General features: G+C 39.1%; 2 protein-coding genes and 2 long non-coding RNA genes across 7 annotated transcripts; all 4 read right to left on the bottom strand.

Moving 5' to 3' along the window:
• Positions 1 to 15,187: 15,187 nt before the first annotated feature.
• On the bottom strand, positions 15,188 to 18,248 carry LOC147160361 (uncharacterized). Its single transcript, XM_086099021.1, has one exon. It carries the CDS (start codon positions 17,010 to 17,012, stop codon positions 16,053 to 16,055), a length of 960 nt encoding a protein of 319 aa, XP_085955147.1. The 5' UTR covers positions 17,013 to 18,248; the 3' UTR covers positions 15,188 to 16,052.
• Positions 18,249 to 22,950: 4,702 nt separating this feature from the next.
• On the bottom strand, positions 22,951 to 30,567 carry LOC147160360 (uncharacterized). The gene is made up of 2 exons (XR_015097424.1): positions 29,800 to 30,567; positions 22,951 to 26,495 (listed from the first exon to the last, which is right to left on the bottom strand). It is a non-coding gene; the product is annotated as an uncharacterized LOC147160360 (long non-coding RNA).
• Positions 30,568 to 36,061: 5,494 nt separating this feature from the next.
• On the bottom strand, positions 36,062 to 91,793 carry LOC147160359 (uncharacterized). 4 transcript variants are annotated; one of them, XM_086057620.1, is made up of 6 exons: positions 91,568 to 91,789; positions 77,145 to 77,198; positions 54,263 to 54,296; positions 53,786 to 53,976; positions 44,546 to 44,575; positions 36,062 to 36,752 (listed from the first exon to the last, which is right to left on the bottom strand). In XM_086057620.1, exons 1-4 carry the CDS (start codon positions 91,659 to 91,661, stop codon positions 53,856 to 53,858), a joined length of 303 nt encoding a protein of 100 aa, XP_085913746.1. In that variant the 5' UTR covers positions 91,662 to 91,789; the 3' UTR covers positions 36,062 to 36,752; positions 44,546 to 44,575; positions 53,786 to 53,855. The 4 variants fall into 4 exon arrangements, 1 of the variants encoding a protein (XP_085913746.1); XR_015090374.1 differs by lacking the exon at positions 36,062 to 36,752 and adding an exon at positions 39,945 to 42,886 and having other exon boundaries at positions 91,568 to 91,793; XR_015090375.1 differs by lacking the exon at positions 44,546 to 44,575.
• Positions 91,794 to 112,219: 20,426 nt separating this feature from the next.
• Positions 112,220 to 114,216, bottom strand: LOC147160358 (uncharacterized). The gene is made up of 3 exons (XR_015090377.1): positions 113,747 to 114,216; positions 113,024 to 113,155; positions 112,220 to 112,635 (listed from the first exon to the last, which is right to left on the bottom strand). It is a non-coding gene; the product is annotated as an uncharacterized LOC147160358 (long non-coding RNA).
• Positions 114,217 to 117,110: the final 2,894 nt, after the last annotated feature.

Here is a 117,110-nt window from a genome sequence, read left to right as displayed (position 1 = left end):
AAAGCGATTAAAGAAAACTTCAGCATGGAGACTGTTCGGCAAGACAGAAATAACCCCCACGGCCTAAGGATTGCAGTTTCCAATCCTTTTGGAGTGTTAGATTAGGTCTCTTAATGATTCGATATGTGACTTCAGCTAGTCCGTTGTCGCTGTGACCTGTCCTGGCTTGGCGTCTACCTATCTATCTGCACTCTGGCGCACTTATCCAGTTGAAACCAGTTAAGACCATCAGGGAACACATTTTCACATGGACTAGGCTGAGCCTTCCCCCGTGTGGGTGGGCGGCGAAGACGTTATAAGAGTAGAGACCATTTTGAATAGAACAGGCCTTTTTCCGCATTCGGCAGATAAGTCTCCACAGCTGTGTACTCTTTCTGGCATCCACTGAGAATATGCAGTCTCCTGGTTGTTTTTATTAGTATAACAATCATTCAAGATAAAATAACCAGTGAAAGTTTCCATCTGAACATTACAGGAGTTTGATCTGCTGGTTGACGAGGGGCCCTTTTTGTTTTGTTAATGAAATTTTGATAGCTGGGTTAGTCGATGTGGGAGTTTTATAGTCCGATGTGCAGTTTGGTGTGTACTCATCTCAGGCATCGTTGGCGGGTGTTAGTTTAACTTTTGAGCAGCAGAGGGAGCTTTTATTGCTGCGTACACAGGCCTCTCAGGCTAAAGTTGGAGAAAATGAGACTTGAAATTGAGAAGCAAAGATTGGAGTTAAAGGCCGCCAGGTCCACTCCTCAGGTTGCTTTTTGTTACCTTTTTTTGACTATGATTTCCTGTTAACTCATACCTTGGGCCATCACAAGTTGATAGGGACCACCCCCAACTCAGGGCCGTTTGGGCACAGGAGCCAAAAAATACCCCTTTTGGGAAAAGCTTCTGGCGAAATTGTGTAATTGCAAATGTCAAGGTACAGCAACTGCATAAATGGTCAGAAAACTCTAAAATTGTGCATGGTGTATCCTGACACATGGGGGAACTAGCAGGAAAATAATCATGGGCTTCCTGTATTTCAATTGTCAAATATCACCCTCAACATACCCTAAAAGACCAAAAAATGTCTCTCCGCCTGACAAATTACCATTAAAAGTGATCCACTTCAAACATTTTATTATTATTACACTGCCTCAAATGTTTATTAAAAACATTCCACATTTGTAACCTTCAATTTAAGTTCAAGATGAGCTCCCTATCTAAAGTATTAGAGGAACTATGGCCAAAATACTCCACTGTACCCTAAATCGGGAAAAAAATAAGAAAATTCCAGAATTACCATTCCAAATGGGATTAAGCTATTTTTCTGCATCTAAATAAAATCTTAAACAATATTTGAAACATGGGTTGTGTAGTACTATACTATCTGAAGTGAATTACATAAAAAGTGAATAATATTATGCGCCCAGGTGGACCAGTGTACCAAGACTTGTAAAGTTCTGGTCCTTTTATCTTGAATGCTTGCTCGCTATACTAATACTAAACACCAGGAGACTGCATATTCTCAGTTGAACTATTTACTGGATGTCAGAAAGATTGAGTGCTCAGCTGTGGAACCTTATCTGCTGAATGCGGAAGAAGGTCTGCTCTATTCAAAATGGTCTCTACTCTTATACTGTCTTGGGACGGCTCAGCCTAGCCCATGTGAAAATGTGTGACCTGATGGCCTTAAGTGGTTTCAGCTGAATAAGTGCGCCAGAGTGCAGATAGATAGAAAGGCGCCAAGCCAGGACAGGACACAGAGACGCAATGGCCTAACTCAAGTCACCTATCTATTCATTAAGAGGCCTAATCTAACAGACTTGTGAACATTTCTTAACAATAAATTAACATTCTGTGTAGCCAAATGGAGAAATAGTAGAGTGCAGTTTAACCATAAAATGTAATTTGGATAAAATGTAACTGGATTTTAATCATCCTCTTCTTCCTCTTCCTGATCGATCATCATCCATATATGTATGGATTTCATCAGCTGCTAAGTCATCCTCATCTGTTTTCTCTTCTGCCAAGACATTCACAAGGGCTTTGGGGATGATGTCACGCTTATACCATATGGGTTCTAACCAGTCTCTGTGTTCATGTGAAATCCATGGTCGAGAATGGATGGGATCTCTGGGCAGTGCTCATAAGCCCTGTTCCAGACACATAAAGTGCCTTGCAAAAGTACTCACTCCTTTGAGTTTTTTTGGCACGTACGACCAAAAACAAATATATTACACTGGAATTTGGAAAGTACACAAAGTAGCACACCATCGTGAAGTGTAACAAAGGCCCAATCCCGCCCCTTACCCCTTATCTCGTCCCTCCCCCTTATGAATACGCGTTCATGCCGACAACGGAGTTTCCAAATTCTCCTTAAAAGGGGGAGGGTTAGTCACCGGCTGCAGGTCCCATTTCACGAAGATGAATCCCGACTTCCTTCGGTTCTCCCTTACAACAGTCACGCCCCCTCGGCAACACGAAGCAATGGCGGAAGTAATGGTGACACCAGGAAATGAAACGCAGGAAACGCGTTGTAAGTATGCTAATATTTATTTAACTTCTTAGTAATGATAGTGGATTTATCAAATGTCCTATATTTTTTAGCAGAAATTGTCACAATTGTGTTTTGGTAAACGCTCGCTATTGTCGTGTCCGTTACGTCCCAACCAGCACGCAGCTGCGGTGGCTCGAGGTGACGATGTAGCAGATTGGATAGCGATAGTACTTTCCCAATTCCTAGAGGGATTTTTTTTGTCTTGCCTTCCCAAAAGAAGTAGAAGGGAGAGCGGAGAGATAAACAAGACAAAGGGTGTAGGGTGAATGTGACAGCGTGCTCAATGGCAAGGACCCAGATGCAGAATCGTGAACAAAAGTTTATTAAACACAAACAAAAAAATCACCTTCTCAGGGAAAAACTCTTCTTGCAAAAGGTCAAAAACACAAAATCACCACAAGGGAAAAATCAACATAAATCTCAACTCAAGAAACAGGCTGGAGAGCAACTGGAAAGCAGGGTTGATTGATCTTGGGGCAAAAATCATCTGGCACAGGTGGAGCGTTTGGAGCCGGCTTAAGAAGCTGGCTGATTGCTAATGTCCTGCAGGTGTGCAGAATAAGCCCTGTTCTCCAGCAGCACTGCCCAGCCCTCTCACACTGCCCTGGTGAATAGAGAAGGGTTGGTCAATATTGCAATCAAAATAGACACAAATCACAACCACAACTGTGAAGAGGAAGTAATGGGATTGGGTCAAAGAGTGTATATCTTATTTCAAACTTGTTTTGCAACAAAAAACTGAAAAGTAGGGTGTGCAAAAGTATTCATCCCTCCCGAATTAATAATTTGTCGAAACCGCTTTTGCTGATATTACAGCTTCAAGTCTTTTGGGGTATGTTTCGATCAGTTTTGCTCTTTAGGAGGCTGAAATCTTTGCCCATTCCTCCTGCAAAACATCTCCAGCTCAGCTAGGTTAGATGAAAAGTGTTTGTGAACCGCAAACTTAAGATCTCTCCACAGATTTTCTATTGGATTTAGATCAGGACTTTGACTGGGCCACTCTAGCACATTGATGCCTTTTTTTGTTTTTTAACCATCCCATTGTCGCTTTAGCTGTTTGCTTCGGGTCATTGTCTTGCTGCATGGTGAGCCTTCGTCCCATTCTCAGGCCTATTGCAGACCCCAACAGGTTCTCTCTCTTCCAAGATCACCCAGTATTTGGCACCAACCATCGTCCCTTCTACTCGCACTATCTTCCCTGTCCCTGCAGAAGAAAAGCACCACCAGAGCATGATGCTCCCACCACCATGTTTGACAGTGGGGATGGTGTATTGACATTGATGAGCAGTGTTGTTTCCTCACCAAACAGCGTTTTAAATATAGTCCAAAAAGTTAAATTTTGGTCTTATCTGACCAGAGCACCTTCTTCCACTTGTCAGTGGTGTTGCCTACATGGCTCCTGGCAAACTGCAGACGTGACTTCTTGTGGCTGGCTTTTAGAAATTGATTTATTCTTGCCACCCTTTCATACAGGCCAGATTTGTGCAGCTCTCGGCTGATGGTTGTTCTATGGACAGATTATCCTACCCCTGCTGTGGATCATTCATTTAGAGCAGAGGTGGGCAAACTCGGACCTCGAGGGCTGAAGACCTGCAGGTTTTGGAGGTCTCCCTCTTTCGACTCAAGCTGATTCCAATCAACAGGATATCAGACTTATGCAGAGCTTGCTGATAAGGTGATCATATATAAGCTGTGTTGGAGAAGGTAAACATCCAAAACCTACAGGACTCCACCGAGGACCGAGTTTACCCACCCCTGATCAAAGGCCTCTTGGGTACTTCTCTGATGAGTGCCCTCCTTCTTCGTTAGGAAACTTTGGAGGGACGGCCTTGTCTTGGTAGATTTGTGGTTGTTTGGTACTCTATCCACTTATAGATTATTGATTGAACAGTACTCTGTGATGTTCAAAGCTTTTGAAATCATTTTGTATCCTTCTCTTGGTTTAAATCTCTCCAAAACATTGACCCGGACCAGCCAAGTGTGTTCCTTAGTCTTCATAATGCTCACTAAAGATTAAGATTGCAGTTCACAAACGCTCTCCATCATCTATCTGACCTGGAGCTGTTTTGTAAGGAGGAATGGGCAAACATTTTAGCCTCCCAATGTGCAAAACTGGATCGAGACATACCCCAAGACCTGAAGCTGTAATTGCAGCAAAAGGAGGTTTGACATAGTATTAGTTCAGGGGTGGCTGAATACTTTTGCACTTTTCAGTTTTCAGTTTTTTACAAACCCAATTCAAATTGTGAATAAAAACTGAATGCAATGATGTGGAAGTGCCAAATTTCAATATTTTGTTCAGAATAGAACATAGATGACAGGTCAAAAGTTTAAACTGAGAAAATATATAATTTTAAGGGAAAAAATACATTGATTGTAAATTTCAAGGTGCCAACAAATCTCAAAAAAGTTGGGACAGGTAGCAATAAGAGGCTGGAAAACTCAATTGCACTTATAAAAATAATAATAATGAGGTCCATTGGCAACTTGATTGGAGCTTCTCGGAGTGGCAGTGTCTCTCAGAAGCGAAGATGGGTAGAGAATCACCAATTCCTCCAATGTTGCGCAGAAAGATAGTGGAGAAATATCAGAAAGGTGTTAACCAGCGAAAAATTGCAAAAAGGTTGAAGTAATCATCTACAGTGCATAACATCATCCAAATATTCAGAAAATCTGGAACAATCTCTGTGTGTAAGGGTCAAGGCCGAAAAATCATACTGGATGCCTATGATCTTCGGGCTCTTAAACGGCACTGCACCGCAAACAGGAATGCTTACTCTAAGAGAAATCACAGAAAGGGCTCAGCAATACTTCCAGAAAACATTGTGGGTGAACACAATCCACCGTGCCAGCCACCGTTGCCAGATGAAACGCTACAGTACAAAGGAGAAGCCATTTCTAGAGCAGACCAAGAAGCACAGGTGTTTCTCTGGGCCAGGGGTTAATTGAAATGGAGTGTGGTAAAGTGGAAACCTGTTTTGTGGTCAGACAAATCACAATTCAAAGTTCCTTGTGGAAAACTAGAGCGCTATATCATACTGACTAAAGAGGACAAGGACAACCGAAGTTGTTATCAGCACTCAGTTTATAAGCCTGCATCTGTGATGGTATAGGGATGCATGAGTGTGTGCGGCATGGGCAGCTTCCACATCTGGAAAGGCATCGTCAATGCAGAAAGGTATATTCAGATTCGAGAACAACATATGCTCCCATCCAGGCATCATCACTTTCACAGAAGATCTTGCATTTCTCAACACGATAATGCCAGACCACATGCAACACCAATTACAACATCATGGCTGCGTAGGAAAAGGATCCGGGTATTGAAATGGCCAGCCTGCAGTCCACTTCTTTCACTTATAGAGCACATTTGGCGCATCATAAAGGGGAAGGTGCAACAAAGAAAGCCCAAGACAGTTGAACAGTTAGAGAGACACGTTTTAGACAAGAATGGGACAGCGTTTCAAAACTTGAGAAACTTGTCTCCTCGATCCCCAGACGTTTGCAGACTGTTGTAAGAAGAAGAGGGGATGCCTCACAATGGTGAAAATGGCCTTGTCCCAACTTTTTTTAAGATTTGTTGACACCATGGAATTTAAAATCAACATAGTTACCTTAAAATTATACATTTTCACAGTTTTAACTTTTGACTTGTTCTCTATGTTCTATTCTGAATAAAATATTAAAATTCGGCACTTCCACATAATTGCATTAAATTTTTATTCACAATTTGTATAGTGTCCCAACTTTTGGGGAATTGGGTTTGTAGTTATAAAACAAGTTTGAAACAAGATAGACACTTTATTTCACTTCAAGATTGTGTGCTACTTTGTGTTTAAGTTTCACATAAAATTTCAATAAAATATATTTGTTTGTAGTCATACTGTGCCAAAATGTTGAAAAACTCATAGGCGCTGAATACTTTTTCAGGCAGCTGTACTTGGAAGTTGACTCTTCTTGTGTGCTGGAAGAGGACCCTCTTGCAAGGTGGGAAGGCGGAGAGGTCAACAGAGAGACCCTTCCAGGACCTTCCAGCACATAAGAAGAGTCAACTTCCTGGTATGTTTCTGGAAGAAGGCTCATGAGCACTACCCAGAGATCCCATCCCGTCTCGACCATGGATTTCACATGAACACAAGGCAAGTTAGAACCACTATTTGAGGGTGACGTCATCCCCAATGCCACAGGTGTCAGAGTCCGGTCCTCGAGGGCCTGAGTCCTGCATTTGAGGTTTCTCTACTCCAACACACCTGATTCAATGATCAGGATCATTACCAAGCTCCTGTATGTAAGCGAGCGTGGAGCTTCGACGGTGGCTGAGGCGGTTGTGCTTGCAGATGATTACCATTTGGTTAATTCCAGTAGCAAAACATTTGATTCTGGACCTTATGAAAAAATGTCAAAATGCATTCTGAGGTGGGGTTTAAAATCTGTAATTATTTCATTAGTTGTGTTCCATATCATACCTTCTACAATATTACCAGTGTATTTTTTGGGGTGATACAAATTTGAAATATCGCGAAATTGACGTGATGACGTAATGCTTAACATCATACTTCTTCGTGTCTATTTGGACGTACATGCGTCGCTCGGAGCAAGTCTGTGAGCTGCAGCCAGTTCTGTTGGCAAAGTGGGAATGAGCTACATCGTGTGGAGGCTGTTTGGTTACAAAAGGTCAGCTATGATACAAAAAATACAATCGTTTGCAAATTGTGCAGGACAACTGTTGCAGTTAAAGATAATAGGATGCGCAGGCTAAAGACATGCAAGGAGGACATGGAAACATTTCGTGTTGTATGGCGTGAACAAAAGTTCATTACTGGAGCATTCTTGATTAGATGCACTCCTTATGAAAAAAAGAGCAGACGGTAGTTGGAAAATATTGAAGCGGTCGCGTATTGTTTGGCCAAGATAAACAATCCACGGTGGTTATTTTACCGTAACTCTCCTCATAGGTGACGTGACATTATAAATGCTAACCGTCTGCTCAGCTAATGTGCTCTCGACGAGACGACGTGTGCGTTGCTGTTGTGCAGCGGCGTAAACATGCACATTTGCGTTATTCATACCGGCTAGTAATGTCTACAAGCAATTACGGCATTTTCTCACTCCTTTTATTGACATTCACGGCAAAATAACGCTCACAGGAGGGTTGCCGGTTACAGCAAAAGAACCACTGCCTAAATAATCGCAGGGAAAAACATTTTACAACAATACACTTGCCTGCGATGTAGAGAGCATGACACCACAGACTGGTTGCTACCGTATTTTTATTTATTTATTTGCCTCTACAACACAATGATCAACCACACAGCAGAAAATAATGAAGTTTCTTGACTCATGTAATTTGCCACTGACTGAAGGTTTGTGTTTTCTTTGTATTTGTTAAGTAAATGTGTTTCATGTGTTTTAAGCAATTATGTTACAATTGGCAGGGTAAACACTACCTGGCCTGTTTTTATTTCCATTTCATTCCATTACGTTTGCTATATTTGCACTTTGTTTTGAAATTAATTAATTTAATTATAACTGTTTGATTTATAATATTACTATTTAGAAGTAGACAAAATTGCTTTAATTTACTCAGTATGTCTCTGTGGGAGAATTTAAGGTGATGTGGGGGTGTGAAGCGAATGTGTTAATTAGATCTCTTTGTTTAAACTGGGGCCAGCAGGTCTGCTATGAAAAACAACTCAATTCTTATCTGATCTCTGCATAACATTGTGGTCAGGGGGAGAGGACATCGAGGTCTGCTCTGAAAACAACATCTCAGAGAGGAGGGGGAAGTTTGGTAACGTGTATTGATGTATCATGTGACTGTCTGGGAAGGAGAAGAACGGCTGAGGATTGGCCGAAGAAGACGGGGAGGGGTTTGAAAAGTCAGGGGAGGATACTAGTGATTTGCTCGGAGGAGGAGCGTCACACATGCGGGAGAACAATGGCGGCGTTTGGCCGACTTCATGTGTCCATAAGCTTATGTGAAAATAAATCCTGATTTCACCGATCTCATTGTCTGAGTTTGATAATCAACATTATGAACACGGGAAAACAAAGATTCGTTTTCTAACAGATGGTGACCCATGACGTCTGGTGTTTGGCGGCAGCCGCTGTTTGTTGGCGTTCGCTGAAGGCCGAGAGCCGTTACCGACGCTGAATTCTTGACGGACAGGACTTTCTAGGCGCCTAACTGATTAATTACGGTAAGTGGAGATGTTTATCCACGTAGAGAAGTCCTGTCTGTTGAGAATGCTGCGACGGTTTTCGTCTGATAAATTTTAACTGCATTGTACATGAGATCTGGATGAATGGGTGTTTTTCTTTTTTTAAATAACACGTACGTGGGGTGGAGCACTCTGAAAGTGCTGGCCTGTAAATATGCGCTGCTGAAGAAGCATTTTTTGATGACAGGATGAAGTTAGCGGTTTTATTTTGTTTTGTTTTGTTCCGCTACGAAGGATTCGATAGACCATAATGGTTATTTTTATGAATTTTGAGAGGGATACGGATAGACGCGGGTTTTTTTCTTCCACTAAGAAATCTAGAGATTATGGTAGCGCGCCTGCTAATTTGGCAGTTATTTGGGACAGGATGACGCAGAGTGTTGATTTTTACCTCTGGGGAGCATTCGATAGCATGTAATAAGTTATTTTAAAATGCGCGCCCTGCTAAAAATTAAGCAGTATTGAGGGTACGGACAGGTTGGCGCAACGGGAAATTGGCTTGTACCGCTGTTTGTTCGATCGAGAGATTACGTTATTCGTTATTTATGTATGTTCAATGTCTGTGATGTGGGTACGTTTTTGTGGTCGTCTGTGTTTATTGTGAGGTAAGGAACGAGTAACGAGCGACGTTGCGAGGTAAATATGGCCTGTTGAATTGTGGTACCACCAGTGAGACGTCACTGAATTAATGATAATGGTTTATACGTATTGCATGTGATAATAAATGTGCAAATAATATAAGGAATGGAAGGTGAATTTGACTGTACTACTGTGTGTTTTGACCCTGTGATAGGTGTGCGTGGGTGTGTGAGCAGCATTTATGGAAGAAGTGTGACTTGAAGGGAATGTTTTTTGTTATAAAATGACTAGGGTCAATTGTGTGATTATTATGGGAGTTTTTTTCTAGTTGGGATGTGTGTGTGCGTATGTGCCGGCAATAGTTTGAAAAGTTGAGAGAATTGTTGAGTACTTGTATGAGACCTAGATAAGAAAAGGTGGGGGCTGTGCTGATCGGGTGAGACCAGACCTGGGATAGTGTGTTCAGGGTTGTATGACCATATTTGTATTTTTTTCCCCTCTCCTCACTGTCTTTAACTGTATGTTTGGTATTGTTTATGTGGGGTAAGAGGAGGCTTGTTCTAGTGTTGTCTGTTATAAAAATAAAATATACAAAGGACAGGAGAGTTTGTTGTGGAGGAAAATCCCTCCATTGTCTGTGTGAGAGATAGCTGGTGTGTAAATGGCGCTTGCCTTTCGCATAGGTAAGTGGGTAAACAGGTTTTCTTTGTGTCAGGGTTGTGAAAGGTGATAAGTATTTTTTTTTTCTCATCCCTTTGTCCCCAAAAAGTGTGTGTGTGTGTGTGTGATAGGAATGTTGAAGAACAGGTTCTCCATGTCTTGCTGTCTATAACAGTTTTAAATTTCCCCCACTCCCAACAGGCCTGTAGGATTAGATAAGGGGGGAGCTATTGTTTTGAGAAGGAGACTTGTAATCTTTTGTGTCAGGCAACATCTGATTGTTATTTTAATGAGTGTTTGCAGGACTCGTCTGCGGCTTCTAATTATTTTATTTGATTAGGTCCGCTTTTATAGTTGTATGTGAAGTAATACTTGTTTTTTGATAAATAATTTTTAATTTTTATTTTTTTATTTCCTCTGACTACCTGATAACTCAGCCGTAGGCGTGACATTTTTTTTAACCTTTGTTCTCTCTCTGAGTTTCATTCCAGAATTTGGTGATCGGCCATTTTGTGGGCGGTTCCGAGGCTTAGGACACCCATGTGGGCGCTGATCGGTAGTTGTCACATTTTAGACATTATTTGAGGTAACATGTAATGAAAAAAGAGTCTAAGGTAGACTGATATGAAAATATGGTAATACTACTTGCTATAGTTGTACAAAATAATTAAAAAAAAACATACTATGCATAAATACAGGTAGTGAACTCTCTTGCTGTGATCTTATCTCCCTCTGTCTATTGCGAGTGGATAATGTGTCAACCAGGTTCAATCATTGGCCAAAAGGTGTTTTTCTTGGATGACCCAACATCGTGCTGGATTAACCTGGCTATTGGACCCCGATCGCGGACAGCGTTCTCCTGCTCTGCTTGGTGTAATGAGTGGGCGGCAAGTTTCCCGGAGACTACTTTCGGAGGGGTGAAGTTGTCGCAGCCTGCATCTGGGATGGTGCACCGTGTATACACACGCCCAGTGACTGTTCAATGACTCTTATGCGTTGTTTTGGGATTGAGCATAATGTCCAGTCTATCTTTTGAGCAGACATCTCGAAATCTCCTCCTACGGCCTTGATGAACTCTTCCTGGGAGCAACACAGTGAAAGCCCAGGCCTGCTTTGACCTTTGCCCTGCGCAGCTGCTGACATCTGCTGGACAGGAATGGGTATTGACTCCAGTTGTTGACTCAAAGCTCTCTGGTCATCTGAGATTTGCCCCTCAGGTCGTATTTTGGTCTGATTGTTTACATTGCACTCTGTACTGTGTCAGATTGGGAGATGTGATCTATAGCAACGCAGTTTAGGAAATTGAAAATGACATATGTGAATTTGTGATAGGTTATTTGGTAAAATTTAGTTCAAACTTAATTACTCTATTTTCCGTTATTTGATGCTTGTTGGATTTGGTCTACTAAATTATGCCCATTTTCTTTTTAAATCCCAGTTTCTGGATTGAAATCTTGGAAGTGGAACCAACAACAGCGAGTTTGCTGGTTAATTTTTGATTTTTCTCACAGCACTGTGATTTATGAATCCCACAGTTGTTACTCTTTGTAATGTATTTTGCTGTGTTTTTACAAAGCCCACTAATCTGTAGAGGTGGGGTTGATTAGCATTTTGAGAATAATTTTCGGTTTGCTTAAATCTAAGGATATTGTCATTTTTTTTTGCTTTTGATTATAAAACGTTTGTTTTACTCGTTGAGAAGGCAGATATTTGGAAGTTTTGTGTGATTTGTAACCTGAAATAGATTAATGAGGTTGTCGTAACTCTATTTCTTTTCTTTCTCTCTTCTTTGACCCAAGTCCCCACTCTCCAATTACATCTGCTTACGCTTATTTACATTGTGTGGACGTGGCTAGGGCTCTGTTTTACATCACAATCTCCGGCCTCAAAGGTTTTTGTCTTTTATGACTTCATGTGGGTTTTATAGTGGCTGGCAGGAAATGCCACATGTGGTGCATGAGGTTTGTTTGACAGGCTCCGATCTGATGATCCTTATTTATGGGCCACATGCTGTGTGTCTGGTGACCCTATCTTTGCGGTTTGAAAAAGATCAGAGTGGATCTTTGTCAAAAGGAGGATGTGTACACAGGAAAGTTTTTGCTTGAGGAATTAACTAATGTAGACGAATTAGTAGATTAAAAACAAAATTAAAAGGTTGTGGGGTATCGGCCTACACTCCAACTGACTGTAAGTGATTCTGAATGTGATAATCCACAGTCTGAATGTGAGAAATCTACAAAAGAGGATCAAGCTGTGAGAAACAAAGTAAGTTTGAAGCGGAGACAATAATGAAGCATATCGCCAAATGAAGGTAATTATATTATATATTTTATCCCAGAAACAATTGAAAAATGTAATGTTTGGAGCCCAGTGTTTGCAAAAGATATAGTATGAATATGTGGGCCTCTCCCCAGTGTGTTCACGATCCGGCCGGAGTGATTTCCCTGGGTTGAGATTCATATTCATGCAAATTTAGAACAGTAAATATCGTGGTAAAACATTACCTACTATTATATGAAACCCATTTGAAAAATAAATATTTACAAGCTCTGTCTGTTGTATTAATGAATGGGCGAATGTCATTCAACTCAATCAAAGGCTGGGCTCTATTTCAATGTCACAAAAATAAACCTTTTCCTGTTCCAACAGCGCAGGACCTACGGATCTTAATCAAATAACATTTACTAATCCCAACTAACAAAAACTATCAGGTGTTTTTTTTTCCTAAATAAAATTTATGTAGGTTTATGAGTGACTAAATGAAAATGTTCTGCACCCAGGAGAACTGGACCCCACGGGGTGACGGAGAGGACATCTTGTGCAGTTCGCTGCACAGAGTGGAGGGGGAGACGACATTCCACATCTGGTCTACAAGGCTGCCGGATCCATCCCAGGCTCATCAATCTCACCACCTCCGACTGGGAAAACAACGTCTACTGATCCAGTGTCCAGCTGCCCCTATTGGGGACATCATTCCACAACGATTGAGTCACATTTGCAGGCAATCTACCCTGGGGTTCTGCAAAAAGCTGACAACGTCATTTTCTCATTCAACAAAGAACAAACCAGAGATGGCTTCAAAGTGGGAACGCATCTCCATCTGCTGCTGCATCGCGACACTCTTTCTTGAACAATAACATTTCGTGTTAAGCCTCACATATGCTATGCTTATTCCACTGAAAAATCTTTTAATGTATCAAATTGTTCTTTAATGCCATATGACTGCTAAACTACCTCCTCTCCTGCTATAGGGATGTTTAATGATAACTACTTCCCCCACACAACCATTGCTTAATGTTGCGCTTGCCGTTTGCGATGATGAAGATCCCCGCTGGAATTTTTCTGTGAAATTAATTAATTATTCTGTATGTTGGACTCTTTCGTGTCCAAAAGATGGATTGACATGAATTAATTTAATTACAACTGTTTGATTTATAATATTACTATTTAGAAGTGGACAAAATTGCTTTAATTTACTCAGTATGTCTCTGTGGGAAAATTTAAGGTGATGTGGGGGTGTGAAGCGAATGTGTTAATTAGATCTCTTTGTTTAAACTGGGGCCAACAGGTCTGCTATGAAAAACAACTCAATTCTTATCTGATCTCTGCATAACATCATTGTGGTCAGGGGGAGGGGACATCTAGGTCTGCTCTGAAATCAACATCTCAGAGAGGAGGGAGAAGTTTGGTGACGTGTATTGATGTATCATGTGACTGTCTGGGAAGGAGAAGAACGGCTGAGGATTGGCCGAAGAAGACGGGGAGGGGTTTGAAAAGTCAGGGGAGGATACTAGTGATTTGCTCGGAGGAGGAGTGTCACACATGCGGGAGAACAATGGCGGCGTTTGGCGGACTTCATGTGTCCATAAGCTTATGTGAAAATAAATCCTGATTTCACCGATCTCATTGTCTGAGTTTGATAATCAACATTATGAACACGGGAAAACAAAGATTCGTTTTCTAACAGTTTACATTTCAATTGTGGTAAAAAGGTAGCTTACATATTGTGCTGCAATAAAAGCACCAATAACAAATCTTGTTCAGTACTTCACAGCAAATTTCTTTGAAATATCGTGATATAATTTTTAGGCCCTATCACCCACCCCTAATTGTCAAGAGCGCGGGCACTGGAAAAATGATTGTTTTGCGCTCAAGTCTTGTTCAAGGCATTCATCGTCTCAAGGAGTTGGTTTGTTGTCCATCTCAGGTGAGAGACAGTTCTCAGTGTTATTTTGTGCATGTTTGGGTGTTAATGAGAAAATTGACATTTCAGTTTGAGAGCATTGTGGGAGAGTCGGTGTATCAAGTGCTCATAGATTGTGTTGGTCCTTTGCCACTATCTAGGTCTGGTACTAGATACTTGTTAACGGTAATGTGTCAGAGCACAAGGTATCCATCTGCATTTCCATTACGCAGTATTACAGCCAAGTCAGTCGTTCGTGCTTTATCGCACTTGTCGCAGTTTATTTCTGTTTATGGGGTTCCCTGGATTATGCAGTCAGACCAGGGGTCCAATTTTTGCTCAACACTCGTTGCTCAGGTTTTGAAGCAATTGAAGGTTAACACAATTTTTCATCGGTTCAAAGTCAGGGTGCTCTAGAGAGGTTCCAACAGACGCTAAAATTAATGTTGCGTTCATTCTGTGTTCAGATGCAGGGTGACTGGAAGGAGGCTTTAGCTCTGATGCTGTTGGCCGCTCGTGAGGTGGTTCAGGAGAGTACGGGATTTAGTCCTAAATATCTCTTGTTTGGTCATAAGGTGCGAGGTCCCTTAGCGCTGTTATAAGATTCCTGGAAGGATACCGGCCTGTTTTGTGAAAAACACAACTTCACCTTTTTATTATTATTTATGCAGGCTCGTGAGTGGTCGGCGGCAACAATGAATACACAGAGACTTGATATACTTTTGCGAGAATAAATGTGTCTTTTATTCCCCGCATATAGCAATCAACATTTATACTGTGCTAGGATAATCGTACGTTATATCCCCCGCAAACAGTAATCAACACCTGCGCTGTGCTAGAATGATTATACCTTTCATTCCCCGCAAACAGCAACAATCACATCTCTATTTGCTAGAATGGTTATACCTTTCATTCCCCGCAAACAGTCGATTTGCTAGAATGATTATACCTTTCATTCCCCGCAAACAGCAACAATGACGACTCGATTTGCTAAAATAATTGTACATTTTATTCCCCGCAAACAGTAATCAATACACTACAACGTTAAGCAGCATAATATGATCATCATCAGCGCTTACCTTGACACTAGACCGGGGAGCCCACGGTCCGGGTGAAGCGAGCTGCAACAACGGCTGGGCAATCGTACGTGTTCCACAGCTGACTCCGTCCGGACCGTGTGCCGCTCCGTTTTTTATTCATTAGCAAAAAGCTGTGAGTGAGAAACTGGGCTGTCCAAGCCCTCTCCCAGGCACTCTCAAAAACATGTTTGCGAAGCAGGGAAGACTGTAGTATAAACAAGGAAGACTTCCCAGGCTGATCCCGCCCTTTATTTACAAATTGTTGGGCACCTGGATTCGTACAATAGTTCAGGACAACAACATATCCTTATATAAGAGGTTTCATGAGGACATATCAAACCATGGTTATTTTTCCCTTCATTCCACTCCCTGGACTCATGAAACCTCAAAATATTTACAGAAAACGCATTGGACCTGGCACATTTGTCCAAATCAAAAATGGGTTCATTATAGACCCATACCCCTGTTATAGTTTTGTCGTTTGATGACCCTCCCACAATTGACCAGTATGGAAAGTGATTATTCCAAAAGTGTTCTAGTTAATTTGTCATCGATGGTGCGTTTGACCTGTTTTACATAGAAGCAAGTATATACATTGAGTAAAGATATCGCACATAATACCACAATAAGTACAATCAATGGAGGAGTCGTTACTTTCCGTGCAAAGGGTGATAATCCTGTGAATATATCATACCAGTGTGACGCTGGTGATTGTTCCACCGTCTTTGCCACTGCAAGTACCCAAACGGTTGTCATGCAACACCTCCCACTGGATCAAGGTGAGAGCTGTGGCATCAGTGACATTGGTTAACTGATAAGTATGATTGTTCCATGTCCACAGGTAGACATCCTGGAGGCAGCCAGAGAACGGTACTTTCGGAATTATTTGTCATTACAATTGCTTTAAATCGATTTCTTTGTACTTTGGCATGTATGTATTGCAATGAACACGCAGTCCAATTCATCCAATCAGTCATATTTTGCAATACCTCATCAGTGGAGTTTACTCTTTCTCGAAACTGCACTTGTTTTTCCCAAATTAATACATTCTGTGCTTGACCTTGCACCGCAGTTGGCATCCACCGTGCCACTTTTACTAATGCATCATGTGTGTATTGTCCAGTGTAGTGCAGCTTGCTTGTAGTAATCTGGTTGTCAATCAGGTTGGCGAATCCCAGCAACGTTCCCGTCCCCCCCAGAAGAGTGTCATACCACGCCCGTCGAGCACGATGACACTCTGGTAAAATAGGGAACTTGATTATCCAACGTGCCTCAGTTCGAATCAGTCCATGTGCCATCTTCATACAGGTTGGCACGATAGGAACGACGTGGGTTGTGACATAGGTGATTGTCCAGTCAGTGCCATTGCTCTTCCCGGTGCAATTCCTTTTTTCCGTATCATACTCACATAAAGAACACGTGGCATCCACCGTCAGTTGGCACCCTCTGGCAATTACAGGAATGTCCCGGCCACGGAAGCACCTCCGACACACCTGGAGCGGACAATCACTGCTTACGTTGGCAATCAGGCAGGCTTGCCCGCCTGGACAAGTAAAGTCGTCGTGGGTGCGATTGTCAGCAGCGTTTCTCCACCGCAACCGAAACCACCACACGTGCTCCAGCGTTCGACCAATGGTGGCCGTCTGAATCGGCTCCCAGCAAAGGACGATCATCCACATCAGGAGCACACCACCTGCAAGGCCTCCGATGCCCCATTGTCCGGCACCACCATGTCTTCGGCCAGCATACATCATCTCGTTGTACTTGGATCCCTAATCGAGGAGAATTCATACCTGTACACATACACATAGACAACTACACACTTGGATTAGTTTTCTCATAAATAACATTTGTTAACAGGAACATACACCCACTTTTCGTCTCCAGGATACATTACTGCCACAGAGCTATCTTTCCCCTGCGCTATAATTGCTCCAGCTTTGTCGGTCAAATTTTCCCCTTTTGTTATCACCCGTTTTGGCATTTCTCACAATTTTCGACCGCTGTTTTACATCATCTATTTTTAGATCAATGCCTCGATCCAGGCCCCACTGTCGGGTCCCCTGGATACCCCATTGTCCGCTTTTCCGATGTACCCATCTTGCCAGGCCCACCGTGGATTCCCACTGCACTATCATCGCTTTTACTAACTGGTCTATCGCTTGATTGTGTAGTGCTTCAGAATCTGTATATTTAGTGTGTGCGTCTACATGCGACACCGTAATTTTCACACCCTGTACTTTGTCCCAAATATCTTTCAATAGTTCAACACCCCACACCCCCTTCCCGTATATTTTCCACCCATGTGCATGCCATGGGCCGCCAAAAAATGGAAGAGAAAAGAGAAGAAGAAAAATAAATAAATAATAATAATAATAATAATAAAATAAAATAAAAATAATAATAATATCCATCCATCCATCCATTTTCTGTACCGCTTGTCCTCACAAGGGTCGCGGGGGTTGCTGGAGCCTATCCCAGCTGGCTTCGGGCAGTAGGCGGGGTACACCCTGTACTGGTTGCCAGCCAATCGCAGGTTAATAATGACAAAATTATAAGAAAAGAGTGGGCAGACTTTTTGGAAATAAATGACTCTCCAGACCTATCTCTATCTCTTCTCTGGGAAGCTGGGAAAGCGGTAATTAGAGGTAAAATTATATCGTATTCATCTTATAAAAAGAAACAGGATCAAAAATTAGAAGAAAAATTCTTGGAAGATAAAATTAAACAACTGACGGATGAATACGCAATAAACAAAAATAACCAAATATGGACTGACTTACAAAATACAAAAATACAGTTAGACGATATGCTAACTAAAAAGACAGAGTTTATAATACAACAATTGAGATACAACAACTTTGAATATAATAACAAATCAGGTAAATTTCTTGCAAACCAACTTCAACGCAATCGGGAAAAATCGCTTATAACGGCTATTAAAGGGACAACTGGTGAATGTACACAATCACCAGAAGAAATTAATCAAATTTTTTATAACTATTATCACAACCTATACTCAGAAACTAACAAGCCTAACCCAGAGCATATTGAGGCATTCCTCAGTGGCTTAAATATACCTCAGTTAACTACTAAATATAAAGATATGTTAGATGCGCCACTTACTATAAACGAGTTGTACAGTGCTCTAGATAGTATGCCAAATGGCAAAGCACCTGGCCCGGATGGTTATCCGGCTATATTTTTTAAGCACTTCTGGTTAATGCTTGCTCCACTATTCTTAAGAGTAGTAACAGAAATTAAAACTAATGGTCACATACGCCCACACATGAATACAGCAGTAATTAGATTTTTATTAAAGCCAGAAAAAGACCCCACCCTTCCATCAAGTTACCGTCCGATTTCACTAATTAACACTGATATTGAAATTATCACTAAGGCTTTCACAGTAACAGTAATCCCGACAATCATTCATAGGAATCTGACTTTTGGATTCAAGTTTGTGAAAACGTTTATAAAATGACAAAACACACAAATTTACAACTTATCCAATATAAAATTATTCACAGAACATACATTACTCAATATATGATGAAGAAAATGGGACTCTTAGACTCCGACATTTGTCTCCAGTGTTTACAAAACACTACAGACACTTATTTTCATGCTTTATGGTTATGTACTCCGGTTATGTGTTTCTGGACTAAAGTCTTAGAAAAACTTTCCGCTGTCTTGGACTGTAGGATACCGTTCTCTCCAAACTTGTGTTTGCTAGGTGACTTAACAACAACTGACTTACCACATAAACAATTTCAATCTATACTTGTAGCCCTTACTATCGCAAAAAAAACCAATTCTTGTTAACTGGAAAAATAAACAAACTCTGAATATCGACCAATGGTCTAACCTCCTCATAAATCACATTTTAATGGAAAAAATCTCTGCCTCAAATAAAAACCAAATGTCAAAATTTAAAGAAACATGGTCTACGTATATAGAATTTTTTTAACCTAAACCTGGTTACTTAATTATGCCTGTTAGCGAGAGCCACAGCAGCGTGATAACTTGCATTGATGTTTCTGTATTTGGCAATTTGTGACTAATGGTTGTGTTTTTATAGTCAGGAACCCGGCTGCTGCCAGCGGGATCGAGCGGATTCGCCTCCGATGGGCACCAGGGGTTGATATTCGGATTCACGGCATGCCAGTGGGTTAATTCTGTGGGTGCTGTCCCCCCTGGCTGGGCGTGGGCGGGTCTGCCCCTCTGTTGGCTGCTGGGTGGCGGCTGCGTCTTGGCCGTTCCCTGGGTCTCTTGGGGGGTGCTGCGTTGCGGGGCTTTCCCTGGTGTCTGGGGCGGCGCCGTTCCGGCGCGGTCCGTCGCTCTGGGCCCGGCGACGCGGTTCGGGGCCTGTGGGCTGCCGGGGTGCCCGGTGGTTCCCTCTCCCCTCCCCCCCCCCCTTGCTGCCTCTCCCTCCTTGCCTCTCCCCGCCCGTCCTCCGCCTCCCTGTCCCTTCTCCCTCGTCATCCTTCCTCCTCCTCTCCCCCTCTCTCTGCGGCCCTGCCGCTGCCCCCTTCCCTTCTTGTCGTCTCCTTCCCCCCTCCCTTCCCCCTCCCCGGTACGCCTTCCTTCCCCTCCCCTGGGCCGGGGGCTCCATCCATGACCCGGGTCTCGGTGCTCCAGGGGCCGGCGGGGGTGGCTGGGGTTTGATGTCCGGTGGGCGTCCTGGCACCTCGGGCGGGACCCAGTATCCGGGGGGCGAGCCCTATCGCCCCGCCGGGCTGGTCCCATATGCCCGCCGGGGTCCCGGTGGGGTGGGTGGGGGCTTGGTGGGCGGGTGCGCCTCCTGCCCCCGCCCGGTTGGGGAGGGCCCCGCTGGTCGCTCCTCTTAACTCACTACACTAGGTTTGCACAATACACTTTTATAGACATATAGGGCACATAACACACTTTGGGGGGTGGGGTAGGGTGGAAACACCGTCTTCACCCTACAACTCCCCTCCAATTTTAATGCACCACACAACTGGGGGGGGGGGCTTGTGGGGGTGCCATCGGTTGGGGACCGCGGTATAGAGCAGTGCTGTCCGTGTCCCCGCCCCGCCCCCCCCCACCCCCTATCTATTTTTTTAATGCACCACATACACTCAGTAACATGCTTGGGAGGCGGGTGGATCGGAGCGTGGGAATATCATTTCCCTCGGCTCCGGTTCACCTGCTCCTAATTTTAATGCACCCCACACACACATGGTGGGTGGGGGGTGTCTAGGGGATTGGGGACTTGGGGGCGGCTGGGGCTGGGTTGGGGTGGATGGCGGGGGTGGATGGGGGGCGGGGGGGGGGGGGGGGCGGGGGGGTGCCTGGCGGGCCTGCGGTGCCCCGTCCTGCTGCGTTGGGTCGGGGGCGCGGGCCGTGTTGGGGTGGGGGGCGCTCCTGCTCCTGGGTTTGCTCTCCGGCCGGTGGCCCTGGCGGGGCCCGGGGGTCGTCCTTTGGCGCTGCCGCGGCCTGGGGGGCCCTGAGGTGTTGTACTTGCTCTGTCCTGGCCGGGGTCGACGGCTCCCCTCTTTGGTTGAGATTTTCATGCATGCCAGATCCACCACACCAGCATCTACCGAAACTCAGACACAATCTGCTTCCTCCTCAGGTCATTGAATCGGTGGAGGCTGGTGTCTGTGGATCTCACTCGGCTTAGTCTGTCCTTCCTTCCTTCCCTCAGTCTCTCCTTCGGTCTCTTGAGGTCTCCCTGATTTTTTATTTTTTTTTGGATTTGTTGCAATTTAGATGTTTCTTGGGTTGGGGAAGAATTCTGGTGGGTGGTGTCTGGTCGGTGCTGGATTTCACCTTCCTTGGTTTTCTTTGGTCCCCTCGGGTCTCCTGACGGCGGTGTTCGGTTTAGGTGAACGGTATGGGATTTTTTCTAATAGGTTTTTGGTGAGCTAACAAATACACGCACGCACATACACATACTCACCCACATACAAAAAATAATAATATGTATATATATATATATATACATATATATATTTATATGTATGTATATATATATATATATATATATATATATAAATAATAATAATAAAATAAATAAAAAATAAAAAAATAAAGAGCAATGATGATGACATTTCCGAATGAACAATACTGAGCTCTTTAAGAGAAAAAAAAAAGTTTGTTTCTACCTTATTCCGTTCTTTAGTAATCAACAATAAAAAATGGTTAGTTTCATCAAATACGCTTGTTTTGGACCAAAATACAGAGAAATCAAGCTTTTAGTGATATTATTTCATGCCCTCTAGGGAATTTTACACTTCTTTTTGTCCATGAATGATGCCACAAACACCTAAATAGTGCTTTACTTCTATAAAACACTACCACCAAGAATGAAAAAGTGTTTTTTGATAGCAAAATACGTTTATTTACATTCAACAGTGTAACAATTTGACAACAATTTGGCAAACTATTTACAAATGTGTGCAACTGTGGTACTATTTACAATTATGTGGATGTTTCAACGACAGTTTTTCTTTTTGTGAAACACTCCCCTGCGTGCAAGGAGACGCAACAGGATTTGCACAACAGATTAGTTTCACTGCGATTGCCTCTTCGCGTGCAGAAGCTACACTTTCTTGCAGGCCGTTTTTTCGGTATATATAAGTATATACTGCAGTGTGTGTTGCCATAAAGTCTAATATCAGGATCATTCTATGGTTACGTTACGGTGGTGTTACATCTGGCTTCCTCATGTCCTTCAGTTGCTATACCGGGTGGTAAGAGATGTTCTGATCCATCTTATCCACTCCATTCATGGTGGCATCGTAGTCCAGAACCAGTGTCTTCTCCGTGATCAGATTGTACCCGCTCCTCCGATGAATATGCATTGGACTCTGGATACTCTTCATTGTCCGATCGAATGTCCGCTTGTGCAGCTCCGGCGTTAGCAGCGCTAGCCGGTGAGGCTTTATGACGTGAGAATAAAGGCCGCGTCCAACTGTGGCGTCAACCTCGGGATTCACCATCATCATCATCATCAATGTGCATTGGTCGATGCTTTTCGACTACTCTCCATCGCCCGATCGAATGTCCGCTTGTGCAGAAGTACCCGGTCGGTTGTCCTGCGCGTTTTCCGGCGTTAGCAGCGCTAGCCGGTGAGGCTTACTACGTGATCATAACGGTCGCGTCAAGGCTTCCAACTTTGGCGTCAAGCTCGGAGTCATCATCATCGTCGACATCAATGCGCTTTTTAGTATTGATCGATGCTTTCCGTCTTTGAAAAAAATGCTCAAGCGTGAGATGCTTGCAACCGGTCGCCATTGTTGCTTCATCAGCCATTGTTGCATCATCAGCCATTGTCCCCTCAACACTCTAGCTCCGCCTCACGTCTTCTCCTGACGCCCACGGTGGGCGGCCCACCCAATCTTGTCCAAAGAGAGTCATCGCTGCCATCTAGGGGCCAAAACGAGTCATTAAACTAACTAGATCTGCTAGATACTTGATACACAGCTGCCCAAGGCTTTCCTCCACCCGTTTCCAAAAAAAACAAAAAAAAACATAGTGAACGTCTTTTAACGTCCTCGCCGCCCCTCCGTAGGTTTTTACTAAACGTTTTATAACGTTTATGGCGGTCAAATAGTTAAAAGCTTAAATGAACAGTGACATGTACCAGTTTTTTGCCGCTGGCTGGGTCTTGTTGGAAATCATTTCTTTGTTTTCTGCGTGTTCAAATAAAATTCAAAGTTGAAGTCTCGTGGAGAAGTTTTGCTAGCTTTATTTCAGAGTCTGAAAGGCATCTCTAGAACCCGGCTCAAATAGCCCTGGTCCCAGAAGTGTCACATTTTCAAAATACACTCACACATTTATACTGAAAACGTTCCCACCCCCTTCATTGACAAAGAGGTACCTTTTGCCCCTCCAGGCATAGAGCAACCCATGTGGCACATCCTGTCAAAACAAGAGTCTTAAAGTCTACACACCCCCTATCCTTATCTCTACCTCAGTTCCTTTGTCTTATCCACCTCAAGGATGTGGGCAAACACTTGGCCCCGCCACCTCCTGGCACCACACACAGAGTACAGCCTTTGAGAAAGAGATTGTGCCCCCCCCCCCCCTTTGATCTTGTCGTGTCAGCAGAGTGAAATACAATTAGGTTATCTTCCATTCAGTTATTTTAGTCCACAACAGATGGGGGTAAACAATTGGCTCCTGGATAAACAATTGGCTCCTGGAGCCTCCTGTCACCAGAAATTCACGCAGACGGCCCTTTTGGTCAGACACCTCTTATTTAGATTAAATCAGACACCTTACTATGACAGGGAAGAGAACAAAGACTATAGATAAACTAACATATGGGGAACAGTTGTAACATATCTAACTAAAATCAAAAACACTTCGAAAAATATAAATTGAAACAGAAAAACAATGTTAATAATCCAACATTCCCTCATTTGAACTCTCTAGAGCAGGGGTGCTCAATACGTCGATCGCGATCTACCAGTCAATCCCAAAGGTATTATTGGTAGATCGCGTGACATTAAAAAAATTGACGTCAACCTATCATCCATCCCGTCTTTTGATTGATATACAGGGCAGCCAGTCAGATGACATCTGAATTTTGTCTGACACTTAGGTCACTGTGCATGAGCAAACAACTGCGCTAAGTGCTAACTAACTAGCAAGCTTGTCAGCGAGTTACGGCCAGTTTTCAGCCTTTGGTTTTTTCTCTCAAACCTATGAAAGGGTATAAAAATGAGGGAGGTAGCTGGACCAAGTAAGAAGAAAAAAACTTATAACTTTCATACGGAATGGGAGGAGGACTTTTTTTTCACGATGACATTTTCCAAGTGCGTTTGCCTCATCTGCCAGTCTACCATAGCAATACCAAAGAAGGGGAATGTGGAGCGACATTTTCGGACTGTTCATGGAAAATACGACACCGACTTCCCGCCGAAAAGCGAGCTGAGAAAGAGAAAAGTGAAGGAACTGAAATCCCAGTTGTCCGGACAGCAGTCATTTTTCACGCAACAAACTTCAAAAGCGAAAGCCGCCACCGAAGCATCGTTCCGGGTGAGTCACATCATCGTCAATAACAAGAAGTCCTTCCAAGACGGAGAGATGGTAAAAGAGGCATTCGTTGAAGCAGCTGACTCATTGTTCCGAGACTTTAAAAATAAGGCAGAAATATTATCTTCGATCAAAGCTCTCCAGCTGTCAAGAAGCACAGTTACACGGCGCTGTGAAGCCATGGCTGAGGATTTAACCCAGCAACTTTGGAAGGACATTGGAGATTGCGAGTGTTTCTCACTGCAGTTGGACGAATCAACGGACGTGAGTGACACAGCCCAGATGTGCATTTTCATTCGTATGGTGTTTAGTGATATCACTACAAAAGAAGAGCTATTAACAGTACTGCCCATGAAAGAACAGACGCGAGGAGAGGACATATTTCAGTCGTTTAAAAACTTTATCGCGAAAACTCAGCTCCCAGTGTACAAATTGATGTCTATCACCACGGATGGAGCACCCGCAATGGTTGGCCGCTTGAATGGATTTATTGCAAAGTGCAGGCAGGACGATGCTTTCCCGGACTTCCTAAATTACCATTGCATTATCCACCAACAAGCGTTATGCGCTAAAATGCTCAACATGAAAGAGATCATGGATGTTGCAACGAAGATCGCCTGTTCTATTCGCGCCAGATCTCTTCAAAGAAGGCTATTCCGTGCACATCTGGAGAATGCTGACTGCGACCACTCTGAGTTGTTGCTACACACTGACGTGAGATGGCTTAGTCGAGGGAAATTCCTGCAAAGATTTCGAGAGCTCTGTCCGGAGATTAAGGAGTTTTTCCGTGTAGCTGGACATGCAGAATACACGCAACTAAATGACGGTCAGTGGCTGTTAGACTTGGCATTTTTAACCGATCTGACCAACATGTTGAATGACCTTAATCTACAGCTGCAAGGAAAAGACAAAACAGTGATCAATATGATCAGCTCGGTTAATGCTTTCAAACGAAAGATGCAACATCTCTCCTCAAAGCTGCAGCGCCATGATTTGGCAAACTTCCAGAACCTGGCGTCAGAGCTGGAGATGCAAAGGAAGGCCTGTGTGCAACTTGACACTGCACGCTACACAGAGCAGATTGACAAATGTCTGTCAGAGTTTGACAAACGCTTTCAAGACTTTTCTTTGCTCGAGCCAGTCGCTACATTCATGTGCTATCCTTTTCGGGAAGATGCTGAGGTTGATTCACTCGCATCAAAAATTGCAACACTGTTTCACCTGAACTCTTCTGTAGTGGAAGATGAGATTTTGACACTACAAGCTGACATTGAGCTGAAGTCCAGAGCTCATGGACAGTTCTGGAACTTACTCACAGAGGTAAAGTACCCCAACATGAGGAAATGTGCTACCTCCTTGACAGCATTATTCGGCTCCACTTATTTATGTGAGACAGCCTTTTCCCACATGAAGATCATCAAGTCCAAGTACCGTTCCACCATGACTGATGAACATTTGGAAGTGTGCTTGAGGCTGGCTGTCAGCAGTTACCGTCCGGACTATGCATCCCTGGCTGATTCAATTCAGTGCAAGTCATCAGAGTAAACTCGGGTAATGACAAAAAATGTACATAGTTAATTGTGTTGTGTTGTGCAATATTGGCTCATGCGATATAAAGAATCCTCAATATATTTATAAATAAATATATGTTTTGCATTTTTTGTAGTAGGTAGATCATTTTGACTTGATCATTTTATAAGTAGCTCTCATGCTGAAAAAGTGTGAGCACCCCTGCTCTAGAGTTCAACACCTTAAGACATTGTTTTTAAAGGAAAATACCAAATCAGATTAACATTGAAAGAAGTGTCGTGATGTCACAGCGTTTGTAGATGTTTTCTCTTCTCTCAGCCATCTTGTGATGAAGTTCTTTGTTGAGTGAAAAGAGTGACGCAATAGTTTTTCTCTTCTTTAAGAATCTGGGGTAGACTACCCAAATTCTTCGATTTGTCACCGGGATTATTCTGCCCGAAAATGTGACTCTTCGTGGAATGATTGCCCAAGAAAAGGCACTTGATTTTGACCTCCGTCCAATAAGGTCGAATGATGTCCTCAAACGGCAGCTCCAGAACCTCACATCGGGACATCAGCTGATGTTGTTTTCCCAGTTGGAGGTGATGAGATTGATGATCATCAGTTGATAAGATAGCTGAGCCTGGCACGTCTCTATCCTTCTTTCTGTGCAGCGAACTGCACAAGATTTCCTCTCCGTCCCCCCTGGGGCCGTTCTCCTGAGTGCAGAAAATTTTCATTTAGTTTCTCATAAACTCACATAAATTTTATTTGGAGGAAAAACCCTGATAGTTTTTGTTAGTTGGGATTAGTAAATGTTATTTGATTACGATCCGTAGGTACTGCACTGTTGGAACAGGAAAAGATCTATTTTTGTGACATTGAAATAGAGCCCAGCCTTTGATTGAGTTGAATGACATTCGCTCATTCATTAATACACAGACAGAGCTTGTAAATATTTATTTTTCAATTAGATTTCATATAATTGTAGGTAATTTTTTACCTCGACATTTACTGTTCTGAATTTGCATAACTGTGCCTTTCACCATCCTGAAAGGAATCATTTTACTAGCATATCATATATTCTCTTCCCAGAATCTCACGACCGATCGAATCGTGACATCCCGGAAAAAGCTCACATATATTCATATCATATATACTCTTTTGCAAACACTGGGCTCCAAACATTACATTTTTCTGAGATAAAAGATATAATATAATATAATTACCTTCATTCGGCGCGAATATGCATTATTGTCCTTGCTTGCTTCAAACTTACCTTTCTTCCGCTCTTGTTTTGTTCCCTGTAGATTTCTCCAAACTCAAACTGTGAATTATCCCATTCAAACTCACCCTGTCAATTGGAGTGTAGGCCGATACCCCACAACCTTTTTAATTTTATTTTTAAGTTTGTTTTTAATTTTCTAACCCACAACCTTTTAATTTTGTTTTTAATTTTCTAATTCGTCTACATTGGTTAATTTCTTAAACATGAACTGTCCTTTTGTTCATTCCTCCCTCATTTTGGCAAAGATCTACAGATCTTCACAAACACGCATTGCACATCAAAAGAAGACACCAAAACCCCGTTAGCTCATAAATAAGGACTGTCAGACTACAGCCTCCCGCAAAAGACGTCGTAAAATTCACAACTCTCAAAATCAGATTGTGAGGCAACCGAGATAGCCGCAGGACACTGCAAAAAATTAGCACAAGCAGATAAAAACCAAAACACTAGTATGTGAAAACTTTGGAGACATGAAAAACAATACTACTAGATTTAAGCAAACTAAAAATGATTCTCAAACTACTAATCAACCTCACCTCTTCTACAGATTAGTGGGGCTCGTAAAAACACAGCACAAAAATATCTCTGGGATTTATAAATCACAGTGCTGTGAAAAAAAATAATAATCGAAAATTAATCATCAAACTCGCAGTTATTTGTTAAATAACAATAACTCAGTACGATAAGATGTATGATTCAATATTATGTATATAGAACATATACTTAGATAATATATATTTATAACATATACTTCTGTGAAGACTTCTGGGAAGTCTTCCAATCAATGCTGCACTTCGTATTTAACTTTAACTGCAGCTGGACGGAGCCCAGAAAAAAGTTCCCCACAGGGAAAACATAAGTATATCGTATCGTATTAGTTAAATTCCCATTGTACCAACTCAGAAACTGATTATTCCAAGAAAATAGGCAAAAATTTAGTAGGCCCTTCTCAATAATAAAATAGAGGAACTACGATTGAAATTAATTTTTTCCCCAATCCCTCATTCCAAATTCACATATGTCGTGTTCAATTTGCTGAAATACCTTGCTATAGATCACAGTTCCCTATCCAACACATTAAAAACGCCTTGCATACCACTTTGTAGCATATCTCTGAGCAAGGATCACATCACATTCCGACCTTCATATTTCAGGAATCTTTGTCCAGTCCACCAGCAGATGGCAGGACGGCAGCTGTTGTCAATGTTCAATCCTGGCCAGCAGGGCGGCGGCTGTGGCAGCAATGTTCAAAGCAGGCATTTAGATTTCCTCTGGATGCAAAACAGCCATAGGGGAGAAGTCACTGGAATGAGGCGTGTACACAGTCACTGGGCATTGAGGAATTTGAGCATTATGATTGTCTGTAGGCACAGGAGGAGAATGACTGTGCTGCGGCGCGAAGCTCTTTGACTCTTTGTTACGTACATCCAAACGTTGGAGATTGCTGTCTGCAATTGTGGACCAGATGACACATAGTCTTTCTGGGAGCTCACCTGACCAAAAAATGCTCACTCGTTGATACAATGCATTTAAAATGCCAGACTGAGGATGTGGGACTATAGCAAGATAGTTCACTTCCTGTTTTCTCAAAAATATTTCAAACTTGTTCTTTTTAGAATGCCCCTCAAAAATAGCCACTAGAAATACTTGCAAATACAACGTATCAGTAGAGCTGGGCGCATCCAGTTTGCAGATAGTCATCAAACCCCATCCGCTTTGGAACTTAAGCATCAGTTTCTGAAATGACACACTCAGAGAAAAAACAAATATTAAACATCATAATCATTATGTTGACTTCAAAAACATTTATAACTTCTTATTCAACTATCCTAAATCCAGCCACAGCTGTACAGATATATGGATAATTATTTTAACTCAATATAGCTCAATACAAAATGCTATTATTTCATCATTATTCTTTTTGTTTCAATTGCCCAAAAAAGAAAAAGTTAACCAGTTTATCGCCTTTATCAAAAATAGTATAGTATAAAAGACTGTCAATTTCAGTCACTAAAAAAATAAAAACACTAATTTAATATTCTTCTACAAGAACTTAGCAACATCCTTAAAAAACTGTTACTTATTTTATGTTTTATCATCCTTCTCTTACCTATGAAAGAGAAAAACTCACAATACGAGGACACATGACTAATCCCCAATTCACACCCAAATAGCCCCTCCCCCTTTTTCCCATTCAAGGGGGAGCGAAAATTTCTTTATTTAGCATTCATCAACATCGCAAAACCCATTTTACCACATTCCTTTTCTTTACTTTATTCCATCTGCCATCATCTCACCAGTCTAAACTTACCCCAAACCAATTTACAGTTAAGAATATTGAAGAAAATCAAACAAAATCTCCCAATATCCAAGTTTCACGTCCAATACACCCCCAACAGAGCAGCCCCTCCTTTTAGAAGCTAGGTCCCCCACGATTACTCAACAAGTCTCCCACTTTCTCAAACCTTCGAAAATACCTACGCACACCCTCTGCATTTATTGTAAAACAATAAACGGTTACGTTCTATCAACCCGCTATCTGCAAATCATGCAGCATTCAAACCGCAGTGTTGTACGGTAATTCAGTAAACGGGTTAATAGCTGTAAACAAATCACCCGTGAACGGCTCAGCTTATTTTGGAGTCATTCTAGCATTTCACATAATTTGATCCACTTATTACACAATTCCGTACGACTCTCCCACCATTCAAAGAAAATACAAAAGTCTCACGTACCAATTCCTTCAGCGACAACCTTCCATTCAATCAACCAACAACGTTTTCCATACATTTTGCATTCACGTTCTTTCCGCATGGCTCCGACTGCAACCCCGGAAGCATTCTTAACTTGTGCATCTAAGGTTAACTTCCCACTATGAACCGGAAGTACAATAAGGTCACACCCACCGGTGTCACGATCAAAATCGCCCTCCATTTGTAGTTTTTTCACCACTTCAGTTTTATATTCTACTTAAGTAGTATTAATATTTATCAATGCAGTGACGTCTCACTTATAATATGATAGTTCAATAGGGTAAATTTATTCGACAACGTTTAACAACTTTTCAAGAGCAACATAGACGCTCACAAAACATACACACAACACAGAACGTACATAACTTAATCACGTGATCTACCGATTGCAAATACAGCGGTATCAGCCAATTTCCGCTGCAATCAACCTGACTCCCTCAAAACTGTTCAATTTAAAACAGGGCGCGCTTTTTTAATAACTTATCACGTGTAAATGGATGCTAATACAAAAGCGTCATGCCCACTAAGATTAGCATCCTCCGGCTTCAAATAACTGTCTTATGTATCATAAGACAGGCGCGCTACTATGACGTCCTTCATCTTCAATGCAAGGAAAACTCTCCACGTCCACCGGTCATAGTCTATCGGCTTCTTCGTGATAAGACGAAATATTACCACTTCAACCTGTGTTCCAAAACATGGCTCTGTCTTCAGCAGCCGCGCGCATTAACCGTTCCGGGTCAGCACGTTCGTCACCTCATGCTCCACCCCACGTACGTGTACAGTTCAATGTCGTAGGAAAAATCCCAACTCAAGGACTCCGCGTCCCCCTTTCAATAGAACGACATCAAACCACAACTTGTCTACACAGACCTCATGTAAAAAAATTTATACAATTTAGAAGACGAAAACAAGTTGCAGCGAACCCAAACAGAAAGAACTTCCCTACGTGGATAAAAGTCTCCACTTACCGTACTTATTTATCTAGGCCTAGAAGTTCCATCCGTCCGTGAATCACTGCAGCTCGCAATCCTCTAATACCATTCAGCGTCGGGGTTCACCAATTGTTGGAAATCATTTCTTTGATTTCTGCGTGTTCAAATAAAATTCAAAGTTGAAGTCTCGTGGAGAAGTTTTGCTAGCTTTATTTCAGAGTCTGAAAGGCATCTCTAGAACCCGGCTCAAATAGCCCTGGTCCTAGAAGTGTCACATTTTCAAAATACACTCACACATTTATACTGAAAACGTTCCCACCCCCTTCATTGACAAAGAGGTACCTTTTGCCCCTCCAGGCATAGAGCAACCCATGTGGCACATCCTGTCAAAACAAGAGTCTTAAAGTCTACACACCCCCTATCCTTATCTCTACCTCAGTTCCTTTGTCTTATCCACCTCAAGGATGTGGGCAAACACTTGGCCCCCGCCACCTCCTGGCACCAGGGACCCCCCCATAAAACCCCACACAGAGTACAGCCTTTGAGAAAGAGATTGTGCCCCCCCCCCCCTTTGATCTTGTCCTGTCAGCAGAGTGAAATACAATTAGGTTATCTTCCATTCAGTTATTTTAGTCCACAACAGATGGGGGTAAACAATTGGCTCCTGGATAAACAATTGGCTCCTGGAACCTCCTGTCACCAGAAATTAACGCAGACGGCCCTTTTGGTCAGACACCTCTTATTTAGATTAAATCAGACACTTTACTATGACAGGGAAGAGAACAAAGACTATAGATAAACTAACATATGGGGAACAGTTGTAACATATCTAACTAAAATCAAAAACACTTAGAAAAATATAAATTGAAACAGAAAAACAATGTTAATAATCCAACAGTCTCAATTGTAGGCTGGGTAGTAAGTCATACAATAAACCAATTAAAAAAAATTTAACTGTTGTATTTCTTCCTATTTACTTTCTCATTCAGGTTTGCATTCTTATTCTCGTCCGCTAGCAGGCGTGTTTTCGTCATACTGGACTAGAACTACTTCCTGCTGCTGTGTCTAAGAATCATGGGAAATATAGTCCTACTACACAGCAAAATGCCCTGTGATGAATTGACTCTCACAAAGTTGATTTGAACACTTTTTAGAGTTGATATAGCTCTACACTTTCCAGAGTAATATCAACATTTTTTAAATTGTGAAAACACATAACACTGGGAGAGAGTACATTTTTAACTCACTAAGCAGAGTTACTTACCACTACAGGAGTAGACATTTAACTCTTCTCAGACACTCATAAAAGTTGACTCACCATGACTGGGACTCGATACCAATGGTAGCAACTGCAAGCTCTAGGCTATCCCGCCACATAATGTTTTGGATGTTATTTAACCTCTAACATCTGCCTGTCACATTTACAGTAAGTTCTATTTTCATTTTTTTTAAATAGCAAAGTCTAAAATAAATAAATAAAAATCCTCAATGTTCACCCTTATCCCCTAACCCCTCATTCACTACATAACCCCACACTATATAGTGGCCTAATATATACAGTAGTGCCCTCATTTTGTTTGGCGATTCGGACAGCCAGCTCACCGCTTTATCATCGACGCATATCACATGACCACTGTACTTATCATGACGTAACAGTAAATAAATCTCCAACTATTTAATGTGAATAAAAATGTTTTAAAACTATTTGAATTCCTTTGTTGTACATATTTTCAACTAAAACAAATTCATTATTTCGGTTTCATCTATTTAATGTATTGCTTTTATTCTCACGCTTGTGCGGTCGCTCGCGCCATTCTTTTTTCATAATCGCAATGCATTCACTCAACCCAGTTGAGTAAGCATCGATGTTCACTACTTTTCAAAGTGCATTGTGGGTAATTTTGAGTGCCCCACATTTTCGCTCCCTGGACATTCTGACACCACTACAAAATGGCGTGACCCCCTTGTAGGGCACTATAGCCATGGGTCGTGTACGTCATAGACACTCATGTACCGCCCCAGCAGACTACGTGTTCCGCCAAACCTTTTTACTTTTGCATCGCAGTTGAGGAGAGGAGATTGCTCATGCCAAAGTGCGATGACAACTGACCGTGTTAAATTCCCAGAAATGTTCCACGTGCTCCGGCTGACGTTTGTGTAAACTACAAGTAGAAACTTTACCCTCTCAGCGGTCTGGAGCGTATAAAAAAATGTATCCTTATCTGGGCTGTATTTATTACTGTTTCTAAGCTGTCAAACGATGAATTTTTTAAAATCAGATTTATCACATCTTACAATTTTGATTAATCATGATAAATCACTTAATTATAAAGGATTTTGATCAACACTTTTTCCCACCAAATTTGAATAGCACCTGTTATGTGTTCATTCTTTTCGCATTTAATGTTATGAGGACGTCTTCAACATTTTTTGATCAAACGCACACTCTCATCCTCATCAGTTAATAACTTGCATAACTTAAAATGAAAAAAAAAATATGACCCCAATATTTTATCATGAACAGATATTCGGAATGTCATATACTAAACACAAACATTTATTAATTGCTTTACTTTAATGCATGCAGTTATGTTTATTGCTTAAACACAACCTGTGCTATCTTTTGGTCAAAATTAATAGTGTGATTAATCTGCATTAATACATGATTAATGTGATATTTTTTGTGATTAATCAATGAGGTTAACTTTTATAGCACAAATTTTTATATTATCTTCCTATAAAGAAATCGACAACTTTATTTAGCACTTATGGTTGACAGAGTAGGGAGGGAGCATAAATGCAAAACTAACCCCATGTCGTGTAATCTCTGGGACGGAATAAATGGGCAACAACCACGCACACAGGACACTATTCCCACTTCCCTTTCAGTTTCAAAAGCAGTTTTAATAGGGTGCACAAATCATTCAGTTGTTCTAATGTAGTTTGAAGCATACAGACATTACACAAACAGTCACACTCAGCAATCAGCACTGACGAGACTACAGGCGACACGCAAACGGCTCCATTCAGAAAGTCCAAATAGTGGCGTAGTTTACAAGCCCCTTAAATAAAGCTCGACACGCGTTTCAGAAATGTTTCTTTAATTAAATGACATGTTTTCCATTATCTTTGAGTGAACTATATGTGGGACCATATTTAAACAAACTGTATTGAGACTTGTGTGCTTAAAAAGACCTGCATGCAAAAATAAAAGTAACAAACTAAGGCTGATTCTGCTAGTGTCAAAAATCTGATATGTTCTATTTGTGTGAAGGCTGGATTCACCTTACTTCAACAGGAAGTGACCCGGAAGTGGCCTAAAATCAACAGGCAGTGACCTTATTTTAACAGGAAGTGACCCAGAAGTGACCTGATTTAAACAGGAAGTAACCTGATTTCAACAGAAAGTGACCCTTACGCCATTGCTTGATTCCTCACTCTTTACTCCATTGATTATTCGATTCCTCACTCATTGCTTACTTATTGCTACTCAATTTTACAGTCCTTACTTCATTGCCTACTTAATTCTTCTCACCTTTATCCATTGCTTACTTGATTACTTGCTCCTTCCTCCATTGCTTACTTGATTTATTCCTTCCTTCTTTGTTTTCTTGTTTCTTGCTACTTTATTTTTATTTTTGTGCTATTTTCTTACTCCAACTGCTTCTAGATTTCTGGATTAATTCAAACCATTCCAACTTTAGCATGTTTTCCTCATTCCAGGTCATTGTATATCATTCAGTGTCATTCAATATCATTCCAAATAATTCTACAGGTTTTCATTCAGCCTTACAGCCTTCACCCGCAATTTCTCCAGAAATTGCATTTTCTATTTTGACATATAAGTGGTTTGAAATGTTTTGTAACACACCTACTTCATGATACTTATGATCTCAGCTTTTGGACAGGTGTGATACTGGTTTGGCCACCATGTGCATGTCTGATGTTGCCAAGGACTTATACTGTTTATGAATGGACTAACAAGACAGACAGTACTAAATAACATAAAAACGCTGCTGGGAAATCAATATTTTCAAGTTAAGTGGGCTTTGCGAGTGGCAATTTAATATGGCCGCCGGTAGCTTCACCTCTCATTATGGTGAATAAGTGGTATTGTGAGTCCATTCATATATAAGTTCGTGGATGTTGCTGACTGTAGTCCAAGGAACGCTCAAGCAGTTTGTGTGAATGCACAGCCACGTGCAAAATTAGAGGGAACATTGCTTGTGGGATACAATTCTTTTCTGAATGAAGAAGCTCATGCACACAATTAAACAGCGCCACGTTGTGGCCATTTCTGGTATATTTCACACTCACACTCAATGAAGTACTCTCTTCCTTTCCTATCTCGCAGTTATTCCATCTCCTGATTCCCATCCCCTAGTCACACCAGTGAAAGACAACAAACACTAGATGTTTTAAATCATCTTTATTGTATTATTATTAATAATATTATTATTTCATTTTATTTATTTTTTAAATGGTGGGGGACATACAGTGATGTGCAAAGGGGAGTGGCGGTGGGGTTCAATGGGCATCAAAATCTTCTGCCAATCATTAGCATAACGATTAACGAAGGGGCATCCATCTCAGACAAAAGGGCATGAATCACATCAGATTGCAAATGTAAGACATACGGACAAAATACGTGCTGGTCCGTGAATAGTGACAATCTGCATGACCTCAACACAAATCAATATCACACTCGTTTTTTACAGTACATCTTTTTAATTTTAACAAAATTTTATGAATAATTAAGAAATTACTGTATCAACAACTGAAAGATACAGCCATATTTCTATTAGTTAATTTTTTTTGTCATAATCATGAATAAAAAAAAAATCTCTGCTTGTCTTGGTGAATACAGAAAACACATAATACTGACCCCATGAATTTCAGCTCTAGGGATGAGTTGGGAGGTCGCTCAGTCAGAGCATCTTTTTTTATTTTTATTGACAAATAGATGGAAAAACATTGATGGGGTTACATTTCATTTCCAAAACGACATCTAGCATTTTAAAATGCCAAATGCCTCTCTACAAACTGGAAACACAATCAACACCTTTACAGTTGCATTAAAAACATAAATGTTGAGTGGTAAAACCTATCCTTGTGTAAATTCAATCTATTTGCCCTTTCGAGTTGAATTTCATTACACAACAAATTCTTTCAGACAAGCTTAAAGGTGACGCATAAATGGGAAATGTCACTTGCAAATAAGTGGCTCATTTCCCTCCAGACAGGTGTCGCGTGTTACTACAATTCACACCCCCCCCCCCCCCCCCCCACACACACACACACACCCCGACTGCACTCGTCTGATGTGACGAGGAACACTGCGGCCTGCCATATTCGCGTAGGTGCACTTCAGTCACCTGCTGCTAAATCTCAGCCACGTCAGTCTAATGCCGACTGACAGCATGGTAGCCAATGGAGCATCAAGTTGTCATTTGTAAATAGAGCCAATTATGCTGTTGCTCACTTTTATCTCCATCTTTGTTGCAATACTTGCTCAACAAGGAAAATTGAGTAAAGTTAGTAAAGTGGCTCAACATTCCCACATAAAATTAATAAGGTCATTAATATTTATGAAAAAGACTGGTTAGACCAGGGGTGTCAAACGTACGGCCAGTGGGCTGAATCAGGCCCACAAATGGGTTTAATCTGGCTGTTCTTGTTAAAGTAAACAATGAGTAAACAACACCCATTCATTCATCTCTCGGTAACACAAACATATATGACATGGATTAACAACATATAATGTCATTAATTGAGCCACATAATGCATTCTGGGAACAATAAACATTTACAGTATGCAAAACAGGTAGCTTTTTTGGGGGGGAGAGCTCATGTCATAATCATTATCGTTCCTTTTTTTGTGCCTGTGTGTGTGTGTGAGTTTATGCTTTTTAATTCACCTGAAACGTGTTATAAATCCAAGACCCTTCACCTTGACTGGATACTTCAAAGTCTTGCCAGTGTTATGAAGTTGTCAGGAGGCTGGAGGAAGGATCAAAGGAAGGAAAGATGAAGCAAAGTGAAATCCATCACCAACCAGGCACCACCCTCCAAAGGAAGGACACCGGAGTACCCAGAGAAAACCCACACAAGCACGGGGAGAACATGCAAACTCCACCCAGGAAGGTCGAAGCCCGGACGTGATAACCAGTCAACAAACATGCCACCCTCAAATCAAAACAAAAATAAATAAATAAATACAACTGCCGAGGTGGGCATTGTCAATATTGATTGGTTTGGTTGATGATTAATGAATGACGGGAAGCTTGAAAATGTATTTACTAAGCATATGGAAGTGGGTTTTTGTCCATCAATGTAATTAACAATAAGTACCAAATAGGGATGTAACGATAACGGCAATATCGGAACTCAATGTGTGCATGTTTTAGCAAGTCAGTGCCTCAATATATATACAGTACTATATTTATATTAGAGTTGTCAAACGATTTTTTAAATCAGATTAATCAATCTTAGAATTTTGATTAATCACGATTAATCGCTTAATTAAAAAGGCATCAACATCTTTTGCCCGTCAAATTTGAAGAGCACCTGTTATGTATAAATTTTTTCGACCTTTAATGTTATGAGGACGTCTTCAACATGTTTTGATCAACTGCACACTCTCATCCTCATCAGTTAACAACTTGCATTATTTAAAATGAAAAAAAAATGATGAATGTCTTAAAAAAAAAAGCTACTGCACACGCTCATTCTCCTCTTTTTCTAATCAGTTAACTATTTGCATAATTTAAAATGAAAAATAAATGACCCCAATATTTTGACATGAACAAATATTCTGAATGTCATATGCAAACACTTATTAAATGCTTTACTTTAATGCATGTAGTAATGTTTATTGATCAAACACAATCTGTGCTACCTTTAACGCAGGGGTGCTCAAGTTCGGTCCTCGAGAGCCCCTATCTAGCCTATTTTCCATGTTTCTCTCCACTAACACACCTGATTTCATGATCAGGATCATTATCAGGCTTCTGCAAAGCTTGCTGATTAGCTGATCATTAGATTCAGCTGTGCTGCAGGAGGGAAACATGGAAAACTGGCTGGATAGGGGCTCTCGAGGACCGAACTTGAGCACCCCTGCTTTAACGTAACCATCCGCTGTCAGCTAAAGGATCATCTGTGGTCAAAATTAATAGAATGATTAATCTACGTTAATACATGATTAATGCGATAATTTTTTGTGATTGACTAATTAGTTAAACGCTTTAACTTTGACGGCACTCATTTATATGTTTTTTATATACAATATTTATAATATTTTTATATTTTACATTGCTGTAATGTACAAAAGCACAATATTGTGTGTTTTTTAGTATGTGCTCTTTTTTTTTATTAAAAAAAAAATATATTTACAATATTGGGACCTTTTTTTATACTGCCGACCACCCAACAATATTGGGATAATTATTGTATCGTGACCTTTATATCGCGATAATATCGTATCGTGATGTTTGGATATCATTACATCCCTAGTACCAAAGAAACATTCTCATATTGTCAATGATAGACAGATGAATAATGAATGATGGAAACACTCAAAAAATGGAAACCCTGTGATGAGCATGTTTTTCGCCTGTTGTAAATTTCTCGTTATTGCTAAGTTTATACAAGCATTAGTTTAGTGGTAAATTTGTTTACTTTACATCAGGCACGTTGTTAGACCACTAAGTGGTACTTTGGTGCGCCATTTTACGTCAGGCAGGTTATTTAACAGCGAAGGGAAAAAAGAGAAAGTATTGACCCTCCCTGTGCCCAAGGCTCTGTCTGAATGTCCACCCTTATCGCCAGTGGTGTAGTCCTGGGTATACGCGGATATACAGAGTATATGCGGGTATATAGAGTATACCCACTTCTTTTTCAGTCAGCATTGACTATACCCACTTGTAAATCCTTTCTGATGCACACCGTGCAGACATGGCCTCCCCTCCTCTGCTTCTAATTCGCTGGTACCCCCTGCCTACACTTATTAGATTGTCTAACTTTTGGCATGGGGACTAATGAGCCAATCGGAGGCAGAGTAGGGCACGTCATGTTGAGGAAAACAATCCTTCAAATGCTGCCCCGAGCCAGAATGGTGACCCATAAATTTACGGTAGCTCAGGTGAACTGATTTGCCCTCATACATGGGATACTTGATCGCGACGTGGGTTTGATTCCCGGGGTGGACGATGCCGGTTACACACTAGCTACATGCTCTAGTACGTAGCTGGTACGTGATTTTTCAGTACCGGTAAATTAAAACACAAGAATACGGTCAAATAGTTTAAGATACAGCACAAAACAATACTGAAGTCTAACCAAGACAGGTTTTCACAATTTTTGTTCATTGTTCACTAAATATTGTAATTTGTTTTATAACATATGCTTTATGTTTGCCTCATGATAAATACATTTGACAGAATTTCAGGCTGTTTGTGTTACCAAACTTTTCTCAACAAGTCATGATAAATGTATTATTGTGAGCAAGTACAAATGACAGATTTTTAATTCTTACATGTCACTGTTTCAAAAAGAGGATTTTTTTCAGGACTACTTTAAAAAAAATGATGAAAGTTGAGAGTTTACTCACTTCTCCAGGGAACACTACACCACTGCTTATCGCCTATCCCCTCATTCACTATCCCGCATAGTGGACTAATATATACTGCCCTCATTCTGTGTGGCGATTTGACAGCCAGCTCACAACTTTCTCCTCGTCGCATATAATGTGACCACCGTACTTGTCATGACGCTACAGCGAGTAAATCTCTGACTATTTATTGAGAATAAAAACAATTGTAAATATTATTTTATATCCTTTGTCATACATATTTTAAACAAAAACTAATTAATTATTTTAGTAGTATCTAGTTCATGTATCGCTTTTATTCTCGCGCTTGTGCTGGCGTACATGTTTTTTTTCGTACTCGCAATGCATTGTGGTCTATATCAACCCGGTTGAGTGAGCATCGATGTTAACTACTTATCAGAGTGCATTGTGGGTAATTGTGAGTGCCCTACATTTCCTCTCCCTGGACATTCGGACAGCCCAACAAAATGGCGTGTCCCCTTAGTAGGGCACTATATAGGGAGTAGGATGGACATTCGGACACAGCCCAAATTCACAAGGCTGGGTGTAGCATCTTCGATTGAAATAAAGGTGGTCTCTCCAACTGATGGTTCACAATTTTTATTAAACCTTCCTTGAGTGAACACACCGTAAGAGCTACAATACAAATAAACAGAAACTGCCATTAATAACTCAAACGGTCTGTTTTGTGTATCCTTTTACCGTATTTAAGCCAAAACTATAAATTAATTGCCTTAAATTATTGAATTGCCTTGACAATATCTTCTTTGAGTACAATTTACATTGTATATAAACATTTGAACCTTGCCATTTGCCTTGGTAAATACCTTAAAACTAAAATAAACCATACAGAAATACAGATTCATAGTAAACAATACCAGAGGTGTGGACTCGAGTCATGTGACTTGTGACTTCACTCGGACTTGAGCCCTTTGACTTGAAAAGCCTTGCTTCTTCCACCAAAACAAAGAGATTAAAATGTATGTTAACGAGTAAGTTCCTCTCGGTGTGTGCGCGTGTGTGTGTGTGTGAGCTGGGCTGACAGCGCCGTTGTCAGTACTAGATGTGATCGGGTTGCCAGATATATGCCGTATTGGGGTCGCCTAACAACCACGTTACGCTACAGGATTGGCCGGAAATTATTAATATTTAAGATCAAGTCAAACAACAAAATGTACGGACTGAAATTGTAAAAACGTAAATAAACCTAAGAATATAAACGCAAGATATATTGAATAAATAATAAAATAGAGTGAATAAAAGATAAATACACAAATTAATTGCCTAAATTGTGACAAATATTGTCAGTTTAGAATGTTAATTGTTCCTAATGTCATTAGGACTGTTTTAGGACAGCTAACAAAAAAAAAAATTTTTTTTTTAAAAAACGATGTGAATCACACATTTCGTTAGCGCTGCAGTAGTGACGTCACCGGCAAGCGTGAAGATGCTCCAATCTATTTTATTATTTTTATTATTTATTATTTTATTATTTATTATATATCAATCTTAAAGTATCCTGCTTTTATATTTTTAGGGTTATTTAAGTTTTTACAATTTTAGCCCATACATTTTGTTATTTTAATGTTTTATCGTCAATTTTTATCATATAACTTTATTGAACAATTGTAAGCGGACAATCCAGCTAATCCTGTAGCATGACGTCATCTGTAGGTGACCCCGATACAATCTAGCAGCCCGATCTGGTACCGACACCGTCATTTAGACATGTCAGGGATGCCGCAAAGGCGCAAATACCCTGCCTACGCTAAAGCAAACTTCAAAATAAAGCTGACCAAATAATACATTGACACCAATGCAATAGCCTTGGTGGATTTTACTTTGAAGTCTGCTTGCATGGTGGCGAGAACGCCAGCTTGACTACTTAACTTTGACATTTTGGGTTGCATTATACTTATAAAAAGCAATAGTAACATAAACCATTTCAAGAGTAAATAGTTGTGACAAAATGTAATTTAGTTTGGCCGAAGCCTTGTTAAAATAACGCCCCCATAAAATTTATTGTGGGTCCTAAAATAGCGGCTGTAATTTAGCAATGACGGAAGCCCGGTTAAAATAACATTTGACGATTGCTGAATGATGGACGCTCAAAATTTCTTGACGCGCCCACCTATGTGAAACTGCAAGGGGTGAAAACAAGCAGGTACAATCTAATGTAGGCATTAATATGTAAAACAGCATTGTCTTCAGGTATGAATCTCTTCACGGAGCTAAATATAACTAAATAATACCTTTGGAATCTGGATGTATTAATATGAATGCCTATGGCTTTATTAAAGGATACACATTGCCGTGAAAAAGTATTCAAAACATTTGAACCTTCTCCACATTTTGCAACCTTACAATTATAAACTTGAATGTATTTTATTGAGATTTTGTGATGGCCCAACACAAAGTAGCACATACCAAGACATGAATGTCTGCCTAAACTGACATCAGGTCAGAGAAGAAGCCAAGAGGCCCATGTTCACTTTATTCACCTAAAATTTTAAAAACTATGTATCATTTCCTTTCCACTTCAAATTATGAGCTACTTTGTTGGTCAATCACATGAAATCTCAATTAAAACTAAAAAACTGTTAAGTCATATATGTGATCTAACCATACCTTTATGATTATAGGCAATCAGGCTAAAAAAACAGCAAAGCTTACCACTTGCACTGAAAAAAACCTTATACTCACAAAAAAAAACCTTATACTCACAAAAAAAAACTTCCACACAATTCAAAAAATATTTTCTACACATCAAACCAAGTTCTCATATTGACCAAAACCCCCTCTTACTTTAAAAGTTTTTTTACAACACAATTGCTATCGTGGCTTTTCCCCCTCTTTTTTCTTTTCTCAAGTACCACTAGATGGGGCTGGAGCTCCTTTTGGTGACGAAACTACGCCACAGCTGTTCCCATCCCATCAAACGCAGTTTGGGGAAAGACCAGACATTGGCACGTGCTTTTTGACTTACTGAAATTAATATTGTCATTGGAGTAATCACAATTTTTGATTCTCAGAAATTAACATTATTTTGAGTTTACTGAAGTGAGTCACTGATCAAGATGTAGTATACAGCAGCAGGTCTGAGGGGGCTTCAACATTGCATCTCTGCTTTTTTCAGATGATGTGGTGCTGCTGGCTTCTTCAAGCCGTGATCTCCAACTCTCACTGGAGCGGTTCGCGGCCGAGTGTGAAGCGGTTGGGATGAACATCAGCACCTCCAAATCCGAGACCATGGTCCTCAGTCAGAAAAGGGTGGAGTACCCTCTCCGGGTCGGGGATGAGATCCTGCTCCAAGTGGAGGAGTTCAAGTATCTTGGGGTCTTGTTCACGAGTGAGGGTAGGTTGGAGCGGGAGATCGACAGGCAGATCGGTGCAGCGTCTGCAGTGATGCGGCTGGCCTGGGAACGCCTTGGGATCCCGTTGGAGGAGCTGGCTGAAGCGGCTGGGGAGAGGGAAGTCTGGGCTTCCCTGCTAAAGCTGCTGCCATCGCGACCCAACCCCGGATAAGCTGTAGATAATGGATGGATATATATATATATATATATATATATATATATATATATATATATATAACTAAACCTTGTACCTTTCAGGGGATTCCAAAAATGGCATGTTTGTACATCCATTAACATTGCATCATCAAAGAGAGCATGCCATTTTCAACACATTAGTTTAGTCAATACTTCGTATATATATATATATATATATATATATATATATATATATATATATTGTCATGTCATTGACCACACCAATAAACACGTTGGATAATCACATCCACCAAGTGTGGAAGCACACATGTGCTTACAGTTTTTGCCCATTGCTTGAACACGTTTTGCAAAATTTGGCTCACGGTGTCAAAACTCTGCACCACAATCAAATGAGACACAATACAAGGAAATAAACTATTCAGATCTATGTCAAATTGAAACTGCTATCAAAATCTAGCAATCATTTGTCAAAATGTCATTCAGATGACAAAATGATACCCACTTGCATCATATGAATACTCTCTCAGAGCAGCAGCACCGCACTAGTCTTCTTTATATAAAAGAGCAGTCTTTTGTTTTCACTTAAAAAAAAATAATAACTCTTTGACCGCCATAAACGTTATAAAACCTTTAGTATAAACCTACGGAAGGGCGCCGAGGACGTTAAAAGACGTTCACTATGTTTTTTTGGGGTTTTTTTGGAAACGGGTGGATGAAAGCCTTGGGCAGCTGTGCTGAAAGTATCAGGCAGATCTAGTTAGTATAATGACTCGTTTTGGCCCCTAGATGGCAGCGATGACTCTTTGCACAAGGTTGAATGGGCCGCCCACCGTGGGCGTCAGTAGAAGACGTGAGGCGGAGCTAGAGTCTTGAGGAGACAATGGCTGATGATGCAACAATGGCTGATCAAGCAACCGGTTGCAAGCAGCTCACGCTTGAGCATTTTTTTCAAAGACGGAAAGCATCGATCAATACTAAAAAGCGCATTGATGTCGACGATGATGATGACTCCGAGCTTGACGCCAAAGTTGGAAGCCTTGACGCGACCGTTATGATCACGTAGTAAGCCTCACCGGCTAGCGCGGCTAGCGCTGCTAACGCCGGAAAACGCGCAGCACAAGAAGTGTAAAATTCACTAGAGTGCATGAAATAATATCGTTTCACTAAAAGCTTGATTAAGTGTAAAGAGTAAATTCTTATGTATGAGTATACAGACTCCCCTTTGTCTACTGTTATAAAGTTCAATCTTTCATTTGGTAGCATGTGTGTTTCCATAGTCCAAACAGAACATTTTCTGTGGACCTTGAAAGATCAGTCAAAATGCTTAAATCGGCTGGCACTGACTGCATCCTTTTTCTGAAAACGTCTGGCAGTCAAAGAGTTAATAAGAAGAATTCACTTCCACAGAAGGCACTTTTTTACAACAACCAAAAGCTGAAATACTCAATACAAAAATCATTACTGTACTCTACAGTAGTGTCTTTTCCAGTGTAGTCAGATCAGTTAAACCAAAATTAAAACTAACTGCACTACGTGTGCAAGTGGGCTTATGGACCCCGTCGTCTGTTGGGGTCTGGCCACAGCATCTTATCAACATCACAAACAATGTCTTCTCTAGCTAAACATCGGGGGAAATATGAACTTGAGTGCCAAATCCATCCCTGGATTGACCTTACCTCAATGTCTCCACAGGCCTGTTCCATTGCCTGCAAAAAAGGCATACGGGCATCTGGTTGGTGGACATCTCCAAGAAGGAAAAAAAAAACACTATAGGATTTAGAAATGGTAAGTAAGGGTGCAAGTACACAACCTCAAATTGATCATGGTTGGTAAACCAGTTCTGGACCAGAGCAGCCCGATGGAAACTAACATCATCCCAAACAACAACAAACCTAGGCTGCTCTGGTCTATCCTGTCCCACTGCATCATGAAGTGCATCTAGAAATGGGATAATGCATTAAAGAGTCCCAGTTTGGTATGATGGTGCAGTAGCCCTTGAAGAATTATGGCGGCACACAATGTTATATTTCCCCCACGCGGCCCCAGGACATTCACAATTGCCCTTTGACTTATTATATTTCAGCCCTGTTTTTGCTGAGGTTGAATCTGGCCTCGTCAATGTAAATACATTCATGAGGCTGGGCACCTCCATCCATGTCCAATATTCTCTGTAACAAAAAATCATGTTGTTATTGGCTTTACTCCAAGCACACAACACATAGAGAACCGCTCCATCCCACCACAAAGGGACCCCTGTAGCTTATTTAATGTATGTATGTGGTCCATGCTTACAAAGTTCTCAAAATGGCTTAACTAAGTCCTTTTTGTAGCGGGCTGATTGGTGTTCACTTTTGTAAGTAAGTATCTTCAATTAAACAATGTGTGTTATATTCTGAATAGATGTGTTTTCCCAATGGTGCCTTGAAATTTCATTTTTGAACTAAGTGTCTTATGTATGAAATAGTGTATAGTGTGCAGGAGCAAGTATGTTGTAAAAAGGAGCAAGTGTGTTCCAGAATTGCAACTAAAGTGTAAAGCAGCACTTTTGTTTAAGGTATGGTCACAAGAACTTCAAAATATGTTACTTTGGTTTAAGCATGTGTCTACAGTGTTCAAGTAATGGGCAAAAACTGTTACTAAAAATTCATCGTGCAGTCATTTTTATTTGTCTACAGATTTGTATTTGTCTAACAGTAGTAAGAAAAACAATTTTTGTTCTGATTCTTATTTTGAGTGTTATTGGTGTTATTATTTATATGTTATTGGAGCTGAGTATGGTAAGAAATACATATTTTCATTCTGCAATTTTGTGTAATTTGTAGTCCTTTTGCAACAGGTTCGCAGGCAAATGGAACGGTTAGCAACAAAATGTAATTTAAACGCAAACTGTAAGAACTAACACTTTTCTATGTGATGAAGTTGCAAATGTAAAAGGGCAGTAGTCCCTTGTAGATAAAGATGTACCAGTGAACCAACCTCGGTAGCCAATGGAGGCCATCCCACTTAAGAGTACAGTTCACAATGATGGGTCAAGGCCCTACATTTACTAATAAACCTCAGAAACACGGAACACCAAATCAATCTTTGTCAGACATTGAGCTGACGTATTCATATAAATCAAGTCTCCATAATCTAAGACGGATGCAAAAAAAAGTTGCTGTGACAAGTAATTTTTAACCTTACAAGAAAAATTAAATTTATTTCTAAAGAAAAAAAAACTGTTTGTGGGTTTGTCAATATATTTTGTCATCTAAATACCCCTTACATAAAAATACCTGTGAGAAAAGTTTAGCACATGCGAGTCCCTAAAATATATATATATATTTATTTTTTTTACAAATGTGTTTTATATTGGTCACAATAGTGTTTAACTGACTGCAAAAGTGTCTTATCATTTCAGACTGTGTTCATGGTGATGACAACAAAACAGCATTTTTGTACATATGTGTATGTTGTGACTGAAGTGTGTATGTTGTGAATGAAGTGGGTATGTTGTGAATTAAGTATGTCATTTTTCAAACAGGGTAGGAGTTCTACAAATTTTGTGTGGTGTTTGGATAATTGTGGCAATATTTTGAAAAAAGGAGCCCTGTTTTCAAAATTGTGGGTAAACAGTTGAAAAAAACTGTAAAATAAAAAGATTTAAAGAAAAGTATTTTTCTTACATACATAATCATCATTAAGCACAGTTTACATGTTTAAAAGAGAGTAGGAAGAAGTAAAAAACAAAAAAAAACAAAAAAACTTAGCGAGTCCTACCCCTTAACAAAAGAAAAAACAATCACAAACTTACACATAAACAGTTGCATTTATACATGCATAGATATGCCAACAGTAGTGTACATTTAGTTGATAAGCAAACATTTTTACTGATATATAAATCAGCAAAAAGGCTTACACATACAATTTTAATTGATTTAATTATTGTTGTTGTACTTTGTTTTTATACATCCTTTTAAACAACCAGTTATTCACACCTTTTCAGGTTAATTCCAAAATTATTCCACAAATTTACACCTATAATTGTAACATACCCTTGCTTAATATTTGTTCTTGTTTTGAATTTTTTTTATAGACACTTATAGCCCTCAAATCATACTCACTGTCTCAGATTTCAAACAGTTTCTGAATATTGTGCAAAGTAGGTTGCCTTGTACATTATTTGAGCAATTTAAACTCAACTAGATCATAACATTTCATTGTGTTTAATTTGATAAATAGTGAATTTGTTGGTTCTGTATATTTTGATCGGTTAATAATTCTTATTGATCTTTTTTTGTAACTTGAAAAGAGTATTTGTTTTGTAAGTATTTCCCCATATTTCCACACAATAGGTTAGATATGGTAATAATAAAAAGCAATATATATGTATATAATGACTTATTCAAAACATCCTTTGTTTTGTAAAGGATCCCTAAAATTTTGGACACTTTCCTTTTAAAATTATAGGGATCCTTTACAAAACAAAGGACCAAGGGAGTCCTGGCCGAGAGGCGGCACAAGTTACAGTTGCAACAAAATTTAAACACAATTTAAAATGACATAAAAACTATACAAAACAGGTATGAGTTAAAGAGTTCATCTGAATCTCAATTTTGATTTAAAGTCATTCAAGGAGATACATTCTGTTCATTTGTAGTCCTTTCGCAACAGGTTCCATGTAGAATAGGGTGTTTTGCAAATGTGTTTTGTATTGGTCACAGTAGTGTGTGACTCCAATAGTGTCTGATCATTTGAGACTGTGTTTGAGAGATGACAACAAAACTACATTTTCATAAATCTGTATGTTTTGACAGAAGTGTAATTTAGCAAACAATGTAGGAGTTTGCAAACAATGTATGAGTTCTACAAATTAGTGTGGTGTTTGGATAATTGTGAGAATATTTTTTTGGGGGGGGGGGGCTTTAACATAAAATGTAGTTTCAGTTATTTTTTCCCTTTTTTTTTTTAAAGCATTTTCTTTTTTTTTATTAATTTTTTTTCAATTTTAGTTTTAGTTACATACAATATACAGTATTCTTGCTATAAAAAAAAGGAAGAAGAAAATGGGGCTTACACAGCAAACTCAGCAGTGTTAATTCAACACCTACAGAGGTAACTTTAACACTACAAAAGTGTTTATATTGGTCCACACTAAATTTAGTTCAAACAAAACTTTTGAAAAATAACACTTTTGTAAATTAAGACCTACTCTGGACATGATTTAAAATTACACTTCAGGAGTTAAAATAATTTCCCAAAAATATATTCCTGACATTTTTAACACCATTTTTTTGTGGTGTAGTTCCCATTTAAGACAGATCTCCTTTGTGCAAAAATGCAAAAGAGAATGAACTATGTCAGTACACTAATCCAATGAATTTGTGCATGTAGTAAATTAATGAGTCAATTGTGAAAGAAGACTAAAATGGCGCGTAACACTGGCGAGCAGATGGCTGGTCCTTGACCTAATGTCCTGTGTATTATCCAAATAAATTAAATCCATTATGCATGCAAAAATTATTATGAAAATTGTTGACATTTGAATGAGCTCATGGACAGGAGGAGCTGATTTTGCCACAAAAACTTGTAATGTTATTACGTGCAGAGAAATGACTCTCAGGCTAGTTATTATTATTATTATTAAGAACAAAATATTTCCTCTGTGTAAAAATACTGTTTGTTTTGCTTAAAGGGGTGGGGGGTGTCATTTTATTTTTGAATAAAGAAGGTTTCTTTAAATGCGCATAGGAAACTGGTGGGGTTCCAAGAACCACTGTTATAAACTCTTATACCGGGTATTTTATAATTGAATTAATGGAATTTGGGATTGTCAAATATAAAAATTCACATTAACTCTCAATTTAGCATGGGTAAGAATAGCATTCCTTTAAATGTTGTGGCATGTGGCATATTCCTAACGATTTGATGCATGATGCAGTATATTTTTTAAGCTTAAAGCTCGGGCACAAAAAGATGATTTGGAATGTTCCGGACTTCACAAAAGCTATACAATGTTGAACAATAGCTTTAAGAACAATTAGTCATGGCTAGGCAGAAAGTATGTAATCCAGTTATAGTGGCTGTCACAACACGTTCCTCCAATACAGATAATGAATCTGATTGAAGGAATGATATGGTGATGTCACTGAATTTGTGCAGTTTGTTATCAGCTGTGTGTAGGGCTGCTCAATTATGGAAACAATTATAATTATTTTGGCAATAATTGAAATCACGATTAGTCAAACAATTATTTATTTTTGAGCACAAAACAAGAAAATGTTTAATTATTTAAAAATATTAAGACCAACTAAAAAAATAGAAACACTATAATTATGTAAGTTCATTTTGGACCAAACAGAATTTATAATAATATGTATTTATTAGGGATGTCAAAATTAGTGCGTTCATTTTGAGTTAATTTAAAGTTTCTTTAACGCCACTAATTTTTTTAACGCACGCTTAATGACCACCCCTTACTTGGAAAGCCTGTACTGGGGGAATTCCAATTGACGTCAAAAGTTAGCATTAATAAATTTAATAATAATGCATATATTTGTGGAGACTAGGGTCAAGTTGTATTTTACAGTTTTAAAAATGTGCAGAATTTCACAAGTTACTTCACATTAAAGATTAGATAGCTCTTAATATGAAAAGAAAAGTTGTCACCAACATCTTACAAATGCAATTAGGCCATCTAGTGGCAGAAAAATGACCTCAATACAAATCAATATCACACCTGTTTTTTTTAACGTACAGTACATTTTTTATACTAATTTTTTTATTATTATTATGAAATATTTATTTATTTATGTATGCAAAAACTTGAAGTTGGAGTGCATCTTGTGCACTGTGCAGTAAGACGATCATCTATTTTTTTGGTACAAAACAAGAAAATGTTAACACACTTAAAAATAATAAGACCAATTAAAAAATAGAAACACTATAATTATTATTATAAGTTCCTTTTGACAAAACAGAATTTATAATAACATATATTTATAATAATATATATTTATTTATTTATGTTGGCAAAAACTTGAAGTTGGAGTGCAGCATGTGCACTGTGCAGTAGAATGATCATTTATTTTTTGGGTACAAAACAAGAAAATGCTCCAAAAAATATATATATATTAAGACAAATACAATTATTTGAAACATTATAATCATGCAAGTTCCATTTGGATGAAATATAATTTATTACATTAGTTTTAAAACATTTAAAAGGTGCAAATGTTTACATTTAAACAACTCAAAAATGTGTATTAATAATCTTTTTTTTCTTCTTTTTTTTACTATTATGCTGATTTTGTAATTGTGGAGTGTAATAATTGAAATCCAATTAAACCCCCCAAAAAAAACAACAACAAACAAACAAAAAATTGAAAGTGTAATTGAATTCCGATTAATTGCAAAGCCTTTGCTGTGTTTAAGGTGTCACGACTGTTTTGTAAAGTGGAGACGGCCAATTATATTGCTTCTCGGAATCCTATCAGTTGTATGCTGTATGCTGATATGACTCACAGATTGAGTTCTTGTGTCGTGCTCCCGCATCATGGGGTTAATGGCTCTGCGTACTGGTGAGGCGAGGAAAGAGAGTCACAGCTTTTCTCAAGCATTCTGTGACTGAACATTTGAATGCAGCGTTTGTTGTTGGAGGTTGGGGAGGTGCCTGCTACTTTCCCAGCAGCCCATGGGCCGCTGACAGGGAGATGGATGATATCTGCAGCCTGGCTGCATTGCCTCCCTCATTGCGAGCATGCACACAAACACACACGCGCGCACGCACGCACGCACACAAAAAATATGAGTTCTTGACTTCTACAGCTCATGCTGCCTTTGGCAACAAAGCTAATATCCTACATATCAAGGGGAATGAAATCCTCACCAGTAAAAACAATGAGATTGTTTTGAGAGGAAATTGGAGGATTCCTGCTTTGTTTGTTTGTCGTAGAATCAAATGCCACATTACACGTGTACACAAAGAAACAGAGAAAACATTCTGGTTTGTGATCTGTTTATTTACAGTACAAATCACATACTACAAAGCTCTGCAAGAAGAAATACATTTGAATATTTTGGAAAATACATATAGTACCTGTACTTCCTACCTGGCCCAGTACATAATGCCAAAAAATATATACTGTATATTCTTACATATTCTTTTACTAACCTTATCGGGCTATTTAACATGGACTGGCCATAACATTAGAACCACTTTCATAATCTATTGAAATAAAAACAATTTTTTTATTAAAAAAAACATTTCTTTATACTCACTGTGTCAAACTGGAAGGTGTGTCTAATTTTTGTGTTAGCTATTTAGTAGAGTGCCAGGACCGATATCTTGTATCGGTGCTAATACCAGCTTGTGGCTATTTTATGATTAGAAACTAGAAATCTGAAAGCTTTGCTTGTACTTCTTTAAATTTGTGATAGACCAATATGTTTTTTCAGGGCCGAGACCAGAACTGATTATTGACAGTCAAGGAGGGAATATATATATGTATGCTGACTGGTTAGCACGTCCGCCTCCCATTGCAGAGGATGTGCTAACATGTTTGCATGTTCTGTGGGTTTTCTCCGGGTACTCCAGTTTCCTCCCACATTTTTTTTTTTCCTCCCACATTCCAAAGACAAGCATGGCAGGTTAATTGAACACTCCAAATTGTCCATAGGTGTGATTGTGAGTGTAAATGGTTGTTCGTTTCTGTGTGTCCTGCGATTGGCTGCAACCAGTTCAGGGTGTACCCCGCCTACTGCCCGAAGGGATAGGCTCAAGCGCACCCCCCGTGATATATATAGGTATCTATGACTACTCAAAAGTTGAGTATTGGTATCGGTCAGAAAAAAAAGTGTATCAAACATCCCTACTATTTAGCATGAATGTATACATATATATATATATATATATATATATATATATATATATATACAAAAAATATTTTGAAATGCCTTTTAGTATATGTTAATTGAGCAACCTTTCAGATTTGCTAAAAAAATGCTCAGTATGGTTTTATACAGTAAATACAATTTTCCAAAGTTTCTAAATAATTGATATGTCAAACTTGCATTTAAATTTATTTAAATTTCAAACAAAAACAAAAGATGCACACAGTGCCCAAGTTCAGCAGCATCTCCAATAAAGTTAATAGAAAATTTACTGTAGGGGCAACTACTGTATTGTTCAGTAAAGTTAATAAAGTTTTAAATTGATCTCTTATCGGTCATCAGATTTTTTTTAAAAGGCCGATGCCGATATTCGTCAACATGCTGAATATCAACGCCGATAACCTGTCTATCGCTAGTTTAAATTAAGTAGCTCCAATAGAGCAAAGTCTAAATAAGTTAAAATTGGGGAAAAGGCAAGTATGTTATTTTGATGCAGAAATTCAACAGTCATCAGTAGTGAAATATAAAATAACATAGTAAAAGTATTACAGCTCACAATTAACCAGTATGGAATGTGACATTGTAGCAATAGCAACTTAACAAGGTTTGTTTGAATCACTTTTTTTCCCCCAGTGTGCAGCTTTCAGTTAATGTTGAAAAACTAAATAGAGTATTTATAATAGGAATAGACCGATTATCGGAACTTTTCATTTATGGATTTATTTAAATTTCCAGAGGCGTTGTTGTTTCGGGAGGCCCCGGAGATGACCCAGGACATGCTGGTTAGACTATATCTCTCGGCTGGTCTAGGAACGCCTTGGGATCCCTTTGAAGGAGCTTTGTTGAAGTGGCTGGTGAGAGGGAAGTCTGGGCTTCCCTGCTAAAGCTGCTGCCCCCGTGACCCGACCCCGGAAAAGCCGTAGATGATGGACGGATGGATTACATTTCCACTTAGTCAGGTTATAGTCAGGTTTCCATCCAATTGTTTAAAAATTTTAAGCGAATTTACTGAAAATGCGCAAAACAGACATGCAACTAATGCCCGTTTCCATCTGTTCTTCTTTTGCGGATATTGAGAGAGGACTCCGCCGCTGTAGATGGCGGTATACGCCATAGAGATGGGATCCACCAATAATTTAAAAGAAAAAGAAGACCAGGAAGCGACTGTGCCGTGCGATGACGCCGTATGAGTTTTCTTTTATAATTATTGATAAACTGTAGCGTTTCTTTGCTGTTTTCCATCTAAAATAGCATTCATATTCGCTTCTTTATTTAATTCCAAAAATATTTCTGTTTTGTCGTCCCCCCCAAACATACCTTTCTTTTATCGTCCGACATTGCTTTGAGACTACAAACGTACATGACGTAATATCCGGTCAAAATGTGCGAAGTGTATCCGGTCTTGTCAGCGTTTATTTTTGTAAAACCTGTTTCCATAGCCAAAATTCGCATTTTCCTTTTTTCGTTACACTTCAAAATCCACCCCCTCCAAGCGTGAAAACTTTTTTTGCGAATTTTGGGCCCTTTTTTCGAATTTCGAGCGTTTACATTCAGTTTTATTTTTGCATTTCTTGAAAATTTTTATAAAAATGGGTGGATGGAAACCAACTAATGATGCTGACACTTGACAAAGCATAAATAAATAAAATAAAGATATTATGTTGAAATTTGCAATAGAAAACTTTAGGAAACTATTTACTTGCCTAGTTTTTAATTTAGCTTAACACATGCTGATGACCCTGGAAGCTCTGCAATTTTTTAAATATTTTTTAAACAAAACTGTCAATTTTTAAAATTAAAATTAAAAGAAAAAGTACATTTGTACAATTTTGACGCTAATATTTTCTCTTTTACTACAAATGAACATCGGCTTGAAGTAGCGGTTATTGGCCTCCTTGACTACTAATAATTGGTATCGGCCTTGAAAAAAACATATCGGTCTATCACTACTTTATAAGGCAATATGTTTTTGTACTGGTATCATCAGACAGGTCCAGTGTATGCACCTATCTATCACCTCCATCACTCTCTGTCATTGTCCTTACCTGCTACCCCGCTCTTCGTTGCACTATTGATGTTTCTGCAGTTAGGCCCCCATCCAGCGGTTTTATCACCTTAGCAACAGCCCCTGTATACTGATGTGGAGTTGGGGGAGGTTGTGGCACAGATGGTGGTGGACTGTTTTCTCCACTTCACTTCAAACCTGCCCACTTTCTCTTGCATCTTCCTCCTCATTCTGGGAAAATGGAAAGAAAGAAAGGCTGTCACCCGCACCACATAGCGGAGAGGATGATGGCGCTGTAGGAGGGAGGGTGGGAACATCTATCACTGTTTTAAGTGACTGCTGTGGGACAGAGTGGGGCAGAAGGTCGTCTGGTCTGGAGGGCACCTGAGCAGCTTGCAAATGACTCGGGTGCAATTATCTCATGCAGACTTAACAGCAGTCTGACTTTTAGTCACTTATCTGCAGCCAAATACATCAAAAATCAAGAGAATCTAAACCACGGAGAGTCGTGCCTTACCTCTGACCACAAAGAAGGACAAGCACCTCCTCTCCTAGATGAAAAGCAATTAAAACAATTATTATACAAATATGTAGAAAAGTATCAAATATAGAATGTATTGCTTCTATTTTTACAACAAAAATGTCCCTAACCAAATAGCAGACATACTGTCAAATCCTGTGAATACTGTATGTAATACACATCCATGTATAATATGAACCCCACCCCCAAGCTCTTTTCCCATGAAAAATCTTGTTTGTAACTGCTTTTAAATGTACATGTAATACCAGTATGTGGAGCATATTGGGTTACATCGTGCATATAAATCAGTGGTTCTATCAGTTTTTTGTTTGAGTTTTTTTACAACCCAAAGTACTGCCTAGGTACTGATGAATGTCTAAACAATGTGAAAACTTTTCTATTCTTATTCCATCCCTTCGATTTGGGATCTTTTTTTCTTAACAAGGGACAAGGGAATGGGGTTCAAGTTCCAGTCAGGGGCAAACATAAGTTGAATGTTCCCCTGCCTACTGGACACACTTGAGAACACAGTAAGAATTTTATGGTCATGACCTATTCCAGCTGGGCCACAAAGTAGACATTGTTTGTTCATGCTTGTGTATGTTTCCAGCATTAAATTATGTTATATATAGTACTAACGAGAAGATTTAAATGTCAACATGGACATTGACTAGGAATGAATAACATGAAGGCTGTCTGGTGGCTAAGAGGTTAAAATATTGTTCCCATAGCAACAACACCTAGCCAGCTATAGGTCACATTCGAGGCTCAGTCACAGGATAGCCAACCTAGAAGATAGAGGACAATTATCCCGGCCTGTTACAGTTCAATAAGTCCAACTAACCGCAAGCCAGATACCGTGTTTCCCTGGCAACGCCTCTCAGGTAAATCACATATCGGGGCGGTGAGAGAAGGGGAGCTAAATGAGACAAGGAGAGGCTTCAGTGCCTGCAGGACCAAGGGGGAATGTGCCCTCAACAAACCTGCCTTGAGAAAATCCAGGTATGGAGGACCAAAACTGCCAAAATTAAAAATAAATAAATGAATAAATTAATGAATAAAAGTGAAAATAAAAAACGGATTACAAAAAATATAATTCAAAAATTAAAGACAAAAAAAATGAATATAAATGGAATATATATATATATATATATATATATATATATATATATATATATATACATCTCTAAATAAATAAATACAAGTAACCACAGAGAACCGCATTTGAATTTAATTGAATTTCAACCTGACAGCATCTGCAGCATGAAATAAATAAATGTGAGAGCAGAGCGCTTTTATTTATTGATTGATATTTAATTCTATTTATATATTTATTTTTGTATATATTTCACAATACATTTTTATATTTATTTTTTTGAAACGTTATTTTTTTTTTTGCTTGTATTTATTTATTTAGGATATATATATATATATATATATATATATATATATATATATATATATATATATATATATATATATATATATATATATATATATATATATATATATATATATATACGGCGGCACAGTGACTGACTGGTTAGCACGTCCGCCTCCCAGTGCAGAGGACGTGAGATCGAGTCCGGGCTTCGGCCTTCCTGGGTGGAGTTTGCATGTTCTCCCCGTGGGTTTCCTTCGGGTACTCCGGTTTCCTCCCCCTTTCCAAAGACATGCATGGCAGGTTAATTGAACACTCCAAATTGTCCATAGGTGTGATTGTGAGTGTGGATGGTTGTTCGTCTCTGTGTGCCCTGCGATTGGCTGGCAACCAATTCGGGGTGTACCTCGCCTACTGCCCGAAGCCAGCTGGCTAGGCTCCAGCGCCCCCCGCGACCCTTATGAGGAAAAGCGGTTAAGAAGATGGATGGATATATATATATGGCTGAGTTTAAAATATCGATATATCAATATAGACTCAATATTGCTTTTCATAACCCAATATCGATTCCTAAAACCATGTATCAATATGGCTTTTTCAAATGAATGTGCCCAAGGCAAGCACACTGCTGATTGTTATATAACTTTAAAAATAGGCTGCGTTTTAATGCAAGCGGATTGCATCGCGGGTCTCCCTCTCGAAAAATACACACATGCAAACACACACTGTTTAGACAGATGCACTATGGAAAAGTTTTTCCTTTTTCGGTAGTTTTAAATAGCTTACCTTAACTAAAACTCTGCATAAGTCATACTACATACAATATAACTTACACAAGACTATGGACTACTTATTCTACTTCCATTTGATGGTTGTCAAATATTTTTGGTTTATTAGCTCCCCCTATGGCTATGAAGAAAGCTACTGGCGGTAATGTATGACTTCTTCTTTCTTACCGCGGTTGGCAGGTGCTTTTGGTGCATTACCGCCACATTTTTCAACGGAGGGCAAGCATGTGGCAGTAATTAAATTGTACATTAAATGAAAGAAAAAGTGAAAGACTGAACACAAATACCCCCCAAAAGAAGTAAGGTAAGAAATTGGACATAAAAACATAAAATGTAGATGCATAATTATGCACTATGACTGTGTCTCTTATGTCAATTTGTTTTTATTTATTTATTTATTAACCACTGAAAGCTTAGCATAAAAACTGTCACAGGAATGTGAATGTTGTGATTTGCCAGAGTGTTTTTGCCACTTTATTTACATAGCGCTGTTTTGTAATTGATTTCAATTATTATTTATTGTTTTGATCAGGTCTACTAATGCAACTGCATTGGATTCAATTATAAATGTAAATATTCTTATTTTTAGTAATGCTCCAAAGTAAGAGAAAGAAGTTTCTACTATTTGCAACATTGGTTGAATAGATTTTAACATCTGGGTATCGATTCAGATTTTGGAAATCTGAATTGATACCCAACCCTAATATATATATATATATCTGAATCGATACCCAGCCCTAATATATATATATATATATATATATATATATATATATAGTAGGGCTGGGTATCGATTCAGATTTCCAAAATCTGAATCGATACCCAGATGTTAAAATCGATTCAACCAATGTGGCAAATAGTATAAACTTCTTTCTCTTACTTTGGATTAATGAATTACTTATTATTAGCCCTAATATATATATATATATATATATATATATATATATATATATATATATATATATATATATATTAGGGCTGGGTATCGATTCAGATTTCCAAAATCTGAATCGATACCCAGATGTTATATATATATACTGTTGTTTTTATTTCCATTTATATTTATTTAATATAAGTATATTTTTTATATCTGTTTTTATTTTCAATTTTCTTTCTTTCTTTCTTTCTTTTTAATTTTGGCAGTTTTGGTCCTCCATTTCCAGGTTGAAAAAGTTTCTTCTCTACTTGGGTTTTGTTGCCTGCCAATCACATCCTCTTCATAATGAGAGTCCTCAAATCTTAGTGTATCTCTCAACTGTCCTTTCAGTTGACAATCCCACTTTGAACAGCACTTACTGTAATTTAAGAACCCTAATGAAGTTAATCGCCTTTCCCATCACCCTGAGGAAAAGGGAGGAACTTTGCCCTGGATGCACCAGCCAATACAATTAAGGGTGGCACTACGATTTATAATCTTTATTGGATTGCAAACAAAATTGAATTGGCTTCAGTGGCGCGCTTAAGAGGCGGGGCTCAGAATAAAAAAATATGCGTGTCCATGTTGTCGCACAGGTGCATCATCAATGTGTGTGTGTGGGTGTGGGTGTGTGTGTGTGTGTGTGCGTGCATGCATGCGTGCGTGTGTGTTCAGGTGACTGTCTGGCCTCCTGCCGCAGTGTCTGGAAATTCAGACACTCCCCCCAAAAGCGCCCCGCCCCCTCTTCTTTTTCAATGCTGCACTGCTATCAAGCATACCTGACATCCCGCTCTTCTTCTCCCTCCTCATGCCCCTCCCACTCTGCTGTGATAAGAAATCCACTAAACACAAGCGGCTTCACCAAACAACACAACCTGACAATCGATGCAAAAAAGAAGAATCACACACAAAAACATCCTTCTCATTCACAGATGTTTATCTCATTACATTTGTCAGCCCTAAATCCTAACGAAATGTATAAAACATGAATCTGTCCGTATTACTTTTATCAGGGAACAATGTGGCAACGCTTTGTGTGACATGATCACCTCAGAACAATGCAGCTTAATCTCCAGCACACATTCGAGTCCATCAGCTGTAGCCTTTGGTTTATCCACACCGATTCATGTGCGCCAATAAGTCTTCATCCTTTTTCATATTTCTGTTCAGAATTTCGCACTCTTTCAGAACAATTCTCATTTTAGTATTAAGTAATACATTAAAGTAATTAATAACACATTAAATGAGCCTATTATCAACCAAGTATAATAGTTTTCGATTTTCCATTATAGTTATTTTTTCCCCTCCATTTTGACTTTTGTTGTTTAAATTTGGCTAGTTTTAATTATTTTTATTTTATTTTTTATTTTAGAGTTAGGGCAATTCCCAAATGACTGTTTGACCGTCCTTCTTCTGTACGGTTAAACAAATAACTACATTTAAAATGAACCCCGAAAGCTCATGTATGATATTAATTGACTACAATGGAAATAAAGGACATTTCGCTCTGATAGTAAGTTTTAGTTAATTTTATAAACTTAAGATGTAGCTTCAGTTTTCATTTTTGAAAAATCATTTTCCTTTTTATTTTATTTCGTTAATGAAAGTGTTTTAATTTTAGTTAGTTTTTTTTATTTTGTTTTTGTTAACTATAATAACCTTGATACCAACCTTAATTAACTGTAAATCTACTATGATTTTCATACTGAATTTTAAGATATTCTGTGTTTAATATTTTACTCTGCTTGCCATAAATGAGGCCACTCTTTTGTGACGTATAGCAGCCTTTCATACACAGTATCAAATACATTCTGTATATACTTATACAAAAATATGACCTGTTGGGTTATTTTTTTTATTTCAACATTTGTATTAGCAATTTAGTGCAAAAGCAAACAAAACACTTAACCCAATAATACTGTATTTTAAATAAACATACTCAAAAAGTCAAAGATGCAAATGCAAACTACCGTAATTAACCTTTTGAGCTTCCATGGATGCCAAAATTGTGCTTTTATGGCACAGAAGACGCAAATGTAGTTTGGCCTTCAACTAAATTGTAATCCCCAGCGTGTTGCACTTCCAAACTAGCTGGGGGCTGATTTTTACAAGGTGATATTTATTGGATACTTGGCAGATTTCACTACACTTACTGCTTTGTTACCGTTGGGGGAGCTGCTGATGATTTCATCAGAGGGTTGGCTCCTGTCAGACTTGACTGTGTGTCAGACAGACCCTAATAAAACTGTCTGGCTGTTTTGTGGGCACCAGCTCCGCTTTGGCTACAACGCATCTGACTGATCAGCACTTGTCGCACTGTGCTTGGCTGTTTGGTATTCATGGGGCATGGTGTCCCTTCAGCTGTTGCTGGGGGCCTTGTAGCACAGACACTGTCTGATCGTTTGGCATCGGCGATGCTCAATATGAAACCAAATGTGCGAGGACGGAAAAAAAAAACCATAATTAGACAGCGCAAGATTGGAGACAAGGAGATGGAGAGAAGAGTAGTAAAGATAGAATTGAAAACGTGTTTGGAGCTGCATTTCTAATATGGGAAATACTTTTTAAAACGCAGTCAGCCTAAGGAGCTGTCAAACCATGCAGGTCAAGCTATAAATGCCGAATTACCTCACACCTGAACAGCAGTGACATTTTTCCCAATACACCTAATTTATGATAATGACGTGCCTATAGTCATGTCTGTAACAGGCCAATTCAATGTTTTCATTTGCCTTTTAATATTCAACCTCATCTTCTAACCAGGCCTTACTGCTCAAGTTATACTGTAACTCCAAATTAAATGTGGATTTATACAAATTACTAACTTGGCATGTCATGGCAATGAAAAATCCTGAGATTAATTGTCAAACAAAGAGAGCAGAGGAATTCCAGCTTTGCTTCAACCACATGATATACGTAAATGCCTTTTTCTGGCAAATTTGTTTTAAAAATATGTATACATTTTAGGGATGTCAGGCGATTAAATTTTTTTAGCGTAATTAATTGCATGACTTCAATAGTTAACTCACAATTACTCGCTAATTTTATATCTGTTCTAAATGTACAAAAAAAATATTTTTTAGTTTAGGTTTCATATTCTTGTAAAAGTGGAAAAAATATTAAACTAATGTTATGTATGTATGTATGTATGTATGTATGTATGTATGTATGTATGTATGTATGTATGTATGTATGTATGTATGTATGCAATGTAATGTAATGTAAACTAAATGTTGACGAGGACATGTCTGCTGCGTTGCGACTGGAATTCCCCCAGTACAGGCTTTCCAAGTAAGAAGTGGTCATTAGTCGTGCGCTAAAAAGATTAATGGCATTAAAGGAACTTTAAATAAACTCAAAATTAACGCACTAATTTTGACACCCCTAATACATTTTTTACTCATTGTTAACATTATACATGAGCACTTTTTAATAGTATGAAAAACTTTTACAACACACAGAGCTGAAAAATCTATTCAGTAGCAACATTGTGTAGTTGTTTTTTGTCTATAAGAAATGTAGAAATACTTCCTCTAAAAAAAAATTCCTTGAGTAAATGAACTTCTACTGGTTGGGGAAAACACACTGTTTTACTATGGTGGAAAAACAGCAGCAGATGTCTCATATAGTGCCAGAATGAAGGTGGGGGGACCACATGAGAGGAACTGCCTTAGTCCAGGCCATAGCTATTGGCTGTGTCTCAGCATTTCGATGCTGTGGTGTCAGCATGAGTCTGGGGTGTGGTGCTGTCATTGCATTCCTAATCTTCATTACATTTGACTTGCACAACAATGTTGAAAAATATTACCAACGTGTATAAACATTGGCTGATGACCAGTTGAGGGTGTACGCCGCCTCTCCAAAGTCAGCTGCAAGACTTGTGAGGATCAGCGGTACTCAAAATGGATGGATGGATGTGTATACTCTCGATTTCATGTTTGTCAAGTAATAAAACACAACGCCAAGCTCTCAGACATGCATATTCCCTTAAAGTGATAACATAGATCCCGAGAACATTTGTGTCATTTTCTTATACAAAATCATTCATCTTTGTCTACTGGAAGTCGATTGTGCCCTCCGCCCACGTCCCAAGAGCCTAACCCGTGATTTTTTATCAGGAGAGCTCACAAGTTAGGGTCTCAGGGAGCAGGTGAAGTACGACAGAGTCTACTGTGGAGCTGCAGTCTGCTGCAAAACACCAATGTTTTGCTCAACTTACATTCATATGCTTTCCTAATACTGCGACTTAAAAGTAGCTCAGTTTCACCCAACACATCTGCAAGCAAAATCAAAATATTTGCCTTCTTTTTTCGTCCACTCACTTGTCCAGTCGGCTCAGTGTGATTCTTCGTAATGACAGACATACAATTGCTTCCACATGCAAAATATAACAAAAGACAAAGCCGCATCAACAACAAAGAAAGACAAACGGGGTCGACAAAATGATTTTTCCAACTGCAGCAAGACCCAAACAGAGGCTCAAACAAACACGCAAGCCTGCTCTGCCCAACTAGCTTTTGTGTTTGAAAAAGGAAAAGCCCTGCAGCCAAGCTGCTTTTTTGTCCTCGAGCATCGGCTGATCATCAGTCTACGTTTCTCTCCACTAGGACGGCAGGACCTGACGGACTGTCTGCTGACTTTTACTAATCGATGCAGAGCCTGAAAGTGCTCAATATGCTTCATTTAAAAAAATATTTATTGAAGTTGCTCTACATTAAAAAAATAATAATAATAAAGTAAAAAAAATAAAAATAAAAAAAAGCTAAAGAAAAGGACATCCAGGATAAAAAAACAAAACATCTAGTCAGGTCTAACTGGCAAGTTCAAACCCACCTAACCGGCAAAGTGTCAATCATGAGAAAGCATGCCAAACAAACATACAGTAAAGATATAACCTACCAACCCATAAACAACTGTCATAAAATAGCAATTTGCAGTAAACATTAACAGATAAATAATGGCGACATAGTACCCAAACACATTCTGATCCCCCTCCACCCCCTCTTCCCACCCCATCCCATCCATAATCCTTCCCGCCGCTAGGCACCCGGCTCCTCCCCCTCAGAGAACAAAAAAATCCAATAGATGTCTGACTGTCTCCTTCTTTCTGGGGAAGGCCAAGCAAAGTGCAGGCTTCGGAACTGAATGCTTTGCAGCCCACGTTGCCTGGCACGCTCACTCTTCTGCCTGCCACCGACTTTGGCTTTTAGCGATCCTCCTTTGAGCTGCGGATGAGGAAGTACGGAGGGAAAAAGGGATATGGCGCTAGAAGAAGGTACCAAGGGTAGAAAGACAGAGCTAGATGAGGGGGTGAGCTGAGGTGTCTGTGGGAAGTGGTTGCCGGATGCAGGTCAGTGAGGTGGGAACTCCCCTCCCCTCCCTCTGCAGCATCACTCCATCGCAGTTGTTGCGTTATCAGCTCCATCTCAGCGCCTTCAACACCACCACTACCACCGCTCCGCCTCCCTGCTCCAGACACTGGGGCAGCAGACATGTCATGACACTCGTATGCACTCGGCCCCACTTTCATATTTCCTCCTCTTCCCATTTCCTTTAGCGTCCGACACGACGCCCCCCGCCCCCCCAAAAAGCCAAAAACATGCTTGCTTCCTCCAGCTGCTCCTGCCTGCCGCCACATCCCCCAAACAACCCCCTTCCCCCATTTGACCTCCGCTCCCCAAGCCCTAACTCTCCAGTATCCACTGCCCTCCACCACTTACCCCTCCACCACTTACCCCTCCCATTATTAAACCAGGTTTGTACCTGTCTGCTTGTCTCTGTTGTCTGTTACTCCCTGTCTGCAGCTGCTTGCCCAAAGTGAGCTACTGCAGCAGGAGTCTGCAGCGACAGCCCCTGCTCTTTCTCTCCCTCCCACTCTCTCTTCCACACAAATACACACACACCCTCCATCCAGCCTTTGCTGGTGAATACGTTCCACCCTATGCTGATCAATTTCTACTCTTTTCCAGCGGTGCTCAGACAAACATATACTACAGCAAAACTGTCTACTGGTGGAGATTGCATAGAGCCTTACCTATCACACACAAATACTAATAAACAGCTATTGCGTAAAATTGAGCGCAAACTGCCATATGAGAAAATTCAGATGAATGCGGAGTGCACGCATAGACAGACAAAAATCGCAGCTCATGCTCAAGCAAGATCAGACGCTAGAGCATAAAAACACCCAGAGCAGTTTGAGACAGCCACACCTTTTGCTCAGCAAACCCATTTGCTCAATGGCTGAAAAATATGTGAATGTATTTTATTTTCAATCAAAAATAACCACATTCACATTTTAGATGACATCTTGTCGCATACTTTTAATTGCTTCCAATACCCTTGACAGATTTGGGCTATGACCCTCCGTGACATAGAGGGGGGCAGGGGGTGAGATCTGCAAATGTTAACATTGATTGATTATGTCCTTTAATAAGAATGGAAAACAACAGCACCTTAATGCTGCTGTGTCTTCGTCGAATTGGAAAATGGCGGACAAAGTGTAGCTCCCTTCCCATATTTGTCTGAAGAAAGGCCAGGCCAAGTGCGAAAGACGCATACAAGTAAATCCTGCAGCCAATGTCAAAACCGTGGCCAGGTTGAAGTCTACGGGGGGATGGTTTGCCTTCGCAGATTGGCTTGGTGATAGTGGCGGTGGCGCAGAGAGGGAGGGGGTTGCGAGTTGCTCTATACCAAAGCCGGCGGGGGCCAGCAGGCGACCGAAAAGGTGATCAATCAGCTCCATTACAGCAGTGACACTGCAGAGTCTGGAGCTCGGCTGCGTCCCGCCCATCACCCCTCTGAATACACATACACACACAAAAAAATTAGCTGCTTGGTTTCTAGTCTAGACTGGAAATAGAAACCATTTCAGTGGTGAAAATGGTCGGCAAGAGCCGATACCGTGACAGATAAGCAATCCACTTGCTGTTTCACACACAAGACATTTTTAGATCCGTTTGAACTGCACTGGGACGAAGTATTTCAAAGCATCCAAAAATAGGGCAGGCTGTTTTGTAATTCTTGCACCTACAATGAACCCAGATTACACAAGCAGACTTGCACTATTCTTTTTGCTTATCAATTAAAAGAAGACAGAGATAAGGGAAATATAAAGGTAAAATTGGGGGGTGGGGGGTGAGATGAGGATGATGGTAGAAGGTGCAAGGTGGAGGGGGGAAGTGTGTAGGAGACCAAATGTGTTGCACAATGCCTTTCCAGCCAGCCAGTCCACTTTTTGTGAAAATGAAAAATTTTCATGATTGTCATTAATGTCACTGACATTAATGACAATCATGTCTTGTCACACTAGCTGTCGGGCCAGTCAGCAGATCATGCCCTTGTCCCTGCCCTTCTCCAATCGATCCCATTGATTTGTCCCAGGGGTCAAGGGGCAAGAGCGTATCAATAGGAGAAGAGTGGCTGATGCAGCATTCAGAGAGGGGCTGACTCCAGACAGATCGATGACACCCCCGTCTGCCATTGGTGTGTTATGTTTATTCATTCGCCATTTATGCCACCGCATTGAGAGAATACGTATCATTGGGAAGAAGAGCTTGAACAGTGTAGAGCTTGTACAGCTGACATAGTAGTGATTTCACTCAGGGAGTTTACATTGCAGTCTAGCCAGTGACCTCACTTTTTTTTGTGTTAGGAGATTTGTTACTGAGGTTTCTGCTCATCTGTGACGTCAACAACTTTGAACCAATCGCTGTGAGCTGAGCATCAGAAAGACACAAGCTGCAATCCTTTCAAAGACAGGCATCCAACTCAAAGCCTGCAGGCAAAATCTGGCCCTCTGAATCTTTTTATGTGACCCGCAATTTTAATAATAATAATGTATCAGATTTTATATAGCGCTTTTCTAGACACTCAAAAATGCTTTCAATGGAATGGATACATTACTCATGCCCTCACACGTTCACACTGTGCAGTAAGCTTACTTAAGTATTTCTCTTACTTAAGTAGCCACAGCTGCCTTGGGGCAGGCTGACAGAAGAATGGATGCCAGTGCGCGCCTACGGCCCCTCCGACCACCACCAAACATTCACACCTTCCATAAACCAGTGTGAGTAGCACTGGAAGCAATTTGTGTGAAGTGCCTTGCCCAAGGACACAACGATACATGACTTGGGGAGAGCAGTGATCGAACAGCAGACCTTCTAGTTACTGAACGACCATCTCTACACCCTGAGCCACGGCCGCCACAATTTTGCATTAATTTATTTTTGAAACTACTTGTGTTGTTCTCCCTTACAAGTATTTTCAATTTAATTTTGTTGATCATGTGGTGGAATATTGTTGTACAGGGGAGGAGTTAGCACAAACAATTAACTCCACCCAAATTTATTATTAGAGATGCTCCGATCATGATCGGCCACCAATCATGATCGGCCGATATTCATGAAAAAGTACGTGATCGGAATATTTGATCAAAGCCTTTCATTCCCGATCAAAAATCCGATCATCCGCAGGTCATGCTTTGCAGCCTGCCTGGCCTGAGAGACCAAACTCAGGGCAATTGCGGGAAGTTGAACTCTTCTTCCGTCCCCCTCCCCCCTCGCTTCACACAGCGGGCGGCCCGTAGCCCCGTACGAACGCAGCAACACAGAGATAAACATGTCGTCGGCTTGAGAGTGATGACTTCACACTGACTGTGAAGCGGTTTCTGTACGGCATCCGTACGGACTGCAATTTACACCGAGTGCGTTGCAAGAATGTGTCTGGAAATCTGCATTCGTGAAACAACAACATTCCCCGGGGTTCACGCTGGACAACTGAGTTCACGCAATAACAACCGTTTATATAGCGCGCTACTGGTAAACAATAGTCACGCTTTTTGGACATTATTTCTGGGACTTCTACCATGGGTAAGTACGTTTCGTGTTTAAATAGTGTTATTTTGTCATTTTTAATTTATTTTGAGCTCATTTTTTGTCTTTTAAATCTTTGACCGCCAAAAACGTTTAATAACGTTTAGTAAAATCCAAATGAGTGCCGCCAAAGACGTTAAAAGACGATCACTATGTTGTTGTTTTGTTTTTTTTGGGGGGGAAACGGGTGGAGGAAAGCCTTGGCAAGCTGTGCTGAAAGTATCAAGCAGATCGAGTTAGTATAATGACTATTTTTGGGCACTAGATGGCAGCGATGACTCTCTTTGGACAAGATCGGGTAGGAGTCAGTAGAAGACGTGAGGCGGAGCTAGAGTGTTGAGGGGAGAATGGCTGAGGAAGCGAAAATGGCGACCGGTTGCAAGCAGCTCACGCTTGAGCATTTTTTTCAAAGACGAAAAGCATCGACCAATGCTAAAGAGCACATTGATGATGATGATGGTGACTCCGAGGTTGACGCCGAAGTTGGAAGCGTTGACGCCGAAGTTGGAAGCGTTGACGCGGCGGCTTCGATCACATCGTAAAGCCTCACCAGCTAGCGATGCTAACGGCGGAAAACGTGGTGCACAACCGAGCACTTTTGTACAGGCGGACGTTCAATCGGACGATGAAGAGTACCCCGAGTCCAATGCATATTCATCGGAAGAGTGGGTACAGTCTGATCACGGAGAAGACACTGGTTCTGGACTACGATGCCACCATGAATGGAGTGGATAAGATGGATCAGAACATCTCTTACCACACGGTATAGGAACTGAAGGACATGAGGAAGCCAGACGTAACACCAGGTCACCGTATCATGATCCTGAGAGTAGACTTGATGACAACATGGCCAAACACACACTGCAGTATATACCTGCTACTCCCCGGAAAAAAAGGCCGGTAAGAAAGTGCACGCGAAGGGGCAATGAAAGCAGTGAAACTAATCTGTGGTGCAAATCCTGCTGCGTCTCCTTGCACGCAGGGGAGTTTTACACAATATACCTCACAAAAAGAAAACCTGTGTAGTTGAAACATCCACACAATTGTGAATAGTACCACAGTTGCACACATTTGTAAATAGTTTGCCAAATTGTTTTGTCAAATTGTTACACTGTTGAATGTAAATAAACGTATTTTGCTATCAAAAAACACTTTTTCATTGTTGGTGGAAGTGTTTTACAGAAGTAAAGCACTGTTTAGGTGTTTGTGGCATCATTCATGGAAAAAAAAGGTGTCAAATTGACTAGAGTGCATGAAATAATATCGTTTCACAAAAAGCTTGATTTCTCCGTATTTTGGTCCAAAACAGAGCGTTTGGGTGAAACTAACCTATTTTCTATTGTTGATTACTGAAAAACTGAATAAGGTAGAAACTAACTTTTTTTTTCTGATGAAAGATGAGAGTTCAATATTTCATTTGGTATTATCTGTGTTTCCATAGTCCAAACACAAAATATCTGTGGACCTTGAAAGATCAGTCAAAATGCTTAAATCAGCTGGCACCCACATGTTCTCTTTTCTGAAAATGCTTGGCAGTCAAAGAGTTAAGCGTCCGACTCATGTCCTAAAAAACGAGTTCCCATACGGTTTTATTTTGACATATACTGGCGCTACCTTAATGCAGACGCCTGAGTTCGTGTCCGGCAAATCTAATCTTTTTTTTTGGTAGGTTCCACGTTTATATAGCAATAAAACAGAATATTCTGTGGACCTTGCAAAATCAGTCAAAATTCAGTAAAACTGCCGGGAGCGAAGGCGATTGTTTCAGTGAAAATGGCTGGGGGTGTATGAGTTAAATGGATGTTTTAAATAACGAAAGAACCTTGAGGCTCTGGGCAGATGGACTTATTAAAGGGGCTATTATATTGTGGCAATCGATAGAAAGGAAAATACCCATCTTGAACCATCTCTATCTAATCCCATACTTTATTTGTTCAACCATCCCAGAAATGAAGGCCCAGCTGGAATCAATGACTTTTAGATGTGCTGCGAGGGAATTTGGACAAGAGAATGCTGAGACAGCATGATTGCATGCAGCGATAGTTTGCTACTCACATCTGGAGGGAAAAGTGGTTCAGAGGTGAGAAAGACCAAAGACTTGCATTTAAGTAAGTTTGAGTGTTGTATGAAAGTCCGATTTTGTCTGCTAGGTATAATAAGGGAAATGTGGAAATAATTTAATTGACAAATGAGAAAATGTTCATCTCGCACAGTTTGTTAGTGGTCAGAGTACATCACGTGTCATCAGAGATAATGGTGAGCAGACAACTTATTAGGGGTGGGAATCTTTGACTGTCTCATTATTCGATTAAGAACGACTTTCATGTTTTTATAGCAATAGAACACAATATTCTGTGAGCCTTGCAAAATCAGTCAAAATCCAGCAAAACAGCCGAGCATAGGGGGTTGCTTCATTGAAAATGGCTGGGAGTGAAGGTGTTAATCATGTTAAACCATATTTTTGGCACCCAAAACCAATGTTTGGCTATTTACATTTTTACACAGACGTGTTGCTGCGGATGTACTTTTCTGACAAAAAAATGTCCGTGAGGATGCCCAAGGTTTGGGGTTGCTTTAAACTGAGAAGGGCCCAAACTAAAGTTTACGGGAGGAATCTATGGAATAATCGACGGAGCTGAGCGCTTCGGTTAGGCTAAACGCGGAGCTGGGCGCTTCGGTTTATGGTCACTTACCGTTGATGATGCGTCCACCTTAAGGCGAGTGCACAATGATGTGAAGCCTCAAAAAAATACATAGACTGCGTTCCGACTGAAGCATGCTTATACCTATCGATCAGGCTAAGTACAGACGGTACATCTCATTTGGGGTTTCGCATCGTCATTGACAGGAAGTGACGATTAACGGAAGTGCCCAGCACTGGATAATCGATTCCAAAAAGATTGGTCAGTGACAGCCCTACTTTACAGTATGTTTCCTCTAAAACTCATAAGTTAGTACCCCATTTCCTCAACAAAAAAAGGTCACATTTAAAGACACGTCTTAATTCGCTGTCATATCACTTATGACAAATAAATGCCTCCACCGAATGACGCCTGCTTTTCCATGTCAGAAAACTGTAGTAATTGTTATTACTTAAGATTTACATTTGAGCATGCTAAATGCAGAGCATAAGAATTTGGGCCACTGTGGCTAAGTGGATCATTCAGTGCCAATATGTGCACTTGATTTTTAATTCCTTGCTAACAAACAGCAGCAACTGAATCGGCTGTGAGAATACAACAAAAGTTAAGGCAGGGCCTCACAATTCTTCTGACTTTTGGGGTTTCAAGCTGTTGTCAGCAACATTACCACTGGGATAATTGTCTTGTAGCGGTCAAACATTCACCACAATGCCACTTTTTGAACCTCCGATGTTGGGTCTTCCTATCATTGTAGCAGAATTCAACAAGCATTGGATTGTTTACTCGCTAATGGTTAGACCATCGTAAGACAGGTTAGCTTTAACCTATTGAGGATATATTGCCTCAATAGTCATCTTAAAGAGTGTAGAGAGAGCAGTAAAGTTTCTCTTACATACACTAGTGGGTTTTCCATCCAATTGTTTCAAATTTTTTAAGCGAATTTATTGAAAATGTGCAAAACGGATATGTGACTTATGCCCGCTTCCATCTGTTCTTCTTTTGCGAATAATGAGAGGGGACTCCACCGCTGTAGGTGGCAGTATACACCATAGAGATGTGATCCACCAGTAATTTAAAAGAAGAAGAAGAAGACCAGGACGCGACTGCGCCGAGCGATGACGCCGTATGAGTTTTCTTTTTTAATTATTGATAAACCGTAGCGTTTCTTTGCTGTTTTCCATTTAAAATAGCATTAATATTCGCTTTATTAATTAATTGCAAAAAGATTTCTGTTTCGTCCCCCCCCCAAACTTACCTTACTTTGTCGTCCGCCATTGCTTTGGGACTACAAATATAAGTGTGACGTGTATCCGGTCTTGTCAGCTGTTATTCACAAAACCTGTTTCCATAGCCAAAATTAGCATTTTCCTTTTTTCGATACGCTTCAAAACCCACCCCCTCCAAGCGCAAAAACTTTTTTGCGAATTTTGGGGCCTTTTTCGAATTTCTAGCGTTCCCATTCAATTTTATTTTCGCATTTCTTGAAAATTTGAATAAAAATGGGTGGATGGAAACACCACTACTGTGAAAAAAAATCTTTAAAAAAGGGTGATTCTGCAGGAGCTGGGGCGACAAAAAATACTGTAAAATAACAGAAAATTACTTCCTCATAAAAATACAGGGGTTTTCCCCTTAATTAAAATACAGTGTTGTAATTTTAACAAGTTTTGCCTCATTTTGTTTTTAATGTTTAATTCAAATTTTCACATAAAAAAAAAATTACCTAGAAATTTAGTAAGTAAATGTTATATTATGAATAATAATGCTTATAATTACAGACATGTGCTCTTATTACTTGTTGTTTTTTAATGACATTGCTTTATGGAAAGAGGCTGTATGTATCGAATAATTAGTTTGATGTAATATGACACGACGATTCATCTTTCAAAACATGTAAAACAACTGTTGAAAAACTAGATATTGGGTTTAAAATTGCAACAATTTACTGTTAAGGTAAAGTACTTCATACTTTATATACAAGCGGTAGTGCTTTTCCCCCTTACAAGGCCTTCAAACTGCTTTACATTTTGAACCCACAACCTCAGTGTTGCAAGACGACCACAAGACGACATGTATACTTAGCACTCTAAACAGTTAAATGTACATTTGTTTATTGAGTTAATTTTACTTAAAGTATTTTTAGTGTGGATTTAGTGTGTATTGTGAGAGAATTTGTCTATCCCATGAAAAAACCTATTAAAGATTTTTCACTCAGAAATTCTAAGTACATTTTGCAAGGAGAGATTTTGACTAAATTTTACTTCGTCTTTTTTTAGTTGAGGAACGAACTCTCGACCTTCAGCTTGGGAGACTCTACCACCTGCTTTGCTTATATACAAAAAGAGACCAAAAAACGTTTTTGGTCATTGATTTACAAAGATTCCAGCTGACACGAGCGATATACTAACACACAGTAGGAGCTGCATGGCTCAGGGAGTAGATTGGCTGTCTCTCAACCTAAAGTTATGGGTTTGTTCCTCAACCCTTGAGTGACTTTTATTATTATTATTATTATTATTATTATTATTATTATCCATCCACTCAACCGCTTGTCATCACAAGGGTCGCAGTGGGTGCTGGAGCCTATCCCAGCTGGCTTCAGGCAGTAGGCGGGGTACACGCTGAACTGGTTGCCAGCCAATCGCAGGGCACACAGAGACAAACAACCATTCACTCACAATCACACCTATGGAGAATTTGGAGTGCTCAATTAACCTGCCATGCATGTCTTTGGAATCTGGGAGAAAACCGGAGTACCCGGAGAAAACCCACGCAAGCACAGGGAGAACATGCAAACTCCACCCAGGAAGGCCGAAGCCCGGACTCGATCTCACGTCCTCTGCACTGGGAGGCGGACGTGCTAACCAGTCAGTCACCGTGCCGCCCTATTATTATTATTATTATTATTATTATTGTTATTAATATTGTTGTTATTATTATTATTAATATTATTTTACTCTCTTCCAAGTGTAAATTTTACTCTGGTTAGAGTGGGACCAAATAGACACTTGTTTAAGCGTCACGTTCAAACATGCAGCCAATGGCATGTCTTCATCTTCTCAAACTGTTTCTACCTCGCTTTTCACAGCATGTACACCAATGGTAGGTTGCATTGTTGTCTTCGTTCCAGTATTCATGACAAGCCATTCATACTCAGACTGCAAACTTTTTCCTGGATTAAAATCAGATGGTGGGTACTGTAAAATCCACCTACCCACCACCGCCACCAAAAATAATAATGTACAGTGGTACCTTGGAGTTCAAATTGTTCAACCTCCAAAGCATTTTTTCCCATAGGAAATAATGTAAATGCAATTAATCCGTTCCCAAGCTCCAAAAACAGAAAATTCCTATTTTAATTTCTATTTATGTTTTTTACATTTACAGTACAGTACAGTATTTAAACAATAAAAATACCTTACCTTACCTGTTGTGGTGTGATGGCATTAGTGGATGATAAATACTATGTTAATGCTAGCTTTAGTTCAGTGCTAAGTTTGTGTATTTTACATTGGGCATATTGTTAGACTACTAAGCGGTCCTTGCTTGCATTTGTTTAAATTGAACAGCTAAGGGGGGTCCTCGTGCCAGTATTTACAGAAGTAGTCGCATAGTTACAACTGCGCGATAATCTCCTTCCTAATTCCACTGTGGTTCGTAGCACTGTATGTTTTTCTTTCCTGCCACTATTGTCTTTCTTGGGCCCATGCCGAAGAAAATTGTCGTGGAAAAATAAAAATGCACACGAGTATGGAGTACCTCCAGAAGTATTCACGGTCTGACTGGAAATGAGCAGTGCATCGTCTCAAATACCGCAATGTGAGCATTCAGCATTGCTCGGCTTTACTTGGCTACCCGTTTTCAAGGTACGTTCGGCTTAGCGTGCTTTGCTTGGGTGTTCAAACTCCGAAAATGAGTTCAAACTCCGAGGCATTTTTTACTCTGATTTTTTTGGTTGAAGTCCGAATTGTACGAGTTCTGAGACGTTCAAACTCCGAGGTTCCATTGTACACAAATGTCTGAGTGTTAATGGGACTGTGAATCTGATCATATCTTAACTTTGATAAGCCTAAACTGATTTACTGTCTGGCTAGCAAACTACTATTGACAATATGAGAATGCCACGAGAACATCCAGTCATCAAACCGTGTGCCTTGTTTCAGTTTTGAAGTAGAAGCTGGAATAAAGTAGCAGCATATCTATCAGTCAAATGATTTATTGAAAGCGTTGAATTGCAGCTCATCAGCAGAGAAAGCTTAGTTTAGCTTAGCTAAGTTCAAGTCCAATTCTTTCTTGCAGTAATTGTAGTTATTTTCAATAAAAACATTAGACAACAAAGAGCTTGTACTAAAATTAAAAATTGTCAATATTAATTTCTCAGTAATTTTAAATGATCCCCCCCTCCTTTTTTTTAAAGAGTTTAAAGTTGCATTTTACAATTTATTCCCTTTAACAACAGGCAAATATCTGTAAAATTAAGATCAATTTGTGCACGCATTTTAAAATATATTTGTTTTTTGTAAAGAGCAGAAGTATTGTGTTTTCACAGTTACAGTGATTTCATGTTATTTTGCATTTAATATGTAAAATCACAATTTTTGTCAATTAAATGCTATTTTGAAAAAAATATCAATATTTTCAGTCAATATCAATATTATCAATATAAAAATAAACAGCCAAATGTTGTTGTTCAACTTTTTTCTTTTCTTTTTTTTGTGTATATATACTTATCGGTTGAAGAGAAATTGTCACTGCTGTATTTTTATTTTATGTTTATTTTATTGCTTATTATTATTTATTTTATGGGGGCTTTTTGCTTTTTTGGGGGGGGCCTTTTTGCTTTTCCTGATATAAATTGTAATACACTGGTAATATTGTTGAATGATATTTCAATAGTGCAACAAAAAAAATTGGATAAAATAACAGCTAGGTCAGTTTATTTTTATTTTTTATGCTGTATTTTCTGCCCAAATTAATGTTTGGTTAAAAATGTATGTGTGAACATATGGACAATTGGGTTAGAATTTAGCAGATAAAAGGCGATCTCAGGTTGCCAGGGAATTACCGGGATCATATTCCCTCATAGAAACCACTTTGGCTCTTTTGTCATTGCAATGCTACAACAGGATCACCCGGCAGGTTCGTGCAACTCCAGATATACTAATCACTATTTTGTTGTTGTTTATTTGGTATTGTTTATTGATGAAAATTAAGCAATAGCACACGAGAGAGATTCGTCAACCATTTTGGAATTGATTGATTTACTGGTTTGTTTTCCAAAGTAAAAGCAGATTATTATTATTATTTAAAATAAATAAATGTAATTATATATATATATATATACATATATATAAATAAATAAATACATATGAATATATGTTCAACACAAAAGATAATCAGTCTGCTCTCAGGAAGGATGACAGAAATCAGAGAATAATTACTGTTGAGAAGCTTAAATCAGGATTTGGGCAATTTTAAATTAAACACTGTCTGTAAAGAATTACTCAATTATAAAACGGCTGTCAATGAATTTTATAATCAATTAGTTGTCGAATGATTGACACCTCTAAATTAATCCACCGTTCACTGTATTTTGCTTAGGGAGAAAGGACTCCAAGAACTAGACACCAGCCAGTTGCCATACTTAGGACATGTTTTTCTAAAAGCTGTATTAACAGTTTGAAAGAAATGTGAGTTCCTGCTATATTAGACATACAATTTTTTTTTTTTAAGAAACCTGGGTCAATATGTATCCATAAGTTCTATCGCATGCAAACACAATAAACAGCAAGTCACAACATGCCTGAACAGAGCAGCAACATGTCAGTATCTGCTGATTTTAGAATTTGCATCAAAACCATTTATAACAAAGTTCTGTTTGAGACTCTTCCTTGTAGCTTCCCTTGCTAGCACAATGACTACATATTTACATCCGTCAACCATAGAATGTGCGTATTCACTATGGACACCATTCAGACATGTCAAGGAAGCTGAAACATACTCAACGTAACACAATAAGCCTAACTTCAAAATAAAGTTGCCAAATACAGTAATACAAACAGCAATGACAGCAATGCAAATCGCCTTAGTGCACTTTTACTTTGAAGTTTGCCGTGGCGTGAGGGCTAGCTTGACTTCCCTTTTAGACGTTTCTTTATTGTAGTTGTGATCAACATTGTGGTTGCGACTAACATCAACACAATGCTATCTTCTCTAACTCACAATCAATCGCTAATTTAGGACAGTAAGAAACCGCTAATTAATTACATTGTATGATATGGCAGAAGTCTTCGACGTAAGTGGCTAGTGGCTAGCTGTTAGCATTACCAACGAGTGTCTGGCTGATAGCTGTAAATGAGTTTGACAGCTACTACCTGGCTTACTTGAATTTTTTTTCAATATTCTGGACCAAGGCTACTTTGTAATTCACTCTCCATGTTTAAAGGAAGGGAATTGCCTTAAATTGCACGTTGAGATCTTTTCACTATTATTAAAAATAAATAAATAAATAAATGTAACTTCCTCATTTATTTTATAAAACACTTTTGCCCATTAAAAACAACAACATTCAACTGAAAATGTCAAACATAGCCGTTTAGATTTTAGGTACACTTTAAGCCATTAATACCTTGTTATTTTATACATGGACCATATATAAAATAAGAATGTTTCTGCCTCAAATTGCACTTAAAGTTGTGTTCCTAAACCCTAAAGGGCTATATCAGACCTTTTGAATTTGTTTTATTTTTATTTAATGGGAAAAAGTGTTTTACAAAACAAATGAAGACAAAGTATTGAGTACTGATCCGAAAAACGACCCGATCCGCGACTTCAATCCGTGATCCGATCTGAACCGTGACTTTTGTGATCCGTTACACCACTAGATGTGATTGGTGTGTGAATTGATTTGTGCGTAATAAGACTGTGATTGAGTTTAATTTAAATAATCACTTTAAGAATAATGACTACGAGATTGTTGTGATATTCTGCCAGTTTGAAAATAACCAATTGGAACACCACTGTTGGCTATTATTAATGTAATATTAATGTGATCTATACGTCTCTTTTAAAGATACAAAATAAAGTAACAATGTGTACTGTTTTGAATGTGTAAATTACTGTCGTCACATAGAACAACTTGAGATGCATGTGGTCGGTACAGCGTGAATACTCTGACTAGCCACAATGCATTAAGTCTAAAAATACTGGCGATCAACCATAGCTAAAGGTCAACTGTAAAATGAGAACACAAATATAGGAAGGCACTGAGGTTGGTACAGTCCAGTGCTGTATGGTGAGTATAGCAACACATTCTGAAGTCATACGTGTACTCCAAGGAAAGCTAGAAGGTTGTACAGTTAACTCCCAGGGTATAATTCTAAACCATACAACCTACTACCTCAACCCGGATGCACACATTTTCTTATATTTCCCACTTCACACTTACATAACGCCATCGTGCAACAAATGTGTGATTAGAAAGTGTAGCACTGAATCGAGCTAGTCAGTATTAAAGGAAAAGGGGAAAAAAATGATTTAATGGCGATGCTCACACCACAATGACAAAGACCCACAGAGGCGAGCTTGTGCTGTCAGATTTGCCACAAGATCGGATCTACGGGTTTGCGCCACATGGTTATATAGCCAAAGTATAAAAATAATTCCACTAAACAGAATCAGCAAGAACAACCGATTCATGTAATGATGCAGAGATTCAAAGTGACCCAAAATTTTATTTTTAACTCATTCAGTCCCAAAAACTTATATATACGGGCTTTTTTTTTTTAATACTTTGTCCTTCACTCCCCAAAACATATTTATATGTTTTATATGGTTTTTTTTTAATGCTCGAATATACAGAAGGCTTTGATGCAGCTTATGACCTGAAAAGGGCGCTTAAAGCAATGGTAGTTATTACAAAAAACGGCCAGCAGGTAGCAGCAGAGTATAAGAGATCAGCCATGGCCATGTTGCAACAAGCTCTTTTTCACAGTGTTTTCAACAGGTTTGTGAATAATGAAACTTAGCTATGTTCTAATGCTAACTGTTGCAAAACGGAAACAGATAAAAATATACTTTTTTTCCTGATGAAAGAAGAGACTCTAATCTTTCTTTTGGTAGGTTCCATGTTCTGTGGGCCTTGCAAAATCAATCAAAATCCAGTAAAACAGCTGGGAAAGAAGGGGGTTGTTTCAGTGAAAATTGCTGGGGGTGAATGATTAATATTCATCACAAATATGATCCCTGGTGTAATAAATGACATGATAGCGTAAACGTACCCTTCATTGATGTGTTCCTCAGTTGACTGTCTGGCCAGGTTCTAGTTAAAGGCCCTAAAAACAAGAAGAAGAAAAAAAGTTATTTTTACTACTCCGGGGTGTATTTGCCACTTGTCACAACAAATTTTTTGTTTCAACAATAATACAAGAACAAAGGGGGGAGGGGGGATCAACCTTGGGTTAAAAAAAATAATAATCTGGTGCTAACTGATGTGTTTTTGGAAAATTGTGGCAAAACGGTACCCACAAATCTATTGTTCTAACAGCAATGACTATAGTGTACTTACAATCCAAACCACGGCCACAGAACTGCGAGAGTTGCCTCCTCTCTGGCCGGCATGAATGTGACTGTGGTGAGAGGTTTATTCAACTTAGCCAAAACCAAGCGCGTAGAGAGCTGAGACAGAGAGAGATGCCAGTGTAATCAAGCATGCCACGGTCAGCTACCATTAACTGTGCCAGTGCCAGAGAACCATTCACAATGGAATATTCCGACAGTCGCAGTGCTACAGCACAAGAAGAGAGCAGACAATGAAATTGCCACAGTGATGTCGTCTGATTTATCATCTGAATTTCTATGCAAAAGGGCAGCAGGAATTGAAAGACATTTTGCTTGAACCTTTCTAAAGTAACCCCCCCGTGCAAGAAAGTAGTTCAGCGGGGTGGTGTCCGCCATTTTCTGAGCAACAAACCAAAACAGGAGAGAAAAGCTTCACATAAACTTTTGCTACCATCGTTAAGTCAGAATCCACCCCCGTGCACGCCTCTCATGCTGGCACAATTGGAAAATCAAGAGAGATTGTATGAGTTCCTACCAGAGAGCCATGCGCGGTATATGGCTTACGCTGTGAAGACATCCTTTGTCTGAATCAAAATATTAGCCCCAGTCTGCCCCCTCCCAAAATCTGCCACTTTCTTGTTCAGGAGTCATGGCAACCCCTAGATGGCATGCCGCCCAGTACCCTGAAGAGTGTCGAGGTAGAAGCTAAAGTGGTGTTGAGAAGGAATGCTTGATGCCTTCCAAAGTCAACTCTATAGGCCTGCTGGTTACTTAAGATTTCAGGTTAAATGCCATGTTTGTTTGTTTTCAACACAAAACATGAAAGAAGGAGAAACTGTACCTAGTTATAAATATTTGGTGATGATGAAATGTTTATATACTTCTAAGGCACTGCAAACATAAAATATTTCATATAAAATTAAGAAATGAACTAATAATCCTCAACTTAAAAATAATTCATAACATCCAGAAGATTACACCTTTAATCACAAAGGCAACTCCTTGCACCAATGACAAGTGTCCACTGCACTCTGCTCAGCTCGCATTAAAACTAAAATAGAACCAATAGCCTATAGAATGCTTCATTGGAAAGCGGACATACTAAATGACAACAATAGATGAGAAGAAATTAGTGTTTACTTTGAGGCAAGTAGCTAATAGCAAGTAAGAGACAAAGAAGAGCATAATACTGTCCAGACTCTTTAAAAACAACTCGAGATACATGTTTTTTTTCATGGCCGATTATTAGTAGTCAAGGAGGCCGATAACCGATATGTGAAGCCGATATTCATTTTCAGTAAAACGGGGACAAAATATTCGTGTCAAAAAAAAATTAAATACAAATGTCAATCTTGACTTTGTTGTAATGTCTTAAAGCATTAATACTTATTGAACAATTTTTCAAAATGTAGAATTATTATTAATATTATTTTCTTATTAATATTATTTTCTTATTATCTTAGACAATATACTTCATTTTAAATTTCTTTAAAAAAAATGTTCAGGGAGCTCCCAAAGTTATCAGTACGTCTTACAAAGTTAAATGAAAACTAGAAACATATTTCTTTGTTTTAATGTTGAACAAAAACAAAAGGTTCCGAAGGTTCCCAGGGTCATCAGCATCTCTTATGAAGTTAATATGAAAATTTTAATAAATAGTTCCCTGAGATTAAAATGGTTTTAGCTTCACCTTTTATCAGCTGTCATATTTTGAAAAAGGGCCAATACGATATTCGTCAAAATGCCCAATATCGGCGCTGTAAATCGGCCAGGCCAATTATCGGTCTATTCCTTGTAACAACAATGACTAGGATATTATGAATCTGGTCAAATTCGCAGATGTAAACAATTAAAAATGTATTCATACATTTAAATGATCTAATGTTGTGATGTAATGGTGACGCAACAACAACTAAAAATCATGATAAGTACGGAAGCGCAGTGAGTAACTGGTAAATCTGTGGTGCAATTACCGCTGTAGTGTGCAATTAAACTATGTGTAGGAGCCTCTGTGTCAACAGAAGCAGCCATCTGAATGAATAATTCAGAATATATGAATGTTTTGGTGAACATACATAACTATTGCTTGTGTTGACCTTACATCTCTTAAATACATTTTTATAGGTCCTGTAAAGTGAATTGAAAGATTTGTTTCTGAATACAACAAACATGTTGAAATATAATTGCTGAGAATGTGCAAAAACTGAACTTTGTGGAGATATAGCCTTAAACTGCTTTTCACAGTTTTACTTTTCCTGATTTAGTTTGTGGTCATGTCTAAAATGGTGATTTCAGCTCGGGGATGAATCACCCCTCCCCACTATATAAGAATTTGAACTCATTGTTCACTTCCACTTCACATTTGGCACAAATGCGAGTTATTTCGTACTAACTGACCCATTTATACCACAACAGCATTCATTTAACTAGACAGCTATACTTACGCACTAGGGGTGGGAATCTTTGACTATCTAACGATTTGAGTCAGATTTTTGGGTCTGCGATTCGATTCACAATCGATTTTCGATTCAGAACGATTTTTTATTCAAATTATTTGATTGACAATAATTTCTGCTCCAATTTATAGATGTGCAAAGAATTGTCATGGTCTACTCCTGTCTCACTCGCTAATACTAATAAGCACGCTACTCGCGGCACTTTTATCACTCAAAAGAACAGCTATTCCTACAAAACGCTTCAGGAATACATACAGAGACGCATCTTAATATTACTCACCGTCATAAGCTGCAAAAAAACAACTTATATTGGAATAACTTGATCGTGACTTTTTCCTTCTCTCTAATGTGGCTACAATGTAACAGTGTATCAGAACGTGCGGAACCACACTGCCCCCAAGTGCTCAAATCGTGTACAACATGAACAGCGCTCCCAATAAAGGCACACACAAACAAGGGCAAGACAGTATCAAATATATCGATATTGAGACATTTAAAATCGATTCTGAATCGTACTAAAATGAGAATTGGGATTCACGATTTTTTTTGGGGGGGCACACCCCTATTACGCACCAAAAATGCATCTCCCCGGAATGCTGCAATTTGTAGAACATCTTGATATTGTTATATAAAACCTCAAATGTATGCATTTTGTGGTATTCAGGTTACTGTAATATGTCGGAATGCAAAGCATTGTGGGTATTTAACTAGCTGCCAGCAGGATGTATGTGCTCAAATGTCTGTCATTCAGTGTGAGTCAATTGTGCGGCTGTGTTTATAATTGGTTAAATTTCTCTGGCGTGTCTCTGTTTTGTTGACCGACACGGCAGCAACATCTAGCAAGGCCATGACACACGGAAAAGCCAGCTACCCGTCCATCGGTTGAGAGAAAAGCCCCTGTTCACCTGCAAGCTAACTCTTGTCGTGTGGTCTCTAAGTGCCCACTTCACAGATCTGTGATCTCACTAGCCAACTTTACATCATCCGCCTGTAGAGATCTGCCTGCAGTTCCTTACACCAGGAATAAAACCACTGCCTCATTTAACACTTAAGCCTAACGCACTACTGTATGTTGATGTTGGTCATTATGGTGGTACTCAGAGATCTACAGAATTTTTTTTTTTAGGTGCTGCTTTTGAAAACCACTGCTTTAAACTTAATGATGGGGTCTTGCCAATAATTTCAATATACACAATTGAAACACCACTGTTGACTTTTTGCAGTGATATATAACATTCATTGGTAAATGTTACATGGAAATATGGGTAAGCTAATAAGAATATTGCTGGTGTCAGGCTGAAACCTCCTAAATCACAATTTGGTAAATGTCATGGTTTTTTTCCAAAGATCTACTATATATTTTTGGTCAGTCCACACATGTAGGTGTCATTTTTACAAATGATTGACCAATATGAAGTACGGTGCATGAAAGTGCCGCTCTGGTCTCCGACCATACCCGATGGGCTCTCCGGAGGTGATGCTCTATCGATGGGATGGCCACCTTCCCTTCCTGTGAGGGAAACAAGGGTCGATGGTATCCATAAGCTGACATGAAAGGGGAGCGGTCTGTGGCAGAGGAGACGAGTGAATTGTGGGCATATTCCACCCATGCTAGGTGAGTAAACCAAGACGTAGGGTGACTGTGACCTCCAAGTCTTGGTTGACCCTTTCTGTCTGCCCATTTGTTTGTGGGTAATAGCCTGAATAAAGGTTCGCTGTGGCTCCCAAGGCTGCACAAAATTTCGTCCACACACGGGATATGAACTGGGGGCCTTGGTCCGAGACAATGTCCATGGGGATTCCGTGGACTCTGAAAATGTGGCGGGTTAACAAGTTTGCAGTCTCAAGGGCGGCTGGCAGCTTTGGCAGGGTGATGAAATGAGCCTTTTTAGAGAAACGATCTACTACAGTCAGTTTTACTGTGTTGCCTCGAGAAGCAGGGAGACCAGTAATAAAGTCCATGACACATGTGACCACGGACCTGACGGAATTGGTAAAGGTCGTAGCAATCCTGCTGGAGGTCGATGGGAAGCCTTACTGCAGGCACAAACTGACCAAGCACTGATGAACTCGACGATGTTCCTCCGCATTCTAGCCCACCAAAACTTCTGAGCAATGAGGAAATGAGTGTGTCTCACTCCGGGGTGGCAAGCGACCCGCAAAGCATGTCCCCATTGAAGCAACTCTGGATGCAGATGGACGGGGATGAACAATCTCCTCTCCGGACCTCAGTCTGGAACTTGAGCATGGTGGAGGGCTTCTTGGACTTTTCTTTCTATCTTCCACCGTAACGCTCCCACCACCCAGTCACTTGGAGCAATGGTCTCATTGCTAGTGTCCTCCACAGCTGGATCATGGATCCTAGACAAAGCATCGGGTTTGGTGTTGAAGGAGCCATTTTTATAAGTCACGGTAAAGTCGAACCGTGCGAGGATCAGTGCCCAACAAGCATGTCTGGAATTGAGTCGCTTGGCGGTGCGGATGTAGGCCAGGTTATTGTGGTCCGCGAAGACTATAAATGGTTCCTTGGCCCCCTCAAGCCAGTGCCTCCACTCCTGCAGAGCCAGAATGATGTCCAGTAGCTCGCGGTTACCCACGTCATAATTAGCCTCGGCAAAACTGAGGCGTCGGGAAAATAAGGCACAGGGGTGGAGCCTCTGGTCGACCTGGACACGCTGCGAGAGGACTGCTCCCACTCCAGAGTCCAATGCGTCAACCTCGACAGCAAAAGACAGTTCGGGATTAGGATGATTCACCATTGGTGGACAAGTGAATAAGTCTTTGAGTTTGGACAAAGGCGGACTCAGCTTTTGGGCTCCATTTAAACTGTACCTTATTTGACGTGAGCCTCGTCAGAGGTCCTGCTCTCTGGCTGTAATTTTGTATGAAGCGTCGATAAAAATTAGCGAAGACCAAAAACTGCTGTAACTGCTTTATTGTGATCAGTGTTGGCCAGCCGATTACTGCTTGGATCTTCGCCGAGTCTGCTCTTAAGTGACCCTTCTCGACAATGAACCCCGGGAATTGCACTGACTCAGAATGGAACTCGCATTTCTCGGCCTTCACATAAAGTCGGTTCTCCAGCAAGCATTGTAACACCATTCTGATATGGTGACAGTGTTTATTGATTGAGCATGTCTCTCAACACATCGTTTATTAGCCATTAAAAAATGGCTGGGGCATTAGAGAGTCCAAAGGGCATGACCAGATATTCAAAGTGACCTAACGGAGTCTTAAATGCTGTCTTCCACTCATCCCCCTCTTTGATCTTCACCAAATGGTATGCACTCCGGAGATCTAATTTTGTGAACACCGTTGCGGTCTGTAAAGGAGCGAATGCTGAATCCAATAGCTGTAGTGGGTATTTATCTTTGACCATTGGTAAGGCCCCGGTAATCTACACACAGACGGTAAGGTTTTGTTCTTCTTATTAATGAAGAAGAACCCGGAAGATGAAGGACCGATCAAACCGGTAGCTCGTGACTTAGTTATGTACCCGTGTAGCACTTCCTGCTCAGGTTGGGAGACCTGGTACAGTTTGGAATTTGGTAATGGGGCATTCGGGATAAGGTTTATAGCGCAGTCATATGGACGATGTGGAGACAAAGATTGGGCTCGGTCTTTGCCGAATACTTTTTTCAAGTCATGATACTCGGAAGGAACGTTATTCAACTCAATGACCTCCCATTTCATGAATATGGCAAGAAATATTAACATTTATAAGGACGTTATTGTCCGCAAGCAGGTTGTTTTAGAATCTACACAATTACATAGCATACACAATTCAATGTCCAGTTCTTTACAACTCATTATTTGCCGTAATTGTTCAGTTTTACGAGCAAAGACTACGTTAGCTCCCATGTGTATTTTTTCGTCGTAATTAGGAGTTTCCTAATAATAAGGTCCATCTTTCCCATAGCATGTGAAGGCAGGGTAAGCATTGCCGGAAGTAGTTTTTCATCTGTCATTGTAATCATCAATAACTAGGTCAGTACCAACAGACTTTGTCAGTGCATCAATGATGGATGCCCGTTTCGCTGACGAATGACGGAAACACTGACAAACACCCACTTCGCTGACACACTGCAGAGTACTTCCACTTCTCTCCTGGGGCTACGGCCGAGCCACTCTTTTTCGTCTACAGTAAACAAATAAATATACACTTAGGCCTACTAGATATGCTAACTTCCTCGCACACCATTCTCCAAGCCTTCTCTCGTCTGGCTCTGTCCCAATACTCATTGCTGACCGGGTTTTCCTCCTGTTGTATAGTCTTTGTTATTGCTACATTAAAGCAAGCATTAGTTTAGTGCTCAGTTCATTTATTTACACGCCCCCAGGAGGGCAGCAGGAAAGTAGTGCCGCAGCGTTAATGGACTAAACCGACGAGGAGGGCTAAAGCTTGCGATTATCCATCAACTTTCCGCCCAAGAGTATTTTACAGTCACTGCGCGAGGTGGACATGTTAAAATGCCGATGCAGTGTCAGGAGAACTTTTTTTCTCAACTCGGTGACGTTTGTACAATCCGGATTTATTTACCCTTTATGTGTGGTCAAAATGCCATCGAAGTTTCATTCAAGTTTTGCAGTGTTATTGAAGTACGTTAGCAATTTAGCAGCTGCTAATTCGACCGCGGCCGCCGTCATTTATGCCATAAAAAGTCTTGTTTATGGTGTTGGTCAGTTATTTAATTCAACTGTGTAATATCTATTGAACTGTAGCAGCACACATGAACGAAACATTATTTCCCCCACATTTTATGTGTGGTAACAGTTAGCATCTGCCGATTCAGCCACCTTGTACAAAGTGCTCCATTGATTATGCATTGTTTTCTCTTTTGGTAGCCGGGAGCATGCTCGATCCTTTTTTTGCCTCTTCTCGTTGTGGCAGCTGGTCCACAACAGCTGTCAATCATTGTTAAAGTGTGGCGTTTTGCTGTTTACTCAAAGTGGCAGACGCGTTTTCTATGCTGCCCAAATGGTTTCGCTAACGCCCATTTTGGAACGTGTGACGTTAACATCCAGATCTCTATAGGTACACCATTTTGTGTCATCTAGGTGTTGGAACAGCTAAGGGGTCCTAAAAAGGGGAAATATTGAGTCAGTTGGCCCTGTGTGCCAGTATTTGCGGCAGTTACGACTTAGTAGTTGCGCACATACTATATGGTGACATTAGTGAGGAAAAGAATACAAACATAACAAACAATGCCAAGCGGAAAATAATGTAATTTAGCATGGCAGAAGCTCGGTTAAAATTCCATTGGCAGATTGACAGTTACAGTTTAGTTTGGCTTGAAATGTTGACGGATTGACGATGACGGAAGGGTGTCCCGGCTGTTGATGATTGCTGAATGATGGATGCACAAAATTAATTGACACCTCGGGTTGTTTCTAACAAGCAGGACCTGCACAAGGTTATATTTTTTGTGTGTGTGTCTTATTTAGTTAGTTGGATTACGCAAAACAATCACAGATTCCTACAAAACTGCTTAATATTGGTTAAAGTCATTCATAAACAATGTCTATTTGATTTTACAGAAGGTTGCCTGACCATATAATATAACATAACAGAAACCGTTTCTTGACAAGCTATCTCCAGAGCTGAAGAGATTTATTAATGTGCTACGCATAGCACATTTCATACAAGTCAACTCAATGTGCCTCTTGAAATGCATTTAAAAGCATTTACAAACAGAACAACTTAAGACATTCGCAGAACAAGGGGGCAAAAGTGGCTTATCAAAATTACTACAAGAACTTATGATGACATTAAATCACATTTGCAACCAACAGATTTTTAGACAAGTTTTTAACCTGGCTATAAAAGCATTTATACTTGGGGACTGACTTCACTTCTGATTGCATTTGCATGCAGCATCACAGCTAAATCTGTTTTACCATGTTTTCTTTTAAACTTGGGCCCCACTAATTTATCAACAGATTCCAGAATCCTACTGAGTTTATATTCAATAATAATTTCCTTTATGTTTTCAGGACCCAAACCATTCAGTGATTTGTATGCCAGTAGCAGAATTTAAAAATCTATTCTTAAAATGCGATTTCGGTGGCAGAAAATGCAACAATCACTTGTCCTTCCCAAATGGTTTGACAAAAATAATCCCACTACAAAACCTGTAATCTCTTGACGATGAGAAAAATAATGAGAAATTAAGTCAATTAGTGTAAAATGATGAAAAATAGAAGACTTATTATTTTAATTGGGTTCTTGCAAAATAATCAGGCATAATTGAGTGTTCGCAGCCATTGCACTAAAACTCCTAAACAGGGGTGACAGAAGGAGTCATATTCGATGATTTTAAAAAGATAATTTGTACTCTGATACATTTGGATAATAGTTGGATGCTAGAGCGTGAAAAGTGTGGGCTGATCTCAATATGGCTAATAAAGCAGGTGACTTGCAGGTAAATCAATGTGGTCTGTCCATTAGCGTCTAAATGGCTTTCTAAGCACTTTGTGGATGGAACAGCGAACATACTCTGAATAAATAAACAATTCACACAGTGCAGCATGCAAATTTGATCGTGCTGGCGGAGACCTCCAATGCTGCTATTTTGTTGCGTTTCTTTCTTGGAAAAAAAGAAGTCATGCTTATGTATACTGAGCTATACACTATGATCAACATTAAAAAAAATATATACTATATAGTAGATTGGCACAAGTAGTAGCACGCCCGCCTTACAGTTAAAAGGTCGGAGTTTGAATTTCACCTCATCTCTTTCTGTGGGGAGTTAGCATGTTCTGCTGGATAGGTTTAGTCCAAGTAGTTTGGGTTGTGCCCAAAGTTAAAGTATGACTCAGACTTTTAAGTTGGGGATGCCAAGCCATCACCACCGTCAGCTCAAAACGATTGCAATTGTGTTTATATTAAGATGTAATGTGGTGTTGGGAAATGGGAATTTTGGCACTATGTGTGTAACTTTACTTTAAATTAGGTAATTACTTTCTAAGTAATTACCTAATTTAAAGTGTATCCTGTGAATAACCAAAGTTTGGTTGTTCACAGGATACAACCAAGCTCCTGGCCTGTGATGATTTATAGCCTTCCTATAAATAAATGTACAGTTTATATATAATATATATATATATATATGGATAAAAATGATTTAGTTTACCGAAAAACCATGATAACAATTCAAACAGTTAGTATTACTGGTTAAAATCTTAATTACTGTCATTAACTTACAGCAAAAGTTACTGTAATTGTTTGTTAAAATAACCGGAAATTGCAGCTCTGGCCAAAAGTTGGATTGGGTTTCTGATTATTTAACTGTTATTCAGGCTAAAACATATTTCATTAGATTTTTTTGGGACGGTGGGTTGCATTACGTCAATACTCAAAACCGTGATCCTTTTGTTCATGATAATCATGATACCATTTCATGTCTATTCTGTGTGTTGTCTATATGTGCTGCTCACACTCCAAAGCTTGGTAGCCCTTCTGAGTGTATCAGTCAGAAATGATAGCAGAAAGTGAAAACAGGATTAGACAGAGCAGATTATACGGCGGCCTGGTGTTTCCACTGGGGGTCTTCCCTGCTGGGCTACATGGTCCCAGCTGCCTTTGTTTGCTGTTAACCCTTGAAATCCTGTGGAAGAACCCATTCAGGAATGTGTCACACACCCCAGGGATGCTTTTTGTTGGAAATAATGACCTCAAAGGTTTTACAGAGGATTGCCACAGTGTTATGACGTCGAAAAAATTACAAGTCAACTAACAATGCAAATAATACAGTTACTTTTGTTGTAATTAACCAACCCCTGGATAATTAGCATGTTTTGAGTAGATGATAACAAAAAAAAGGGAAAGTAGCAATAAAACTTTAATCTACAGTATACAGGTCAAAACTGGGTGAGTTCGGTTGCCATTACAATTTAATTTATAAATTAATAAAGAAGAGTTTAATGTAAAATATTGACAGAATTTTACCACTTCATGAGCCTGTTTAAAAACGAAAACTGTCAAACGATTAATTTTTTAAATTAGATTAATCACATCATAGAATTTTTCTTAATCGCGGCTGGAAAACAAGACTGGAAAAGTAAATTGCATTTATAAAAAAAAACAGCTGGAAGACCAGTTACCACTAATGAGGTCCATTGGCAACTTGATTGGAGTATAAAAAGAGCTTCTCGGAGTGGCAGTGTCTCTCAGAAGCGAAGATGGGTAGAGAATCACCAATTCCACCATTGTTGCGCAGAAAGATAGTGAAGAAATATCAGAAATGTGTTAACCAGCGAAAAATCGCAAAAATGTTGAAGTAATCATCATCTACAGTGCATAACATCATCCAAAGATTCAGAGAATCTGGAACAATCTCTGTGTGGAAGGGTCAAGGCCGAAAGATTATACTTGGACGCCCATGATCTTCGGGCCCTTAAAGGGCACTGCACGGCAAACAGGAATGCTTACCGTACCAGCCGCTGTTGCCAGATGAAACTCTACAGTACAAAGAAGAAGCCATTTCTAAAGCAGACCAAGAAGCGCAGGCGTTTCTCAGGGCCAGGGTTGTTGTTTTTTGTGGCAAAGTGGAAACCTGTTTTGTGGTCAGACGGATCACGATTCGAAATTCTTTGTAGAAAACTGGGGGGCTATATCATACTGACTAAAGAGGACAAGGACAACCCAAGTTGTTATCAGCACTCAGTTTATAAGCCTGCATTTGTGATCGTATAGGGTTGCATGAGTGCGTGTGGCATGGGCAGCTTCCACATCTGGAAAGGCATCGTCAATGCAGAAAAGTATATTCAGATTCCAGAACAACATATGCTCCCATCCAGGCATCACCATTTTCAGAGAAGATCTTACATTTCTCAACACGATAATGCCAGACCACATGCAGCACCAATTACAACATCATGGCTGCGTAGGAAAAGTATCCGGGTATTGAAATGGCCAGCCTGCAGTCCCCATCTTTCACTTATAGCGCACATTTGGCACATCATAAAGGGGAAGGTGCAACAAAGAAAGCCGAAGACAGTTGAACAGTTAGAGAGACACGTGTTAGACAAGAATGGGACAGCATTCCTATTTCTATACTTGAGAAACTTGTCTCCTCGATCCCCAGACGTTTGCAAACTGTTGTAAGGAGAGGGGATGCCTCACAGTGGTGAAAATGGCCTTGTCCCAACTTTTTTTTAGATTTGTTGACACCATGGAATTTAAAATCAACATAGTTTTCCCTTAAAATGATACATTTTCTCAGTTTAAACTTTTGACCTGTTCTCAATGTTCTATTCTGAGTAAAATATTAAAATTTGACACTTCCACATATTTGCATTCAGTTTTTATTCACAATTTGTATAGTGTCCCAACTTTTGGGGAATTGGGTTTGTAACTATGTGCGTCTATAAGAGAAAGAAAACATGTTCACTGAGAGAAAAAGTTCAATTATTCTGCAGTATCATCACAAATAATTTACGATGCAGACCTCTGCAGCCAAACCATCAAGCCAATGGCAAATTACCACTATAAAAATAAACCGTGATGTGATTGGGTCAGCAAGGCCAGAGCACAAATTTTATGTGTGTGCGTGTATTTATACACGGTGCACCAACGAATAGGGAATGAGATCCAGAAAACCAATTAATGTCCATCCACTGTCAGAGAGCAAGTATGTGTAATGTTGTGTGTTGATGAAGTTCTACTACACACATTCTTATTCGTATTAAGAGTTAACACAAGCATCTCTGATAAGCTTCATGATTTTTGCACATTAAAAGCATAAAGATGATACCTGGAGATGAGTGCAATGCTTGAATGCCGATACGATAACAGGTGAAAGTGGGGGGAAAAATCTGAAGCAGCAAAGGCGCCGCTTAGGTAGGAAACTGAGCCAATTAAGGACAATGTGATGTCGTGTAGCCTGGCACAAATGCGGCACCTGAGTGAATGTGAAGAGCACAATAAACCTGCACACTTAAGCACCACAAGGTCAAGTTGGATTTTTTATTTATTTTTGTCAGACACACTAATGCGCCCTCCTTCAAACAACACACATTTTTAAACACTTTGAGAGCACTTGACTCTTGGGCATTGCTCATATTCAAGTCAAAAGTTCCAAGGGTGGACCCCCCCCCCCCCCCCCCACACACACACACACACACATATATTGCAATTTTTATTTGTATTTAAGAGTATTTTGCATTGAGGAGTTTGGTAAATGGAACTAGATGTGTTTTCTCTTAAATTGATGTCAGGGGAAATTACAGTAAAAATACTATAATCAATAAAAATAGGAATCTGAAACAGATCTGACCCAAGATTTTAGAACACATCAATAGAGCAATTTGCAGTGGCTTTTCTTGTGTTAAAATCTGCATTGAGATCATACACGGGAATATCTGGACGGCGAAGAAAGGGCTGCTTGTCTAGATGCTGCACTACACTGATCCTTCTCCCTGTTTCCAGTGCTTTGTTGTTGAAGATTTGACAGTTGATTTGGACGGTTTGAGAGGGAAGCAACATCTTCATTCTGATCTTAATACAAATTCAAACAGGCACATTTTCCATATAAAATGGTGACTCTTGTGATGACGAATTTACAATGCGAAAGGTTAAAAAAAAATTATTTTAAAAATGATAATAGGTAATCAAATGCATAGAGAGAGATGCTCAATCACATCCGATTATTAAGGGGCAAATATTTTCAATCAGATTGCAAATGCTTCCTTGAAGCTTTTTTTTTAATAGTGAAAAATTATGTGGAAAAAAACACATTTCTGAATGTGCCGTTGTGCGCTTTAGTTGGAGATTCTCACTTGCTGTTTAATACAGTTACATCAGCCCCCTTTAAGCAGGCAAAGTCAACCAGGGACTTTCCCACGGTCTAAGAGCAAATCCAGCACCCTGAGCCCTTCCTGAGGGCCATCTGTCCGTTGTGTTGCGAGCGTGTTCAGGGGGAACGTGTCAGCTACACAAGCAAACTCAACGTTCCAACACACGCCTCCCTCGTGAAAGAAAGCCCAACACATCCATTCAATTCAGCACACACTGCTTGTGGCCAAACACAAACACGGCAACAGATTTTGGGAATAATTCCGCAGCTTGCTCAAAGTGGCTGTTGCACAAAGTTGGTCAAAAATTAATCAAAATTGTTGTTGAAGGGAAAGAGATTCAAACATGAATTAGAGGGTTGCAGAGAAATCTTATTGCACCTCAACAAAGGACTTCCAAACACAAACACCACAACAGATTTTTTGAATAATTCCGCATCTTGCTCAAAGTGGCAGTTTTACAAAGTTGGTGAAAAATTAATCAAAATTGTTGTTGAATGAAAAGAGATTCAAACATGAATTAGCGACTTGACCTTTGCTCCCTTTGATGATAAATCATCAGTACCGCTGAACAATTCCAACAAAAATAGAGACTAAGATAATAAACAAAAACACACATTTCCACCCTTCTCACAGAAAATATGAAATAATTATTGTATTCTCTTTCTCTGCAGACCCCCAATTAGCATTTCGCCGTTTTTATGTCTATCATTTTATTCCTCCTTCCTGCCTCGGCTGCTGGTGGATACGATGCTCACTCCGGCCTGACACGCTTTTAAAATGCATGACATTGCCTCTGTGGGAGCATGAGAACGAAACCTTCTCAATTGTAGGCTCCCCATACCCGGCCCGTAACCATGGAAGCAGATGCTTGCCCTCCCGGCCCTCCTTACCTCCTGTCGACCGTGGACTCGCCAGTGAAAAGAGGTTGTGCGTGTCTTTCTCCCTGCTCTGCCCGAACTTGCCCCGCTCCTCAAAAGGACCCATTGAACAGGTCACTGGTCTAGACTTGTTTGCACGGTCCAGGGAGCAGCCTTGATGTAACCCTTGCTCTCCTCTCTCTCTTTCTCTCTCCGCCAGCCACAGCAGCCGCACAGCGACTGCAGACTGCGGAGGGGCGGCGGGGGAGGGGGGTGTAACATTTGGAGACGCTCGTTTGAAAAGGAACCCGTACGATTTTGCCCATGTGCCTTTTCATTCATCGATCGAATGAATATCGAACCTTCTATCCCCGCGTGTGTGAAACGGATAGCTTAGCGAGGAGTTTGCCCTCCCTCCTCACAGGGCCAGCCGGCTTGGGGCCCTGGGTTGGGATATTTTTGTAAAAATTGTAAAATGTTTATTTTTTTAATGTTTTTTTTTCACCCTTCTTTTGTAATTTATAGTATCTCAATTTTAATCGCTCTTGATATTTTTAATTACAGATTGAGTACCAAAACTGGATTTGATTTTCTGAGCTATTTGATTTATATGACATCGAAAAATGTAATTGATTACCAATGTTGTATAAAATATAACTATGATTATTTAAATACAGTATACACCTTTAGTTCTACACTGAATTTTTTTTGAAATTTCCCCCTCACAGAAATTGTAGTTAAAGTCCTTGTAAAATTTACTTAGAATTTCTCAGTGCATCAACTTTTACTAGGCTTTTTCAAGTAAATATTACTCCCCATGTTTTCAGTGTATGAAGTATTAAATTGATTAAACTATATGAGCACAAATTGTTTTGCAACAATTGAAAACAAATAATACAATCCATACCATTTAAGCAATCTAATTGAAATGTTGAGAAATTAAACAGAAACAAGGATGAAGGTTTTGTAAAAGGTGAGATGATCAATGTCAACATATCAATATTGGTTAATCAAGCATAAGGCCATGAATAAGATAAGTAGTCACCTTACATTTATAAAGCAAAACTCATTTTGTACTTTAGTTTACATTAGCTTGTATGGATTTAAACTCACTTCCAAAACCATTTCATTGTTATTGAATTTATTGTTGTTCATCTTAATGATATAAATAACAATAAAACTATCCCAATTTACATGTTTAGATTCTGTGATTAATCAGAAAATGAAGTGGATTATTACACTGCTATTTACGCGGTCTAAGCAGCGCTGCTATCCACTGTGTTGCATGTGACAGTTTGCTATGTAGGGGCCAATTAAAGAGGCAGAATGGGGAACAATGCGGGCAGAAAAAGAGCAAATTCAAAGGCAGAGGAAGGAAAGCAAAGGAAGCGGTGAAGTAAGAAGGTAAAGCCATTGTGTGTGTTGGGCTGCTTTGCAGAGCTGCTTCCACACTGAATAGCAGGCCTGTTACTGACAATCTGCAACAACTACATGCAGAACAAAAACAACAGAGACAACGAACAGAAAGTGGCGGAGGGATGTTTTGTAGAACAACATTGCCTTTCAAACAACGTGAACCAATGTTGACAACAATGACAGAAACAATACAGTCTAAAGTCAAAACTCTATAGCTACACTTGGAATATATATATATATATATATATATATATATATGATGATTTCAAATTGTAGCTTCTGTGATTGTGATTATTGTTGAGTAAACTGCAACAGAAATACTAATAAAAAGAGAGAGGGGGAGAAAATCACATTTTGGAGAAACTTGCTTTTCATTGGCCATCAATGAAATGGTCTAATGGTCCAAAGTTGAACAATTCAAGCCAATCAGAATATGGAACATCCATCGTTGCTATGGCAATGGTAAAGCCAGACACAGTTATAACATTACCAACACTGTTACATTAATATAAAATGCTCAAGACAAAATATATGTAGGGCTGGGCTTAAAAAATCGAATAATCAATATCAAATAGATTTTTCTTTTTTCGAGCGTGGTATTGATTCATAAACCCATGAATCGATCATTTTAGTATCTCTTTTTTCCCCATAAACTACAAAAAGGCCATTTCTGTAGAAATTTTGTGTGAAGGCTGTTAGGCTGAATGAAAACTGTGGAATGATTTGGAATTATATTGAATGGCATGGAATGCTGCACAATGGCTTGGAAAGATGATAAATTGAGAAATTATAGCAGAAAAAAAAAGGGGTAGGGTGTTAAGAATCAAGTAGGGAATGGACTAATAATCATCCCTAAAGTGAAATGAAACGGTTGAATGTTTTGAATGTCACTTTGAAATGATATCAATGTGAAATGTTAAATCTGCCATTAGAAATGAATGTGGAAAATTAGGGTACAAAATCAGGAATTGTGGGTAAGGCGTGAATACAAAAAAAAATGGAACCGAGAATGGCATGAATGTTTGGAATTTGTTAAAATTGGAATAACAAGAATCGGATGAATTATGTGGAAGTAGATAGATCCCAAAAAATGGGCGGAATAATATGAATACGTTTTAAGTATAGGAATAACATATGTGTCACAGCCTTCACACAATTAACAAGAAAATATAATTTTAAAGGCAAATATATTTTGCATATTACTATTTTCCTGAAATTTACTGTTCACATGAATTAAAAAATATTTTCTTACATTTATGAAAGACCTGATTTAGGCTGCGTTCACACTTTTTCAAAAGTATCTGATTTTTTTATGCAGTGTGAACGGTACAATTCAGATTTTTTTCACACCCGACCTGGGCCTCTTTTGTATGTGGATATAAATTGGGTATGTATGCGATTCGTCTGCACTGTGAACGCCCATCCACACGCATCCGATTCATACATCATCAAAAGCCTGATATGCGCTCTTAGCGGGCGGGAGAGTGCTTGGAAGGGAGACTACTGACACGTCTGTGAATATATACAAAGCTGTTTTGAGTAAGAGTGTTAAATTTTTATTTGTCTTTATTTTAACCACACTTGAAACATGCAGAATAAAGTTGACATGTGTGGCGATAGTAGAAATTCAGCCCTGCAGACAGTTTATCCCGAACGGCAACGACGCAACGTCATCTTTGGTAAACTTCTCAATGAAATGAGGAGGTCGAGGAGTGTCCCCTCATTTCCCCCAAATATTTCTATTACCTCTTCCAACCTCGCTACTATGATATGCGATATGAGATGAAAAAAATAAGTCAGACGGATTTCTGTTGCAGCACATTCAAAACTGACGCACGAGGAAGCCGAGGACAGCAGCCAAACAAGTGAACGTCGAAACAGTGCACCAACCAGGAGCGCGGGCGTTTGCACAGCTGAATTTGCATAGTGTATGCAGACAAGACACATGAATCGAACTCTTAACACATACACTGAATAAGTCTACCGGTCCAGCAATCTGTAGCGTGTGTCGGCACAGCTAAATTTGCATATGACACTGATAAAAGTCGCTTGCCTCTGCGGCTTGTCTGGCGGTGTGCCCTTTGCGCATACGAGTTGCATCACGGGCGTGTTGCGTTCACATTAGATGTCGCATTTGTTTTTGTAATCTGAACGATACATAAAAAGATCGGATTGAACAAAAAATCTGAATTGGGCATTACACCCTGCAGTGTGAATGTAGCCTTATTGCACTTTATGACAATTTCGTGTTTGTGGAGTTTGTTTTTTTTTATCATGTCCTTGATATTTAAGAATTGATGTTCAATAATTAATCAATATCGGATTGAACTGAAGTGAATCGAATCAGAAAAAAACAAAATTTCATTGAACTGAACTCTTGTGAATCAAAATCGAATCAATTGAAATTTTAATTAATACCCAGCCCTAAATATATGTAACGTAACTTACAATGAAAAGGTTTTGTGTTAAGTGAACTACATTACAGACAGTGCATACATTTCTGTGACAAATAAAGAAATAAGACATCTGCCAAATGTTTCCAGTGGCACACAAGCAACATCTCTCAGTCATCCTACTTGGAAAACACAAGCAAAGTGCTGTCTCACTCGCAAGCATCATTACAAGGTAGCCAAGCAAACAAAATACAAGCAATGAGATGTTCCAGTCACACAGCAAGGAAACTGTGACGGCAAGAAATGTGACAGACACACAGAAAATACTGTCACAGCATTTCGAGTCATGCAAATTAACTTACTACTTATTTGGGGATTTATGGCCTATGGAGTGTAAAAAAAAAAGTGTTTAATGCCAAAATTCACCTTAGAAATTTAAGCTAATGATATTCCTAGTGAATCAAAGTCACAGATTCGGAATGAAATGGAGAGATTAGGCCTATAAATAATAAATACATATTCCAAATTTAAAATTAAACCGATAAGACGTGAAAACAACCTTCCATTTCAGCTTTTACAAATTGGCGGTGAAGAAAAGGCCTGTGGTTACGATGACATGAAATATAATTAGTGTTAAAGGTTCAATCGCATTCCCAACAGACAGGATTTTCTCTTTAATTTCGTTTTTTTTTTATCTGCTTGAAATACTGTAAATAAATAGATCAAGCTGACATGCTAAATGACAAAATCACATACATTGTATTTACTAAAACTTGACTTGAAAATTTAACTGTCAGTTTTACTTGATGATTACAGTGTCTGTAATTGGGTCACATGGATGGTGCAAGCAAAACATGCACCTGTTTAATGATTGGCTGTTGGCACTTCACTGCTAACCATTAGCAAGTGATACTGTGAGCTTTTTATGAATCGGGGAGGGATCATGTTCATGCAGACAAACTTCAAAATCAAATGCTTAGGTGTCCCTCTAATGTTATTCATATGCAGTGATTAGAGGTGCAACGTTTAATAATTACTTTACAACTAATTGATTATGAAATTAAACAATAATTATTTTTTATTTAAAATTGGCCAAATGCCAGCTGATTTATGTAGTCATTCATGAAAGGACTGATTATCTACTTTGTTTAATCAAAATAATACACTTAAATGCTAAATTAAAATTAATCCAATTAGTCGATTAATAGATTGAATAATCGATAGATGAATCGATTCTTAAAATATTCAATCGTGACAGCACTACATTTTTGCCTATTTTCTTCATGTTAGAGACCAAACCAGTAACTGTAGTATAATTAATTCATACTTGTGCACTGTCAATTTGAAATAAATGGGTGGAAATTTAGGCTTAAAAAAATAATAATAATCAGATCCATTCATCGATTAGTCACAAAAATAATGGACAGATTAATGATTACAGTACTGAAACAATCCCGAGTAGCCCTAGTAGTGAGCAGTATTCAATTTAGGGATGGCCGACTACTGATATGAAATATAATATTGGGCAGAAATGAGAAAATTGCCATTTATTAAAGGCAATTTTAAGGAAAAATGCTACATTGAGGTATATAGGTCCTTCTGAATGAATACATATAAATAATACAAATAAATATAAATGATTAAATACTAATAAATATTATGATAATAATAACATAAATAAAAAATCATAAATAAAATGATAATAATAATAATAACATAAATAAAAAATCATAAATAAAATGATAATAATAATAATAACATTAATAATAATAAAATAAATACATGAATAAATTATCTGTCATTGGGTTAATTTTAAGTATCAAAAGTACAAATGGTATTGCTATTGGTGACTACTCAAGAGATGAGTACTCATACTGGTATCGGTTTGAAAAAAATGGTATTGCAAATCTCTAGTTAAAGAAATCACAGTTGTCTAGTTTTCGCGGCGAACTCAAAACAATAGAAGAGCTGCGAGATTGGAAACGTCAGCGTCTGTGTATCACATCACAACAGGGATTCGGCCATGCTGTCATCCGAGTCAAACGTTGCGCTTTGGAAGCTGCTTCTCAAGGTGAATTGCAACAATGGCCCTGCACCATAACCATTAGTCAAAGCACTGTTTAATTAAGTGGAGAGCAACAAATCCTCCCTATTCAGCGGCCGGACACTTGCCATGTCAGAGTGGTGTTTTTGGTGTGTGAAAGACCCCCGTCATAACACTATAGGAGTGTCCCCTTCCTCACAAAAACACACACTAATTCAACAAAGGCCTGTGTGTGTTAACAAGCCAACTGTCTGCTTCTCTAAGTGATTGTTTTTTCAATAGGTGCTAATGGCGAGACAAAGCAGCATGTGCGCACACACGGAGGCCCTCCCACATTTTGCTTTTCATGGACTCACACTGGAGGAGGCACAATCGGGCTTGGCTTATATATTAATGAAAAGAAAAATGTACTGCTGTCACTATCGAATATTTTTAGAATCGATGAATCTATCAATTATTCAATCGATTAATCAACTAATCAGGTTCATTTTAATCTTGCATTAAAGTGTATTATACCCCCCCCCCCCCCATTACTGTTTATAAACTAGTGGTTGGTGTTTACTTAGTACGTAGTATTCGTATAGTGATTTAAAAAAAATGGGGCTTGATGTTGTTCTATATTACTTGGCAAGTGTTTGCAAATGTCTTATTTTGATTAGACACAGAAGTCTTATTTCATGAAGGACTACAGGAATTAGTGAACAATTATTGTTGATATGCTGAAATCAGAGGATTTGGACCATTTTAAATTTAAAAAATCAGTTGTTGATTAATTTGATAATCGAATGCTTAATTTTGACAGCTTTAGAAAAATGTATTACGCATAGGAAAATGTAAATTTTAAATAAAAAAATGGCTCCAAACGAGTACTCGATTATTAAAATAGTTGTTGATTAATGTGTTAATCGATTACTTGCCGATTAACCGCTAAATTTGGACAGTTCTTGAGGAATGTATTCCGCATAGGAAAATGTAAATTTTTTATTAAAAATGGCTCCAAACGAGTACTCAATTATTAAAATAGTTGTCCATTAATTAAAAAATGTATTACTTGTCGATTAATCAATCAATTTTGACAGCTCTTGATAAGATTTATTCTGCATTGCAAAAATGTACATTTTAAAATTATCCATCAATCAATTTTCTGAAACGTTTAATTGAACATTAAAAATATTCAATGCAAGCAAATAATTATTATACCTAAAATGTATGTTATTTTTATGTATTTACATCAATAGTAGCTCTTTTATTTCATGAAATAATGTTTTTTTTAGGCATAAAAAAATAAAGCCTCCTAAATAAGTTCAGCCACATGCTTATATAAAAGCCCCAGTAAGTGAGTTTTGAATATGCATGTTGGACTGCACTAACAATGCTGATGAACAAAAAGCAGCACATCCACCGAAGCAAATCTTGTTTGATGGATCCCTGCTGCTAGATCCGACCACAGCAGACCGGTCTGGGAGGCCAGAGACACTCAAAGAAGGAAACCCACACCAATTTTATTAGAAATGGGACCTGCTTTACAATAACAATTTCCACACAACATAAAAGCAAATTATTGTCATTTCACCGTGGACTGTGAAGTCGCAATGGGAAAAAAACTAAACAAAAAAAACCTCATCATATTGTAAATGTCCTAATGATGTAAAAATGGGTTTCTGGTCTTTAAAAATGTGAATTTTTGTTTTCTATATGCAAAGAAATAAGAGAAATAATTTCATTCTGGTTATGATTTAGTAGTATTTTCGTAGATGACATTTAATAATAATTAAATGGAAACATCTTTAACCTATCATATTATTTTGGCATTACATATTTTTTTCTGTTGCACTGAAAAATATGGGGTGAAATGATGCATATTTAGTTCCTTGTGGTCAGAGATTTGAGGCCGTGCAAGTGCCTTTCAAGCCAGCTCAGGCTCGGTCCAAACACTTGCAGCATTCATGACCTGATTAAGTTGATGTGAGATTCTGTCCCTCCAATGCCCTACATTTCCATATGAATACAGGATATGCTAAAGAAAACACAGCAACCTCGATCGTCGTTCCCGGCAGCTGCCACGGGGTGAGGAAACACACATTTGCGAGGAGTGGCTCGGACAAAAGGCGACTAGTGACGCCAACATAATATGAAAGTGACTCGGTCACACCATGTCTTTTGGCATCATCTCTCTGCATGCTTACGTTCGCCGACAGTCAAAGCCAATGCTGCTGTCGGCCTTGTGTATTATGAAAACATACAAATTGCATTGACGTATATTTCGAATGATTTGCTATTCATGTGGATAAATGACTAGATTAGATAGATAGACTGTGATAATTTCTAAAATTGTTGATTTCAGTCATTTTAGTTGTCCACATAACATGTCCTGCAAGGCAAAAATCTTACATCCAAATTATTAATAAGTAATATGATTTCACTTTTAACGAAAAACTGTGGACTCACTAAACTCATTAAAACAGAATACTACATGAAGTATCACAAATTCCAGCTTATTTTGTATATAATGTCCAGTACATAAAAGCTGAATTTTTAACAAAACTCCTCTATAAAATTAAACAAAGGAAATTAAAACATGGACACAATGGTGACTCTGTAAAATGATTGGCTAAATTACATTATCTATGTATACATGTGTGGATTTATTTATTTATTATTATTATTAATTTATTTTAGTAATTTATTTTGCAAATTACATCTCCAAACACTGTATATAACACTGTATATAAAATAAATAATTTTAATTAATAAATACATAAATAAAAAAGCGTCTGTGCCTCTGAGACATTAGCGTATAGAAAAAAGCACAGTCAAGAATTTCAGAGACAATAAAATAAAGAACCCCTGAATGAGTCCAATAACAAGTGGAGTGGTAAAATATACACACACATTTGTACAGCCGTCTGTGTGACTTGCGGCCAGTCTGGCTTCCTACACGCAGGGACAATGTCGCAAGCTTCTATTGTTCCGCTCCACTGCTTGGTTACAGAGACGAACCTTTGTTCACTCGATCTGCCTGAATGTGGATTTAAAACCAAGAGCAACGAACGAGGGGAAAAGGGGTGGACTAAAAGAGACAGCTAATTTCGCCAACTGAGCACCAGGAGACCAAAGCTTGCTGCAGTCACATTAGTAGGTCCAGTGCCTTCACAACAGCTGGCAGACACACTAAAACCCCCATTCTTATTCACAGCTTTTTTACCCCCCTCCACTGCAGTGATGCCTGAAATAAATAAGTCGCTCTGCTTCCTCACTCAGCTGCAGTGAAAGAAATGTGGACTTCAGGAACTTGAGTTAAATCAACATAAAAAACTGCCTACTTCATATGATTTAATATTGTAGAATTAGTGTTAGGGCTGGGGGGGTTTAAAAATCGATATCGAATCGATTTTTCTTTTCGAGCGTTATATCGATTCATAAACCCTTGAATCGATTATTTTAATATCAGGTTTTTTTCTATAAACTGTAGAAATTGCGTGTGAAGGCTGTGAGGCTGAATGAAAACTGTGGAATGATATTGAATGCTGCACAATGACCTGGAAAGAGCTGAACAGTTGGAAGTTAGAACGATTTGAATCGGTGAATACATGAAGAAATTAAAGCAGAAAAAAACAAGAAAAGGGTAGAATGAGAAGAATCAAGTAGGGAATGGACTAATAATCATCCCTAAAGTGAAATGAAACAGTTAAATGTTTTTAATGTCACTTTGAAATGATATAAATGTAAAATGTTGAATCTGCCATTAGGAATGAATGTGGAAAATTAGGGTACAAAATCAGGAATTGTGGGTAAGGTGTGAATACAAAAAAATGGAACCTAGAATGGCATGAATATTTGGAATTTATTAAAATTGGAATGACAAGAATCGGATGGATTATGTGGAAATAGATGCCAATAAATAGAAAGAATAATATTAATACGTTTTAAATATAGGAATAACATATGAACAAGAAAATAGAATTTTAAAGGCCTATTTAATTTGTATATTACTATTTTCTTAAAATTTACTGTTCACGTTAATTTAAAAGTATTTTCTTACATTTATGAAAGACCTGACTTGTTGCACTTTATGAACATTTGTTTGTAGATTTCTTTTTTGTTTTTTTATGTCCTTGATAGAAGAATTGATGTTCCATAATTAATCAATATCGGATTGAACTGAAGTGAATTGAATCGGGAAAAATCTAAATCAAATTGAACTGAACTGAAGTGAATCTAAATTGAATTGATTGAGGAAATAAGAATCGATACCCAGCTGTAAATTAGAGATAGACCGGTATGGTTTTTCAGGGTCGATACCGATACCTATTATTACTAGTCAAGGAGACCGATAACCGATATTTGGAGCCGGAATCAGTAAAAGGGAAAAAATGTTGGTGTGATTTTTAACTTTGTTGGAATCCTTTAAAGCGTATGTTTATTGAGCAACTTTTCGGATTTGCTAAATTTTAGGGTTAGTGGGTTAGGGTGTTGATTTTTTTTCTTTTTAATTCTTAGACGATCATATATATTTAAAAATTCTAACAAAAACTTCAGGAGGCTCCCAGGGTCATAAGTATGTCTTAAAAACTAAATGAAAACCTAAATAGGTAAATGCAGGGTTTTTCCTGTGTACAAAATTCAGAGGTGGCCACTTCCACCTAATTTGCTCTCCACCTCCAGTTCGAGCCACTGATATCACTCATTTGAGCTCGGTAGCAATGTATTTTAACTGCAATTGTAGTGTTGTGCCATTATGGAGGTGCTATATCAGCAACATTGCACCGGAAAGACCTAAAGCAACAACCGAAGAAGAAACAGCTTTCTTTTTTTTTCAAACTTTAATGTACCAAAGACGAAACAGATCATGGAGCAACCGTTGCACACGCCCATTTCCTGGTTGTGAGGCAGAGGTGGCGCGCTCCAGCCATCGGCAAAGTTATAAAAACACAGTATATACAATAAACATAATAGTGTTTTACAACAGCGCTGAACTATATTTACAATTGAATATGTACTAGTGGATGAATTTTTAATGATTGTAGTTAAACATTGGCAACTTTGTAATCATATAATTTCTCAATTCTAGTCCCTGATCATAAAATGGCTGCAGGAGGGTGGCCAATAATGGTATAGGTCACTGCCACGAGTACCGATACCTTCAAATAAGACTAGTATTGGCACCGATACCGATACATATCGGTAGTCACCCATTATAGTCAGGATGATACTACCTCTGCCTCATTTTGCCAGAAACCCCCCTGAAATGTCAGAGCTCCCTATAGTTTCCTACAATAAATAAATTTTTCAAAAATATCAAAATAACTAAAATGTTACATTTTCAGGTATCTTTGTTCTACTTTCAAACAAAAACAAAAGATGCAGAGAGTTCCTAAGGTCAGCAGCATCTCTTATCAAGCTAACTGAAAATCTAAATAAATTGTTTCCTGAGGGCAACAGTTTTATAAGGATCTAATATTGGCCATCAGATTAAAAAAAAAAAAAGCCATATATCGGCGCCGATAATCGGCCTATCCCTATCTAGAATATTAAATTATTTGGTAAAAGGAGACCAATGATATGTACAGTACTTGTCTTATCGGTAATTACTCTCAATACCCACACCACACCATACGCTCTTCAATAAAGTGTTCACTTAATAGAGGGGCACCAAATGTTCAAGAGCGCTGGTTACAAGCATGAGAAAATTGTCGAATTGGGATAGTGTGTGAGACGTCATCGACTTGCGCCACTATGTTCCATTGTGTCATCAAACGTTGCGGCAGAGCTTGTTTTGGCAATGTTGCTGCTTATAATGATAACAAAACTGCAGTAAAGTCATACAGAAGTAAAAACCTCAGTCGACAACAGCTATGGATTCAGTAGTGGTGGGCGGATTGATCCAAATGTTGATATTATCGATATCAAGCCAGAAGAGATATCAAATCGATACTGGCACTATAATATCAGTTTAGTAGTTACGTTTCTGTTTGGCTCTTTTATTGCAATACCGTATAGTATCGACCTTGGATCGATACTGGCACTATAATATGATCTAGTAGTTTAGTTTCAGTTTGGCTCTTTTATGTGATATCGTATAGTATCAATATTGGATCGATACTGGCACTATAATATCGATCTAGTAGTTAATTTTCAGTTTGGCTCTTTTATGCGACATTGTATAGTATTGATATTGGATCGATACTGGCACTATAATACAGTATTGTACTTGAAAAAATAATTTTAGGGGGGTATGTTGTTTTATGTTTTATATTTGTTGTTGCATGATAATCTTTAACATCTTGTTTATTTAGGTTGAAAAATAAGTGATAAAGTCAGAATTTGTAGTTATTTTTTGTCGTCGTAGTGTCTGAACAGTATATGATAAAGTAAAAATGTGTTAAAATTTATTTTTCTATGATTACTTTGTGCACTTTGTTTAAAAACATAATTAAATACTTTTTTATGGTTGGAATGTTTCTGGGGGAAAACACTGACAAAGTATTTTCTATGTATCAACAAACTTTGTCCTAATTTTGTCCTTTGTTTAAAAAGGAAACAACACAAAAACACTTAAAGGTTGAAAATTAATTGTGAATAAGCAATTCAATGATATAGCTAACTTAATTTAAAATTATAATTGTATACCATAATTTTCAAATAGTATTGATATCAGTATGGGATCGATATTTTAAAGTAATGATATTGGTATCGGCGATACTGGCCTTGTACTTACCTGGTATCGGATCAATACCAAAATTTGCAGTATCGCACACCACTAGGATCAAGGCCTGCATTTGTGAAGCATTTATTTGCTGTGCCTACATGACCTGCGGCGCATGCACACAAGGTCGCTAAGTACGGCAACTGCACTAGCGCAAAATATGTAGATGCCATTAAACTTCGATTAAAATTACACATATACAAATGATAACTTACACTTGAAAAAAAAAATTTCGGCACAGTAATTACCATCGAATGCCGCCATTTTCACGCTATTTTGGTCAACTCTGCAATGAATTGTGGGTATTATACTTCGGCTGAGCCCACATTGATGCAGACGAAATGTATAACAAGGGCGTGTTGAGTTAACGTATTAATATTAAAATATTAACGTATAAATTAACGTATTGTTTATTAAATCAAATTAGATGAATTAAATTCACCATATTTTGCTATTTCGGCCAGATCAATGACAACAAATTGGCGACACCACGACAGAGTATACGTTTTGCAATGTAAACAATAGCCGCGTTGCATCCAGCATGGCAAATGCGCTGACGATGACGTCAATGATGACGCGACGTGCATGGGCCCAATTCGGGTTTGAATATCCCGCCCTCTGTCAGCGGATGTGGCATCACGTGTGCATTGTGTATGTGAATAAGGGAAAATGCAGCTTCATTTTTCTTTTGTCAGGTGGCAGTAGAGATTCAAAATTCAATTTTCTGCTTCCAGTAGCTTTAATGTTTATCAGCATTTTTTTTTTAAGAATTCCATGAATTTCCATTGACGTCATTTATACGTGGGTTTTCACTATCCATGGGCCGGTCCCGGACTGTAGAGTAAATACCTAAAAAAAAAAAAATAGATATATTGCTCCATCTGCTGATCAAATCGGTGATTGGTTATAATATGTAAAATCGGTGATTGGTTATAATACAATATATGTGTATGTGTCAGTGGCAAGGGAAGCTCAACTTACCCTAAATGCCCCTCCCACTGAAAAAAATAAAGTGATGAAATATGCACTGTTGTGTGTACAATTCAATATGCCCCAGAATACCTTAATCTTTTGTCCAGTAACAGCTACTTATCACAAATAACTGACATGACTTCCTTCTCATTATACGACGGCATATTAGGGCCACATATATACTGTTTATATATATATATATATATATATACAAATTTTTATGCAGTGTGGCACAGCCGCATGCTCCATTCACACAAACACTCCCTGTTTTTTAGGTTCCACGGCTCCACCTCCCCGACAACCAGTGCCGACACGTTGCTCTTGGCATTAAGCCTACAGCACGGGATGATCGGGTGATGTCTTGTCAATTTTAGACTTGTAGTGCGACGACACGTCCAGTCCATGACACAGAGCGAATTTATCAGGAAATCTGGCAACGACTGTCGTGGAAGACAAAGAAGTTGTCATAAATCCCAATTTGGCAAGTTTCATATTTAAAAAAAATTCTGTACTTTTTTTTATTGACAAATTTAAACTGTTCAAAATGGCTTGCTCGCTTTGATGACGCAATGTGAATGGTTGAACAGACATAATTTTTTAAGTGACCTGAAAATGACGATTTCGGAGGTAAAAGATTTTGGCCCGTCGCCAGCGATTCATCATTACAAACGTGCAGAAGTACATATGGGAAGAACTGTGCCACTGTGAATAACTCGCTTAAACTATACATCCATTTTCTCTACTACTTGTCCTCAGCTAAACTGTAGCATTTCCAAGCTCACTTTGGGCAAGAGGACTGGCAAATAACAGAGCACATAAAATGTACAGTATTTAAAAAATAATAATAATTTACACTTTACATCATGTGAGAGAAACCTAAACCAGCTAAACTACTGTATAAAGAAAATACAACAGTTACCATAAAATCCCGTGTATAATACGACACACTCGTGTGTAATATGCCCCCCCAAAAAAATCACTCTTAAAAATATGTTTTTTCTCTGTACCCGTGTATAATGCATTACCCTGATTTTCTGGCACCTGTATTATATTGGGAAACCTTTTATTTATTTATTTTTAGTGTCAAGGACTTGAATGATTCTGGATTGCCAAATCCAAAAATGACATCCATGTCTTTGAAATAATTATTATTATTATTTTTTTTACAATTAATTGATTGATAATTCATCTTTCTGCTGCATTTCATTCTTTTCTTTACAGAATGAAATAAATAAGTAAATGAATGTAATTAAATCAAATTAAATCTCTCCCCAAAGATTTTGATTGATAAAACTAAGTGACATGAGTAGCGATGTTTGGTTTGTAGCGAGTGAGCCTGGTTTGTGAAAAAGTGTTCAGCTATCAGCATAAATGTGTGCAGTCATTTTTGTCTATTAAACTGCCGTTGAAATCCAATGGACTATCTATCCAATGGCTTTCGCCTTCTTGCTTGCTGCAAGCTAGCTGGCAAATAGCGGAACGCCGAAGATACTAACATTGAGCCGCTGAATGCTGGCAACAGGCGCCAAGTGTTTTTTTTAGCGTCCTTAATTAGTGATTGAACTTGATTTCAGGATGATGTTGTGGTGTTGACGTCGGTAGCATGGACACACGATCAGGGGTAGAAGGCAGTCTCCAAATGCCCATCCACTGCGGGCAATTTGACAGTGGAGATCTTGTTGCAATTCATTTTAAATGTACTTTGAGTGTGCCAATCTCTTGTGTCCAGATGCTGACCATGCCGCTCTCTCTCTGTACTAAATTTAAAGGAAAAAAGGGGAGCCGAGTCAGCTATGTTCCCTCCCACAATGGCACACAACTGGAAACAATGCGGCAAACTTCTACCGACACTAGTCTAAGAAAAAATGAAAGAAACACCACCCATGTGCACAGCTAGACTGCACTTTGCACTAGACTTGCAACGTGTGAGCACCCAGGAAGCTAGCTAGGGAGCTAGTTAGCTAGCACCTGGGGCTAAAGCCAAACTGTGGCGGGGTTTTTTACATTCTTTGAGAAAATAAACAAAGACATGTACGATGCTTACTGCGATTGGCTGCCCGAAGCCAGCTGGGTTAGGCTCCAGCGCTCCCCGCGACCCTTGTGAGGACTAGCGGTTAAGAAAATGGATGGACGATGCTTAATTTCTACGTCCACCATTGTCTTATATAAGGCTGTTACACTGTTTTGAAGTTGTCCTGTTCACCATTAATAAATATAGGACTATTAAGCATCTTACAGTCCTCATGTTGACAGGGTTACTAATTAAAGGTGTATTCAAGGAACTTTTGTCACTGCGTCTTTCGGGTGGATCATCTTAACGATTGGTTCTCGATCCCGTCAATCAATCTGACATAACGACATCGTGCATGCTCGTTCCTAACTGCACGTGCGCACTTTCGGTGTTTGTAGCATGCAGCCGGTGAGCTACCTTGTAGATCCACTGATCTCAATGCATACTTTTAAAATGGCTGAGAGCCGCAAGAGGACATCCGTCCATGAAGTGAGGCCAGCTGCAGAGATTGCAGAGACTGATGAAGATGAGCTTGCATGTTCCCAACATTTGATAGGCGTTTCCCCCAGACGAGCAAATTTTTTAAGAAGTGACAAACGGATGTTTGGTTTCGACTTTTTGAGATGATCCTTGATTACACCTTTAAGTTAATTGTCTTAATTCTGCTGTGTTTTGCTTCTTTATTATAGGCCGGGAGCCAGGTCCACTCCTCAGGACCTTTTTTCTTACTTTTTTTTTTTTTTACATAATTTCCTGTTAGATTAGCTCTTACTATGAACAGAAAAATGCAGTGATCCGTCACCAATGTCTTACAAATGCAATTATCTGATGGCAGAAAAATTACCTCAACACAAATCAATATCACACTACTTTTTTTCTTTTTAATTATAACTAAATTTTATGAATTATTATGAAATTAATGAATCAATGACTAAAAGATGCAGCCATATTTCTATTAGTTTAACATTCTTTTCCACTTTTATGTTAACAAGATTATGGAAACTTCTAAAAATTATTCTATTGTACATTTTATTATACATTTAAAACAGATTAAATTTGCGATTGATCATGAGTGAACTATTGAAGTCATGCAATTAATTACAATTAAAAATTGTAATCCCCTGACACCCCTATTAATAACACAGCTTCACGACATTACTGTGCTATTTTAATTGAATTGGTGAGTAGATCTGTCATCTACCTGGAACATTAAGTTAGCATTTTTTGGTATAAAATAGGAAACATATTCCAAAAAAGCAAAATGTAATCCAGGTTGAAGTGAACAAGGCAGAAAAACCAATTGACTATTTTGTGCCCTTCAATATTCATTGGTCCCGTTTAATTTATTTTGGGTGCATAATCCTTTCAGTTTCAACAGCAAATTTAAGGGTCCCTAAGGTCACAGCACCAGACTGGTCAATACAAAACCAGACACTTAATTACTGAACACACCACTCTCTCCTCAGACCCCTCCTCCCTTCTTATCTCGCTCGCTCGCTCTTCTTCTCCTCGCAGCTGTGGGGTTCATATACACGAGAGCAGCAGTCAGGCGGTATTAGGTTTCCACTTCCCAGGTCTGGCTTAAAAGCCTGTCCCATAATGGCCCTTCAGTCACACAAACACGCATTGGGTTTCTCACAAGAAATAACGCACCAAGTTGGACAACTGCAAGACTTGAGCAAATTTGAAAAAAACAAAAATACACATTTCTACCTCTCTCTCTCTCTCTCTCTCTCTCTCTCTCTCTCTCTCTCTCTCTCTCTCTCTCTCTCTCTCTCTCTCTCTCTCTCTCTCTCTCTCTCTCTCTCTCTCTCATTTTCTTCTCTCTCTCCCTCTCTCTCATTTTCTTCTCTCTCTCTTGTTCTCTCTCTCTTATGTTCTTCTCTTTCTTTTTTCTCTCTCTCTCTCTCTTTCTTATTTTCTTCTCTCCCTCTCTTTCTCCCTCTTCCTCCTTCTCTTCCAACCCTCCTACAGCTCCCTCCCATGCCAAACATTGCAAAATTTCTCCTTACACCAAGACCATTGTAGGCTATTGTATTTGTATTGTATGTAGGCAGGCATCATTTAAAAGGTGCAATTAGTCAGTAATTGATGCCTTGTTGTCAGGTAATAAATTAGAACCTCAAGTTGATTGGCTGTTTAGCTAACAAAAGACAGCTGACCTTCATCACAGCAGGACCTACACCATAGTAAAATCTAAATAATGTAAGCCTGTTGAATGAAAATAATCATGAATGAAGCACAATCAATGTGTAATTAGGTGATTTATTGAAACTATATTAAAAAAAAATATTTAAATTTTCATCTTCCTCTTTCTTCATCTTTTCTTCTTTAATTCACCAATAATAGAGGTATTGCAAAAAATGACTCAAGTTTAAATGTGAATTTTCAAATATTACATTGAGAACCCTCCAAAGGGTTAAGATCACTTCCCTCAAACAATAGGAAGAAGAGTTAGTCCGTCAGTGACCCAAGAGGAACGTCCTTTGTTCCACAGCATAAACAAATTGCCAATGATCTCTTGACCCAGCATAGGAAACTGCTGTAAAGCATTTTAAAAACAAAAGTGGCTAAACACCACTTTAAATGTAAAAAGGAAATGGGATATCATACAACAGTGCAGTGGAGAATGAGACTTTTTTGTTGTTGTCCTTTTTAGTCAATGATGAAGTGCTCTTTAATTTCTATTGGCTTGGTAAATATGGAGGACCAAAACTGCCAAAATTAAAAATAAATAAATGACTAAATAAATAAATGAATAAAAGTGAAAATAAAAACAGATATAAAAAATATAATACCTAAATATAAATGGAAATAAAAACAACATATTCCTTACCAAACTCAGCAACAAATCACAACAATACAAATCAGAACGAAATTGTAGTTTTTCTTATAGCAGACAAATAAAAATGACTGCATTAAGTATTTTCAATTTAGCACATGCTCGCTTCCACACTTGGTGGATGTGAATGTGATTATTCAGTGTGTTTGGTGTGGTCATTGTCAAGCCAGGGCTTTGTATTGACAAGGAAGTAACAATCCTTATCTGTGTCTGTAAGTTATGAAAATACGTGTAAAATTTTGCAAATCACTGTGTGTAATGTTTTGCAAAAATGTCTGTGCTTTTTGTTGTGCAACTCTGGACAGGTGTTTTGCTCCTTGAGTGTAAACATCGGTAATTGTGTGAAAATTTTCATTTTAGTGTGTAATCGACTGTAGAAAAAAAATAATAATAAAAAAACAGTAACATGTATTTTTCAAAGTTTGCTTATCATGCATTAAAAACCCCACAATTAATACATTATTCTTTTCTTCTTCTTTTTTTTTTTTTTTTTACAATAAACAATATTGGATTCACTAAACAGAAATGTTTTGCTCTTATTGGTTAGGCTTAATGACAAAATGAAACACTTTGACTTGCATTCTTTTAAGCATACGCTATGACAACTTGCACAAATATAGGTCAGTATGTCATAAATCAGATAACAATATGAATGCATTTCATGTTTCATGAAACAATGTTATATAAACATGTGGAACACACTTCCGGTCCTCTAAATTGAACTGCAAACAGAGAGGCAAACAAATTATTTTTAAAAGAATTGTAGAAAATATGAAAACAAACATTTCTAACCTTTGCTTCATAGCGTGCTATGGTAAAAACCTTACAGCATAACATGGAAAGAGCTGAAAGGCTTTAAAACTAAGATCATGAAAAAAAAAAAGATTATGAGCGCCAGAACGCCCAACTTGTATAAAGTGGCAAATTTGCGAGAAAAAAACTTACGAGAAATACACGTAACGTACAACTCGGATGTTTGGCCAATACTTTTCGGTCGTGTTTTCAAATAAGGAGTAATTGCTTTAGCAGAGATTAACCATTTGATGTTTAAAGTGTTGGGTACGGCCAGCGACAAAGACGCCTCGCTTTGCGAAGGTCTAAACCCTGAGGATCAAGCATTTAAGTTAATTTGTTAAGATGTATATTTACTTGTACATTTATGTTCCCAGAATTATTATTTACACATTCATACGTTTTTTTTTTTTTTTTTGTACAAGTAGCTAAGTTGATGTGTCGAATCTGCTGCTCTCCGTCATTCACTTGCATTTACCTAAAGTATGCTAGCTTCTGATTGGTTAGTGTTAGTCAGCTGATGCGTTGTAGCTCGAGCTGCCGTGTATGACGAGTAAAGTTTAAATTAAGAATACATCCGTCTCCATCCTGCCTTTTCATTTTAAAAACAGTGTCCCATTAACCACTAACGAATTCCTCACATGAGACTATAGCTACGCTACGTGTATTTCTCGTAAGTTTCTGAGTTGTTTTTTTGGGAATATTACCCCCCCCCCCCTCCCTCTGGAAAAGAAAAAATACATACGTGGCCCTAATACGTTATCATACAATTTAAAGAGAAAAGGGTGTCAGAAAAGAAAACAATTTCTTGTTTTTTCAAGCGGAGAACTTTCCAGCTTGCTGATTTGCTGCTTTCATCCTGAATGGCACCTCAGTCAATCACATGGCAAAAGCAGGATCGCAACTAATAAATCACAGCTACTAAGTGAGCTTTTCCTTTCACTGCTTGCAAACAACAACTGGGCTAATTTATAACCAGACAAGCTATAATGAGCTGCGGAGATCAAGCAGGTTATCTGGCAACAGCCCGCAATACAAAAAAGCAAAAAGTCTTCACCTTGCGTACAGAGATGATCTTAATAATACATTTTAAACAGGTGAGCAATATTATCAAAGGCTTTGGTCAAAATAAACTCAATCCCAGATGCTCGTCAACATAATAGTACTTTTTGACAGTATGCTTGATGGGACCTTATTACCACAGGTTAGAAGTGTCATTAGATTGTGACCCACTTGCTCAAAATAGAGAATTATTTTCTACTGCAGACTTAATTAGTATATATTTTTAAATCAGCAAACGTTGTGGCTACAAAACAGAATCCACCCTGACCCACAGGAGGATTAGAAACATGAACAATATGTTGCTCTCATTACAGAAGCCACAATGACACAAGTAACAAAGAGTGTTATTGATAAAGCAATAAAAACAGGTTTAGGCACATCTGGCCAGCCCACAGTTTTGGACCATCTGTAACGTTTTGGTTTTGTATGGGTTAGGGTTTTGTTTATTTTGTTGTGTCTTTCTGTGATTGGTGTGGGATCATTGTCTACGTCAGGTGTTGAAGTCCTGTGTCGTTGTCAAAGTCCTGTGTGGGAGTCTGTGTTTCCCGTCGCGTCAAGGTAAGCCTCGTCACAGTCTAGTCGTCTACGTCACAGTCTAGTCGTCTACGTCCCAGTCTAGTCGTCTACGTCCCTGCTAAGTTCTCCACGTCCCTGCTAAGTTCCCCACGTCCAGCCAAGCTTACCAAGTTCGGCCAAGTCAAGCCAGTTCCGTCACGGCGACCGGCCAAGCCAGTCCCGTCACGGCGACCCGTCCCCACTTGTTCCAATAAAGTTTCTCCTTTTGTTCACAATTCCTGTCTCCCTGATGTTTCTCCTCGCCTTTGGCTCCACCCTCTCCAACGTGCACCATTTCATGACAAAACCTGTCAGAATAACACCTCAAATTACTTATCCCTTATTTACCCCCAAATTTTATATATAATAGTCTGGTTGACTATAATCAGCAAAAACTTTGAATTATTATTTTTTTTAATTGTCACAAGCAGCTTTATAATATATTCGAACATAAGCTATCATAACAAATGCAATAAGTGCGATTTCTGCAGAAATTGCATGGGAATGTTGAAAGCTGAATGCCTATGAAGGAAATTGAAGGATAAATTATGTGAAAATTACAAAGTAATTGACTATTACTATAACTATTAACTATTATTAGTAGTAATAGTAATTATTGAGTAGTAACTTGTAGTTGAATGATAAATGAATAAAAATAAAACTTGAACTGCAATCTGGTGAAAGTGGGATTCGAACCCTCGCCTTCTGTTTACTGGTCAAAACTCCATTGCACTAGCCGTAAAGTTGTCCAAGCGGGGTTTGAACCCAGGTCTTCCATGGTGGTAGGCAATTGCTCAAACCGCTGTTCCATTGCAGCCATAGAAGAATCTGTGACATTGTATATAATTGTAGTGAATACATCAGTATGTACTGAAAGCTTGCGTTGACTTTAAATTTTGAATAAAGAACGGAACTTAATGATGAATGACATAAAAAATAATGGCTGTGAAATAATTTGAAAATAACTGTTATTCAGAATTGCATTTGTACTAATGAGTGGTCGAAGCCTTCCCACAATAACTGAACTCTGGAATCATACAACATAAAACACATCCAACTGGACCATGCATTTCATTACCAGTTTCTTAACAACCAACATCAATTTGTGTAGCCGACTTTTTTCCCCCAGTTTGATAGCCACTCTGTAATATACAAGTCAATTGAAACATTAGAATGTCAAGTTAAAAGTTTTAGCTTCACTGCCCTGTCCCCCATTCCCTTCCCCCAACCAGCCTCAAGGCTACCCCTGCTCTTGCTCTACCTTGACCCTAAACCCAATTCAAAAGCAACCACTTCATTCGCAAATTAACAAATTGAAACCATGAACTTGAAAAAATGAAAAGATGGCAACACACATTTTCCAAAAACAGAAACATTCAACAATACTGAAAGAGAACTAAGAAAAATAGAAACACTTACCACAGAGGTCGCAATATCCCAAAGATAGAACGTAGGATTCCCCTTTTGTCCGATCCCACTTCCATTTTATTTTCCATACAGCACCCCCACCCCTTGGAGAGGACGAAAGAAGAGAGTGAGACCAAGGGAGAGAGGTAGAACGCGAAAGGGCCGGAAAGAGATGGAGGGGATCGTTGCAGCTGTGCACCCCCATCAGGATCTGCTCAAATGCGATCCTCTCGTCCATGTGGGATTGTGGCACCGTGGAAAAAAGCCAACGGAAACAAAGTGATCCTCTTACATGCAGCCCAGGGAAACTGAGCGAGACAAACAAGGAGCGGACAAGAGTGAGAGCGCAACAGAGGGAGCGACAACACGTGAGCTGCTCAAAAGGCCGGGGCAGAATAGCAGGTTCAAGTTTTTAGCCTTTTCTTTACTTTGTCGCGGAGCTCTGACGATTTGAGTGGGAGAGAACAAGCCACGGCTTCCAAGAAGGCAAGGAAACAGTGGATAATACCTTCCAGCTTCTTTCAACCCCCACCACTCCCCCAAGCTTTCTCTCACCCAAAATCCCTTCTTTTTTCTATCTCTCTCACTCTGGTAATAAGCCGAGCTTGCTACAACCCCCCCCCCCCCCTCTCCCAGGAGTTGGAATGCGAGGAAAGAGTTTTGAGAGGCCCAGTTAGACAACCCTCAATGTCAATGCACCTTGACCTCCAGGTCAGACAGACAGTTCTTGAATGTGTTTTCTTGTGAGGAGTAGGACCATATTCCGGGTTTTTACTATCATTGTGGGACTACAGGTGCTTTGTGGGGACATTTTGGCTGGTCCTCACAACTCAAGAACTCTTTTTGAGGGTCAAGACTTGGTTTTAGAGTTTAGATTTGAATTGGGTTTTGGTTAGGATTAGGTAATCATTCCTTATGGTTAAGGTTAGGGTAAGGGGCTAAGAAATGCATTATGTCAATGAGATGGCGCCACTAAAAATGTAGACCCGACAAGTGTGCGTGCATGCGTGTATGTGTGGTCCTGTCTGTGTAATCTTGTGAGGACCATATTCCGGCTTTTTACTATCATTGTGGGGACCACAGGTGCCTTTGTGGGGACATTTTAGTCATTCCTCACAACTCAATACCTCTTTTTGAGGGTCAAGACTTGGTTTTAGAGTTGAGGTTGAATTGGGTTTTGGTTAGAATTAGTTAAACAGTTATGATGGTTAAAGGTTAGTGTAAAGGGCTAGGAAATGCATTACGTCAATTAGATGTCCCCACTAGAAATGTAGACCTGACGTGTGTGCGTGTGTGTGCCAGGGTTATACTGTAGTAGTTTTGGAATTGTCATTATAATGAGGTTTTATTTTGTTTTGAGTTTTGTTTAGTTTTAAAGTGTGTTAATTTTAATTATTTTCCAAATCAGGTTTGTTAGTTTTTATGAGTTTAAGTATTCGTTTTAGTGTTTTTTTCAAATGTTGTGTACTTGTGTGCAAAAAAACAAAAACATCACAGTAAGTATTGCGCAATAAAAATTCAACAAAAATATTATTTTAAAAACAACCATCCCCAAATCAAATACTTCGAATTACTCAACTCAGCTTTATTTATATAGCACAATAGGTTCAGTACATGATACTGTTTCTAAAGTTAGATGCATCACAACTTAGCCTTATTTTTTTTCCTACCCTCCTTAGTCATGACTCCTTTTTTCCATCTAAGAAACACGGGGCACTAATTAACTAACCGCCAAGCTTCCCGTTCTGTCTCCCTGACGGTCATTGTCATTTTTCTCAGACGGGTTTTGACTGTGAACATGAATTCCTTGAGTGTATTTTTTTCTTGGACAATAAATCTGATTCTGATTTAAATAAAGCTAGTAAAATTTTGACTTTTCATCCATTTTTATTCTTGCTTGCCAAGTTACCAACTTCTAAAGTGGGTTTGGTTTGGATTCCTGTTGAGAAGTATTAAACCCGGTTGCATTGCATACTATTTTTTTATGTATGTACATATTTTTTCATATATAAACCAAAAAAGGAGAGTTGATACCTCGTGTTGTGCTTTGGGCGGAGTTTGGAAGCCATTCATCCGCAAGCACGGCTGTTGCCTAGGAGCAACATCATCTGGTGGTGCTTTTTTGTTGCTTCTACATGATACACAGTAAAAGGAGCACAACTCCCATATGACTGTTCAACTTTCCTTCTGGCCGTGCTATGAAAACAAAACAAATACATTTAAAATACACCCCGAAGACTTATGTATTATTTAGGGATGTTTGATACCACTTTTTGTTAGGCTGATACTGATACTCAAATCTTCCGTACTCACCGATAACTAAGTGCCAGTACCATTAGTACTTATGATACATACAATTTCCCCCCAAAAAACAATGACAGATAAAAAAATTTTAAAAGGACATATATATCACAACTACAGCAAATTTCCTCAAAATTGGATGAAATTAATGGCAATTATATTTTTCTCAATTTGCTCATAAGCCATTTTGCATAAAGAACACAATCAAATTAATTTCAAAAAATCGATAAATAAGATGAAACAGGGTCGACACAACGCACATGAGTGAGTAGGCGTGTTTGTAGTGTGCTCCTCTGACAATCTGAGTTTTATATGCTTAAAACACCTTAAATGTGAAGGCATTTAATGCTTAACGTTGATTAAGAGTTTGGTTGCTGACCATTACTGGAAATGGCCCTGAAGAAATTGTGTCCAACAAAAAATCCCACAGAAGCCGATGAAGTGCACAGGAGCGCTATGCTAACCATGTTAGCTGTTGGGCCCTCTGCCGATACCGCGGTCATGCTCGCTGCTATCAGGGAAATGAGCCGGAAAATGGACGAGAGATTTAATGCTTTGCAGTCGGCTCTGGAGGAAAACCAGGCTATTTTGAAAGAGCACGAAGGGCGTTTGTCTGCGGTGGAAGAAGCAACCAGTGATCATGACTGCATGTTGGCTAAACTGGAGCAACAGGCTGGAAGAAGCTAACAAGGCCTTGCAGGAAAAAGTCACAGACTTGGAGGCTCGTTCCAGACGACAGAACATTAAATTTGTGAATCTGCTAGAAAATGCAGAATCTGGGAATCCAGTGGACTTTGTGTCAAAGTTGATGCCCTCTCTTTTTGGTCATGAGCACTTTCCGAAGCCTGTTGAAGTGGATCGGGCTCACAGGCTAGGTAGCCAGCCAGCTAAGTCTGCTAACAAGCAAGGATTGCGAGGATCCACAGCTACCGCGTCAAGGAGCTCATTATGCGGTTGGCAATGGAACACTTTCCTTTAATGAACAAGGGACACCTAAGTCACATTTTCCCGGATTTCCCTGTTGAGATCGTGAGACATCATCAACTTTTCGAGGATACAAGGAAGAAATTTAAGG

This window comes from Leptonotus elevatus, chromosome 16 (assembly GCF_054856555.1).
Source record: "Leptonotus elevatus isolate MCC_2025b chromosome 16, RoL_Lele_1.0, whole genome shotgun sequence".
Lineage (NCBI taxonomy): Eukaryota > Metazoa > Chordata > Actinopteri > Syngnathiformes > Syngnathidae > Leptonotus > Leptonotus elevatus.
This window is presented reverse-complemented; position numbering and strand designations above follow the sequence as displayed.

Excerpts from the sequence above, each read along its gene's own strand:
- LOC147160361 (XM_086099021.1), bottom strand. The coding sequence starts at position 17,012 with ATGATGTATGCTGGCCGAAGACATGGTGGTGCCGGACAATGGGGCATC.
- LOC147160359 (XM_086057620.1), bottom strand. The coding sequence starts at position 91,661 with ATGGGTCCTTTTGAGGAGCGGGGCAAGTTCGGGCAGAGCAGGGAGAAA. Across the intron at positions 54,297-77,144 it reads GAGGAACACATCAATGAAGG|GAGAGGAGGTGCTTGTCCTT; the intron begins GTACGTTTACGC and ends CTTTTCATCTAG. Across the intron at positions 53,977-54,262 it reads GTCCTTCTTTGTGGTCAGAG|AATGAGGAGGAAGATGCAAG; the intron begins GTAAGGCACGAC and ends CCATTTTCCCAG.